Genomic DNA, 144,179 nt, shown 5'->3' with positions numbered 1-144,179 from the left:
TATTAATTATTTCTAAGACTTCTTCAAAAATAACAAATATAATATGAATGACATTTTCATTAACATATGCAGAAGACCTGCAAAAAAAATTCTCATTGGTATACTCGTGGTATAATATATAATATATTAATATAAAATATTTGTAATACATTATTATATTACCTATTCCTTGAGCCACTTATTTGTATCTTAATTTATTTAATTGTGAAAAACATTTATAATTACACCAAAATTATTATATACTGATTTATAAATATTAAATTGATACGACGACCTACTTTCACATAATCTAAGATTCTTGTTAAGAATTGTATAAAATAATAGGTAGTAGGTACATATAAATTGTAACGTTATGTTAATAAAAATATATTAGATATTAAAATATAATCTAAGTATTTATTATTATTTGCATATGCACCTTAATAGTTCTACTAGTGTTTGTTATAACCAAATTCAATATGTGGGCCATACAATTAACGAAAATAGCTTCAGGATGTGAGTCTCTTATTCTAGTTTGGACACCAGTTGGAGATTCTGACATATTTTTGCACTATCGTAAGATTTTGCTACAAGAGAAATATTAGAAATCCAGAGTTTTTTTGAAACAGAAAGAATTTCAATAGAAATATTCGGTTCCTCTCTCATTTGATACATCGTAAAACTCAATAAAATGTTCATATACACTATAGCTATTAGGAATAATGTATCTTACACATAGAAATAATTGTTCTGTTTATGAGATCCAAAAAAAATGAATGAAAATAAAATTATGTAAAAATATCTCATTTCTAAGTATAATTACTTATTATTTTTCTTGAATATTACCTTACTTTATCACACATAATGGAGTACATTCTACAGTCATTAATTCCTCGAAAAATAATATTTATTGTCATATTTGAACAAACTTCAAATATACTATTTTGAATGATCCAACTTGTATATTACATTTTTTTAATAAAAAAATCTAAAAACTCTTTATAGTTCTTAGCAAATAATGAACACTGCTGTTTAAAATTTCCTGCGAACAAGTAATTTATGATTCACAAACAGTAATTGGTATTAAATTAAAAACAGTAAATTATATATATATATTTTTTTTTTTTTTTGCTTTATGGGTCATTAATGCCTTTTGCAACTTCTACTAAGCCCTTCCATCTGACACGGACAGTAGCAGACTCGAAGCTTGCTACTCCGTCCACCATTTTTTATCTACATTGACTCTATCTCGTCATCATTGCCGAGGTCTTCCCCTGGGGCACTTGCCAGTTGGATTATTAATAATTACTTTTCAAATTATGCTTCCTTTAGACCTACCCATTCCAAGCGCCTGACATTTAGGAAGCATTTAATATTTGGTTGATTATATAGCAATTCCAGTTTGGTATTTTTTCTCATTTCGTAAACTTCAATTAATTCATTTCTCACAAAACCGTATATTTTCCTCAACACTACTATGTATTACTAATGATTATAAAAATTATTTACAATCATTGATATTACTTACATTACCAAGATACGATTCAATCTCTCCAATATTTTTTAATAATCACTAGTCAGTCCTATAACTGAAACAAAATCAACAAGGGTTTGATTTTCATTATAAATTAATATTATTATTAATTTAACATTTTAATTACATATACAAATGTTTATTTTTTCATGGTATTTATAAATATTATGTTATTAAACCATTGTAAAAATTATTATTCATGCAAAATTAATGATTAATGTCACAAATTAATAAATTCAAATAAAATAGAATCAGAGTTCTGGCAGTAGAATGTAAATTACAGAACAAAATTCAAATTTTAATTTATAAATAACCTACCAGCAAATGAAAATGTAAATAATACAATAAATTGTACTATATAAAATAATTTATTCAAAACTTAAATTAAGAAGCATCATAACATTGAAATTCTTTCATATTTATCTAAAATAAAAACTATTTTAAAATATAAAATACAAATATTATAGTCAGTGGATGTAAAAAATATTTCACAAGATTTAAAAAGATTATTAATAAGATTCTTAATACAAATTATTAAATTTAACAAAGGAAAAATAATCAAAAATAATACATAACAATATTTTTTACACTATCTTTTAATGAAATTTGACAATGCATTATCCTAATGTTGAAAGTCAAGGCAGATTGTACATGTTTTATTACACTACATTAATAAGAGCAAAAAATACTTCTAAATAAAGTTTAATTATATAAAACCAAAAACAAATGATTTAGTGCTTAGAAACATTAGGTCGTTTTCCAATAAATAAAGGTTTTATTATGTCTTGTGTCAGATTCTTTTCTTTGATTTCACTTTCTTGATTCTATAAAATTAAAAATTAACAAAAAATGTATTAAAATTGATTAATAACTTAAAGTAGTCCAAAAAAAAGGTATCACTGAATAAAAAGTTTGGTAGCAGCTGGCCTAGTGTATACATAAGTGCAATAATTAAAGTTACTTATATACTCACATAATTATTAATATCTTGTTCATGTAAATTGGTACGATATTTTTTACGTTCTGATTTTGTAGAACCATGTTTTGCTTTCATTGATATTGTTTTTTTATTTATATTTTTCAATACATCAGAAGTTTGCTCAAGCTAAAAATTGAAAAATTAAAATATTTTTAACAATTTCAACATGGTAAATTGTAAAAAAATTAATCAAACCAACATAAGTAGGTATAAGTTTAAGTAAAATTATATTAATTAGTCATTTTTCAAAAAGAAAATTTTTATTGAAGTTGAAAACAAAAGTACAGTGTATAGAAAAGACTAGATTCAACTTAAAAAACTTTTTTAAAAGATTTGCAAAAGAGTCATAAAACTACTTTGAAATAATTTTAAGTATATACTTTATTCTTTATTCACTAAAAATGTAGTCTTACTTAAATGCAGTAACATTTTTCTTTATTGATTACTGTCATAAGTTATATAAGATTTATAGAATAAACATTGAATGGTCCTAAAATTAAATATTTATTAATACTTGCTTTGAAAATATTTTTAAATACACCTCATAATAAAAAAAAAAAAAAAAAGATTTAACAAAACCACACAAAATATAACAAACTATCCCTTCTTATTTAAATGCATTAAGAACGAGTTTAAAACAGAAATAATTTATTTTGATTATTAATTTGAGTTATTCAGCTTTCTCAGTTTATAAAATAGACTAACAGGGTTTTTATATTTTGTAGTATTTATTTAATAAAAATGGTTAATTGCAGTAATTTTTAAAATTAAAAAGTACAATTTATACATTAAAGTTTACTTTATATAGATAAAGTAGAAGTGGTTTTGTAGTAAGCCCAATCCTCATAATCTAATAATGTGAGTCAAATTAATATAAGTATCTATTAATAAATATGTTGTATAAATGATTATATGAATATCATATGATGATTATACAACGTTATGTAAAATTATATAAATGGTATGTAAATAATGTGATATAAAACCTAACCTCTTAACATAATAATCCTAAATCGACAGTAAAATAAAGTAATAATAGAATTACGCCACTTTAACGTCATTGGAACTTGAATAAATACAGGTTGAGCATTTAGCATTTATCAGAAGTAGATAGGTAGTTCTGATAGACAGTATTACTGGTCATTTCCCTTTTTAATAAATTATTACTCATCCTACACATTGTTACAGCCACATCATTGAGAGTATATAATTCTTGTCCAGAATAACTTGTTCTTTATTTTTTTTGTTTTAAACTGTTTGTTATTCTATTGTGGTACATTAATAAAAACATTAAGTTTTATAAGTTTAACATATAAGTGTTTAATTATTCAACTACCTATCTCTTTTAACATTACATCACAAGATAACATTGAACATGCTATGTCGTTAAATAATTAATGTGGTACAGATTGTAGTGTCCTGCACAACGATCACTACAGTTTGAATATATGTAATTCATTTTATACCTAACTTAAATTTTTTTTTATGAAATAATTAATTATGGTTTAGCCAGGAAAATATTTTACCATTTTAGATTACAATAATTAACTACTAATGATATAAAAAAAGCACACAATCATCATACATTCTAATGATGTATATTTATACTCAGTGACGTAACTGGGAAAAAATTTAGAGGAAGGAAATCATTGATTAACCATGATCAAAATCCTAACCCCTCTACCCCTTGTTTCAAATATATTTGTATTGTATGTATTTTATACACTATACAAAATACCTGAACAATTTATTAAAAATTGAATAGTTACTGCTTTGGGTGTCAGTAATCTTTTTAGATTTTAATGACATGAAATTGAATAATGTCAACTAACATTTATTAAAGATTTTATAAGATGTAGTTAATAATTATTAACAAATTACAGTAGAAGAATAAATAATTAAAAAATAATAGAACAGTATAATCTATAGACTTTCAGTAAAACACTAAAGCACACTATCACAGCACAATTTAATGTGGAAATAGGCATGTAAGTATAAACAAGAAAAAATATATTTTATCAGTAGTGGTAATTGTAATTTGTTATTGATCTAAAAAAAACCTCTTGTTCCTGTAGTCATAATCACGATTTTAAGATAATAATATTAAATTGTGCTCATATTTTATGTAATGACTAGCTGAATTACCCGTTGTTGCCGGGTTTAAGTATATAAATGTATGTAACCTGCCAAGATTAAATTTTGTTTACCTGAACCTCTTTACAGTTTAGTATTCTGTTGAATACATATAGCATCTCACTTCTCCGAATATTTTACCTTTTGTCAATAAGTTCATGGTCTTTTTGACTTTTAACCGAAACACTCTTGCAATTATATCATGTCGATCATATGATCTTTGACCGGGAAGTAAGAGCTCTTTTATCTCGTCCCAGCGAGGATTACATGTAAAAGTAATAAAAAGGTCAGAGCGACCGTAATGTCTAACGTAGGTCATAGCATCTTGTGTTCTTTCGTGCATGTACCTTGGCCCACCAGTAAAAGTTGACGGGAGTATAACCATTTGGCCTAACTGATTAGCTTCTATGTCTCGTCGTCCAATCGCATCTTTTAAATGAATATAACTATCTGCACGCAATTTGGCTTGGTTGTTTTTGATGTAATTTAGTCTTTCAGTTTCAATTTTGGCGTATTCATCTACCAAATATTGACTGAAAAGAGAACGATAATTAATTAAATAGTTGTCTTCCCCTTATCTGACCATTATTCTATATGAGTAAAAACTTGATGCAGAGACCTTTTTTTTAAGCGGTAACTTGGTTTTTGGATCGCGTTGTGGTATATTGATTGCATACCCATCATCCCCCCCAACAAAACATTAAAGGATACTGCAGTGCGTTGTATGCTCGATGTATCTCACTGATACGATGAAGTGAGTTACTTCAGTTTTCGAGGATGATGTCTCTTCGATCAAACTGCTGATCTACTAACACTAAAGCAACTTCATTTGCCGTTGGTGCATTATACCTGCCTCTATGTTCTTCTGGTGGTTTTTTATCTGCATGTATTACAACTTTAAATGACTCTGAAGGAGGTATATTATCGATGGTAAATTGTAATGATCAATTGTAAATTATGCGGTGGCATGCCTAGTAAATCCAATGAGTTTAATAACTCTGTTGGATAATTTACAACTTCAGTAGCATCGCAAACTGTATCTAGATTTGTATGACACCAAGTTTTCTGGTAACAAATTTTGTATCTTGAGATTCAATTCGTTGACCTCCACATTTTTTGCTACTAAAATTGGTCTTTCTGCCAGCCACTCATGATTTGTGTATTGTCTGTGTACACTGGGATATATCTGGTCAATGAGAGCATCTTGCGAATAAATGATTGTGCAGAAATCGTTCGGTAATTTTATACATCCCGTTTCATCTGTAGTAACTTTCCCATCTCCAATATCTAACAATTGTTTAGAGAATCTTTTGCACGCAGCTTTTTTTGATTGAATCGAAATCGAAGTATCAAAATCGTTCGCTATCTATCTTTATATATATTTCGACCATGAATTGTTGACAAAGCTTATGCATTGTAAAATAACTTAGTCCTGATTGCGTCTAATCATCAACCGATATGCATAATAATTTTTTGAACTAACATTCTTATTTGTTTTGGCACCTGTTGCGGGATCTTTTTGTTTAATATTTATGCAATACCCGTCATTTACTACCAAAAATAAAATTAATATTTTTTAATAGTTTTATTTAATATAATTCATTTTCAATAGCGCAGTTATCGACCTGATCAAAAAATATTAAACCGATTTCAACCCTTTAAATTCAAAATTTCGAAAAATCCTTTCTTAGCGCACGTCTACATCATAATAGCTATCTGTATGCCAAATTTCAGACAGATCCGTCCAATGGTTTGAACTATGCGTTGATAGCAGTCAATCAGCTTACTGTTTTATTTATACAGATAATATTAATAATAGATTATTTTTGATAATAATCTAACTAATGTGATTATTGCAATAACATTTACAAAATAAATTTAAAATAAAAACTTCTATACAATTATTTGAGTTATCTTATAATATGTTAAATAATATTACATTATTTCTTAACTTATGATAAATCAAATATTTGTAGTGTTGGATGGGGTAAAATACTATTGGCCCTCTTAAAATTATCAGGGGGGCACTTGCCTCTCCTTTTCCCTCAAAGTTACGCCACTCTTTATACTATATTAATTTACATAAACTACAATTAGTAAATAATTAAAATCAACCAATAGATCAAAATTGTTACAGTTCTGAAAAATTATATTTTCCAAAAATCCTTTATAAATGAATCTACACATAATATTAAGTACCTACATTCCTTTAAAATATCAAATTAAATAATATATTAGTCTTGGCTATACACTGATTAGCTAGTGAACGAGTAGTATATAAATTATATACATGTTTATTTATAACCTAATAAAATTATAAAGCCAATATTTAAATATCTTTTTAACATTTTTACTAAATACTTACACCATCCCAAGATTCTTCATACTCCAAAGTAGGTACATTTTTTATAACAGGAGTTGGACGTACAATATCTTCAGATTCATATAAAATTGAATCAAATAAAATTCTATTTGGGCAATTTTCTTCATGATCCTGAAAAAATGTATTTTATATAAATATTTCAATGAATTAATATTATTAATTTAATACTTATCAAAAACAAAAACCCTTAAGTCTTAATATTGTTTTATGTTTTACCTTCAATTCAGATTCCGGCATAACATGTGATATATTATAAACACAATTTCTAAAATGAGGAGGTCTATCAGGGCACCTTATTAAATGCTTTATTAGTGTCTTCTGTGGCATTGAATGTGATGGGTTGAATGGACAATGGAAATCTAAAGTATTAGGTGCCAAATGCCTAAAATAAAAAAATGAAGAAATCATAAAATTAAAATACAAATACAGTTAATATTCAAACTTTCAACATTATTCTTATAGTATTATTAATATTACATTATTTAATATTCATTTTGAATTTACAGTAAATGATTTTTAAACAGATGTTAGGAACATTAATCGTTAATTTAATCTATATAATAAGGAATTCAATTTACTTAGAATTTTATTACATGAATTTTAATAACATTTTTAAAAAGAATATGGAGTATCAACAATTGAAATATAAAATGTATATGTTATACTAAAGATGAAATATATAGCTACTAAAATATTGAAATTATATGAATTTAATCTTTAATATAGTAATATACAAACAGACTATTATATCGGCAATTCTCAACCGGGGGGGGGGGGGTCACCAACAATTTTTTTAGGGTCGTATCATGTGATAAAAAAATTATTTCAAATCAACAATAGCAAGAGTCATTAAATTAAAAAAATATTAAAATTTACATAATTTTTATTTTATTTTTTCTATTAATTTATGCCAATCAGCTTCCATACTATACTTTTTTTGTAAAACTTATACACAAATAAATACAATAATAACAGTTTGTACAATTTTTTAATGTTTACATTACAAAAGGGTTGTTAGACATCTTGGTGTCATTATAGGGGGTCGTGAACTCAAAAATGTTGAGAACTGCTGTATTGTAGTGTTTAAATAATATTAAACAAAAGAATGATAGTACACGTCTATTCAATATTTAATATTTATAAATTTAGATAATTCACTTTTTAATGAATTAGTGAAACGTAAAATCAATGATATAACTTGTTATCATATACCTAATTTGGTAAAAGAAAAAAAAAGAGAATTAAACTTAGTTTATTGCACATTATATACCGATTGATTAATGATTAATTACATATCAAATGTTAGTAAACGAAAATTACATAATGAAAATCCAAGAATAAAATTATTATTATTATTATATATATTTCAACGGATCGTTTTTTTTGTACATAAAAATATCATAGTATTATAATATTGGTAGTATAAAATTGAACATAAACATAAATAAATAAACTGGTAAAATGTTTTTCAATACACGTTTTATTACAATATAAAAATTAAACAAGGTTGTAAAATGTTTAAAGAACTAACGTTGTTGAATACTTATGCATGCATGTTAAGGAGAAAAAAACAATTCATAAATTATTTCATTAGTGGTGCAAGATACATTTATGTACTCACAGTAATTCCATCGTGACGTAGTAAGATAATCTACGGAGTATATGAATATTTCAAACAATGACGAGTATAAACTATAGCTGGTAGACGTAAAATGAATATTGAATAACGACGTACATTGACGAAATATTAAATGAGAACCGTCACAAACGATACATGATAGTATTCTATTAGAGATTTGCAAGTTCATCAAAAGCATGTGACCACAGAAGGATATGTAACTGTTCTCCTACGACTGATAAGAAATGAAAAAAAAATTCTTTTAAACCATGTTTACCAACAATAAAAAACAAGACGATTTAATGTGAGAATTATAAAATGAATGTAAGTCAATAAAACATCTAAGTTGAACCTGTGCTTGGTCAAGTACTTTTTTTCATATAATGACAATGTAATTCTTTTGTATGAAAAAATTATTATAGTTTATTATAATATCCTATAGCCATATCTTTAATGTAATTTTATCAAAATGTACTAAAAATGTTGGTTAGTTTAATCATTGATTTTATTATACATATTATAAAATAAAATATTATAAAATATTATTAAATCAATGGTTTAATTCAAGGTTTAAGATATACAGGTTAGTTATCGCTAGTCCGAAACTCGGTTAGACTACGTTACGGTTCAGTAGTTCATATTTTCACCACACGTGTAAAGCGCTAGTAGTAGGTAGGGACATATATTACCGAATAACTGACATATGTGATATATTACATTGTGTAGTTATTGGTATTATTCTTATGTTTGTATTAATAATTACCATTATAAATTTAATATAAGTAATAAATAGAACCAGGATTTATATGTATTTAAAAAGTGACAAATATGATGCAAATATGCAAAGAAAAAGTGCCTAAATATACAATTATATGTATTACACTTTATAAAATGTGATTTTTTTAAAAACCACAATTTTGTACAAAATAAAATTCTAAATATTTTATCAAAAACAAAAAAAAATGATAATATCCACTGCTCTATATTTCAAATCATTTAAATCAATCTAAAACTTTTAGGAAACTTAAAAACAAGAATACAAATAAAAAAATAAACTAAACATAAATATTTTAGATTATTTAAAGTTACTTACTCTCAGAAAAAAGAATAGAAAACTTAAAAGAAATATAAAAAATGTTAATTTATTAAAAACCCATGAAATATGCATGTTATATGCATTAATGAACAAATATGCAATAACCTTCGAAATATGCAAAATAAGCAATATAGAATTTGGTGTTTAAATTCGGTGTGATATGAATCATGGACATTTTAAACCTCCATAGACGTGTATACACTTAGTGCAAACACACAAATGCAGATAAATCCGGGCTCCAGAATTTATTTAGGTTTCACTATGTTAATATCTAATTATCATTACTAATAGATAGCCAAATGGAAAATTATAATAAACCATTTATTTATTTTCGAACAACTTTAAATTACGATTGATGCATAATCATTATTTAAAACTGTTGATTACACATAAAAAAAATGGCTAAGAAATTTAAAAGTAGGATTTTGTTGCCCACCATGCTGAAGTAATAAACCAGATATGTGGGAAACATAATGAAGTTACTGTTACATTTCCATAAGTTAATTTCAATTCTAGTAAAGTTTTGATTAAAGGCCACAAGGATTATGTTGAAAAAGTCAAAAATGAAATCGATAATATTATTATTGACTTGGTAAGTTGTATACTAACACTTATTGTTTTATTGTTAAATTATTAATCAATAACCGTGTTACACAGCGTCGTAGCAGTGGTGCAGTAGGTGTGACGCACCGGGGCCTTCGTGATTTGGGGCCCTCAATTCAAAAGAAAACTGATATGAACAAAAATAGAAGCTTGCGTTAACTACAACCAATAGTTTGTTTTGATTTTTGATAGAAATAAATAATAAAAACATTTTGCATTGGTTAAACAATTAGTTAATAAATTGTTTTTTACAGATTCTCGCTTTATAAAGTGGTTTGTAATCTGCTGTCACAAGTAACATTACAAAATTATTGTGTAGTAAAATTAATACACAAAAATTAGGGTTGCCATACGTCCCGAAAAACCGGGATTGTCACCGGTTTTGGACTTCGCGTCCTGGTACCCCAAAAAAATGTTTTCGGGATGTCCATATGTCCCGGCATAGACATTTAGAGGAAATGTAGTATTGTTTAATTTTTAATTTCGACCATTTTATCTTAAAGTACATTTTTAATCATTATCGATTAACAATATATAGTAAAAACATACTTTGTAATTTACACAAGTAATTATTAAGTATATAATATATTTTATTTTACATTTTCTTTAAATATTATATTGCCTGCAATTAATGGTCCTCTTCAGTGGCGTATACATAAATTTTTTATGGGGGGAGGGGTTCATTAGCAAACAAATCATTGTTTTTATTTTATCATTACTTTTTTTTTACGTTTCTAACACCCTCACACTAAAAAATTATTTTATAACATTTAAAAAAAAGCCTAGAGGGGATCTGACCTCCACATCCCCGTCTCGTATACGCCACTGATCCTCTCAATATATTAAGAGTTATATAAAAAATATATTACTCAATATTGTGTTTGTGTTGTCCCGGTTCCGCCTTATAAATTTTTGGCAATCCTAAAAAAAATAGTTCAGTATTTTTGGATCGACGTGCACGTGAAGGGGGGTCCCTTCTTTGCGGTTCATCATGGTTTCTTTTAAAATTATAAATGTAATGTAATAATCTAATAAAAATTGGTATATGTATTACGTAAGTATAAATTTGATCTTCATATCTCTTAATTTTACTTCTATATATTTACATTTTAGACATTAGTGATTACGTTTAAAAAATTATTTTATTTTATTTGATTTTTATTAAAATTAAATTAAATTTGTTATAAATTACAAATTTCTGTTTTTTTTGGGGGGGGGGGGGGGAATATGATTTATTTTAAAGTATCATGAGAACTTTAAGAGTATTTGTTATGCATTTTCTATACACAAGGGCCTCTCGCCCTCATGAAATGTATTTCGCCCAGGGCCTCTAAAATTGTAGCGCCGGCACTGAAATAAATAATAATAAATTTTATATTTTAACTTTGGTATGTTTAATGGACTTATAAAAATTAAAATATGGTATTTAATTTGTAAAGAAAATTTAAAATACCCTTCCCAAAATATTATTCTGGTTACGCCACTGTCAATGTACTTATACAATTGTTATTAATCAAATGTTCGTGGACACACACATGCACTCTAAGTACGGACGTATTGAACTAAACAAAACAACAAAAGAAATACAAAAAATTCGTACTGAAATTAATACGTTGGTCATTCGATTTCTTTTCAAAATGACAATTACATTTAAATGGGCCTAAATATGATTTTTTGTCGAATACAACTGATGAAGACTATAAAGTCAAAATAAAAAAGAATGTGGCCTGGATAAAAGTAGCATCAACTTTAATAAATTCGTTCAAAGATGAAAATGACGCACAACAAAAATATAAATTTAATTCACGCGTAAATAATTAAAAAAATATTACTTAATCTATGCCCGAAATGCCCGCTTTAAAAAGTTAAAAAGTTCATTCGTCATCATATGCGCATTCATGGGACATTTACGGGTGAGACCACGCAGAGTTGATCGTGTGATTGGCGAATTAAACAAATTGTAATGTAACCACGGAGTAGAACAGTGTTTCCTAACTTCTTTTATCGGAACCTTCGCAGGAACCAGAACATTTTTGAGGAACCATCTTTTTTTAAATAAGATTAATGAATATCAGATATTACCCACATAACACAAGTACAACTAAAAGATCTATAATATATAGGCTTTATAAGTATCCATAACATTCATTAATTAATATAAATATTTAAATATCTAATTAGATATGAGTATTTATCTATTATATATCTACTAAGTATTCGATTGGCCGCTTTTTAATTAGTTTATGGATAACCATTAGATATACCTAATAATATAATAAATATATAAATATAATATACCGTATATATGATATATTAAAAAAAAAACTATTATACAGAATCACACGAGTCGCCTTCAATGAAAATTAGTGATAAACGTTAAAAAAATGTTTGTGTTCATTAATTTTGCTGATAACTCACTGATGAATAACAAGCAGCTATATTATAATTGTTCAACGTATATAATTTAACCATTGATTCTCAACATTTTCTGTTTACTGCCTCACACTCGTTCTATTGAAATATTCATAGGTGAAATTAAATATAACTAAATATTTGAGTATGCCAACATTTTAGTCCAAGACATCATAAAATGTTTTAGCTGTTCTTAATATTAAATATGACTCATTAATCGATAGTACAGCAGTATACAGTTTTAATTTTTGTTTTTATTTATAAAATATTAAAACCCAATAAATAATAGTATTTATCATTAGTAGTTACACTATTAAGACTTTGTGATCTTTCACGGAACAAGATATGGATTATTTTGTAAACTGTCACAAATCACATTAAAACATGTCATAGTCAAATCCTAAATTATATTATAATACCAATGCGATCGCTATCGGACTATAGGTGTTTTTTTTTAGTTTGTAAAATCAATCCAGATTTATTTACACCCAAAAGTAGTTAGTGTACCATCACATTAGTTAACTAATATTTTGATGTATAACCCGTGGGCTTGGTATTTTTAATTTAAAATTGATTTATATAATTATCGTTTATAGAATCTATAGAGCAATATTCGGTTCATGTTGGTACCATGTTAGTTAATTTTTATTTTATAAATTTAAATAATATATAATCTACAAAAATATAATTTATTTTTTCAAGTAACTACATTTTTAATTAGTGTTCGATTCAAATTTGACTACATGAGTGGTTATGTACTATTATTGAATCCGTCCTTTGTCTCTAGATTGTTGAGAGACACTAGCTCTACTTTACGTTAATTATTGAATTCGATTTTTAACCACACTGTGAAGATGATAATTTTAATCATAAATACTACACACGTTTATGGTTAATCTACGTCAACACGACTAGTTTAGTATAGTTTATTTGTTCGTATTTGTAGTATACCAATATTTAGTGCAATTAAATAACTAAACCATCATTGCCATTTTCATTTTTTTAGCTATATTTATAAATATCTATTGTGTAGTTTTCATATAAGATCACTGCATTTCCAAGTTGATATTCAAGTATTCAAGTGAAGTTCTGAGTATTCAGGCAACTATATAGGTATTCCTAACTGATACTATGTGTAGTGTTTATTTTAGGAATAAATGAAATATAAATTAGTATTAAATAATTTACTTAAAACTATTAAATATTTATTAAAATATCGCTATTAAAATAGGCGCAACTAGATCCCAAATATTGGGGATGATGAAATTGTTGAAATTAAAAGTTATATTATTTCACTGTAACACCAGAGGTGTTTAAGACTCTCTTGCGCCCTCCTAATTGTGCTTATGGTTATTAATATAAAATAAACGTAAATATAAAAAAAAATCAAAATTGTTTTACCTTTATTACATTTTATTTTGTGTTATTAGTTAAAATGACAGAAACAAACAAACAGTCAATGAAATGGAAAAAACATGAAATTGAAGAACAAATAGGATATGATCAATGTAAGTTTCAATTTAGTTATTTATTCTTAACATTTAGTAAGGTATCTGTTTGAAGTAGTCAAAAATATTCTAGCAAAAAACTTTAAAAACTTTAAAACTATGTTTATACACATAGAGCGATTGGAAAATAGTTATGTGCTATACTAATGTCTATGTCTATACAAATGTCTGCTAATAGAAAATGTATAATAGGTATAAATATAATAACTCGTAAATTTTTAACATTTCCGTCGAACTCTTCCCGTTTTTCTTGTACGGTGGCACCCTTTAACTTCTAAATGGTTTTTCAAAAAAGTATTCCAATATTTATATAAATTGTTAATATTAATTTTAGTTTGTTCTACCTTTTTTTTTCCAAAAAAATTAATTTGGGTTAATATTATTGAAATAATAACAAAATTAGTTTAAATACTCGTAGTTAACAAATAAAAATGATTGCCTAGAAAAAAAATAAATATTAATGTTTATTTAAGTTCAACATTTTTAAACATATTCACAACAGGCAAGACAAGGTAGATACTATGTTACCTTTCATTTAAATAGTTGGATTGATACAACTATTTACTTTTCAAGAACCATAAATAAAAAGAACACATTAATAATTTTGTGCATTCATTATTTAGGTACTTAATCATATATTTTAATAACGCACATAAAATTTTTTTAGTTTTTTTAAGTCAATAAATTAGAATCAATGACTAAAAACAAAAATTATTAATTTCAATTCAATCTAGTACTATACTTCAATTTATGTACAAATATTTATCATCCTGCGGATTATTCAAAATATATAAAACTCGGTATCGATAAATATATTTGCATGGTCTATTACACTTTAACAGGTAAACTCTAAGATAATGTACGAAATCTAAATCTTAATACAAACTAATTAAAATGTATTTTTAGTCTTAAGTATTAATAATACTTCGAGTAAATAAGATATAATTGAATATGGTGAGATCAATATGACGTAATAATTAAACTTTTACTTTAAAAATATAATACTACTTAAGTACGGCAGATAATACAGCTTAAATATTTTTTTCTCGCTTATTGCCAAATAGTTTTGTGAACTACTATTTTTTCATATTATACGAATGTTTTTTGGATAATATTCAATAACAATGAAAAGCATACTAAATTACGTATTGATTTATGATTATACTTATTTTTTAAAACATTTTTGGAGTACCTATAGAATACTTTAAATACTTTTTCCTTTGTAGACAAAAATTCTCAATCATGGGCTGGAAATTTCAATTTTGTCATTGGTGCTGACGTTCAATTAGGATATATTTGGCCGCATAGAGAACGTGATGCTAAAGATTGGAAAATTGAAATGGAAAAAGCTATTTGTGCTGTTGATAAAATCAATAACTTAACTCCTAGGCCTCAGTTTGTAGTTATTTGTGGTGATTTAATAAATGAATTGTCTGATGGTAAGCAAGATTTTAACTTGATATCACTTTGGCTGCATCTGAATTACGTGCAAAAAATTCTTTTTTTTTACATCTCAGCTGCGTGCGTGGTTTATCCAGTGTTCATTGAGCCAATTTTGGGATACTACCTGTATAATATAAATTTATTGCGCCCGTGTTAAAAATATACACTAAAAAGATATACATCACTAGCGTTAGAGAATTGGGCGGATTTCCCAATAGACAGATTAGACAGCTGCATAGGGCGTTACAATTAGGAGGCGGTTAGTAGCTAGTGTTTTGTTAAAGACATAATTGGAATGAAATAAAAATATTCCTTATTTTATATTTACGAAAAACGATTTAATATTAAATGTACAAATAAAAGTTTTAATATTGATGGTTCATTAAAATTATCATAGAATGTATTCATTTAAATTTGATGGACATTATTAAAATTTTTCCAAAGTAGATTAAATAACTAAAATCGAAAAAAAATTGTCTAAAAATTAAAATGGGTTAAGATACTTTTATAATTAATAACTGGGGTAGCAACATTTTAGTGCCCTTAGTCGTAAAAAAGTTAAATCCGCCTTTGATAATACACCTTCATGAATTCATACTTATCTAAAAAAACGTGCATGCAATTCAACCTTTTTTTTTGCATGTAATTCGAATTCACCGATAATTTTCAATAAATTTATTTATATTTAAGATGCAACTGAAATAAAAGAATTACAAATAAACGACTTCCAACAAATATTTTCAAAATTGCATCCATCTATATCTCTTGTTTGTGTGTGCGGAAATCATGATGTTGGTAATATTCCGAACGAAGATTCCATCAATAAGTAATATAACATAGATATTGTAAAATAATATAAAAATGTAAATATAAGCTAATGCAATTTTAGGTATCGCGAACATTTTGGACAAGATTATTTTTCTTTTTGGTGTGGTGGAGTACTTTTCTTAGTAATGAATACTCAATATTATAAAAACCGTGACAACGTTAAGAAACATGCAGAAGAACAAGATCAATGGTTAACAGAAAAATTGAATGATAATAAAGGGCAAAGAATAATTGTATTTCAACATATACCATGGTTTGTAGAAAATGTAGACGAGAAAACCCAATATTTCAATATTAATGAAAACTTCAGAAAAAACATGTTGGAAAAAATGCATGCAGCTGGTAAATATTTTTTATTTTAGCATAGATTGTATTTCATTGTACCTTTATGAAAAACAAATTGCTTTTCTCTTATTAAATGTTATTAATTTTGTTGAACCAGGTGTGTCGCATGTATTTTGTGGTCATTATCATAGGAACTGCATAAAGTTCTATAAAAACATCGAAATAGTCACAACAAACGCTATTGGAGCTCCTATGGGCCCAATGGAACCCTCTGGATTAAGAATAGTACAAATATATGAAAATAATATTATTCATGCTTATTACCCACTCGAAAAAATGCCAAGATCTATTATCAATTGAGAACAGTCAATGAACATAACGATACTTTTTAGCTAAACTTAATTTTTGATTTTAATTAACACAATAGAATTAATACAAAAAATGTATTTATTAAGTTAAATAGTTCATTATGATAATAGATATAAATAAAATAAAGATTTAATAAAACTATAAGAATTAAGTATTTTAATGGTGAGGATTTCCAAAAGATTTCCTTTGATGAGCTATGTATTTTGATCAGTGGCGGTTTTTTGATTTTTTTCTGGGTGGGGGTCCACCCATATATATTATCTTTTAATATATACAAAGTTTAAACCATTAATAACATTCACTATTTACTGTGGTAACTGGTAGGAAAATAAACAGTCGTGTACATTCAATCTTGCTCGGGTGGGGGGGGGGGGTAACAAAAATAATCGTTATCTTTTTTTTTCGTTGCACAGATAAATAACTGCTATAGATATTATTTTATACAATTTTTTTATCAATTTACAGTTTACTTTTACATTACAGTTAATTAATAGCTAGTGGAATATAAAAACAATATAGTTAACAAAACTTTTTAAACACCTATCAATATAATTATTTAATTATTATAATATTTGTGTAGTTATATATTTTAAGTTTAAAGCGTAATAATTAAACCACGAATATATTACACGTCATCAATAATAAAACAACTTTCTTTTTTTTTTTTTGGCCTTGGAGGGGTTGAACCTGAAAACCTCGTATGTACGCCACTGAAAATATAATAATATTTTTATAAAAAAAATGTACTTTATTATAGCCGAAAGTTTTAAAATCACTGACTGGCCTGGGGTGAAAATAATTAATATTAAAAAACATTAAAAATTACATTCACAATACAAAATAATTTACTTAGATTAAAATTAAAATTAACTACTTATTATTATGGATAAACACTTAGTAAATTAAAAATCAAAACAATTTAAAATTGTTATTCTAAATTTTACTAACCTGAATTTTAAATACTATTCAAGCTTGATTCAAATTGAATGATAATCTTAGTCTTTAGATTAAAAGAATATTTGTAAATAAACTCGTAAATAGTAATTGGTAACTTTTTTATACAAGATAAAAAGTTTACAATTTATACGTTCAATGGGCATCGTGGTTGGTTGAAAAGTGAAAAGCGTCAGTTTATTGCTGCGCTAATCCGCTAATATGCATTTTTCGAACGGCCGAACGCTAATATTATCACAAATAATAGATATCGTAAACATCACAATTTCAAAGAAATATAAACACCTAAATAGCTGAAGTAAACATTCAAATATACGGACTACTAACGACGAAATCATCAGAATTATGTATAAGTAAGCGTGTATAGCCGCATATAAATAGCTACTCAAAACCCGAACGCCACGAACGAAAAATGTATCATAGCCTAAACTTGGAATCCGGGAGGGGTCCAGACCCCCTAGACCCTCCCCCCCCGTAAAACCACTACTAATTTTTCTACACGAGTTATATTTAGATTGATTCTCTTCAATGAAACACCTTGATTACAACACACGGATTATAATTTGGCGTTAAATTATTAAATTCTTCTCTTGTTCAGTGATCAAAAAAAGCGGTAAGTGTCGGTTTTGGAGGAAAATATAGTCGCGCTTAGAAATAATTTTCATTAAAATAAACATGTTCACCATTTCTTATGTCTATACTAAAGTTTGGTTCATTTGCGTTTTTTCTGTTGTCATAGCAACAACAAGACCAACTACTTTTTTGGTCCTAATAAAATGTACTGATGTTTTCCTTTCTAAAAAATTCAGAAGCAACAGAAAAGTATCAAAACGCTTCTTGAAAAAGGAACAAAGGACACTCAAGAACAGATAAACATAAGCAGACATTTAGTTGAAATGGAAAACTACTTCTAAGTCCTCATCATCACAATCCTGAAATGTACCGATGATAACCGACCCAAACTTTGTTTGCCCTGCACCAAATTTCACTTTCGGATATTCCCGACCCAAGTCCAGATCTCCCACGGAGATGTAACGGGAACTGGCCTGTTTTTTCAGCTAACTGGTCAATGAATCCATATTCTAAAAACGAATGAAATATTAGTATACAATATATATAATACGAGTATATATGCAAGCGTCATGTATTGCACATAACATTATACACACATTTAATAGTATATATTTAATTATATATTCAGATTACTCACTATAAAAATATGATGTAAAAATCAAACTGGGTAGACGATATTATTGTTGTTGTTATTGTTGCTGCTGTTGGTGGTGGTTATAATTCCGTTGAATAACAACAACAACGACAGTGGCAGCAGCAGTATACTTTAGGGGTATGCTGTAGTAGACTAAGTGACTAGAACTGTTCACTGTAGACTAGTACTGTACACTGTTGTCGAATAAGTACATCGGTAAATACCTAACCATAGGTATTTAAGCCCAATTTAGTACACCTCTTCTATTTTTTCTCCACATCGATTTTCATTAGAGTAATATCATATTCTCACTTCCCATAGTTGACTTAAGTATCGTCTAATCGCTTTGATCTTGCCTCATTAAATTAGAGCCATTAGAGAAAATTCATATCGATAGCGAAAATAACACTTAACATTAATACGACATTTGAAAATAATATAACGCCTATTCGTACCTACTCGCCACAATATAGTGTGTGTGGTAAACAACTCATTAGATACACGATATTGATAACGAAAATGTGAAATTGTTATTTACATACTGTTTTTTTTAAATGCATTGTTAAATAAGAGTAAAATGTCAAGTACAAAAATGAAGAATAATAATATTAATTTACAACTAATATATTAAATTTAAAAATAAATATGTCTTATATTAAAACTTTTTATACAATATTTTACAAAATTTAATCACACCACATCACACCACTATCAACACCATCTTATAAATAAGTAACGGTAGAGGTCGATGAGCCAGGGTCTGAATCTGACAATCGAAGACCACACGCTTATCGACCCGCCGATTGTGCGACATCTTGCTAGTTATTATTGTTTTGATTTAATGGCCGAAAAACCGTATAGAGATGTTGTCTCTATACAAATTGAATCCAAACCCTTCCTCATCGGCGCTCTACGTGGCGAAGAGACACTCTTTATGCTTGTAAAAAGACGTGTGATGTTTAACCACATGCCGTATGACCCCCTATACTTTAATCATAACATTATCCACATATTTATTATCACCTATATTATTTAATGTTGCATTAGAAAAAGTTGTAAGGGAAATGAATATGGGACAGCATGAAGGAGTAAACTTACAGGGTCATAATATAAGACTATTGCCATACGCAGATGACCTGGTACTGATAATAGAATCACAAGAAGAACTTAAGTCACTATTCACACGGCTAGAAAAGTCATCAGCAAAAATAGGTTTACGCGTCAACGAGGAAAAAACCAAATACATGGTTGTTAGAAAGCAGAACACCGCAAGATTAGGCCTCTTCTTAAGGATAGATCAGTATAATTTCGATAGAGTGTATCAGTTCAAGTATTTGGGGATAATTCTAACAGAAGATAATCAAATAACAAAATAGATAGAAGCAAGAATCCAAGCTGGAAAAAATGCTTTTTCAGTCAAGCGAATCTCTTAGGAGCTTGATCCTTGTCAAGAAAATTAAAGAAACAATTATATACTACATTGATAAGACCAATTGTTACATATGAAGCAGAGACTCTTAGTTTTCGAAAGAAAAATACTGAGACTTTTCGGACCTGCGAAGGACAGTGTAACTAATGACTGGAGGATAAGGAAAAACGAGGAATTAGACTCATTATACCAAAAACAAAACATCGTGGAAGCAATAAGAACTAAGAGAATAAAATGGGCAGGATACGCTTGGAAAAACCAAAACTCACTACTCCGTATATTACTGGAAAATAATGTCACAGGAAAAAGACCCATTGGAAGACCGAGAATGAGATGGGAAGATGTAGTAAAAAATTATGTGGAAAAGCTAGGAGGAGGAAATGATTGGAAGATGCGAGCAGCTGACCGAGATGGATGGAAGGCTGGTTGAATGTCGGTATGGTCCTAGAGGCCGCTAACACAAAAAAAATATATATATATATATATTATAAACATTGTATTTGTCTAATGACAATTATGGAATAAAAAAGTATTTTAATTATTTTTATTTACTTGTTCATCCTGTCTTTAAAACATAGATGTATTTTTTGGTAGTTATGAAATTATTTTATTTTTTTCTTCTTTTAATTTCCTTTTTTGAGAACCAGATAAAACTTTATTTTTATTCATACTTTCAATATACTCGTATAATATAATATTATATAAAAAATGTAAAGTATATATTTTTTGAATTAAGTAATTTTTAAAATATTTGAATATATAATATACAAAATCTATAATCAATGGTAAAAATATACGCATAACGATCTATACACATTACACATGTCATGTGTAGTGCCACACTACATAACTTTGTAGACTGGAGACATAGAGTATAAGCATTGATTAAATATACTTAAATATATTTAATCAATGGTATAAGAGTATAACAATGGTATAAGACAGAGTTTAAACGCTTTATCTTTAAGGTTTTTAGAGTAAAATAGACCTATACGCATTCCAACGTAGTAACTTGAGTTTTACTCCTATAATAATTTTGAAAACATATTTGATTTATTATGAAGTCTATTTTAAATCTTTCGAATCAGAAAAATAAAAATAAATTTTTGAAACTATTTATATTCATTTAAATTTATAAGAATACAAGATTGTTATTACCTATTGTAGGTATTCCCACACGATAAGGTTATTATTAAATATTTACTATACGATTACGAACATATTTCGTATAACTGATTATTATAAACAGATTAGCACTGATTTAATTTGAAAAAAGAAATTATTCAATTTTTTTTTCACGGGAATTAAATATACTTTAATCAAAAGCCCCAAATTACCGTGGGCCCTCCTGCATCGCGGGGTCTGCGGGCACTCGGTTACGCCACTGAATCTAGTGCATTTGAAGAAAAACCTGAATCATCAGTAGATGAGATGTCTGTCAACAAGTCAAAGCAAGTCAACACATATTCAATGCCTTAAACTAAAACACTGATCAAAATCATTATGTATGTTGTAGTATTTACTTTGAAATCATTAATAATTAATAAGTTATTGTATTTGAAAAATTTCTGTGTGCAATACCAAGCGGTGAAGATTTTTTTTTTGTACAATTTTAAATTTAAACCCCAATTAAAAAAAAATGTACACAGGAATTTTCAATATTTTTAAATTTATTTAAGGTAAACATGCATATGAAAATACATTTGAAAATAAATTATTTCAATCAAACGAATATTGTTTTCCAAGTTGTATTATACGAGTATTATGGATGATTAGTAATAACATTGATTATAAATACTAATATAGTACTTATAATCAATGGTAATAAGATAATTTACGATTTTGAACATTTCAGGCGCATTACCCAGAAACATTATTAGTTGCCTATCCTGAAAGTCTGATCACGACGGTACATTTTCCAAATGAATTACCTGTCGTTAATTATAGAATAAACATGTATGTTATAAAATACATAATATATGAAATACCAGGGGGTATAATAACAGGACTAAGAGGGCTTCAGCTGTCTCAAAATTTCTGAAAACAATTTCGAAAAATAAACCTTCCTTTAATCACATTCACAATACAAAAATTTTTTAAAGAGTATCTTTTTAATTATATTTATATATAAATATGTTTTACTTTTAATTATCTTATCTATGAGTTTTTTTAATTACTATACAACATAAAATAAAAATATAATGTGTATGTCATTCAATGTTTATTTTTATCTGCATTTAAATAAATGTCTACCATAAGACTAGATATCATGGTTATAGTCTTATCGAAAGTATAAATATATATGCATGCAAAATTAGTTACATTTATTAAAATTATAAAAAAAAAGTATATATTTGTATTCATAATCAATGACAGTAATTAAGCAAGTTGTACATCAGTCTTTACGAATGTTTATTCCACACACATTAAAGTTTCATATATTTTAAATTTATAAATTATATTATAGATATAACATCAAAACTGAGTTTAGCGTCATTTGAGTATCGAACAATGATGTAAAACTCGTAAAATACATTTGGTTAGGAGGTAATGAGTTACATTTTTCATCTTGTCTTAGGCCTCACCATGTTTAAATAAGATCCTGTACACGAATACATATGTACTATATCTTGGAAGATATTTTATGAGTGAAATCGCCTTAGATTAATACGTCATTAAAATAATTATTAATTATGTAAAACCGTGTCATATTTTAATTAGTTTTATAAAAACGAAAAAAAAAAATACTAATATGCAGATAACATAATAACCCTGCATTGTTAATGTTATTGTTACTAAGATTTTCATTTCATTTCATGCATTGTGCTTGACACATTACTTTTATTTAATTATTACCTAACATCTAAATGTAAACGTCATATGAATAATATTAACAACATTATAAAAACAATACACCATTATTATTTACATAAATTAAAAATTTTACTTTAACAAAAATTCTTACTAATAAATAATTAGACCTTAACCAAAGGGGCTGGGGTTCAGACCCCCCCCTCCCTCGAAATGTTTTACTAAAATAAAATAAAATAATTTTAAATGCCTATTAATTTAGAAATTTTAATTTTTATTAGTCAAAAAACGTGCTTACTCTCTTAACTTCCCCAAAAATCCTTTTTTTAGTTATGATCTTGATTATATACATAGGTATACGTATGTTGACTTTTGAGGTATCGTGTTCATATTTTCGTTAAAATATTTCCTTTATAATATTTATTGTTTACTTGATTGAAATGTTCATAACATATTATATAACATTTTGTTTTTTTATCACACTCTTCAATAATTATATTTTCACTCAACTATAATTTAACATTTTTATAATTTCCGAAACGCCAACCCCTTCACAAAATCATTAAATTATTCAGCGTTCCGAGTTATTAAAGCGTCTTGATTCTTAGGTAGGTAATACAATTATTGATTATTTGGGTTTTCCATTAAAAATATATTTTTCACTCTATTTTTCTCCCAATATTAACTTTTTCTTAGTTGACATTCAACTGCCATCAATTTACTTTACAATCAATTTCGGTCCTATTATCTAAACTAATAATATGTATAACTATTTATGTTAAAATATCTTATGATAAATGCTAGAAGAAGGAACACAATATGATAAAATGAGTAACCAAAATATTACTGTCTTACAGTAAAACATTGACATTTAAAAAAAAAAAAGTACAAATAAAAACATTCTACACAGAATTAGGTTGAACGAATTAACAGGATAAAGAATATGTTATATATTACGAATTAAATATAGAAATTTGGCATCATATCTACATACTTTTTACTTAACCCAATTTGGTCACAGTTTGTTAGCAAGCAGTGGTGTCGAACTACTTTTTAGCAAGTGGTGCAAAAAAAAATTTTAACCACTAACCCACACGGCCACTCCTTCCTAGATATCTTCAAAAATATCATTTTAATTTAGGTCCAAGTTCAAAATATTGATGCTATTTATATATATATTTACTTAGTCATCAATGATCAAACTATTATCATATTAAGTAGAAACCTACTACCTAATAATAATAAAAATAATCTATTGTCTAATTAGTGTTCTCAGTTTTTTAAAATTATATAGACCCAGACTAGGTCACTTGTACTCTCCCAATTTTAGGTGGTGCATTTTAAACAAATGAACCACCTTATGTACGTATTTGACACCATTCCAAGCAAGTATATAAATAACAATAAAATCAATAGCTATTGGTAAATCGTAATAAATTAAGCCAAGCAAGCTTTAAATAATAATTTTGATTGGGACTTAAAATGTATGTCCTGATTGTATGATTCATACAATTATAATACATGGTCTTAAAATAATCAATATTTTTTCAAAGTGATATAGCTTTGAATGTAAAATTAAGAAAATGAATCAATAATCAATCGGAATTTAAGATTTGAAACTTTTAGGATTTTTATTTTTATTTTTTATCACAAAATAAAAGAAACTACAATACCTTTTATTCAAAGGGTATTTTTAAATATTTGTTTCACTTTTTGTGGCGTTTCAGTAACTTTAATTCTTAAAACACGTTGTAACATGGTCGGGGTAACAATCGTTACATTTTATTAATAAATCATTAAAAGCATTGATATTTCAATAAAAATTATTAATCAATATTGATCTGATTAAAATTTTTGATTTTGATTTATAATAATATATACTAATATTTTTCATTCAACAACTGTGAAATAGATAAAAAATATTATAGCCTTTACTCTATATACTATGTATTATAAATAATAAGGTAGAAATAATGATTATTTACATTTTATATTCAAGACCATTTAAATTTCACAACAACAAAAGTAATTGGAAAGACATTTAAGTGTTGTGTGTTTGTACAACAACACAATTTATGTGATATTACAAAATATTTTATAATTCTTGGAAACTCACAATATACCATTACTAACAATGGCTTTATATGATTATGATCATAATTTGAAATTAAGAACAAGTGGATGCTATTTTTATATTTTAAGCAAAGCGAAAAATGTATTTAAAATTTAAAAACATTTTTTATATTTATGATTATCCTTTTAAAAATAATTTCAAAAAGAAAAGTAAAATGTATACAAATGTTTAATACGAATTTTTAATGTTTTTAAGATTATTACAAGTATATTTAATTTTTATAATTAATTACCACTAAAACACCAAAATATTATAAATATATTTTAAAAATAGTAAGTTAAAAGTATTAAATAAAACTTACTTAAAAATGTAATAATTAAAATAAAGATACCATTATATAATCAACCTTTACATATTTGTATATACCAATAACTGATCGGCACACTAGATTAATTTTGTAAATGAAATTATGTTAAAATATGATTTATGTGAGCGTTTTATTTTTCTTACTAATATTGAAACTCATCAAGATACCTAAAAAAATTATTTAAAGTACCTCAAATTTGAAGAGATGTATAGGTCTCTCTACATTCAATCTACTGATCGCTTTGCAGCAAATTTTCTCTATCACTAGTCTTTCTCTTCAATTTTTGATATGAATTACATCCTTGATCTTCAATAATTTGACTTATGTATTGCAATTTTGGTCTTTTTATAAAATTTGATGTCAGTGTTAACTTACGTTATTTGTAACGCGTGTTACTCATGTACCTGCTCCCATAACCAATAATATGGGCATTTTATACGCTCGTGTGGCCTCAGCCTGAATATGTTTTCCTTAAATTTCATATATTTTTCTCAGATAACTTCAATTATTTATGATTTGTACTTGTAGTCGTGGCTGTTATATTATCATAATAAGTTTTTGTACAAAAATGTAGAAAATTTAGTTTTATTTATTCTACTACGAGACATAATTTATTTTTTACCAAATAATTTGGAATTTAGTTTGAGTTAATTGACTCTTTACTTTTAAACTTGTAGGGTCCTATTAACAACATTTTGGAGTGCCCAGGCACACCCGGCAAAAAAAAAAACCCCCCGTTATGATCATGTAATTGTGTTTTTAAGTTTATTTGTGATTATCGTTGAAAACATTCATACTTAAAATATTTTGCAGATAATTCCGTCTTACACGGGGTCCACAGACATAGGATATGTACTACACAATTAGACCAAATAGCGTCATTTTGAGGATGGCAAGTGAGGCATATGTCACAGTATGGTATTGACATCGACGTATAGTCGGCACATTAACAAAATCTAATAAGTTTTCCAGAAGCCAACTTTGCCGACAAACGTTAACTGCTGGTCAGCTGACATCCTGGATCCCCCTCCTCTAGATCCGCCTGTAACCGATATTTGTTTTAGATCTACGAGCCAAATTCGAACCGACCGCGTACTGCACGGGCAAGCAAACAATAGAGAACGTTACAGCAGTACGCAGAATTTCATTTGAAATTCACAAATGCGGTAATAACAAATACCCCCGTGAACGGTACGTGATGAACCGATTCCCGAACGCGCGTGCGTAACATGAATTGCGCTTATTATGTATGATGCCCTTCCGCTGCTCCTATAGGCCCCGGCATGTTCAACATCCGCAATAGGCGCCGCCACCTGCCCCGTAGCTCCGATGTCCACCTCGTGCGACCGGTTTCTCGGTGCGACCGCGCGCGGAGATCGAAAGTGGTCTCGTTCGCAGCATCGCGCTCGTTACCCACCCGCCAACAGCCAAGGAATGAATTTCTCCTTCCGAAGTCCTGCCGCACGATCCGTCGCCGCAGTACCAACAACAATCGTGCGCGAAATGGATGAACTATCCGGACACCGCCACTAGCACGTTTTGTACATTTACCTGTACACCTCCGCCGTGCCGATTTTATTTCCAACGGTTTTCATTATCTTTCGCAGCGGTCGTAACCGTCGTATCCATCTCGAACAACAATTAATCATAGCGCACGCGTTATCACATCGGATCCTGTTGAAAATAGTGACTGGAACGGTGCAAAAATGATCTCTTTGACTAACGCTGGAACTATAATATTCTTCTTCACGTCGTCAATGTGCTTTTATTTAATTCAAAGTCAGTCGGTGAACCTTAGAACCGGTCACAAGTTAAACAACGATCCTTCAGGTAATTTACTTTTTACATTACACGTATTCATATAAATATTACCATAATATTATGCTTGTCTGAGAGATCCTACAAAACTATTTTAAACTTGATAGGTACCTACTAAAAGTGGATAAAAAGTAATATTCTCGTACAATTATAATATGGTTTTTTTTTTCGATCTAAAATTAATAATTCTTTACAAAAATCATGTAGGCTGAAATGAGCGTATATATCGATGTAAAGTGATCCATAAAAAAGTGATACTCTATATACTTGATTGTTTCAATAAAGCTGTACACTAATATGTTTGTGAGTAACCTAACCGATGGATTTTTAAATGTTACTTATTTTACAAAATGAAATATCGCTTAAAAATTTAAAAAAATAAATACAAAACCATAATATTGAACGTTATAGATGAATTATAATATCCATGTTATTAATTAATTTAAATTATACTTGGTTGCGGTGAAATAAGTTTGAACATTTGTATTACCTAGAGTAATATATTTTTATTCTCATATAGATTTTAAAAATATTTCGTGTTTAATGTATAAAACATTAACATTAATTTGTTATACTAGCATTTATTTAGATTTTAATAGTAAATTATTAACAAGTCATACGATTCTCATATCAATTAGAAAAATAAATTACTTATATGATATATTATATATTACAAATCAATGTTTATGCCTATGTGGCTGATGATAGTATGATAACTGAAGACAAAAAAACGTTTATCGGATTCAGCTTTCTCTCGTTCGTAAGAATTTTTTCGACTTTACTTTCATTACGAAACAGCTTAATCAATGTTTATATTCGAGTTATTCAATCATCGTATTATTTTAAATATTAATTGTTAATACTATATTCGCAAGTCACAACAATCAATAATAAACATACTTACTAAGTATAAAAATATCAGCTATCCGTTAGATTATTTATATTTTGTACATAGCTTACATAATTACTATACTTAAATTAACACGACTAGTATGTACATACAATTAAATGACACTATATTAACCTTAAAATTGATCTTTGTAAAATTATCAGATAAAAATATTTCAGTTCAAGGATAAAGAATGTTTAACATTTATTTAAAATATATATACTTGGTAAAAAATAAGTTTAACTTGTAATAACGATTGTATACTTATTCTTTATCTTAATTTGTGTCCTTGACAAGGTTTTTTATTGGAATATTATTGCAGAAAAGAAAAACGTTTTTCTACCGTAGTTTGCCCAGAAAAATAAAAAAGCGTGTACATGTATTATACCACATTTGTTTAAAAATTAATATAGAGAAAATAACGAGTTTCTTTTTTATTAACTTTGCTTTGAGACTTCGAGCAAAATTAAATAACCAGTTGCTGAGTTGATCAAACTCGATTTTTTTTTAATACGAAAGCAACTTAAATTAATCCAATTATAGTAAATATTAACGAATTGATAGTTATCAATTAGATAATGGGTCGATACAAAAATTACAATTTGACGTTTGCGGAAAATGTTTATACGAATCATCGAACTAAAATATATTTTTATTAACAATGCTCTTTAAATTTGTAAACCAAAAAAATTGAACAAATAAATTATATCTATAACTTCATATTTATTATTATTTTACATTTCTATCAAAACGTTCTAGTTAGGTAGATAATTGGAGCTGCGGCAATTTGATATTCTAAAGTACCTTACAAAATAAAATCATAATCCGTGACAGAATCGTAGAGCAATAAGCTTTTCCCTAATAGCACTTGTACTTAAGAAATATGATATTACATATTTACATACCTGTAATACGTTGTAAAGCGTATAGAACAGCTAAAAAAAAAAAATTAAATAACATAAGACCATTCAGTCGTTATAATGGGTGTCGTTCATACAGCATGCATCAAAGCGAAACTGTTTTAGGCTATTATGTCTGATACAATAGACGTGATATACTTTGTTCACCTTAATGTGTATAATAACATTACGTCAATCCAAACAATCGGCATTTATGTGAAGCGCCAAAACGATTAATATTTAATCAACAAATATAATACTTACGGAGCAGGGCGTAATTACAATATAGTTCGGGGACGTGTCAGGTCAGGAATAAAACACCAATGTCGTAGACGAATTTTATAATAAAATCATCTAACCTACAATATTCAGACGATGCAAAACGTAGGTGGAATTATCATTGAAGTTTGTGCGTCCAGTAAATTCTGTTGCGTGCCACGTTAAGTCTGTATTATTATACGTGTAGCTCTACGAAAAGCGATAAAACGTAATATATATGTAATATACGTGTGCACGCGTTTGTTCGCTCTATTATACTTGTATAGGGGAACGGGCAAGTATTGTGTAATGTGACATTCAACCGGTATCAAAGAAGAACTTCCTCGAGTGCAAATATGTCTCCGTTGAATATGTATATCAATATATATATATATGTATTATGTGTGTGTAGGTAGGTTGGTCTTAACTCGTCGAGAGAAAGTAGATGCCAACCTTATTACACGAACCTATAATTTTGTCTCCAATCACATTTTCACGCCATATCTTTAAATTGTTTTAATACATGTATACAAACATCAAAATGTATCGGATGAAAAAGTGCCTATGAATTTGCATCATTATTATTATTATTATAATTCAGTATACATGTGTACTCCATTATTCAATAATGGGGTTTTTTTTTTACATCTATCCTATTAAGCTTGGTAATATAATTTAATAGCTACTTCTAAAAACTATACAATGTTACGTAAGATTATGTGTATAGTATAAAGAAACATAATGCTAATGTTATGATTTATAATAAGTATAATTTTGAGAACAATGCAGATTGATTTTGTTTGAGTATGTATATGAATAATTTTAATTTAATGAACTATTTATAAAGCGAAATCTTGTGTACGATGAAATTAAAAATTTTAATTCGATTTGAGGAAGTTGTGATTTTTAAAAATTGAGTATTTTGTTTTTCTTTCGTTATTTGAATATTAGTTTTACAAAGGTGGACGAAAAATACTAAATAAAAATATTACGTTTTTTTTCACAACACTTATATTTTATTTGTTCAGCTAAAAATTAATCATGTGCGTATATAAAGAAACGTTGAATTAATGGTAAACTTATCCGTTAGACATTTATGTATGGCTTTGTACCATATTTATACCTATGTAAGAAGGTACTTAGATACATAAATATTACCTCACAATAAATATTTTCGACAATTATGCAATTATATGGATTTATGACTTAGGTAACATAGTGCTTAGGCAATGTAAATATTTCAGTGCTTTCTTTTGAAATAAATTTAAAAAATATTACAAAAAAACTATTTGATATAATTTTTTAAGAAACATGTATTCATTCATATATATACGAGTGTATATATATATATCGATAGTTACATTGTAAGAATAGCTTTAAGTAAAAATATTGTTGTTACTTATAAATTACTTTATAAAATATTGGAAATCTGAACTTTTAAATCTGAAATTTAAATGTGGTTAGCTTATTCAAAATTATATTTAGCATATTATTTCATAGCGCTGAGCATTAATCATTATTATTATAAGGTCATATGTCAGTGTCATATATTTACGTCTTCTTTTTTTCTTTACCTATTCCTCTCTCCATTATATGAAGTACCTAGTACTTATAATATTTATTTATACAGATATTACATACTAAATGAATATCAAAATGTCTACGCCTATTTTTATGTGCTACTAAAATAAACGTGCATCCAAACGTCTTTACATTCATATACTGAACGATAGGATATTAAGAAATAAGTTTATCATATAAAATTATCATATATCATATCATTATCTACAATCGATGTTACACCGATAAATAGTAATTTTCTTTTACAGTTTTACTTCTTTAGAATTGACGTTGTAGTATACGTTAAGCAATGTTTAAGTAAGCATGTAACTAATAAATATTGCCAAATGTATCTAATTTACTATTAAAATTTACATTTTAGACAAATCTAAAAAAAGTATGTAATAATATGTGCAAAATATATAGTAGCTAGTGCTTTTATTTATATAAATAGTTTATTGTAAAACTAAAGTAAACTAAAAAAAGTTCTCTCATAAAATGATAAATGCTTTGCTGCAGTTGGTATCTTTGTGCCATAAGTAAAACAAATAAAGTAATTAAGATTTATTGTAAATATATACTACTATAATAATACGAGTATACTACAATATATACACTCTGATAATAAGACCAATTATATTATAATTTTAATATTCCTTAACTAAATATGAACATTTCTAGAACATTGGTGTGTACTATAAAATATTATAACTATCTCCTAATGATTTAATTACCAATGCATTAAATTCGTTGTTAAATTTTTTGAAAAATAAAATAGTAAAATATTAATTTATTTTATTGATTATACTACTACCTCCAAGCTAACTAAAAGTATTAGAACCAGACCACGGGGACATGTCTAAGAAACGAATTGGAAGGGATAAATTTATTTAACTTATTTATTATTAGTCAACGCACATCATATAATGATAACATGTTAACACCATCGTATCCATATTGAGTGAAACCAAAAGTCAATATGACAAGAAGTTCCGTGAATTTTATACCAGATAAAGTATAATAATTAGCAGCACATAAGATGATTAAATAAACACTTAACGCATAGAATACAGAAAACAAATCGATAAATATTTTTCTTATTTATTGTGTATTTTATTTTATTTTAATAGTCGGTAGTGTCGGTAAAAATTATTAATTATACTGAATTTTAAATTGTCAAACCCATGATTTTCATGTATTTCCATTTTTAAATATTAGGAAATATATTAGATCGGATTACTATGATTTTTAAACCTTTCACTTAATGCACTGGTTTTATCAAAAGAAGCAAACTCTTGTTGGACACAATCTAATATTGTTTACAAGTTTTTATCCGATTTTTCAAGTACTTTTCTAAAGTGAATACAATCGAAATCTAAAAAAATTTTACAGTTATAAGTAGAATATAATTTTTTTAAGAAAAATATAATGAAATATACATAGTTCTTTTTAGTTTTTTGATTTGACATCGGGAATCTGCAGTACTTTAACATCTCTCCAAAAAATACTGATAGACGCAAACTATAAACACTAAACAATACCACCATAACTATTATACTTCACAAACACATTCAATACAAAACTTCCGACGTTATTGTTATCAAAGAGATAAAAATATAATCGTTCATTAATTTCAAAGCAGCGTACTCAGGTGTAACATACCTATCATCTGTAAACACGATAATAAGACGTTCAAGAACTTCAAAAAGAGTACCTTAACAGGTTACGATTGCACATATCGATGTTTTTTCGATAGTAATATCTTCGTAAATATTAATATTTTTTTCCAACTTTTTTAAAAGTGAAAATTTTATATTTATTTGTGACAAATATATCCAGAACATCTTGTTATATAAAATTAATATTTTGCTATTTTATAGAAATGAAAAGTTAAAAATTTATTTTCTAATTCGGTTAAAAGATGAAAATACGATTTTGCCATTACGTATTTCATTCGAACCCCTGGTATAGAATTACACTCAAACGATAAATTTAAAATTATTATATACGAAAACGTTTCCATCCCGAGAAAACATGCTGTAACATACCAAAATTATTATTTTGACTTGTTAATTTCTCAACACTTTAGATCGTAGTCGAGTTTTGCTTTCAATAAATATAAGTAATGATGTGCAGAATTATTTACATCCTATTATGCCGCTATCGGCGACATAACACTGCACGTATTTTTAGTCCGAAATGCTTTGTATTTTACCATCGGTAAATAAGACAAATACTAGAACTCGTATTATAATATGAATGTACCCAATCGCGCATCTATTATGGCATATTGGCGAACGTGTAACAGCGTATTATGAATACGCCACGACTACCGTTGTGCGCGGTCAGAGGAAAATACATATCTACGTAATACCGTAAGCGAATCGTGTTACATAAATATACGACGGGTACGCATTATAATATTATGGTACTGCGAGCTTGTACCTATCGACATTGTACTCAAACGATACGTGGGCAGATATGTAGGTAGGTTAGTCTAACGTGGATCATGATCTGTCACTTGACCTCCTGCGTGTCCGTTCCGTTTGCTTACCGTTGCGTGCAATACCAGCTATGAACTGCACGATAGCTGCTCATATATACTTATATATTTTTTTATCCACATCAATTGTAACATTATCGTTTTATTAGCTCGTTATTATGTTCTGAAAACAAATGCGCATTTGTGCGTTGAAAACGTTTGTCACGCGCACTAAAATGTCTTCTTGAATTCAGTACCGGAGCGGATTTGAAAAATTAAAATCAAAAACGCTGTAAAAATCTACACTGGGACCGGTTAGTTAATGGAAAATATTAAATACGACACACGAGATAAATCGTTATTTTGTTGTGCGAGGGTAACTACACGGGCTGACGTGGGTTTTAAAAATAAAACTAACGATATACCTAACCTAACCTAGCCATAAGGGTGCAAACCGCAGTGTTCGAAATCTATCGACGGATAAATTCATAACCTTCCGAATTACGTATGACGTTTGAATCAATCGTGATTACGCACACACGAATAGCTTCGCACCGAACCCGGTCGTCTTTCTAGATCGTTCGAGGACCGGGATGGCCGGTAGATGTCCGTACAAACAATTTATATTGTCGTTTTTAGTGGTTAAACGCGAAACGTCCCCGGACCCAGTGCTCTGCTCGTGATATGCCTACCGAAACATGCTGTTATCCTCTCTTGAAATCCTTATATAATATGTTTGTGCGTAGGTGTGGACTTATTGAGGCAGAATAGCATTACACAGCAGATACTGACGCAGTACCTGCAAAAGCGTCTGAACAGGGCGGGCGGGAGCGTTCAACAAGTCGGTCAGCCGCAGCAATTGTTGCCCGCTACCGGTAACGATTTCCCCGTCCCCGGTGCCGCCGGTTACGGCGGGCTTCAGAGAAACACCGCGGAAAACGTTTACGCCAAAGAGGACATCGATGACATTGTCGAAGACCCGCAATATTATCAAGGTCAGATAACAATGATTCAGGTGTACACATGCGTATTATTATTGCATTTTTATTGTAAACAAATCGAACGCGCGCACGGAGACGCCGAACCTAACCCAACCCGACTTGATCCGACTGTACACTCGACTAACCCCACCGGACTTGACATCCGATTTATGGGCATGGTTATACAACACGTTTACGTGTTATAAGCGTTTGCCGTAATACAAATAATATTCCCGATGGAACGATACGATTGGACGCGTCTCGTGTGTTACGTGTACAAGTAGTGTCGCTGCAGATGACGCGCATTTATCATAAACCGTTAGAGGCTTGGGAACATTAATATCGTAAGCTATGATTACCCGTCGCGATAACCAGTGCAACGTGCCGATGTGCCTTTTTAAACAGGATTCGCGATTATGTTTCCGCAACGTGTTGTAAGCATGGCCGGTTCAAGCAAAAATAGTGCACTGGATTGAGCTCTAATTTTAACACGGCCCATCTCTTTTTTATGTGACATGAAAATTATTTTCATTTTTTCATTTTAAAGAAATAACAAGTAGTGTAGGGACTATCGGGATATTTTTATATATTTTTTATTTTAACGTCAAATTTGTGAACTTATATAATTTATTATATTCGTAAATTCATTATGTGTATGCACTCGCATTTAGATTTTAGGAATTTATATGATCAAATATTTATTGCTTTCAGCCTTACAAACAACTAAACCTCTGTCATAATCTTAAAAAATTTAACAAATTATTATTTTAATAATATTCATAAAATAAAATAAAACAAGCTTAATTTCATTTAAAATTGACTTTTCTTATTATTAGTGAAACCAAGCTGTGTACAAGTTTATCAATGTCTAATTTTTCAGCGATTTCGCTTTCAGTAGAAAGGTTGACTAATCGATCTTGAGATTTATTTGATCGCAAATATTTGAAACTTCTCTCGTCTGTTGCAGCAGTTACAAGACCATAGGCGTGCGCAGACTTTAATTGCAGATGCAGCATATAAAATTAAACAGCCCGTTTTTAACAATCGGCCAAATTAATGTTGAGACAGTTAAAATTATCGATCAATTTTTACAAAGGCTGTGTTATTGTTACCTAATAGGCTATAATAGTGTAATAATTTTTTTTTTAACAATTGACAAATGTAAATATACTTCCTTACATTTATTCACTACTTTTGAAAACACCAAGTTAAAATTACTATCAGACTTTATTAGTTATATAACATAAAATCATAGAATAATTAGTCACTACGTAGACACTTACGAATACGCGGCTTCATGAAGAACAGTCACGGTCGTCTGAAACTGAAGAAAAACAACATAATTCATAATTCGAATACTATCACGCCATATAGTGGCTATATAGTTAATAACTTCGTCTGAGATTAAATTAATGTTAAATATTATTATCACTTATCAAATTTAAATTCGATATTCTGATTATTGAGATTATTCAATCGATTACTGAATTATTTTTAGAACGTACGTAGGATTTTCCAGAGAAATCGGCCAACGCACCGGTTAGGTTAGAGCTAACTTGCTAACAGTAATAACACTGCTAACCACTACAACTATCACAATAACATAAAACTGATAACTTAATCTACACTCTACTTTAAAAATAATTATTTATTGGTTCACATCAATTTTATTTACTTATAATTTATATTAAATTATTAAATAATGAATTGGCCGGACCGGCCCACAAACCAATCAATCGGCCCAATATATGTGGCAGATGCAGTACATGAACCTTCTGCTGCACCCGTGCGCATGCCTATGGTTAAGACAGTATAATTCTTGATATCACATAAGTACTAGGGTATAGTTCTATCAACTTGTTTCTATATAATATATAATATATATATATATGTATATATTTTGGATACCGATAAAAATAAAAAAATATTTGAGTCAATTTTTAAAATGCTGCTTCTACTAAATGTTCGCTCTATGCAGATGACTAATTCGCCTATACCTTGAACCGGTTCTGATTGAAAGCGCAGCGTTTAATGTGAAATATCAGTAAATAAAGTAAAGTACAAGTCAAGCACGACATTTTAAAACAGATTTCTTGCGATAGTACGATTATAAAATCACATTATTTTTATCGCTATTCTATACACTATTGTGTAAAATCATTAATCTCAAAATACAGTAATGTTATATTTGGATGAGAAATGGCTTTTTTTTTATAAAAGTATCATTTTTGTTTTTCAATACGTTTACACTATATTTTTATTATTACTAGTGTAAAATGAAATAATGCCTTGTATTCATTTATGTATTTATAATTATTTATGATATAAAAATATTGTATATTAATTATATTATTATATTATGAACTCATGTAGATACTTCTTAAATTTATAGAGTATAGTGTATAACACAGATTTTCTTACATTGTAAATTATAATGTTTATATGTATAATTTATTGAAGTACTCATTATATAATTTAGTTAAATATACAACTTCATAAATTCGTACCAATCTATATATTTTCGAGTCATCACATCAGCACCTCTCCTCCCGTGTATTTCAAACAACTTCTTTCAAAATAATAAAAATAAAAAAATAAAACAAAAAACATCAATCTATTAACGAAGAAAAAACTAATAATTTTCAAAATGAGCACTTACCACGCCTAAATATTTTAGTTTCTCCTCTTTCATCCTCTTTAATCCACTCTTATAGGTACTCCGTTCCATCTACTAAATTGTACACGGTGCCATAATCGTATAAGAAAATTTAATAAAACAGATTAAAAAATTATGATGTACATACATATATGATGTAAATAAGTCATTATTAGAGGGTTGCATCACATGATAGTATACCTCTTCATTATTATTCTTCTCTCTGTTTTGTCCTTAGTCTCTAAAATAACCATTTTGTTTATTGAACACGTAACACAAATTATATATATTCTTATTTTGAAAAAGAAACATAATTATAAATTTTTTGTTCATGTGAACTAAACATTATTGTACGGTAAATGTTGATAAGCTATAAAAGTTGTAAGAAAGTGAACTAAATGCAATCGGAATGCAGATAATTTTAAATGTATTCTACACGTATAGTTTATACACATTAATACTACTTTTATGCATGAGAAAACTAAATATCGAAGTGTGTTGTAAATAAGAAGAGAGTACTTCATGCGGAAATTTATTATAGTGAACTAGTAAATAATAGTTCGTTGTGTAGCGAGGACAGTAAACGACTACATATGTATTGAACTAGTGATTCAAGCGGAGGTCAGATCACGAACGAAATTTTTAGACTCTGACCAAATCCTTGACCAAATTATTAAAACATTCAATATATATATATATATATATATATATATACCCATATAGGTACATTATACTCTTATAGCATTGAATATTGTTTTATTAATTTATGCAAATTACTATAAATTAATTATATCTTAACGTTTTTAATTACCTAATATATTTAAGTAAAACCTAGACTGTAATAAAGCATGAATTTGAATACAATAGATTCTAGATAACTATTGTTTGGATTAGATATTTAAAATTAGTTTTAGTGCATATTAAAAGTTCATATTTTGTAGAAAATATTAAATATCGAATAATAAATGGTATCAGGTACCTATGTCTTAATTTAACTAGGGTAATTCGTATGTTCAAAGGCATTCTTCAACACACATCAACTACCTCCGTATAAATAAAATAATAATCAGTCATTTTTGAGGTATTATAGTTTTTATTAATAGCTCTTAAATAAAAAATAATACGAATTAACAAAAACATTTACTTGTTCATCTATTTTAGCTATTTAAATTATGAATATTTCGGTATTTTAATTTAATAATATCGATGTAGAAGCTAAAAACATGTTCTTATCTTTTTACGTTCAGGATTCCATGTATGATAGATAAATAACTAATAGCAATTAATGATGAATCAATATTATAACGAGTATTTTAGATCAAAATGAAAGTTTAATACATTTTAATTCAAATAATTATAATAAAATTTATTCACAAGATTATATTAGAAATTTGTCCAACGTTGATACCATTACATATTAGTTTTCACTTTTCGTTGTATTTATATGAAATCTACAGCGAGTGCTATACATAGTATTTGTGTAAAAATACATCCTTATTTTATATCAATAAAATGAAATTAATAATAACAAGTGTTGGTTTGGAGAAAAAAAACACCATGAAAAATAATATTGTCATTATTATTATTATCTATAGTTAATAAAACTACCTACTTTATTTCTTACACAATAGGCGAAAAATGTATTCAATGTTATACTATTTTAACAATCGTACGTTCTAATTATTCTGGGTTAACAAACAACAATCGTAGATTCCTTTAAGATGCTATCAGTTTTTCGTTACAAACGATATTGATCACAAAATAAATACATGTATAATAGAAATATGTAACGCCATTAGAAATGACGAAATTACTGGACAACTGTGCTATAGGTTAGGCTATTCATTTATTGTTTGTTATTTTGTAATAAAAACTGGTAGCAAACTTAATAACGTATACTTGTAATAATCCAATAATAACAATTCTTGATGGCATAAGTTTTTTTTTCTATAATACGTATCGTGATTACATAGTTAATTTGATACACATTTATGGTCTCAGACGTTAAAAAACGTTCAGAGTATAGCGCATATTATATAAATGCACATGCATTGGCTGATATATACATGTATACACGTAAACCTAATGTATTATGATAAAATAATGATAATATTATGACTAGAAGTATACGAATAAAAGAAGAATGTATAATAATTCAGTCGGGTACATATTGTGTGATGAATTATTTTTTTTCTGTGTATCCATTACACTTATTGTTGAGAAATACTTTATAGAATACATATAACATACTATTATGTGCTAGGGTTAGTCGATTTTTAAATCATTATCAAAACGAAAGCACGTCACTAAATAAATTGCTATTTGCTCGGGTACTCGTGAATCGCAATCTGTACGGGCTGATTCGCATACCCAACTACTTCATTGTAAGTGCGCAATTGCAATACCCCAAAGAAAATAGACACACTTAAGACTACTGAATTTTCCTAGCAGAGCCTTGTCTATGATTATTTAGGTGGACCCTTGCCCCAAAAACTAAAAATTTCATTAAAAGAGTATACTGCATAAAGAATTATAATAACCTTATTAAAATACCAATAAGAAAGCATAATGGTCACCAGTCTTTAAAAAAAAAATTATAATGCAAAATTGACTCAAAATAAGTTATTGATAAGGTTGCTAATAACTTATAAATCATAAATGAATTCAAGGTACATGTTTCAATCAATCCAATCAATAATCTTAATACTCATCACTAATACTCAATGGTATTTCAGTAATAGATTCTGGCATCATGATCTCGAAGTTCCAACGGTATCAACACTGGCATCCTGTAATTATAATAAATTCTATAAAAACATTTCAAATCACTCTAATCCTCTCGCCGCCAATCTAACCTCTAACTCAAACGAACATGGTAACGTGATTTCATTACTAAAACTAACTAAATTTAATTCATATTGGAAGTAGTGTCATTGGATGCCTCCTTCCCCTTATGCTAATCAGCCTAGTTAAAAAATTATTAACACAATTACTCATTGTATTATTTTTGTATACAGATTGTAATTGTTTCTATATTTAAATAAATAAAAATAAAAAAAAAATAATTATAATAATAATAAATGCACCATTCTGACTATAAGTATACATTTGTAGTATCTATGTAAATTTAAATCCAATAATAAATTATAGCAATCGAATTACAATTCTGAAAGAATATCGATGTTATCATATACATATGATTAATAATATATACTTTAATAAATTAACAAGAAATTTAAGACGTATTGCACAGATTAATTTCACTCATAGTAAATAAGGTCAGTGCCGAATTTACAAAAGGGGATGGCGCTTGAACGGTAATGGGTTGCATGTAATCGCAATTTTTGAAAGGACGACGAATTCTAAATAATACTTATTTTTATTACTTTTATGTTAAGCAATGGTAACAATATTCTCAGGTTGATATTCACCTCAGTCTCTGTTCACGCTATGCATATTGAATCCAATCGACAACTAATGTTTATGTAATACAATGTGTTACCTTAACTTACACAATATTCACTATAATATAATATAAATATATTAGTACAGTATGATACACGTGTGTACAATGAAACTTCTTCGGAGACAACCGAATAGGCGTGATATCTACTTTTAAATTTCCTGAAATTTAAACGTAAATAAATATAATTATCATGTATTGTTATAATTTATAATGTATACAATTTATAAACACTAATTCTGCATATTACAGAAAATAAAAAGCACCAAACAAAATTCAAAACCGATATTTTTTTTTTTTTTTAACTTAATTCTTTATTTAGCAATCTGTTACAAATTAGAACAATAAGCTTATTTGATATAATAATAAAACAAAACAGGAATGACGGAGTGAAGAGACCTCCCATTGGAGGCACTTCGTCAGGAAAGTAATTAACCTATATTACACGTTTATATACAATTTATCACAGCAGGTCACGACACCACTGTCGTTTTAATAATCTTCTTTGGGGGTTGCCTGGAATAGTTGCGGATGAGAGTTGAGTAATAAGAGGGTTTGGATGTTGGGTGAGTCGGCTATTGAAACGCTTGTAATGGAGTTTGGCTAATTCGGTGATAGTTGGTATTTTTAAATCAGAGTGGAGGGATTTATTGGAGATGTAGTATGGAGCTTTTGAAACTGTTCGAAGAATTTTGGATTGAAATCTTTGAATATGATTGATATTAGATATTTTTGCTGCACCCCAGAGCTGGATTCCATATGTCCAGATGGGTCTTAGGAGTAATTTATAAATTAATAGTTTGTTAGTTAGTTTTACTTTTTTGGCAGTTAATAAGGGTCGTAGAAGACGAAGACGGTTGTTGAGTGCGACAACTTTGCTTCTGATATGAGGTGCCCAAGTAAGTCGGTGGTCGATGTGGATTCCAAGATATCGTACACACGGGCATTAGGTAAAGTTTGGTTGTTTAGAAATAGTGTCGGGCAAGTGCCGTGCCGAAGAGTGAAAGTACAATGGGTGGATTTGCTCTCATTCATTTTTACTCCCCATTCTCTATACAATGTTTCGAGGAGGTGAAGATGATTTTGTACATAGAGAGAAGCTAAGTTAGGGTCAGGACTGATAGCTATTATAGCTTTGTCATCTGCAAAATCGCCGACTAAGGTTTGAAAACCGAAATTTATTATGAAATTGTATATAATTAACAGTATAACCTTTTGTAAAATATTGTTATCATAAACTTTTCATTTTAAATTTTTTTTTTTTTGTTGTTATGTGTATACCTATTATAATGTCACGGGCATACATTCTATCACATAATGTTACAGATATATATATAAATACTATATCAATTGCATTACAATAACACAATGATTCCACTATAGCGGGCTAAATATATGTATATGTAGAATCAAAACCACACTCGTGGATAAATTAAATTATTTAATTAGTTCACATGATCATTATACGGGAAATTAAGATAACAAATGAATAATCAAAATGGCAGTGACCACATCCTGACAGTAATTATGTACCAGACGAGAGATCTCACGCATACGCAGAATCAATAAAGAATTATTATATTTTATTATCATTTTCATATACACACACACACACTTGCATATATCAGATATAAAAGGGGGTCCCGAATAGGCCCTAATTCAGATATGTTTTAGTCTTGTTAATGCACGCACCTAACGCCAGTTGGTTTTATAAATTAATTATTTGGACTTAGAATAATTTTACAAATTAAATAAATTGGACTTAGAAATATTTGAATAAAGTTAATATATTAAAGTTTTGAGTTATTTATTTCAACATTATTATTATTTTACATTGATTACGAAGCTGAACAATTGAGTGTACTCATCTCTCGTTGCATTGTCCGGTACCCATATACCGGCACGCAACATTTTTAACAATCCTAAAAACAAAGATCAGTGTACAAATATCTACTGCTATATTGCTATATAGTGAATACTCATTCGAGAGAAAAATGCCAACGAAAAAAAAAATCAAGGCTACATGATTTTTTAATAATTATGTAGATACTTCGTGCAATATATAGTATGTACACAGTATAATAATTCAGATACATATTTTAAACTCGGGACCAGTTTTTGATTTCGTTTTCATATTATCAAGAACGTCAAATATCCATTTATAGATTAGAGGTTTTATTTCATTGTGTGTAACGCCGTGTGCCAAAACAAAATGAAATGTATACATTACACGAGTATTATTATACGTTGTAAAAAATTGAGAATATTTCAACGGTTTTTTTGTATGGATGATCAATAACATATTATTTCAATTAGGTTAGGTAACTATGTGATTGTTTCTATATTCTGTCTACCTACGTAACGAATACATCAAAAACATAAAAAAAAATATTATTGAATATTCAATTTCACTAAAATAATATTACGTGTAATCATACGCATTAAAGTTATATTACCTACATTTTTGTTTAACAGATATTTATTTTAATTTTATTCCACAAAATAAAAAAATGTTAAGATTATACCTACAGCACATAAAACCTATGTTTCCAAACCGTATTACGTGGTCTAATGGATTCCGTATTTCGACTTCTAGTTAATTTAATAACAGGACATAATTATAGTAGATATAATATGTTGTTTTCTTTCATTGTCAATGTTATCGATTAAGTGTGATTGACCTTTCTCCGCAACATCGATGAATAATTCTACTGGTTTGATGTAATTCTGTAACATGCAACGGGTTAGAAAATTATGACATATGAGATATTATCAAGTGTGCATTATATTTCGAATGCATGTAATCTTCGCGAGACATACTAAAGCTGTATACGTATCTAGACCAAATTTAGAAGGAAGATGAGAGGGCTGCGACCCAGGGACTTCCATAAAGTCGGTGATTCCATCGTTTAATATTAAAAAGAATGAATAACTGCTAATGAATGTAATACGTAGATCAAAATAATTACATACGACAAAGTAAAAGATAGTTTTCCTTATGCATTAATCCTAATATTCCTAATTAGCATTCAAATAATAGTCAGTGTCTTAATGTCGGTATAATAATTTTAATGGAACACAAAAAATGTATTCATCTGCTGACAACATTTTTTATTCTCGCTTCACCCGATCAATGTTACTAATAACAAACTGTTTTGAAAAAAATTTTCATTTGACATTTAAAGACATTAATTTCAACAGAAAACGAAAATCATACGACTTTGACATTCGTCAATATTGACTAGTATAATAAACAATTAACACCTTATTGTTAACTTATATTGAGATTAGAGATCAGATTTCACCAAAGATTTTTTTCGATAAGGCTTATCTTTTTTTTTTTAAATTTTTATTTATTTTATTAATTTTTTGTTGCTTAATAATTATTAAAAAAAAACAATGAATATAAAAATCCAGTTTTCACATAATATTTTGCTGCAGTAGAAACATGTCTTCTAATTGATTATCGTGAAATACAATCTTGCATATTATACTAATCTCAAAAGTTGATCTGACATTGTGCGAACGGGGATTTTAATATCCTCTACAGATCACTGCACGGTCCCTTCTCGGAACTACCCAACGTAAAGTCTACTGGTTACTGTATTTTAATGTAATGAAAAAAATTAATATTTATTCAAGTTTAAATGTACATGAATAAATTATACTAAAATTGTGAATTGAAACTTTAAAAGATCGTTCCACATTTCAAACATAAATGAACATGGACGTTCTGACGGAGGGGGGAATATGGGGGATGGATCCCCCCATGGCCTTTTTTTTTAGGTAAGATAGATTTTCATGATTAACGATAAGTTATATTAAATATTTGAATGAAAATTAAATAAACAAATATTTTTTTGACTCGTTATCATTTTCCATGCGAATATGTAATTGGTATACAAATAACAGATTACAGACCACGGTTACAGATTTATATCTGTAATTTAATATTATATAGGAGTAAAGTATAAACAATAAATTAGTCTAAATATACCATCGATTATACAAGTAATAACATATTAGTGTTTATCAATTGTTTTTAGCAATTTGTATAGTGTATTGACGAGTTACGACTGGCTTGTATTTTTATTTTTGATCAAAATGAAACTAAGTAATTCAAGTACACAAAATTTTTTTTCAAAAAAAAAAATTGGTTCCTCCTATAAGTAGTACTGATATAGAAAGGTGTAGGTAAAGTAAACAAAAGTAAATTGTCAGAGCAGCCTGATGTAAATTGTTGTATGTTATTTTCATAAAAAAAAAAGGGGTGTGAGGACTTAGCTTACCTTTTAATAAATTTTCATATCCTCTCGATAAAAAATACTGAGAACACCTCTGTAATTGAAATACATATTATGGAGAAACTAATTAGATTTATTATGATCATCATCATTGGTGCAACTACGGTGGTGAAAGGGAGTGTTTAAGCACTCTTAACTTAATTTAAAGCACTCCTATGTTCCATACCGTTGTAAATTAAAAAATCTTTAGTCAATGAAAATATTCCAAATGCAACGGAAAGCTTATGTTTGTTGACCAGTGTGTAAAATATTGTATTGTTATGTCACGATCACTTGTTTTTGAATGACATAAATGATTTCTTAAAAGGCCGTATTGAAGTTAAAGACAATCAACATGTTGGCCGTCCATGCTCATTAAAAACTGGCAATACCATTTCAAAAATCAGTTATATCATATGAAAATATTGACGATTGCAATATCAATAATATAATAATGAACAAATTTATGTTTAAGAATCAATGTATAAATTCGTTTTGATATACTGTAACATTAGCATAATTATATTTTAATAAAAAATAATAAAATAAAGCGAAAACTAATAAATGGTTTATAAATGGAAATAAATTAATTAATTAATGTGTAGTCGGGAGTATTATTATATGTATAATGTACAACCGGTTTCAAATTAAAAATTCATCATCATAAAAACAAAGTTAATAAAATCGCGACTAAAATGAAATTAATAAAGAAACACATTGAGAAAAATTGGTTGTTTTACATTGATAATTTATTGTAATAGACGATATTATTTAAAATAAGTTCTTATTAGACATAGATATGTTAAAAAATAAAAACACTTAGGTTATTATTTACAAGTTATTATTTAAAATGTATTGATATCAGATCTTATTTTTAAATTCAGTTTGTACATTTAAAATATTATTAAAATTATTTTTCTTTACTTTATTGCGTATGTGTAACTCTTCTATAACATTATTGATGTAAATCTTATTTTCGGTACTTAACAGTGACGTAGTCAGGATTTTTAAATGGGAGGGGCTAATCATTTTTTTGGATAAGTAAGGTAAGGGAGGATATAAGAATTCACCCTTAACCCCCCCATCTGTTATTCGTTAATCGTCAAATTTAGTTAACACCAAAGGTTTAAAATACTTAAATAAAAATAGTAGTATACTAGTTTAGTACATAGATACATTATATATATAAACACAGCCCATGGGGGCTATAGCCCCTTAGTCCCCCCTGGTTACGCCACTGTTATTTAATATTTATAAGTCTGTATTAATATTAAAATGTATATTATGGTTATTTTATTTTCTAAAACATGTTTAGCGAAATTTGAATTAGGGTATTTTAATTTTATTTCAGAAATGTGTTCTTTAAACCTTATTTTTAAATTTATTTTCGTCTTACCTACATAAAATGTATTACGAAGTATTAACCTAAATGTAATTGTAATACATTTCATTTAAATGTAGAGTGTATTAAAAATTCAGTGATTAGAGAGACGTGGGGAATAAAGCCTCTCACAAGATTGTTTGCCCTACAAGCTGTTTGCAACTCTAAAAACTTAGCCCAATTTACACCACTGGGTAGGGGGGTGTGGGTTCATAGCGTAGAAGCCTCAAGATTTGAACTCTAGTGGTGCCACTGATCACCATGGTAACTCGTGTTCATCTTATTATTAACTAGCTTAATTACTCGGCTTTGCACGGAACATTCTTGGTCGTGACATAGGTTTTAATGGATTATTACTTTACATTATTAAAAGCCAAGTTTGGTGTAACTGTTGGTGGTTATAAAACAAATAAAATGAAAGTTCAAATGAATCAGTATTTTAATCAGAAGTTTCAAATAGATGCTATTTATTAAAGTGTATTTGGATTCAATATTTTTTGTTTTTCCATTTTTGGTGCGTACACAAATAAATCGGAAGGTTTACTGACGCGTGAGCAGGCCACACACAATGTGAGAAGCATGAATTTTCAAAATTCAGTCCATATATTCTTTTAATTGTCCTTGTAATTTGTTAATGATCATTGCAAAAGCGAGTCGCACTGGAAATTGCAAAAGTTTCAATTCTAATTGCTTATCTGTTGGAGTCATTGGGATGCGTGGTAATAGTACATGTTCACCTTTACATTTTCCGTTTAAAATGATGGCTTCGATTATGTTGTTATACAGTTTAATAACTTACATAATTCTTAATCGGTGATTATTAAAATCATCATATTAAACAAATCAAATATTTCCTACGTAACCAAAAATTGAAAAATGCATGCATCCAGTCCAAAACTGTTTCGACCCTTAAATATGCGATTTTCGAAAAATCCTTTCTTATTGCACGGTGAAAACATGAGAAGAACCTCAATTCCAAATTTGAAGTCCGTACGTTGCGTAGTTTTTGAGATACCTACAGCGATCAGTGAGTCAGTGGTATTTGGTTTATATATATATATATAGATTATAATACATCCGTATTTGAATTGTTAGAATTGTTTCATCAATCGTCAATAATTAACGAACTACTCTAGCGATAGGTGCACTACAACGAGTAATAATACGATCGGTGTAAACCTGTTATTTGACGTTACGGCACCACACGCATATCTGTACGTAAATCGTAATTATAATCGGTCGAGTTGTTGGCCTCGCGCGCACCGAAAAAACAACAACTAACTTCGAATCCGTGTTGGATTTATTCTTTCGATAAAGTGTTGTGTACATCGTGATCGAGCGCGGTTCGAGTAAACCTGTACGCGGCAATCAGACGTCTGAAACATTGTTTATTTATAAGTTCGATGCATTCTGCGAAATGCTCGTCCGCTCGTGTACGATACGACGTGTGAAGGAGCACATCATAACCGACCGGAGTGCGTGGGTTCGGCCGTCGCGTTCACGATGCCGCCACACACACGCGCGCGCGAGCGCGACCGAATAATAATGTTGCGATAAATTTAATATCGTATGTTTATGGTACGCTATTTCTGGTCGAACGGACAGCGCGAGAAGGTCAAACGTGAACCTTGAACCCGTGCCCGGTTTACGAGTTGTGCGTTATGTTATGCATTTCGTAGCAATAGGTATGTGCTCTCCCATAGACTTGCACAGAACACTTTTTCGGGGTATTTAAAATACTGCCTCTGTATTCCCTTCCCCCCCCAACAAAAGTTATTTCAAGCGTTCAAAATTCTGATAAAAATGTATGCAAATGCGTCTGAATAACTGTTTGTTTTAAAATTTCAATTTTTCCATAAAACAAAGTTACTGAGCAGCCATTCCTTTATTATTAGTGATCGTCTTCATAATTAAAATTTAAAAAAAGATTTAAAAAAAAAAAAAGAATTAAATATATAACACTTGAAATATTGCAAATGAACAAAATCATTGTTGTATAGGTATAGGTACTTCAACGAAACAACAAAATAAATTTGATAAATAATTGTAATTGATCATAACACAATTCAGTTGTGTTTTCGAAATCATTATTAATGTTTTCCGGATTTAAATGTATAGCCGCCAATGCTTGCTCTAAAAGTATTAAGCTATTTAATCTCTCTTGAAACATAGTACTTCTTGATTTCGTTAATTCATTAAATCGTTATTAAATTATTACATAATTTTTGTTTCAAAAATAAATAAAAATATCTGGGACTGAATATAAAATATAATAATTATAGTGTAATAGAAAATTAAAATCAAATACATTTAAAAACCAAATATGTCACGTTTTTTGTTAATTTTTTATATTTTTAGAAACAAGGTTCTGTGCTCAAGCTATGCAACTGCATACTATGTATACCCCCTGATTACGTATATGGGATTCACCTCGAGGGAAAATCTAAATTCGAAAACCAAACGCGATTACCTTTCGAGGTCAAATGCAATGGGCGCGCGCGAATCGCCGAAAGAAATAAACGGGCGGGAACATCATTTAAATAATTGTCGAAGTCGTAACGAGATGGATTTTCGTATCACTCTGCGTTCGTAATCCATGTACTGTTCGTTTACAATTGTCGGAGTTTTCTATGATGCACATTTTAAGCAATTTAATACACATTTACGACGGTAAAAATTAAAAATGTTTGATTCAAGTCCATAATATATGCACGCAACTAAATTCTATATTTATTACAATAATATATTACATGTTCTAAGAACTTAAACACGAGTTTAGAACACCCAACTTGTGTCCCTGATTGATGATGTCCTCGATCGTTGGATATTAAATTATATTAATTTTTGTCAGTATTAAAATATAGTTACGAAAATGCGAATATTTTACAAATCAAGGTGTTTAATTTGTTTCGGTCTCTATACACGTAAGTGTAGATAAATAATCGAATCCTTGTTAAATTTTACGAGGGACTATAGTTCATTGGTCGAAATACGTTTCGAAATGATGCTCAAGGTGCTAGCTTTCACCACTTCGTTAGTTCTCTCGTCGTAAGATAATGTGTTTATTAAAACTCGCATTATATTTAGTTTTTACAAATTACACTCTTGCACGAATAAAATTTATTTTTTTAAATTCGTGTTCACTTCCGTGGTATTATTGCGTGTATGTAGTATACATGTATTTATTTCAGACCTTCCTTCCCGGGGGTTGTCGTAAATGTTCAGGGGAGAGGGTATTTGGTATGTGATACCATGGTTGTGTGTCATACATATGTCATAGGAGTGAGTAATTAGTAAATAAATAACATTATTTCAGCCCCGGTCACCGTCCTGAAATTAATACTGATAATAAACGATCATAGATATATATGTTTTTGTTTTTCTGCAAGTTCGTAATACGATGTCATAATTGATCATCATTGATATCAACTATAATAAAAACAGATAGTAAAGTTGTTTTGAAACATTTTCAAAAAAAAGTAGATTCATGCAACTATAAATGTATACTATGTCGGTGGTAATATTAATTTATATTTTATACACAGAGAAAAATGTATTTTTAAATTGTTTTAATTCACCTTAGTTATATTATAATAACAGTATCTATTTTATCATGTATCTATTATAATTTATAAGTATGTTTTTATTTTCATGAATTTTACTAAAAAAATATATTCATATTTTATTCAATAATAATATTCTGTTGATTGTAACATATGTTTCAAGGATGTGGGAAAGTATTTATGATTTATGGGGAGTCTGAGGGGAGTGTAATTGAATGTAGGCCATTGGGTAGTTTCCTAGTCCTGATAATAATTGTACGAATATGGATACATATGCACAACAATAATTTAAACAATAATGTTTTTACGAATAAACGTCCACGATCTTATGTTATCGAGTGATAATTCGACCATTGACACATACAATGGGGTACATATCTATACAATTGTCAAATTATTACATAAAAATTAACAAAATTAAATGATTTCTTTGTAAATGAAACATAAGACAAACGATTACTGCGTACGTGAAGTGAAATCTTTATACTTCCATAATGGCATATTAAAGAAAATTTCGGTTCACAAAATAAGTAATGTGCCTCCAGTATCCAATGCGACATTGCGCCCGACCCAAAACGTACTTCGTGGGTCAGGGTTAGAGTTACTTGTTCTATGAGACTCGGGACAAATTTCGTATTTTAGTGGGATAAACTTACAGATCTGATGAAACATTGAGTAAAAGTAAAAAAAAAACTCCTCCGATATATAATAAGAAAATAAGTACTGTATCCCATTGTTTAGATCTATAATGAGAATTTTCTGTACTTATATTTTTTTTCCTACAGCGATTGTAGACGTGTATATATATATATATGTACCTGTATATAAAATTGACCTTGATTGTTGTGGAAAATATGTTTAATCGGTTTAAGTTTGATAAAACGTTTTTTTGGTACAGATCCCACTCTATTAATGAAATTGACAAATAATAATTTAATATAAAAATAGTCTTGTATTATTGTCAGTAGTCTTGTTCTCAAGCACATTGACCAAGATAATGGGACCGGCGACGTCCTGCTACGGGCTTCAATACGGTAACTATAAACTATTGTTATAACTAGGCCTCAAAAGTTATTGCATTTGGAACTTATTTTTCTATTGTTCGGATTTATTGCTAAGTAAGAAAAAAAAGTAGTAAAATGTCGGTATTAATTTCTTTTTTTTTTTACTAATATCTAGATACCTACACAAAATATATAGATACAAATATTAAATATTTTTATATAGCCCTCTGAAACGTTCAAATAATAAAACCTTTGAGGTATTTAAAAAAATTTTTTTTGCATAATTGAAATCAATAAGATGGTTAATATAAATATAGATAATTATAAATTATATAAAAAGGGAGTGTGAGGTACAAGGCATTTTACGTGATATTTTGGGAGATGAAAATATACTCGAATCAACACTGATGATTGGTATTAAATAAAAAGGGGTGTAGGTATACTGAAATCGAATATATCTTAGAAACAGGTTCATATGATAAACGTGAATCCATAGTATACCTTAAAGTGTTTATATATTTAAACTCTATCGCAAACAATACAGTCGCATGAATTTTAGTCTCAGAAGATAACTATAGTACGCCGATTATACAATGTTATAATTTATTTAAAAATAAGACAAAAAAAATAAACAAAAAAAACAAGGAACACCAATGGTAGAAAGTCCAAACCACTACACCTAAAATACGCTCAGCTATATATACAATAGATGCAGGATAATTCGAAATTCAGGGGACCGAGCTGAAAATTAAAAATCTACAGAGGTTTTCAATTTAGCCTGAGTACCAATTATTGAGGAAAAACTTAATTTATTTATTAGAAAAACACTTAATTTATTTCGATTCATCCGGGGGGATTTAAATGCATGTTTTTTCTTTAAATTAAATTGACTTTTTTTTTAAAGGACCAATAGTTTGGTTCGAATTATCAAGAGTCTACTGCATACTGAATATAATATTATATTGTTAATTTCAATATTATTATGGATATAATGAAAATAACACGTATTTTAAAAAAAATATACGAAACATAATCGATTTTATATTAGGTACCATACATAATCGGTAATATCGAAAATTAAACTATACATAGATAGCCACTCGCAATACTTAATTTGTATTAATTTTTTGGCTTTTACATGAGTATGTCACATACACCGTGACAGCAGGCCCGTATTTAAAAATTTTGTGTCCCCGGGCATATAATTTATGCCCCCCCCCCCCCCCCAATAAATAATAATAATATTATAACACTTATTATTTAATCCATAATCCAAATTTTTTAGTATTAAAATCTAACTTATAAATGAAAATCGTTTAATACTTTTTTTAATTAAAAAATTATAATATAATAAAAATAAATTTTTTTTTAATTTAAAAATTATAACATAATAAAACATACTATTTTCTTTTTTTATTATCTTATTTTTTTTTTTTTCATTAAGTACATCATTTTTAAAATTAATTTTGCTAAAATATTTTGCCGCCCTCGGGTATGTGCCTACCCGTGCTCCCCCTTAAATACAAGCTTGCGTGACAGTGATACTTTTTTGTGAAGAAAATCTGAATTACAAGTCTAATATAATAACTTATCAATGATGAGTTATAATTTATAAACACTGCTTAGCCCAAACAGTATTATTCAATTATATATGAACCCAATATGTATACGGATTCTGTACAGATGCATTTACGACATTGTGACTATCGTTGATATTTATTAATTTTTTATAACATAACGTAACAATAATATTGTTTTATTTATTTAGCAGGCGAATGTAGCAATAACAATTGCGTTGATGATAGCGTTGCAGCCACCAATAAGTGGTCGTTGCCACTCTTACGATCGGGTGATAAAAAATTATACTTGGGTATATTTTTCAAGGTAAAATCAAACTTAAATCAATACGAAAATGTTTTTAAAAAAACGAATTCAAAATATTAATTTTCGTTAACTTTAAACTTTTTAACTTGTTCGTAATTGTTCACTTAGGCTAATTGGTACAAAGCCGCTCAATACTGCCGGTATCATGGAATGCACTTGGCAAGCATAAGTAGTCAAGAAGAAAACGACAAGTTGGAAAAATATATTAAAGATTTCGGTAAGGAATTAATTACTAAACAGATAATGAAACTTGTACGGGGAAACATGCATAACTTTTTTAACAATTTGATTCAGTAAAAAAATATCTTACACAGAATAATGTCAAAACTTGTAATGGTATACATATTTTTTTTTATATACTTCACTATTCCGCCAGGGGAGGTTTTTGCTCGGTACAACAATTCTGTATACTTTTGTCAATATTATTTGGTACAACTCGGATTGTTTAGGTTTGGGACACGAACACTTTTGGACCTCTGGCACTGACCAAGCCGAAGAAGGTGCATTTTTCTGGTTGGCCAATGGCAGGCCAATTGGATTTACCAACTGGAATGCTGGTGAACCGAACAATTTCAAGTATGAAAATGGCGAAGAGGAACATTGTTTAGAGTTGTGGAATCGAGATGGCAAAGGGCTCAAATGGAATGATTCACCATGTTCGTTTGAAACTTTTTTTGTGTGTGAAATGTAAACTAAAAATATATTTAGTTAAGGAATAATTCAATATATATATAAATATTTAGATTTATTATTATTTTATAATTTATGTAGGCATTACTTACAGTAATTTAGAATGTTTCATTAAATGTAATTTGTAAATAAAGTGTAAGACATATTTCTCAATATAGGTTAAAATAAAATATAAGTTAGGAAATTTATTTTCAATGTATTTACTTGTAATGTTAGTTACCAACTAAGAATACATATTTAATTAAAAACTATAATATAAGGCACTCCAAAAATGATTGATGAATTTTTAATGAAATATTTGTCAATATAATTAATCATTTTCTAACACTGATTTATTTTTGGAGAGTCTTTTTGATTATTATTTTACAGTTTTTTAAAAAAATTATCAGAATATAAATTATAAGTTACTATTTAGAATTATTTTAACACAATACATTATTTTTTCAAGACAAATAATTTATTTATATTACAAATATAAAAATATACATAAAGTGCAATATTTTGTTGATTGTAGTTTTACCAATCAATTGTTTAAAATTAATTACATACACCATTTCTACAACTCGTATATTTGAATTATACTAAAAAAACATTTCAAATTTATTATATTTAGATATCAGATAAACTATTCAAATTTAATTTATTGTAAAACAAAGAAACCCATCAGTTCAATATTTCAGTACAACAACCAAACATATCTAACTGATATAATTTTCAGAAAGGATTTAAATATCTTTAGAAATTATTGTAATATTTTACCATAATATAATCAGACAGCTATATTATATTTTTATACATAACAATAAATAGGTCTGGTTGTTGCTCCCACGTTCTCATTTTAATTTTTCAAAATTCATTTAAATTCGCAATTTATAGACTATAAACAATTAAAAATATATTATATCTTTATAAAAGTATAAAAATGTTACATAATTTCAATTGCAAAAGATTTAGAATATTAATATATTAAGGTATAAAACCATTTAAAACAATAATAAAATGGTATAAATAAAAAATAAAAAAATAAAATTATTTACATTTCGAACTTATTAAATTTGTTTAAAACATTCATAAATGTATGTTTATTTGATTACTACCCTGCAAATACACAATTAATTGTGGACGGAACAATTAAACCCAAAAAACTAGTTAAATAAAATATTTGGTTTTTTGGTTTATCACAAAAATAATACTAGTTAGTAAATATACAAAGTAAAATAAAGGGATATTTTATTATATGATATGATCATTAATTATTAGAATAACAATTTTCAGTGTGGAATTTATAAAAAATATTTAATAAATTATCAGGTAAATAACTATTTTAATTTGAAGGAAGATTTTTTGATAATAGTTGATTCATACATTTTTAATAATAAATAGGATTTGAATTAATCAACTATAAAATTAAAAACTGTTATTATTTATAAAAAAAAGAGAGCTAGACTTTTTCATTTGAAAATTATAGAAGAAATTAATATTTATGAAGGTTTCAATAAATAGTATTTTTTTAGGAAATAAAAATAATTATTTGAAAATTGCTCTAGTGTAATTTGGAATGCAACCTTTACTTACATAAATTAATTGTTTACCAAAGAATTAACTATTATAAATTAAATTAAATTTTTTTACAAAATAAAAAATGTTGAAGTATACTAAGACAATAATATACAAATTATTAAATTAAAGTAGACATTTTGTTCCAACAAAAATTATGAAGATATTAAAAACTAAACATATATTTTATCCTTCTAAACTAAAATTGTAACATTTAAGAATAATACTGAATAATTTTTTTTTTTTTTACTTTTAAGAGTAACATTAACATATAACAGACTTTTCTATTTTTTAAATTAAGTACAATAAAATAAAATCTTATCTATTTAACTATCTTTTGTTACCCATAAAATAATTTTATCTATTACTTTAAATTCGTTTTTCAATACAACTATTACAATTATTGACTTATAATTGTAACCATTATAAATAGAGATAATGTTTATATTATAAAAAAAAAAAAAAAAATAGGTTAACAAAAAGATATTATTAAATTGGATGACAACTAATACAATAATACAATTGTTAAACATACATACGAGTTTACTGGAATATTATAATTTAAATAAAAATCACAAAATGTATGATAAATTAAATGAAGGGTATAAAAATGGCCGCTAAACAAAAGTAAGGAGATCATTAATAAAGAGTTAAAAATTAAAAATAAACTGCCTAAATGTGTAAGAAATTCCGAGCAATTTCATGTTTGTTCTTAAATAAAATAAATAATCAATAATTATATAAGTCGTTCTTCTGGTGGTGGCTTCAGTACGTTGTCTAATTCAACTCTAGGATTACAATATTCTTGACAACTAGGACTATATGTACCTCTTGTTGCTCTTTTTTTTCGTGCCATCATTAAAAGTACAAATAAACTGCCCATACCACCAATGAGAAGAATAAGTAATATTGGACCAACAATTAATGCTATATCTGCATAATTGTGAATAATAGGCAACTAAAATAACAAAAAAGTTCAAATTATAAAAGCAATAAAATATAATTTTTTTATTAAGTTAATAATATATGTATAAGCTTTACCGCTATCTTTAAAAATTGTCTAAAATTAAGGTAAGATGAAAAAAAAATGTTATCATCATATTATATTAAATATTCTCGGTAATAATTGAGGTTTGGGACTTATTGCATACAAATTGTAGGAAATATGCACTTAAAATAATCAAAATATGCGCAAAAACATGCAACTATATATTTTTTTAATGATAATTAAAAAAATTGATTTATTCATTTAAATTTAGACAATTTTTTTTAATTAGTATTTTTTTACAACAATAGTAATATAAATCATTATATTATAATTATTATGTTATTGTATATGTTCAATTTCATTTTCTTTATCTTCTCCTACAATGTTCAATACAAACTGAATACTAATTTTCCGTTTAGATTCTCTAAACCAGGGTTCGGCAACTGGTGAACCGCGGTCCAAATTTGGACCGCGGAAGGCAATAATCTTGGACCCTGTCAACTTTTATTTTCATACTTTTAATATTGTAATTTTTAACATAAATGAATTGTAATAATCAAATAATTATTTTTATTTTTATACTACTATTTTATAAAATATAAAGATTTGAAAAATATTTTAATCACTGGACCTCATTGATTTATTATTTTAAACTTTAGGGCTCTAATGTAAATTACTTGCTGACCCCTGCTCTAAATGATATATGGTAACCGATAGAATACACAGGAACAATTAGTTATTTTCCTTGTGGCTCTATCCTGACTTATTCTATGATTAGGTATGTTGACTGATGCATGAAAGTAAAAAATAAATTATGTTAACCTTTAAAATAAATCTGCATAACATGAAATGATAACTGCATAAATATGCTATAAAGAACAATTAAATTCCCAAAATTGGTCAAATATGTATTTCACACAGAAAACGTCGAAATATGCGAAAAAATGCAATTAAAATTTTTGTATTTTAATCTGTTATGACTTAAAACAAATGTATATTTTATTTAGACTATTCTACAATCATTGTCAAACAATATGCAAATGCAATAATAATCCAAACCCTAATGATAATGCAATACCTTGTAAATCTAAAAAATTCAAAATTAAATATATATATATATCTAAATATTTTGAAAATTAGTAATATTAAAAATTAAAAAAAATTAATTACATAAATAAATATTAAATTCCAAAAATTAAAAATAGTTTTAGACAAAACAGAAAAAAAAAATTTAAATTTTTTTAAATTATTACAATAACAAAAAGTTACAACATTTAAATAAAACATATTAAAACCAATTTAATACATTACATTATGATAGTTTTTTAAATGGTTATTCAATTCGTGAAGAGTATGGAAAAATAAATCCAAGTCCTCAAGTTTATTTCTCAATATTAACATACAATTTATCAGAGCAAAAAGACAATAGTTGCGCTTTTGAGTAGGAATATAAAATGTATAAGTTGATCTTAATGAAAAGCTTGGGACATTCAAAAAAATTAAAGATAATATATCTGAATAATACATTTTGGCAATTACTTTAAAAATTAATATTAAAATATGTAAGTAAATTATGTTAAATTCATCATTAAAATTTGAATAAATATGTATTATACAAATTACCAAAAATAAAAATAAATTAAGTCTTAAGTAAATTAGTTAACTTTAAATGCAACAATATATAAAGATAAATACAATAGTTCTTACCTCAGTACAATTTTTTCCAACATAACCATTGGCACACAAACATTCATAGTCTGAAAAATCAGTACATCGTTCTTGGCAAGTACCTCCATTACTACAAGGCGATTCCTAATGAAAATAAAAAAATAAAATAAAATAAGCCTTCAATTAAAATTAATTTAAATAGCTTACAGATAAACATGGATTTCGTAGATCACAGTAATGGCCACAGAAATTGTTTTGGCATAAACAAATGAATGAACCATCGGTATTCTTACATTCTCCTCGATGACTACATTGTATGTTAAGATCAAAACATTCATCAATATCTATAGTACAATCTTCACCAGTGTATCCTACATATTTAAATAAAATAATTTATTGAACTTTAAATATTTGCATAAATAATGGTTACATTATTTTCTTACCAGTTCCAGTACAATTACATGAGTATTCATTGATACCATCCACACATTGACCACCATGATGACATTTTAGTTGATTACTATTATCTAAACAATCATCAATATTTTGTTCACAAAGATGACCTTTAAAACCTACTGGACATTTACAGAATGGAGACTCCTGTAAATTGGTTATGTATTATTTTTTCATTATAATAATCTTAAACAACAATGATTTGAAGATAAATGTAATACCTCTTTTTTACATATACCATTATTTTGACATTCATATATATCACAAAATGAAAATTCACATGAAGTACCCGAGAAGCCTTCCAAACAAGAACATGTGTAATTATTACCAGTAGCTGGATCTAAAATACATCATAATTATATAAATGTATGTTTAATTTTATATTATATAACAAATAGTATTTTTTTTTCATATAATACCATAATTGTTAAAACAGTTGCCACCATTTTTACAAGGTGAATTATCACATGTTACAAGTTTTAATTGTTCACATGTTTCTCCTTCATAATCATCTGAACAGTTGCATTCAAATTTACCAAGGTGATCAATACAAATACTATTATGGTGACATGGGTTAGATTCACATTCATTGATATCAATTTCACAGCTGAAAATTAAAATTAAATATATTTATTTTTATTTTTAAAGTTAATATTAAGTACCTGCTAGCAATTATACTTGGGACTAATACAGAATGGATAAGGGTTTAACTATAATTTAGAGCTTAAATTAGAAAGATAGCATTAAATATAAAGGGAATAATTGTGTGTATGACAAGAAGGAAACAAGAATTAAGAGAAAGATAAATATTAGTTATGTAGTAACCAAGGAACAAAAAATAGAAAAATAAGAATGTTTTGAAAAGAGAAAAAGGAAAGCAGAAAACCAGGGTTGGAGAGGAGATTATTGAGGATATATTGCATGCAGTGTCAGGTAGCATAATGAGTGAGAAAATAAAATAATTTGGATCAAATTTTGAATAACAATTTGGTTGGAACCCAAAACTGATGAGAACTTTTATTAACGTTGATGTTAACATAAATAGTTACTCAGATATGGTAAGGTTGTATTGATAATGAAGAAAAATTAGAGATTTAATAAGGAAAACAAGAGGTGATTCAGGGGAGTTGATCTGAAGGTATACTTGTAAATTGTGAATGAAATAGTTATGATAACTATTATTTGTTTGACCTCAGTATAAGAATGAATTAGAAGGTACTGATAATTATTGAACAATGCATTTTAATAGAGGAGATTTTCAGGTATGACATATAGAAAGAAAAATCAGCGATGTTATCATAAAAATAAGTTGACAGAGATGGTTGAAGGAAATAAATTCTTTAAGTAGGAATTTAACAAGTAGAAGGAAAAGGCATAAAAGTTATCTGGGAATAATCCAATGTAAGGAAGATAAAATAGAAATAAAGATTGGAAATTACGTAATGGGTGTAAGGTAAAAGGTAAGAAAGGAAGGCTAATAAGGGAGCACATTTGGAATTATCAATTGTAAATAAATCATTTGTGCAGGCTGGATCCATATTCATGAATAGGAATTCTTTGGTCATGCAGTGGTTACTTATTTTAATGGGACAACAGGAGCATTCAACTTCAAGGTTAGATGAACTAGTGAAACATAATGCCTCTATTGCTGAGCAGAATTAAGAATCAAACAGAGAGTTGTGTTTTTAAGGTGAGCAGATAAAGTGGAAGAGTAAAAAAATAGAACCATCATCAACATATGACCTGAATATAGCTTTAAGTATAAGGAATATAAAAGAAGACTTCCTACTGGGTACTAAAAATGAAGTATAGAAAATTGGATCAACAAGAGATGAAACAAGCAAGGAGTTTGAAGTAAGAAATTCATCATTTGAAATTAAAATACGAGAATAAGATCCAAATAGAACACATTTAATTAAAAGTACTATTTTTAACATAATATAACTTTTATGAGCAACTGCTGTAATATTTATGTTACTCAATTGTACATTGGGTCTATTCTTCTTTACTTATCAATAAATAATAACTTACAGTAAACCAGTCCAGCCTGTTTTACACAAACAAGTATAATTAGCAATTCCATCAATACATTCAGCTCCATGTTGACACTGATTAGACAAGCATTCGTTGATATTTACAGAACAGTCATCAGCTTCATAACCAGGTTCACATTCACAGACATAAGATTCATTTGCTTTCTTACATCTAAAATAAAAAGCTTTAAAATAACTAATACTAAGTGTATGAAATACAAAATATACCTTCCATTATTTTTGCATTCAGAATCATAGCAAAGTAAACAATCTAAATCAAAATGTTCTGCGATTGAACTATGAGATGACAACTCAAAATAATCAGTTTCATTACTAGTATTAAGTTGAGATGGAGTAAAATAAGGTAACAACAAGCCTCCAATTCTTATTTCTCCAAGACAGCCCTATAAAATAATAAGTGTAAATAAATAATTAATATAAATAAAATGTTACAATTAAGAATTAATACCTTATAAAAACCACCAGCAGAAGTTATATCTTGTTGTATCACATCTTCAAAACGAATATTTTCATCAGAATCAATCATATCTAATGAATTTGTATCTGCATCTGTTATATACGTTGCATGTTCCACATTATTTTCAGATGAATTTTGATAGTGCTCTCCCCTACCTTAGAAACAAAATATTATTAATAATTTTTAGCATGAACTAATATTTAATTAATTAATACTAAATATTAACTTTTTGATTCAAAAATAAACATAAAAAAAGTGAAAGAATATAATATATAACTCAAAAGCCAACGTTGTTTGATGTGATAATAATTAAACAAATTTATAAAACTGAAGGTTTCAAACCAGTAAAATTGAGGATTGAATTATTTTTATAGGAAAAAGCACACAATCAAAAATTAAACCACAATTTTATAATTTAAATAATCAAAAATTAGAAACCTTAATTAGTTTATTTTGTTCTTTATTATTATATTTTTTCTTTACAAATTGTTGATAATAACTGAAGTTTCAATTTATCAATAAAACATTTCACGGAATATATTTATTATTTTAACTTGATAATATTATATATGATACATTTCTAATATAAAAAGAATAAAATATTACCTACAAAATGTAATTGGAAAAGACAGACTAATTGGATTAATACTTTATTATGTTTGTTTCAAATCTAAGAATCAGTTGTATAATTTATATTTACGTAAATATTGTACCTTTAAGATACAGTATAGGGGCCCCCCTAGACTGATTGCAAATCTATGACATTTTGTAACACATATACAAAATTTTAGTGACAAACCCATTTAAATATAATTTATATTACTTCACTATTTATTAATAATAATGTTGGTAAAATAATGAATAATGAATTAGAGGCGATTCATTTTTTACATTTCTATGAAATTATATGATTAATTCATAGCAAGTCTTCATAGAAATGTACAAAAAAAAAAATATGTTTAATAAGCACTAGAAATAATATTGTAAATAGAAAAATATATATGTGTAAAATTATACATACCAATAAGAATTGGATTCGAAGAAACCAATTCAACCCAATTTGAATATGAAAAATTTCCAGCAAGTATATACTGATTTGAATCATCAATTGCACCAACTAAACCACCTTGAATTTTATTATCAATTATTTTAAAAATAATATTTGTCCAATCTGAATCCAAATGATCTTTATGCACATGTCTCATAATTATAGAACTTTCTTTTTCTAATTTCCAAGCAATAATTAACTGAAATATGAAAAATCTATTAAAACAAAATTCTAAGAAAAATATATATTATTTTTAAGTACCCGATCTTTATAAGCAATCATTGAAAAAAAAAGGAACTCTGGATCACTGCTTTGTTTCTTATTAGAAATGTACATAATTGTGCCACTTGTTCTAGTTCTATAACTAACTTCAATATGAGTCAATGGAATAACCTGTTGTCCTTTGACAAAATTATACTGCAAGAGTGGCTCAGAAGTATTTCGACCATCTAATGTAACATTGGCTACACATTCATATCCGTGATTCAAATTTCGGCACTCACTATTTAAAGGACAATCTTCGATTTGACAAAATTCCATTTCTTGACACTGTTTTCCTTTGTAACCCAAAGGACAATCGCAAGTAAAGTCATTCCAAGTAATAGAACATGTCCCAGAGTTATGACAAGGTTGTGATAAACATGTGTCATCAGACACAATACCCTCAACAATTTCCTTTGGATTAAACGATACAGTACCAAATGATTTAGGTACAACTAAATCCTTATTCTTTATGCCTAATGGATAAAATTCAACTATCATTGTTTGAGATCCATTACTGATCTAAAATGTAAATTACAATTTAAAAATAAATATATAAATATAATTAATATTTCACTTAAAAATTAAATTACCTGAACATCTTGAATGATTCCTTTAAAGTGGGGTATCCCTTGCAATTTATCAACTGTTTGACGAATATGTCTTTCTATTGTATTAGGACGAGGTAAAATATTATCCATAATGATTGTTGAATCTGATAAATCACGTTTTAGTGGTTTAGAAGATGGAAAACCTCCTAAGTAAAGAACTTGGGCATCAAGTTGACCAGTTGCACTAATAGTTTTTCTAAAATATTCAGTTCCATTTATTTTCACTTGAACCAATGTAATATTACGAACAACCTTAACATAATATTTTTAATCAGTTAAGTCTTAACTATCATTATCAAGTGTTTTAAATATTCTTAGATCATTAATTCACCTGTATCAAATGATTTTGACCATCATCAAGTTTTACACCACCAACAGTATACGATTCAGGAGTTGCATTAAATAGTATCCTGACTAGTAATTCACCACCTTCAAGTTCAGCAGCAATATGAGTTTCATCAGGAAATGCTACCGATCCTGGTGTAGAACCTAAATAAAATATTGCTCCTCGAGATTGACGCGTCCGTATAAACATAGAAATGTCCACAATGTTTTTAACGGCTCGCTTAGTTAAAGTAAACACATTTACAGTAATAAGACTATTAGTGATATTCTCATGACCAAATGTTGCTGCTGGAAAACCTATTAAATAAAATAATATGATAAAAATAGATAATATTTCAATATTTTAACAATAATTAAACATAATTAAAATAAGAAAAAATTACTATATTGACAAGTATTTCCAAGATATGGTCTTTCACATGTACAACTGAATGTTTTCCATAAATCAGTACAATGACCACTGTTGTAACATGGGTTAGGGAAACATTGATCGTTTCTTTGACAGCCAATGTCAACATTAGTTAAGCCTATAGTTTCTACTTTTTCATCAGGTAAAACCTAAAAATATTAAATAACATTACAGCATAGAATTTCTCTTAAATTATTTATTTATTTTCCAACCCATTGTCCATTTATAAGTAGATTCTCAATACAACCAATAAAAAATGGTGGTCCGTGGGGTAATAGTCTCAAATTTGCAATAGTTCCGCCAACATAGGTAGTAGGAAAACTAGTATGTGTAGGGTTTGCTCCTTCATTTAAATTAATAGGGTAAATAGTTTGTTCTTCATTAGCAGACAGTACTAAATGTGAAGAATTTATAGCAACAAATACCTTCATAACAAATAAAAAAAATGTAAAAAAATAAATTAGAATATGAATGAAACAATAAACTAAAAAAATGTGATTTACCTTTTGCCATTGACTATTATTAAGTTCAGAACCAATGAATACTCCTTCCCATTTATTTAATAAGCTAGAATGTAGATTTAAACGACCTTTAACCAACTCTAATATATAAAATGTTGATCCACCACCAATTGCTAATAGACCACTTGGTAATGTTGTTTTAAACCTAAATGATATATCATAACCTTCATCCCTGGTGGTGTTAACCACAATACGAGATTCACCAGTCAGTGACATAGTAGTAGTCTAAAATACAATATGACAATTAAGTACTTATTTCATAATTTTAAATTATTATTAAATTAACCTTATCACAAATATCACCATGAAAACCATAAGGACATGTACAATTATAACGATGTTCAGTCTCATCAATCAAGTATGGTCTACAAATACCATTGTTTAAACATGTATGTGAACTCTGACATCCAACTAATTCAACAGAACAATTTTTACCACCATATTTTGGGATACAGTCGCAGTAATAACCAGCACGCCGATCAATGCATGTTCCATGATCACATGGCCTAAAAAAATGTCAAGATAAATTTATGAACAAAATTAAATATTTTTTGATGTTTAAGAATATTTATCATACTTGAATCTTTCACATTCGTCAATTTCAATTTCACAGTACACGCCTTCAAACCCTTCATCACATAAACAAGCATAACCACCAATTCTATTTTCACAACTACCCCAACGACATGGGTTGCTATCACATTCATTAATATCAATTTCACATTTGATACCTGTAGTACCAGGTAAACATAGACATTCAAATCTAAAATAGATATATTTAAAAAAAATTATATAGAAATAATTGATAGCATAATATAAATATTTTTTTTTTTTAAATAATCATAAAAAGGAAAATACTTTAGAAATCAAGAGAATCTAAATAATGATTAAAAATAAGTGTAATTTTGTTAGATACTTTTTAGATAAAAATTTTTTAACTAAAATTTGTGATCTTATATTTTAAAACTTGTTATTAAGTTATTAAGTTTTTTTTAAATATAAGAACTATTACGTATTTTTAATTAAGTAATTTTTGTAAATATAATCCTATTAATTATATATTTTTATCAGTTAAATTATAATAATTTCAACTTCTCTAAATTTCTGTTAAATACAACTTAATATAATAAAAATTAAATTAAAATTAAAAATTATTAAATGGTTAATACTCGTAATTTTAAACATAGATAAATAAACAAATAATTTATATATAGAAATAAATTAATAAAAGTATAGCCTGGAGTATTACTATACTTGTAAAATATGACGGGTTTCAAACTAAAAATTCACTGTCAGGTATATAGTCAATAAAAGAGTCGCGATTTTATTGACCTGACAATGAATTTTTAATATTAAATTGGTCTAACGGCTAAGCTTTTATTTATTTAATTATATATTAATATAATAAATAAAAAGGTTTTGAATATTAAAAATTATTTTATGTCAATAATTAAAAATAAAATAAAACTTTTATCTCTTTTACCCATTAGCAGTTGCATAGTTGAATTCTTGCTGAAATATTGCTGAAAGATTTTTTTTATCTGTTAGATTGTATAATGATAAATTAGAACGTTCAAGACAAGTACCCCCAAACTGACAAGGATTAATTTCACATTCATTTATATCAATTTCACAATTTTTTCCTAAACAAAATTAAAATTAACACAGTCATTAATTTTTACCAAATAACATAATAATTTCAATATTACCTGAATAACCAGTATAACATTTACAAGAATAATCTTTAACTCCATCTATACAAGTACCATTATTCATACAAGGGTTATGAATACAATCATTGATGTTCAATTCACAATGATTTCCTTTTGTTAAAAAGAATAATATAATGTATACTTATTAAATTTCATTAAATTATTAATTCTACACACATACCTTCGAATCCTGTATTTGAACAGTTACATTTATAGCTATTAATTCCATCAATACATAGGCCCATATTTTGGCATGGAGAAGACTATAATCATTATATAATTGAGATGATTAGTAATAAATACATTTTAAATTAAATTTTATAATCTATTAATATTAATAAATACTAACCTCACAATCATTAATATTTGTTTCACACAATTTTCCTGTTAAACCAATAGGGCATGAGCATGTAAAAGATGCAACATTATCAATACATGTAGCACCATTCAAACAAGGATTTGAATTACATTCGTCAACATCAATTCCACATACTTTACCTATAAAATGCAATTTAATAATTTGATTGAAAAACTAAAAGTAAAAGGCTGTTGGGAAGACATCATTAAAAAGGATATAGAATAGATGGGGAGGAAATCTGATTGGAGAAACTTAGCACTAGACAGAGAACAATGGAAGCTTATATATGAGACTGGATGGGCTTAAAGGCCCAATAAACTCAAAAATAATAAGAAGAAGATCATAAAACTAAATCAATAACATATTTTTAAATATTATAATCAAAACATACCAGTAAATCCTGGAGGACAAATACAATTAAAACCATTAATTTTATTCTCACAGGTTGCACCATTATAACAAGGTTGTGACAAACATTCATCAAAATCTACATCACAATTGTTACCAGCAAATCCAGGACGACAAAAACATTGATAACTCCCTAAAATAATATTAAAAATAAATTAAGCATGTACACATATAGTTAATAAATGTTTTACAGACCATTAGTATTCACACAAATCCCATAGTTGCATATATCTTTATTGGCTTCACATTCATTTATATCTTGATCACAATATATACCTGAGCATATATTTTATATTATGAACTGTTTTAATAAAACATTTAATAAATAACTATATTTCACCTGTAAAACCTGATGTACAATGACATGTATAACCATCAATATTTTCGATACAAGTAGCATTATTTTTACATGGACAATCATTTAATAATTTTGAGCAATTTTCTCCAGTATATCCCTCAGGACATATGCACTCATAAGTGTTTATACCATCATTACAAACTTTCCCCGTAGGACAGGTAGCCATTAGACATTCATTGACATTAATTTCACAAATTTTACCTTCAAACCCTAAATAAAAATATTAAAAATGTTAATTTACTTGAAGTAAAAATAATACAAAAATATTTTACCTGGTAAACACATGCAGTAATAATCTTTCAGAGATGTGGTCTTATGTAAACAAGTACCATTATTTAAACAGGGTCCTGGACTTTTAGTACATGCATCAAATGGTAATTGGCAGTAAGCACCCATAAAGTTATCAGTACAATCACATCGAAAACCATTAATAAGATCATGACATGAACCACCATTTAAGCATGGTTTAGATAAACACTCATCAATATCTATTTGACATGTTTGACCTATAATCATTTAATTATATAAAATATTTATACAAATACAAATTAATTGAATAGTTATAATAAATGTGGTTAAATATTCTTAGAAATTATTTTATTTACTAAAAATAAATAGTTAATTCATTAAAATTATTATGATATTTTATAATTTAATTATTAAACTAATATAAATACATATTAAGAATAATTAAATGGAAATTTCACAATGTTTAATTGATATTTATTTATTTTATTAATAATTTATTAAAGAAATATTCTACAAATAGAATATCATCCACATAGTTAAAATTATTCTAAATACCAATAGTTTTAAAAATATAAATTATATACAATAAGGTTAACATTTTTTTTTTATATTATTAAAATTTATTAAATAAAGAAATGTAGTTAAAATAAAATAAATATGAAATTTAATTTTAAATGTAGTTTCAAGTTACATTTATTAAAATAAAATATACATCCCTACTCAAAGCTGATGGTATTTATTTTCAATAACGGTATTTTGGTGTGAAATTATAAGCTGTGATATAAGTCGTTATACCCAAAATATTAGACTAACAATATTTTGATAGAGTAATTTTAGTACTTTTAGTGTATTTAATAATGTATTGCTGATAATTCTGTATTATTGTAATAAGCACCAACATAGACAATGCTTTCAGTATATAAATTAATGACTTTAGTAAAAACAAAGTAAATATTAAAAACGCCAAAATTATTAGTAATAACCAGGGTTGGGATTTTATAGCATTTGCATATTTTTAATGAGATACTTAAAAAATAGCAGAGTAAGCTAAAAATGTGTTTCATGATACAGAGAACTCAAATAAAAAATTTTATTTTGCTTTTTTTTGCATATTTTGCATTTTTTAGTTTATAGTGCTTTTTTTTGCATATTTTGCATTTCTTAGTTTATAGTGCTTTTTTTTTGGATTTTTTGAAACTTTTTTGCCTTTTACCTGTGTTTTAATCAAAATCGGGCATACTTTATGAAATTGTATTTTGGTAAACGTGTTTTTTGTTTTTTTTTAATCGAATTTTCAAGATTCAAAATTTTAATTTTAAATTAAATTATAAATATATAGATTAAGTAAATAGACCGATTACGTTGATGCAAATCTGTATAATTACAGCGATAATATATAGGGAGGTATAATATAATACAATAATTTCATTTTAGTTATTTGGTTTTAATTTTTGTTATATGCTGATTTTATTTGTTTATTTGGTGATTTTTACCAAATCTACTAATAGCCGATTATCAATGAACGAGTGTAGAATAATCGCTTTATACAGTCCACATTCATCTCGTGTGCTCGTATAAAATTATTAAATAATAAATTTTCTTTTTTTTTGTTGTTTTTATTGCATATTTTTAGAGCTTATTTAGCGATTTTTAAGGTAATATTATAGCGCATATTTATGCAATTTCAAGTGCTATAAAATCCCAACCCTAGTAATAAAAAAATTATTGAATGTATTATTCACAATATTAAAATTTAACCTAAAATACATTGCTTAATATAATTTAGTTTATTTTTAAATTGTTGACTTTTATCAATGAAAATGTTTATAAATGTAATTATTTTAGCTTACAGTTATCGTCATCTTACATATAAAATAAATTATATTATAAAGGTAGACAAATTTAAATCTTATATAGAAATACAAAAAGTAATAAAGGCATACATCGAAAAATAAAATTTTAATTACTGTACTTTTGGTGTTTAATAATTCCAATACATCCAATATTTTCAATACACATGTATTAAAAAAATTATGGTACACTAATATATCACCTTAAAATTGACATACCAATAGTAATGTTAGCTCAACACCACACAAATAAACTACAATTATTATATTAATGAATAGTTAAAAATAAAATTATAATCAGTTATATAAATAATATATAACTGTACATATTAATAGCTATTTCCAATTCTAAGGAAACTAAGATATTCATAAGAGTAAAATGGAAATTTGTTTAATTTATAATGTATTTTAATATAATTTGGTTTTACATTAATAATTAAATAACAGTTGATTATAATTCTGTCAGGCTATGTCATTGTTTTTGATTAAAAATAACATAAAATTAAATAATAATGTTAATAATAACAATTAATTAATATTTGGCTTTTGAGATCAAATTAGAAAATAATTACTTAAATTAAGTTTAAATTAAATTAAAATTAAATCAATTAAAATAATTTTAATTAATTTAAACTAAAAATAAAAATAAACTATAATTTTATAATTAAGCCTTAACTTTTTAAATTAGATGCAATTAAAATAATAAATAAGTGAATTATTTTTATAATGGTTTGAAAAAGCAATTTCACATTTTTTTTATTAGTTTCAAGTTTTATTACCAGTGAAACCTGGGGGACAATCACAATGGAAAAGATCAGCTTGTCCAACTAATGAAGTGCAAGTTCCACCGTGAGCACAAGTGTTTAGACTGCAAGCATGACCAGGATCACTAGAACGTTGATTACATTGCTGCCCAGACCAACCAGGTTCGCATTCACAATAATACCCACCAGCCTACAAGTGATAAAATAATTTTGGTGAAACCTTAAAATGTAAGGTGCAGTGAATTTTCAAAAAGAAGAACACAAATGTTCATCATAACAGAGGCGGCATACTAAAAATTTAAGTTATTGGTATTTCATTTCATCAAACTTTAAAAACCTATCTATTGTTAAACCTTCTTCCACACTTAAATTACAATAGAATATATTTTTTAATTCTATAAAAACAATTGTACAATCAACAAATAATTATTGTGTATATTAATTTATTAATATTAACTGTGAAGGATTTTAATTAATAATGTACAAGCTAGTATTTAAAGAATTAATTGTTGTTGTGCTCTATGAATATATAAGTAAAAAAAAATTATTGTCGAATTTATATTTCACTCAATAAACTGCAATTTAAGTGATTAATATGTTAGTGTAAATTGGATTAATTTAAATTATATTTAACCATGAATCTTTCAGAAAAATGCTTTAAGTCATTGCTTCAACAATAACAAATCCATACAATAACAAATTCATATTACATAATCAAAAATAATGCTCGAGCAATATTTTTAAAAAAATGAAAGCCGCCACTGTTCATATAGGAATTTGATTAATTCAATTTTTTACAGTTGACATAAATAAACTCACATAATCACGACAAGACATGCTATGATGACAAGGACTAGAATTGCATAGTTTCATAGTCATTTCACAATTTCGACCAGTAAAACCGGCAGGACATTTACACTCATATTTAGATCCTTGGGGTATACAAGTACCAAAATTCAAACAAGGCATGATTACACAACCATCATCAGCAGCATGCGAACGAGCTACTATATTACCATGCTCACAAAAAGCGCCTGTAAAAATTGTGAATAACTATACCCATGCAATATTGTGCAATAATTAATTACTAATTAAAAAAAACTCAAACATTTATAAACAAATGATAACAAACTATTTAAAAATCTATAGTTAAAATTTCTAAGAAACATAAGTAACTAGTACATTTTATCTTATTAATGATAAATATTTTATTTAATTAAGAATAAAAATATGAACTTAGGTAAAACTAAAAAAATGTGTTCTATAATAGATTTTTGTAATGTAAATGCCTGATATGTAGAAATATTCTATATCATGGAATTATGCAGTCAAATTTTTCAAATGAAAACCAATAGTTTTTAGAATAGATGCCATAAATCTTTTAAAAAACTTTAAGGACTTAAAAATACATTTGTAATTTAATTTATCACTTTAATGTAACTATAATTTAATAATTTAATTTTTAATGGTGAATTTTAATAATTATAAATATTTGTAATAATTAACCTAATTTAAACAAATTGTTTATAGGATAAATTATTTATGAATATTAGTTATTAAGTAGATTTATTAAGTTTTAATTCAAACTATTCATTTGAACTTTGGCAATCATAGTTAATTAAGTTACAACCGAAAATGAATAACTCAACTCTCTAATTCAGCATTTCTCAACCAGTGTGTCGCCAGGTAAGTCCAAATGTATTGCCTGGAGTAATAATATTAAATGACACAAAATGTACAAACATTATTGAAACTTATTACAAAAATTAAAAGGTATTAGATATAATTTCTATGATGAATAAAAATAGATTAATAGCTATTGACTTAAATAAATTTTATCATTATCGTATTTCTAATTGATAAACATTGGCTTTGAGTTTCTAAAAACTACTATCAAATCAATTTTTGAAATCAGTGAACATTTTAAATAAGGCACAAGAAACTAGTTTTTATACTGCCCAATTGATAGCTCAAAAAAAAAAAAAAATTTTATTTAATTGCTGAGTCTTATTAATTGATAACTTTTCATCGCTGGAATTTTAAAATGTTTGATTGGGTGAGGAATCCATTTAATCCTAGTTTAGAAACCTTACATATTTTATTAAAAGGGAAAGAAGAACTTGCAGAATTAATAAACGATTGCACTGTTTAAATGAAGTTTAATAAGCTCGGGCTAGGCGAATTTTGGATTTACACAAAAAAAAAAAAATCCGAGTTTAACAAAATTGGCACTTTCTGTGTTATTAACATTTTCAACGTCATATTTGTGCAAGATAGCTTTTTCTACATTGAACGAAATTAAAAACAAAAAAAAGGAAAGATTAATTAATGTCGAAGAAGAGTTAAGAGGAGCCTTGTCAAAGATTTTACCGCGTATTGATACAATATGTAAGAAATATCAGTCACAGATTTCTCATTAAAATGCTGTTTTATGTTATATTTTTTTTTGTTATTTTTAATTTTACATCATCAATTAATTATAAATATTTAATATTACCCATGATTTCTATTTTTATTATTGTGTGTCACAAAGTATGAAATATTTTAATAGTATGTCGCCATAATACAAAGGTTGAGAAACTGCTCTAATTTATTAAAATAATAAACAGATACAGAAGACCAATTCTATCTTAAAAATATTGGTTTAACAATAAAACGTTGAAAACAATCTTTAAATGAGGAGACCTGAAGTTTTATTTAAATTTAGAAAATAATAATAATAAAAAGTGGTTATACATAAGCTTATAACACATCTTTTTTAATTTTACTAAATTTCAAACGTTTATAAAAAATTAAAATTGCGATCTATGAAATAATATTGTTTTCAATCCCATAAATAACCTATAAAAAATATCAAATATAATTTAGTAGTGAGTAGGTGTTACAATACATGGGTCATGGAAGTATTACAAAAGTCTACCCATCGATTCAAAACCAAAAAAAAAAAAAAGGTACAACTATACATAACATCACATTTAATATTTAATGTAAACTATGGTACTAAAATGCGGCACCAACAGTATCCAATAGTTATATAAAACCATAAGAACATTAATATATAATGACAGATTGAGATACCTAAAACTGTATATTTTTATAGATAAAATACATTAATTTCTTAAGTAAATATTATAAACTAAGTTTTTGATATAAAATGTAACCTTGGTGTGTTGACCATGATATGTTTTTATATTATGAAATTTAACATAGATATTTCAGCTGACATAAGCGCCACTAGAGGAATATACTTAATGTTTTTATACATACATATATATATATATATTAAATAGAAAGTCAAAGTCCCATAAAATTTTCTTTAATATTAAGTTTCATGAAATGTAGCTTAATAATATAGTTAATACATGTAGTATAATAAAAAATATAACTATATATAAAAATGATGCACTCCTATGTTGAAATCTTTTGTCACGTCACACAAATTCTTGACACTAGTTCTCAAGCCTTCATATATAGCCTAAATCAAATTTATATATATTTTTGGGATCTCTTTTCTCATTAATGTCCACTTTAAGGCTTTTCGTGCCACTCTGTCATATACCTTTTCTAAATCTATATACACCATGCATAGTTTTTTATCCTTTTCCCTATACTTCTCTACTAGTTGTCTAATACAAAATAATGGTTCCATTCATTATACAATAAAAACTAAATAACTAATATTATTTAATGGAATTTCATTAAAATATCTAATTTTGTCAAAATGTTTTAGGTAATCAAACTCTTGTAAAAATACTTGTTGAAATAAAGCTCAATTTTTTTTCTTCATCAGCAATACATTTTTATATGGAACTTTGTATTATATATTAATACTTTTCATTAAAACAAAACTGGTAACGGTCCAATATGCGACCTACACACTGATTTAAGATCCAATATGCGAACTACGTTATAAATGTAATTAAATGCAAATAATTTTACCTAACCTTTTTTTCATTCCACTTCTCAGTGTCATCAATAACTATGTATTGTTTTAGTCCGTATTGTTATGTAACATATTTTTCATATAGGTCAAATATTCATCAAACATAGTTTTTGGATTTTGACACAATCTCCACCACTCTTCTTGGATTTGTTTATCTAGTAAAGGAGACGCCCTATTTTTTTTAATATTATATTATTTCACATAATGATAGTTGACTATTACAATGGCCGTGTAGGTAAAAAAGTCACTATCTTTACGAATCAATTGGTAAGTCTGGCAACCCCGTTTTGCACATCATAATGTTACTACTTTTTTCATAGTGCCATCAGAATTTTGTTTTTTATTAATTCTTAAATATTCCACAAGTTGGCCATTACATACAACACTGTCTTTCACCTATATACAAGTCATCGGATTATCGGCCAGTAATAACCTTCAGTCTTTAAATTATTGAACATATACCACCAGGGACACCCGGATGAGGGGGCCAGTGGGGGCCATTGCCCCCCCTGAGATTTTCGGGTCCCTTACAAAATTGGAAGTTATTTTACATGAAGCTGATCTTGGGTATTCAGTGACTATTCGACAATCCTTGTATCTAACAAGTATCTAACATTTTTTTAATCAACAAATGATGATTCAATTAATTTATTTGCTTCAAACAAAAGGAGATTGACATTACTTTTTGAATAAAATAATAAAATATGATGCGAATTCAATCAAATAAAGTTGTTTTTTGTTTAAACTTTATTATATTTTTTCTTATAAATATTAAAACTAATAACTAATAATGTAATTTTATATAAACTTAAATGAGTTTTGATTTTTAAAAAATTATTATTGATAGTAATACAAAATATGAGTAGATGAAATATGTAGCAGTAAATCTTCCTAAAAGTATTTAGGTACTTACAATTTTTTTGCCCCCCCTGAGCTACATTTCTGTGGGCGTCCCTGCATACCACTTCATCTCTAATAATGCGCCTATATAGGTGACCAATAGTAGATGTCATGTTGAATTAGAAAAATTCACACACACAAAATAAAACTCAAATAAAAAATCACAAAATGAGCGCACGCCACATACGAATGAAATTGGAACTGTACTAACTGAGGACAATAAAAACATTATTAATGATTGTAAATACCTATCGGAGAAAAACATTGGAATATTGAACAAATATCGAACCAAAAATAAAATGCCCAAAACAACAATAACCGCGTTAAAGAAACCTGTAGATCAACTCAAACTTATCGGTAGGTTGAGTAGCATTCATAGGTCGCATATTGGACCATTACCACAAAACTATTATATCAACATTTACTGAGAACATGAAAATTTCAATTTTCTATAAGTCAAATTTTAAAATTATACTATCCACAACAAAATGTAAAATAAGTATTAAGTGAAAAAATAAATTGCCACCCATTTTTTCATATTCAGTTGCAATTTTATTAACTTTGTATGATGATGAATTTTTAATTAAAAACCAGCCATATTTTATAAATGTAATAATACTCTAGGTTAAGCATTAATTTATTTATTTTTATATATAAACTATTTGCTTATGTATATATTAAATTCTATACTAATATTATTTTTTGAGCTACAAAAACCAGTATGCAATTAATATTGCTGTTTTTATTATAATTTTTCGCAATTATTAAAAAAACAGTTTGAAAATTAGTTAAATTAACCTCTAAAGTACAAAAAAAAAAAAACACTCATCATACCTTTTACTTTTTATTTCATGATGATTGAAACAATCCTTCTGAATATATTATATTACTCAAAAATAATAAAATCATAGTGTAACTAATAAATTGCTCTCAAAATTTAAAAATATAATAGGAAATAAAAAATAAATAACAAAATGCATTAGAGCATACAGCCATAAGTAGAAGAACTGAAGGCAGGTAAGTTTTAGAGGATACTGATTAATTGAGTAATACATCCAAGTTTTGTGGTTTTGAACACAACAATACTAAACATTTTGATATTTGACTTTCTTAAATAATACATTTGAAATATGCAACTTGATCATATGCTACCTACATCTCTAGCAAGGTGTTAATTTGTGCATGGTATATTACAACTTGCGCATTTGAGCAGAAAAAGTAAGTATGTAAAATATTACAATTAAAATAACTCATAACCCGGATAAAAATTAAAATATCAAAAAAACCAACCAACAAAACACAGATAATGTTGGTCCCTTAAAGTTGATTATAGATCAGTTTACTTTAATATTAAAGCTTACTTATGCATCACTACATTTGAAATACTTAACACAAATGTGTTATGTTGTATGTGTAGTTGACTGAGACAATACATACGAGTGTGGTGTTCTCTTAAGGTATTAAGACTAATAATAAAAGCATTTATCTTATTTTTTTTATGTAGTGAAAAAATAAACGATTTATAGAACTTAGACTTTCTATTTCATTGTACATAGAATTAAAATTATAAATATGACTAATAAATATATTTTGGAATAGTAGTACAAATACAAAACAGTTTAATTTTTTATATTAAAATAATGTAAATACCTGTATATCCTGGAGAACATGAGCAATTATATTGACCATTTTGTAGTAATATACATATACCTCCATTTTGACAAGGATTACTACTACAAACTGTTTGTTCAGTACAATTTGGTGGCAAACCTAAATAAAATAATTATATAAATATAGATTTTTATAATTTGTCTATAGGATTTAAATTAACATTAATATATGTAAATTACATATCAATTATATTAATATAAAATATTAATTATATATGTAAATTTAATAAATTAAATAATATATCTGATGTAACAGTGAACAATTTATATACAAATGATATAATAAATTATAAATAATAATTTCTAATCTGAACCACAAATTTGTTTAATTTAATAATGATTTGAAAGAAATATAATTTACATTTTCTTTGAACATTCCTATTTGTATTATTTTATATTCTCCATTCCAAAAAAAAATATACCGAATGATCAGTTTTTACTGATATTATGCAACTTCCATATAATAATGAGCGGTGAAAGAGGTATATATAAGAATTTAGTTCTAAAAGCACTTAGTTTTTACAAGTATTTTGTAGTTTATTGAAATACAATGATAAGTAATATGCACTATAAAGTAACTAACCACGGTCCGTAAATAAATAAAATTTATTTACCAGTATACCCCGATTTGCAATGACATGAATATGATGCAACACCATCAACACAAACTGAATTTGATGGACAAACAGCTGATTCACAATCATCAACATCAATTTCACAATTTCTACCTAAAAATCCAGGAGCACATCGGCATTCATATGTTCCAACTTGATCTCTACATTGACCACCATTTTGACAAGGATTTGATATACATTCATTCAAATCCTAGGCAAACACATTTAAAGTATTCAAATACATAAGCATAATTTATACAACTATAATAAATTTGGTAAATATTTACTATTTCACAGTTCATTCCACCAAATCCTGTTTGACATTGACATGTATAACTCCCATAGTTATCAAAGCATATACCATGATTGGAACATGGATTGATTTCACATTCATTTATATTTGTTTCACAATTTATTCCTTTATATCTACATGTACAAATATATAAAATACATAAAAATATAAATTAAATTAATTAAATAAGTAAATATTAATTTACCCTGTTTTACTACATAAACATGTATAGTTATTAATTCCATCAATACATATACCACCATGTTGACAAGGGCTAGACAAACATTCATTAATATTTATTTCACAGTCATCTCCTTTAAACCCTAAAATAAATAAAAAACATTTTTTGATATCATAATTATTAATAATGACAAATGCAGTATACTAATAATTTAGTATAATATAAATGTTCATCTAATTATTCAGATACTTAAATAACATTGATAATAAAACCAAATGTACCAACCTGGTGCACAACTACACTCATAACTTTTCTCTCCTAAAGCTAGTTCACATGTACCATTATTTCTACATGGATTATTATCGCAAACATGAGCAGATAATTCAATTTCACAAAATTTACCTAAACAATAATAATGAAAAAAAAAAATAAAATAAAAATTATAATAATTATAAATGAATGATTTTCACCTGTAAATCCTTTATCACAATGACATATAAAATCTTCACCATGTTTTATTTCTTCACATTGTCCATGCATACAACGATTATTTAGTTTAAGACAGGGTGATCCTAAAATTTAAGAACTAGTTATAACTACCATTATTTATGTAAATTAATAAAACAACATTAATTCCTACTTAATTACATCTAAGTTTACCCATTCAATTGACAAAAATTGGTTGCTACCATGCAGCCTTTTTCAAAAATGTAACTATGCGCACTAGTGTTGACCGTAACCAGTGCTCGAATTGGGGGGTGCGCAGTGGGACGGAGCTCCTGTATTTTTTTTTACGTATCCCAACTATATTTTTTCACCGGAACGGAGGGACACGTTCATCCTAATTGATGTCCAAAATAATTTTTATGTGAATTTCAATTCACGTCAATTTGAAAACGAATTTTACGATTTATAATATTTAAACTATTTTCATAATTAAAGATTATATGGTGGTTATGATAAGGGACAACGTCATAATTTCTGAAGAAATATAAATATCAATGTCTGTGAATTTGGTATATTATACTTTATACATTGTAGGATTTGTTATTAATATTGGCGATCGACGATATCATCATTTCAGAAAAAAATAAATGCCCGCGCCACAACTAATCTTCTAAGGGCATGGCCCGCACTAAAGAGTAAAAATAGATAAAAACAAAAACCAAATATATGATTATATCATTCGATTCATGAGACTACCTGATCGCCTACAGTTATGTTAATTATTATTTTATTTTTATTTTCTATTGTAACATGTAGGATGTTGGTATTGCTATCTAAATATATTATATATTATATTTGGAATTTAAATATTAGTTTAGCTGAAAAGTAGCATTCAAAATATATGTAAGGCTGGCGAAGGGGGGGCAGGGACAAAATCCCCCCACAGGTCTGTGTTAAATAATTGCTCACATGGAACGCAGTTTTCAAATCGTTGGACTGAGCTCCTCTACTTAATTTTTCCCAATTCGAGCACTGACCATAACTATATGACATTATACATGGCTAATGTACTATATTATTATAATATTTTTACCATATTTCATACGTGTTTGTTGTTCAATAATAACTTTTACACATGTTTGAGAGCCAGTGAAAATGAAATTGTTATATTCGTAACTATTAACTATTAACTCAAAGCACAAAGCACTTGGTAGTTACCAAAGTTTAACAGTTTTGATGGTTCAGTGAGTGAGCGCAAAAGTGGATAAACTTACATGAAATAGAGTATAATGATCATTAATAATAAAAACAGAAGTTTACCATTGTCAATTTCACAATTATTTCCAGAATATCTTGGCTGACAAATACAATGGTACTTATTTTGTCTTGGAACACATATACCATGCATCATACAAGGAGCATGAGAACAGTAATCAAAACCTGTACCTAAAAACATTATGTTTGGAATAAAAAAAATGTAAACTAGAAAATTAAATCAAAAAATACATACATGACTGGCTATTTAAGGGACAGTGTCCCCAAATAACTTTATAAGCTTGATTTAAAGAAGAATTAAAAATAAAATTTGGTCCTTCTAATAAACAACCTTCAAAACTGTCTCCAACTCTTAATACTGATTGATCAGTAACCATATCTGAATTTAATATTTCAGAATTAAATGTTGAATTTGCTATAACCTTAAAATAATCATACAATTTTATTACTTTGATAAATTTTATAAAAATAATTATATTATACATAAATGAATAGTTCATATATCAACTTACTTGTTGTAAGCCATCAATAGACATTATTAATTCTCCAAGCTTATATATTAAGTTAACATTATGCCAAGAATTATCAAAAAAATCTCCTTGAATTTTAGATTCATAATGTCTATTTTGAAGAAATGCTGTAAATAATAAGCCATCATGAAGAACTGCAACTGAGATTTCTGTGAATGGAAACTCAGCAGAAGTATTGGTTTGAGAAAATATTTGTCCTCCGGTACATGTTCTAAAGCTGAATCCTACATGTTTGTGTAATGAAATAGAGGGGAATAAATTTAACCAAGATGAACTATTGAAATAGCCTTCTCTATCAAAGGTTCCAGGTTTCTGAGTATTTGTACATATCAAATGCACAAATAAATTTACTAAAAATAAAATTTTTTGAATTAATTTCAAGTTTGACATCTAATAAAATAAATAAAATATTGAAATTACAAATAATATATAGTTATGATAATATATAGATTTATGAATCTAAGTCTATAATATATTTCAATAATTATTATAGGAAAGCCTAGAGGTAATAATTTCTAATGAGATTCTCTGTCTTTATAATATCAGTTATATAAAAAGTCCTAACTATTAAATAAATCCCTTTCTTATATTACAGCTGATGAAGTTTCTACAGTTTAAAAGTTGACCTTCCCCTTCAATTATAATAAATTTAAACTAGATTTTTCAAAGCTTTATTGTTTTAGAATTTATTTGGTATAATATTAGTTATTCGATTAGTATGATTAAACCAAATATACTTAACATTACTAATTTAACAATTGTTTTATGACATGTTATAACTAAATATAACTAAATATTTATGTTTTGAAAATGTTTTTAACATGTTCTTCTACCCAGTTGAAGCCTTGTCACCAGATATTTTATTTTATTATCACAACACAAAAATGCTAATGGCTATAAATTTAACTTTGAATAACAAAAATATATGTTATTACAAAAATTTACATTATTATTTGACTATAAAATTAAGCCTATATCCATAAGTACTTTTACATAATTATACAACGTACTAAATATTAAACTAAAATATAATAAATATTAGTTTAATATTATAATGTTAAGTCTAGCTTAAAATATTTATATTATCCCATTTGATTAAGATAAAATTGTTTTAGGATTGTTATCATTCATAAAAAAATATTAATTTGATTATATTAATTCTAAATAAATATGTACAAACAAAATATTTTTAAAATTATTTAAAATGAGTGAAAATATAATTTATTAATCTATTTATTATTTATAACTATTAGGATAATACAATATGAAAGAAAATTATAATAATAATCTTAAATAAGAATAACTACAAAATAAATCTTACATTTAAAATATAAGTATTATATTTGTATTTGCCACTTTGATTTTGAAATCTATCCAATACTTTAATTTAATATCAAAAATAAAATACTAAATAACATTTATGATTTTGTTATATAAAACATTACTATATTTAATTTAATACATTTAATTAATAATATAATAAACTAAATTTCTGTTCAATATATTAAAAAAATGTAAAATATTATTATAAAAAAGAAATAACTAAGAAAAAATAGAAATAATTAAATCAAACCTATATTATTCAATATATAGTATCAAACTTGAATGGCTTAAATTAAAGTTTGATAACAGGTACATATGTAATATAATACTTTTAATAATTAAATAGAACTTTTATTAAACTAGAAATTACCTATGTAAACCAATGATAAACCAATATAAAAGAATAATCTCCATTACAACAGGTTATTTACATTCTATGTAACTAGATGAATAGTAACTTCAACACACTACATACTAATTACCAAATAACTTTAACATATACTCTAATATATTCATAGTTTTAACTATTTTACTAATAATGAATACTTACCAACGAAAATAATGGACCGCATTATATCTAATTAATGTATGGATAGCTGTAACATAGTTTGTATATAAACGTAGTCAAGTAATTGTACGTGTTGCAGACGTGTGCATTCAAATCAACAGCCCTAAAGGTTCAATTGCTCACAACAAATAGATTAATATAGCACGCAATACCTACCAAAGTTTATTTAATTCGGTTGTGTAGAAAAAAGTGACAAACATTAAAAGTTACATCCAATAATGAAACGTAATGAGTAATGACACTGTTAAGTAATTAACTCATATGAACGAACGATAAACGGAAAAAGATAAACATTGGAATTTTGTTTTTGTTAAGTTATCAAGGACATTAAGAACTACCATAATCTTTGAGGTTATAGTGGTCGCAGTTATGGTAATTACTCTATGTGATCACATTATCATCATCTGTATTAAAAAATCTAATAAGAGATAACTTGACGGTCATAGGTTTTATCACAGAATAGATGGTTTTATCAAAATTTGGTCGTTATGTCGCTGTGTAGTGAATGTAATAATATTCATGTTTAACTCGATCCATGACTCGAGTGTTAGATCTTTCAGCGTTTAACTTTTGTCGTATTACAATTTTTTTTTTATTCAATTTATTGAATGATAATTTTTGAATAAAAAACAACATGTTTAAACAAATTTTACGATTAAAATGTGCTCATAATTTAACTTTTCGGGACTATTATACATCAAAAGTATTGAATCTTAATAAAAATTATTTAGCATTAGAAACAGTGTTAGTGGACGGAAAACCTTTTAAGCGAGATGAATATACGAATGTTACTCCTAATATACTATCATTCATTGGCACTAATAATCATAATCGTATTGGCCACCCTTTATGTTTATTCAAACAACGACTTATTGATTTTTTCTATGGTCACTTTAAAGGACGAACGGGTAATCCAATTTTTTCTATTTATGACAAAATTAATCCAGTTGTAACAATAAATGAAAACTTTGATTCTTTGCTAGTTCCTAAAAATCATCCGAGTAGAAATAAGACAGATAGCTATTATATAAATAAAACTTATATGCTCAGAGCTCATGCTACTGCTCACCAATCTGAACTAATAAAAATGGGTTTAGATAACTTTGTAATATTTGGAGATGTTTATAGGAGAGATGAAATTGATTCTACCCATTATCCAGTATTTCATCAAGCTGATGGTGTACATATATTTACTCCAAATGAATTAGAATTAATTCATGGAAGCAATATTAATATATTTGATCCCAACCAATATATTTCAAATGAAAAACAAGGTGTTTATTCTAAAGAAGCCAATGAAATAGTTACCAATCACTTAAAAAATACATTAGTGTCAATGATAAAACAAGTATTTGATGAAGATATTGAGTACCGTTGGCTTACCGAGTACTTTCCATTTACACATCCTTCATTTGAATTAGAAATATATTATAATGGCCAATGGATAGAAGCTTTGGGATGTGGAGTTATCCAACATGAAATTTTGAAAAATTCTGGAGCTGGCAATCGAATTGGTTGGGCGTTTGGTCTTGGGTTAGAACGTCTAGCTATGCCTTTTTATTCTATACCAGATATACGTATATTTTGGTCAAATGATTCCGGATTTCTCAATCAATTTGAAAATATACCTAAAGACGGAAGAATAAAATATAAACCAGTAAGCATATATCCTCAATGTATCAATGACATAAGTTTTTGGTTACCTGAAGAAAAACCATATTGTTCGAATGATTTTTATGAACTTGTAAGAGAATATGGCGGTCATTTAGTTGAACAAGTAAAATTAATTGATGAATTTCAACATCCAAAAACTAAAAATGTAAGTCATTGTTACAGAATAGTGTACAGACACTTAGAAAGAACATTAAATCAAGAAGAAGTGAATGAAGTTCATAAATTGATTGAAACCAATGCTACAAAAATATTAGGTATTAAAATTAGATAATTAAAATTAATGATTTCTGTAATTGAATCTATGTTAAGACTGATGTGTTTGTTGCTTATAAGATTATAATCTTCAATAAATATAGATATACCATACTAAATATTTTATAAATATCATTAATATTATTAATAGTTATCTTCCTTAATTCTCTCTTGATTTTACTAGAAGTTGTATTATCCATTCGATTTTTGTACTTTTTGATAATTAAAAAATTTATTTAATTATAATTATGATGATATTTAACATATATTATTATATTAATATACATCCTATTATCATATTGGAGTATATAACATGTATTTATTTTTAAATAATAAAATAAAAAAAAAATTAAATTAAAATTAAAAATTATTAAATGGTTAATACTCATAAATAATATATAAATAAATAAACAAATAAAATTTACTTCAATAAAATAGCGACTGAGTATAATAAAACAAAGGAAGGAATACATTGAGAAAGATTAGAATTAATAAAAAAAATTAATTTTATTTTTAATTACTGACTAGTTAGTTTTATACTTAGGTGTATTTAAATTTATATTTAACATCTGAAAATTATCATGTACATTTTAAGTGATAATTAATCATTATAATCTAATGCTAGATATAGGAAATTTTATATCTGGGGTTAATAAAAATGCAGCATCTTTATGTAGGTGGAAGTACAGAGTATGTTCATAACTTTTTTTAATTTTCATCAACTTAAAAGTGTCCTTGTATCAACAGTGCCTTAGGCAAGCATAGCTATTTGCCTCATTCCAAGATCCAGTACTGATAATCAATGGTGTATGCTGTTTTCTTGATAATTGATTTTTGAATTCGTTCACAGTATCAAACACTGATACAATATATTTAAATTTATGGTTAATATATAAGGGATACTCTATATAATTGTTTGATAATATCAAAGTCATACTCAAAATATATTACCTTAAAAATAATATTAACATTCTTACTTAGGTTTTATAGAAATTGTTACTATATAAAACTAATATAAAACTATTTAAGATATATAAATAAAATATTTATAAATTTAATTTTGTCAGTATACAATGAATTTTTTTTTAAACAAATGTCATAACTCTTAAACTCCTTCCACTAGTTAAGCCACTCCATATGAAAGAAAATATATTTATAGTTTTATAAAAAAAGTTAAATTATTTTTACTTACTGAAGTATAGATATTTCATTCAACTAATGATGTACAATTTTTAATTTTTTTAGGAGACAAAATAATAGATTTAAAGATATTTAACTGTAATTTGTTCAATATAATGTATATTTATATTTATTGTCTTAATTTAAAAATAAAAACATTTGAAATCTTTCATCAGTCTTTTAAAAAAATAAATTATTATAATATAAAATACTTTTAAATTGATTATCGTAATATAGTACAATGTATAAGTGTAACAGTTTATTTTCTAAACAAATTTTTATGAGTGCTAAATTTTCATTATTAATAAAGGTTTATAAAATATCAATAATACTCAAAACTAAAAATAGATTATGAAAAATTGTTATTTTATTTTTTGTGTAGATGGGTACAAGTATAAACACTTATGATACCATAAGAAATACAATTTCAAAGTATATTTACATTAGATATTTCATACATTATAATCAACAAGAAAAAAATACATCATAATAATATTATATTATGTATAATTCATTTTTATCATATATATACAAATATTACTTTCTACTGTATTTAATATTTTATTTTATTCACCGTCAGAAGAATTGTCTAGATTATACAAAAGGTCTTTTTTAGTAAAACGTTTATTTACACACCCAATATATGCACAAGATATAAATATTTTTTTTTTTAACATTAGTTCAATTGAATTTTGGTCATATATATGTTTGCATATTTTATTTTTTACAGGTTTAGTAATTGGTTGTTTTGAATATGGATCTAATTTTTCTGATATTATATCTTCTATCATAAAATCGGTTGAAGGTTTATCATAGTGTTTTACAGCAAGTAAATGTTCATGATTTTTAAATGATTTCAAAGCAGTTTCATAAATCGTGCTTAATTCTTCATTTGCTAATTCAGTATATGCCCTGAAAATAGATAAATATTAAATGGTCAAAAGATTATAAACAAAATAAAAAGAATGTATACAATTTATAATTTTACTGTGTATAGAAATTTAACACAGTAATGCAGAATTAGTTTGTAATTTACACTAAATAAACTATTCAAAACTAAGTATGCTTGAACAGTCAATATGCATAAAAATGCTGCAACTTTTAAGATAGAAAGTTTATGGATGATACATTTAAAGAAACTTATTTGCATGGCAATATTTCTATGCATAAAGAAAAACTAAAAAAAAATTATTAAATTTTTAAAAAAAAAATCAATTGAATATAGGATTATTATTTGTAATTTAAAAAATAATATTAATTAACAAATCTAAGATTAAGTAATGTATATAAACTTAAAAACATTTTTTAATAATTTTGATTCATATAAGAATTTGAAAATAGTCAACTATATTCTAAGCCAGTGTTTCCAAACCCTAAAACTAAAACGACCTCTTGGGTTGAGAAACCTTGTTCTAAGCCATACTTAAAAGGTTGGGTATTTTCATTTACAAGTTCATAATTTAAGATGTTATATAGAAGCATAATTCATTAATTGTATACAATTAGTATATTAATTAAATTTAAAAAGACAACTATATAATAAAATTCAATGTACATTTTGTACAATTATCAATTGAAAAATACATTTTACGAGAATTTTCTAAGAGATATTTCGATTTGATATATTAATCAATGTATATTATACATTAAATTATTGATGTCGAGCAATAAACACAAATAAAATATTTAAAAATTAATATAAGACAATATTAAAATAACTAAGAGTATATATTATACTTACTTTTCAAATTCACTGATACTTTTAACTTTCAAGTCCGTCTTAATATTTTTTCCAAATTTATCTTTATTACAATCTAATATTGATTCTATGCCTCTATCATATTTACAAGTCTGTTCTATTAACTTAGTATGTGTGTTGATATGATCTTTAATCTCTAAATTATTTTTATTCAAACCACTATTTAAACATTCATTAAAACCAACTTGAGAGTTGATAATTCTCTTAAAAAGTTTTTCTGACTGTTGTCGAAGACGTGAAATTGTTTGATTCACTTCATCATCTTGACTTTTCTTTTCATAAGCATCAAAATCCACTTCCAATTCTATCATAAATAAATACAAATTATTAATGCAATTTGAATTAAAGTATTTTCAAAATCACCTGAAGTTCCTTTAAGTTTCCTTATATTTTCCATCAATAAATGAATTGATTGTTCATTTTGCAACAAGTGTTTATTTGGTTTAATATTGGGAATATTACTTAAAATATCTGAAAGGTCTGTATCTTCAATATGAGCACAAGGAAGTGTAATTTCTTTACTGCAAATAATTTTATCACGTAATTTAAGTACGGATTCTAGTTCACTACATACATTTCCTTTTTGATAATTAATTGTTTCTGTGCTTTCGTTTGATTCCATTTTACAACAAATTAAAAATCATCTACAAAAACATTTATAATATATCGATTATTTTTAAACATATACAAAACATAACATTTATAGAAATACAAGCAGTAAAAAATTGAATTAAACTTCATTACTTCATAATGATCATATTATATAGAACAAAAAAATAATTATTGTCAGCATTTAATTTAATAGAATAATATTTTTGTAAAATGGAACATTTTTTTGATTCCCATTATTAGCCATTATTTTAAAATATTTTGTTTGATATCAAGTAAAATATTATTAACAAAAAATATATATATATACAGACTTTATAGCACTGAAATGGATAGGCTCTTTAATTTATTGATAAATATATTAGTGAATATTATAAAACAGATAATTATTTTCGCAATATAATGTCTGTTGACTAAGATGGTATCCAGGGTGATTTTCTTTATAAACTTCACTGTCAGAATCATTGTGGTTATTGTTTAAAAAAAATTTGACTCAGGAATAATACAGTCTGTCCTAAAACTTGGCTCAATTAGACCAATACTTAAGTCTGGAGATATTAGGGATGTTACAAATGACTGTCCAATAACTAACATACCCAGTGGCGCATATAGGGAGGGTCAGGGGTGTTAACTGACACCCCTCAGAGAAATAGTGGATGACTAGTTCTATATGAACTTGTAAGAATATTTGTTTAATTTAATACTAACCAATTTTTCAACTATCCAAATCAACATACTAATTATGTTAACCCTAGAACTAAAGCGTCACATGAGAATTAGTAGTAGGGCTCAACCCCAAAAATTATGATATACAATCTTATAAATTAATACCCATAAAATTGAAAAATAATTAATATTAGGTTTATTTAAAAAAATGTTGTTTTTAGTATCTTTGTTAGTAAGAATAAAACTAAAAACACATAAAAATAAGAGTTGTTCTATGTCTAAACTCAGATTTTACTGATGGGGGTAGATGAGTACCTCGAAATATATATTTTTGACACCCTTGTCAAAAATCTACTGTGAGCCACTGATCATACCCTATTAATCAAAACTTTTTGAAAGCTCGTCTTTAATTCAATTCGCCCTTTAATTAACCATATTTTAGCCGAAGAACACAGATTTCATCCTGGAAGATCAGCCACTAAATGTAACTTTATTCTTTATTTCTACATCTCTTATTTTTTTCTTTTTTTGACAACTGTTAAGTTAATGTTATTTATACAGACTTTTCCAAGGTCTTCGACCATGTTCATTACTACCTCCTTATTATAACATTAGACTCTATTGACATTGATGAACCTTTTCTTTCATGGCTTTACTCATATTTAATATATAGGATACAATTGGTAAATATTTTTGCTGCCTCTGCTGATTACTTTATTCCCTCTTCAGTATACAAGGAGTTGTTCTATCAACACTTCTATTCGCCATATTTGTCAATTTAGCAACTTCCACCCTTCAACATGCGAAATTCCTTAATTTTACTGATGATATGAAAATCTTTTATCCAATTATAATAAAATCTAATTTTGGCTGTTATCTCTTTCAAAATGATACTCAACAACTAGTGTTGGAGTGATTCTTTAGGACTCGTCCTCAACATCTCTAAATTCCCTGTAATGACTTCTTGTCGTACAAATTCTTCTATTTTCTATACTTATTCCGTCAATAATATCTCTTTGAACATTTTTCATATTTCAATGAAAGACAGGATTTATCCATACTCGTATCTATGCCCAAATATACTCTACAGAAAATTTGTTACAAGACTCTCAAACTGCTAGGCTTCATAAACTGTTTCTCTACAAAATTTAAACTTCTCTCTTCTCTGAATATCCTTTATTATTCTCTTGTTCATCCCATTCTTAAAATATGATTTTGTATTTTGGGACCCATCAAAAAGGTCCAAAGAAAATTCCTTCATCATGTAGCTTAAAAGCTCAATATCCATTGTTATTACAATTACACACCAGTCCAACATCTTTTACCCATAGAAAGTCTCACTGATTGTCGATACTTGACTCACATATTATACCTCTACAACCTACTTTCTTCAAAAATTGATAGCTCTGATTTACTATTAAGTGTTTCTTTTTAAATCCCCATTTAATGAACACACTTATCTGTCTCTTTCTATATTCCATTCTCTACTACAAATTACTACCTTAAGTCTCCAATAATCCATCTTATGCGCATTTCCAATACTGACCCTTCTTTTAATATGTTATATTCCCAAGAACCTTTTCATTTTTTCTTTTTATATTATACCTTTTATCATCTAGCATCTAGTATTGTATAACTAATATTATTTATCTACAATATATGTATATTATGTATATTTCATATTTTCTTTGTCTTCTAAACTGTTCTTATTCTGTAAGTATCAAATGTTACTATCATTTCTGGACCGACTGGCCTGTATTGTATTATTTAATTAATTAATTATATTCCAAAAAACTTTAAGTGACAATATATTTTATTATGAATAAGACACATTATTAAAAATGGTTATTTATATTGATATAAATTTTACTCAATTCAGTAATATACTTAAATTAATTATTAATTAATATTTAATTAATTATATTAATTCAATAGTATACTTACACAAAAACCAAAGAATTTTATTTAATGATAAATTTCAATAGTGTGCACTGCAGACATCAATTTTGGCGGGAAACAATAACAATGTAATCAAAAACAAAGAATACTATGACATTTGATTATAAAACCAATATTGCTGACTTCTATAAATTAAAATATCTTAATTAGTGCTGACTACTAATTAGTGTTACTACTGATAACTTTTAAAGTATAGTTATTAATTAACCATTAAGTAAAATATTAACTATTATCTAATTGTTTACCCTAAATCAATATAAATATCATATACATCTACAGTTGTTGCCAGATAAATTGATAACACCTCAAAATGCTACTCGACACAAAGCCACTCGATAACGACAAAACACCATCGGCATAATCTAACAAAATTCTATCCGACAAAAAACTATCTTACAACACTACCAACCTAACGTCTATATTTATATGATAATCTAATTTTAAAAATGTGAATTTTTACGTATAATCAGTTTTTGACAAAATCAATTTTTTTATTTTACTGTACCTCAAAAACGAATCATTGTAAATACTTGAAATTTTCATCAAATGTTTATATTAGCCGTATCTATTTACGATTACATTTTCAAAATATTTTGACTTTTTAAGATATTTATAGACAATTGAAATTTTTTAAGTTTTTTTGTGCGTATAAAAAAATTTAGCAATCCAAAAAATCTTTAAAATTTAATAAAAGGTTTATTATAAGTTTTACTTATTGTAGTAAAAAAAATCAAAAATCGTTAGTAACCTTTCTTGTTTATAAGCATTTAAAGTTCAAAAGTATTTTCTTCGTGTATATTGAATTGTGCATGCGCGTATGGACGCTAGAACATTTCTAAGAATTGTAGTATTTCTAGCTATAACATAAATATTGTATCGTTTATTTATCATAGTACCAAATACATTTTTTTTTAATTTTCTTTTACTGTATGCTTATAAAAAACGAATAAATTAAAACAATTATTTCCTACAAAACATAGACAAGAGAATAAAGAATTCAAATGTGTTTTCAAAATTAAAATCAGGATTTAGTTACCGGATGAATTTTTCTTCCGCTTTTTGATTCGAATTTTCTAAAAAACGACTAGCTCTCAGCAGGCTTAAATGGTTAGGTAGGTAATAAAATAATAATATATATGTATGTATAAAATCCAGATTTGTACATCCGATTGTACAGTCCAAATAATTAAAGTCCATATTTATACTATCCAGATTTTAAATTCCATATATATACGGTCCAGATTTATATGCGCTCCCACAGTATTATTTATGTCTTATAGTACTATACTGTCCAAACTACTTATAATAATATTGGATCATCAAAACATGAAGTTGTGCAAATTAATATAATGTAAAGATAAAATGTTCATTTTGATTATTATTGTAGTTCCGGGAATTCGATGTACGGTGGCATGATAAACGCGATAACGGATTACACACACTAATGTTCATTTACTACTCACACATTGACACGGCCAAAATGTTCATGTGATATAAAATGCCTAAATATTACTCCTTATAATATGCTACGCTCCAGCCCCCTTAAACCAACAAAAAGCCACCAAAAATATTTAAATATTTTCAAAATGTATTATGTTTTTGGCGCCACTTTAGAATTTCAAAATGTATTGCGTGAGTTCAACCTACTGATACTTTGAAAACCCATTGAGAAAAATATTAGTCCTTAATATTTTTATTTACTATGAGTTAATTCAGGACAGATAACTAGTGTAATATTTGTTTATTTCCTTGAAAATGTAATGGGTTTGGATCCAATTACATGCGTCATATCGATATGTATATATACTTAGTAATAAAAATATTTGTGATTATATATACTAACATATAAGTATATAACTAACAACAGATAAAAATAGAATTTATATGAAACAATATAAAATATAATACAAAGGTAGGTATATAAATTAATTTGTTAAATTAAATATATAGAGACATGATCAAAAAAAAAAAAATAATAAATAAATAAAACTAGTAGAACAAACAGGATCAATTTTATAGATATTTACAATATACCTACTAATTCTAGATTATGGATTGTTAGCGGGAACTCTTGAGTTGGGTCCCGAGATATTTGATTGTTTAAAAAAAACACGAGTTGGGTCTGCGATGTTATTTAATAATACTCGAATTAGGTCCATGATCACATTTGATAATATGTGAAGTGGGTCCACGAATGATTTTATCTTGTTATCTTAATTACCCAATTCGAGTTTTCCCAGTGAAAGAAATGTGTTTTAAATTTCTTCCGTAATTTAAACTACATATATAATTATAAATAAACTAGTAGTGATAAAAGTAAAAATAAAGTAAAATTTGATCTAAAATCAAGACAATTCAATAATAATTTTTCACATAAAAAAAATCTAATTGAATAATAATTTTAATATTTTAATAATGTTTACATCAGACCGTTACTTTTGTATAACAAAAGACAGTCGTCGTTTGGTCGGCGATCACCGCCGTAGTGTTGAGCGTCAAAAATTTTTTATAACGAGGCCTGTCTTGAATTTTGGTCTTAGACACGCCTCTATATATATTAAGTAATATTTTTAAGTACCTACCAATAATTTTACTGTAGAAACTTTTTAGTAGTGCTATTATATTTATATCATTGTCTTTGGATTTACAATGAGGTCCATTTACACATTCATAATAAACATGCTCTATAATTAAAATGGACAACCCATGAATTTAATTGGCAATTATTCACGTTCAAGTGTAAACCTATACATACAATTTTTTCTTGTCGACATATTTGATTGTTAATATTTCATATTTTTAAATGATTTCAACCGTTATTTACAAATATACTCGTATACACATTTATTAATTACCTTCCTATTTTATTGATTTGACTACAGCAAAACCAAAACCTAATTCCAATAAATTTGATGAGAATGATTTAATACCGTTTGTTTCCCCATGAATGGAAGTTTTAATAACTATAGATGATTTTTCTAAAACTTTTTCAATAAAAATAAAATACTTAGTGTTGTCTATTTCGATAAAAGAATTAAAAATAATTTGAACCGTTTAAAAAAATCTTAACTTTTATAAGTTGGGGACTAAAAAAATATACATAATGAAATAGCCCATTCATATTATTTAATCCTCATTAGTTCATAAACTACAAAACTTAACAAACATTGGAAACATTTCATATACCTAGGTGGTTTTAAGATAATGTGGACTATAAAGTTTAACTGTCAAAATAATTGAAGGTAATTTTCAAAATAACTTATTGAATAAATAGTTAATATTTAGATTTAACCGTTCGTTGATGTTTAAAACTTCGAAATATGAACCAATCACTTTACATGTAGACATGGAGAAACTCGTAATTTAAATTTATAGATTTACCTTATTAATAATAAATTGAATAATGTGTAATCGGATAACGCAGTCAACTTTAATATAATTATACAACGTAAGAAGTGTTTTTACATTGAAATTATTAATATTTCAAAAACCTTTAAATGTATATATTGACCACTTGTCTGAGCCAAATTTACCATTAGGTACCAAATTAGGCTCTGCTACTTTGCAAATATTTTTCAGAAATATGATTGTATTAAAAAATAAAAGCAACTTATAAATTTTATTAAAAAGTTGAAATATTTAATAAAAATTAAATTATATATATATATATAAATATTATTCATATATTTTGATAATACATTTGGGATAATAACAATAAATTTCCGCTATTTTATCCCACTGATCATTTAAAATGATACATTCACTGCTTTTGTTTTGAACGCGTCACTAACCCAGTTTTCGAAGCCATAGATCCTGTGAGAGGAGTTCCCTAAAATTCAGTGGTTACTGCACTAAGTGCAGACGTGACTTGCCGTTATGTTTTAAAAGTTCTTCCGATCTACGGAAAACAATGTCACTTTATATTCAGATATTTCGAGGGTTTTACCAGTGTAGAGCTGTATATAGTTGTTTCAGAGGAGTGAAAAGATTTTAGATTAAGTTGTACGAACGTTGAGGATAGGATTTCTGTTTTTTTTTTTTTTAAACATTTATTTTTATTCTGTCCAAGGTAGTAGGATTGGAATTTCATAATTTATTATTTGTTTGAAGTTGATCTGGTGCTCTGCTGTGAGATCTTTTATTCTTTGGTACATTGGTTATAGTAACTTACTATTGATGCTAAATATATTGGTATAGCAGAGATTGAATATTACGAGTATAAGGTAAGTTGATTTTTGTTTTTGCGTTGTGTTCAGTGAGATGAATTTGAGTGAATTTGACTTATTTCGTCTGCATTTTAGGAACAATTTGCTTATTATTGTGACTTTTTTTTTTTATTGCTCTACTTTTAAATGTACCTATAGTTAATCTTAAACTTTTTTGATGTATTGTGTCCAGGGTTTTGAGAAGTGTTTTTCATAGCATTAAAAATTTAAAAATTAAATTAATTAATTTAAAATAATTAAAAAATTGAAATTCAACATATTTTAATTTTTTTTTTTTGCAGAACTACATTTTTTCCTCACATTAATCACATTTCCTATGGGTGTTAGTTAAGTTTAGTAAAATCCCTTAACTTAACAATTAAACAGCTATAATTTTTATAATAAGTTGTATTCTTGTACAGATTAAATATTCGAATATTTACCAAGATTGTAGAAACGCAACTCTACCTACAAGTTTATATTACTCATAAAAAAAATACATAAAAATATTCAAAAGTGAACAATAACAAACAATTATACACAGTTTTATGTATTTTAATGAATCGTAAAAATGTATTATTTATTAAGATTAAAATGGCTCTTATTCAGTCAATTTTGATTTTAGAATCATAGTTGATATATCAAAATTTTTTTTTAAAAAAAAAAATGGACCTATCCGATCATGGTGTTCAAAATAGGTATTGCTTAAAAAAACATGATTTACTGCAAATGCGCATATCGAAATTATAACAATTTTTAGATACATTTATAAATGGGTATTTGCATATCACTAGCTAGTAAAAAAAATTAGATTTATTCCAATATAATTAGACCGAGAAATTTAGTGTTCTCTATTTTGGTGAACACTCTATATACTATGTAAATAACACATACAATTTTGTAGAAGGCAGAGGTATAAATAAAATTATAGTCCATTCAATATAGAAGAGTGTACCTACATCATATTTGACCAACATATTGGACGATGTACATAATCAAATTACCTATACGGAAATTGATAAGTATCTATATGACTACTTGACTAAATATATTTATATATTCTACATACACTAAATATCAGGGGTAAAAGGTCGATCTCAATTCTCTCATTTTTTCAGAAAACTTATACATAATTTTTATATTTTTGTTCAATTCACAATTATAAAAATTAGATTAAAAAAAATTAATTAAGCCAATATATAGTAGTAGTATATACTATATAGTAATAATAATAATAATAATAATAATAAATAACTATGAAAAAATTAATTATACATTGAATCGAATATCTATGTAGGTATAATGTACGTAATATAACGGGTACTTTGTATTAAATAACGATCTTTATGGCATTCACTTCCTTATAAATTGATTTAAAATATTTAAAAATACGTGTTATATAATATTTTAAAATTCAAGTTATTATTACATATCTATATATAATTTATAAATATCTATATATATAAAAATGGAGCCAAAAATGTATAACATTTCATCAATTGAGAACGGCCGGCCAATTTGGCTCAAATTTTTTTAATTGTTCGTAATTATCAGAAGAAGGTTTTTGCGAAAAAAAAATTTGGAAAAGTGCTATTATTTAATAAATAGTAGTTTGATTTAATCATTTTTGACCCGGTCGAAAACTGCACAGTTGAAAATTAATTATTAGATGAAACTATTAAAAACTATTAAACAAGGTTCGTAAGTTCATGCCCTAAAAATGCCTAAATAAGCATGCATTTATGCATTTCAAATTGGCAAAATTTGGCTTTGAAATATGCTTTATAAAGTTAAAAAATATGCATTTATATGCACTAAATATCTAAAATTATGCACTTAAAAAATGTTTACTTAAGTAAATCATAAATAATTTTTGAAATTACATAAATTATCTATTCAATTTTTATAGCTATATTTTATTTTTTTATCTCATAATTAAAAAAAAAAAAATAGATTTTAAATACTATTTAAAACTATTCTTGAGCCTTCATGAACTGTATATAATGTACGTCTTTGTCAGTAATTAATTTTAAATTTAAAACTTTTGAAACAAATTTATTCATTAAATGTACGAGTATCAAGAATATAAAAAAAAGAAAAGATAGTACAATTTCTATTTTTAATTTTATATATATTTTCCATTTAGATTTTTGATAGATTCTAATAGAATGTTAGAATAATATGCCCGATAAAATAGAAATATGCATGAATATGTTAAATAAACAATAACATGCCAAATATGCGAAAACATGCAAAATAAGATTTCACATATTTAACCGTGGTACCTTGAAATGGATTTCTATGTCATTTAGCATTAAATACAACTTTGCAAGATTGATATGTAAATACATAAATTTACTAGCCCTGATATTAAAAAAACTAATTAATGAAAAATGTTATCGAAGCCATCATTTTAAATGGCAAATTTCGAGGTGAAAATATATTATTACCGCGAATCCCTATTACACTCACAGATGTGTCAATACAATTTAAATGCCTTCAATTTCCAATTATATTGGCATTTGCAACAACTTCCAAAAAGTCTCAAGGTTAAATGATGTCTGTCTGTGCCTTAGATTTGAGCACATCATGTTTTTCACACGAACAATTATAATTTATACAATTATAATTAATTATACGGGGCGTGCTCTTGAACCATCCAGTTTGTGTATTAACAGGAATTGATATTGTTTTTTACTAATATTGTCATAATCAGCGATATATATATATATATATAATTTTAAAGGATCAATTTTAATAAATTATTAACAAAATAAATGTTTGATGTTTTTTTATTTTTATATTCTGTCACCGTTTACAGCACTCCATACCTCTTTCAATTATATACCACATCTTTACATACTTATTTTAAATTAGTTATTTTTTTCTAGCAAAATATTCTCTAGAAATAATTTATATGACAAAATAACGTTTGTCGGGGCAGCTAGTATTTATATAATTTTATTTTTTTTTGTCAATCGTGACAACCTAGAAAAACTCAAGTCGATCACAAGTCTATTAAAGTTGGCCACCCCCGTTATATTTAAACTCTCTAGTACCAATAGTATCTACCTATCCTACCTTTTTTTTTTTATGTCAATAACTTATATAATATACGTTCACTCGAATTGAACTATTGTTTGAACGGTGCGCGAATGAAATATTTTGATGTGGCCCGTGCCCGTCAAACAACACTTCGTAGTAGGGACCATCCGGTTTTTGGGTTTTCTATGTACGTGATATTCCTGGCAATTATACTATTAATTTTGAATCTATAATGAACGTGCTCAAACACACACACATGAGTCTTTTTCATCATATGATGTTATCGCAATGAATGTATTCCTGTTTTGAAAACATCAATATAATATTACAATTTATCATACATTATTAATTATTTATTTAATATTTGTTCGTCCTATAGAATTATAAATTACACATACCTACTGACTGACTAATACTCACAATACACGGTATATATAATCGACTTTCTTAACGACAAACGTTACTAATTTATTTTATATGTGTTTATGGTGTAGATATAATAGTTTGATTACTATTCAGACCAGTACGATATGAAATTTTACCGTAAACCAACTTAAGTTTTACCGTTTGCAACGTAATTCTTTGTATCAAATTTAAGGTTGCATCCAAAAACCGTATACTTTATGGATTGCCATATAAGTATATACAGCTAAACACCGTACATTTATAGTGGGTAAAAACCTCGCTATATAATTTATTAAAAATAATGTATTTTGTATAGAGGAATGTTGTATATATAATTTTAAAGTTAATTATTACATTCAAAAGCTTATCTTATCGCACGTTTATGTGCTCGAAAAATAACCAGTACATTTGATGACCGAAACGCGTGGTATAACGTTAAGTTTATATACATATATATATATATTATAAAATAAAGTGTTTTTATAAATGGATTTTAAAACTATTGTTAGTAATAAAGGTTGTGAGACGGTATGGTCTTAAAGGCCCAATAAACCCTAAGTAAAAGAAAAAGAAGATAGTAATAAAGGAGGCAATTTTAATTTTTTTATTTATATTTTAATTTTTTGAAAAAACGTCGACAAAAAGTTTTAGCCAGAAAAATTTTTATATATTTTTTTAAATTTTAGATTTTAAATTTTTCAATGCCTATGTACCTTAATAAATTGTTTTTGAATAAATATGTAGTATAAATAATAAATAATAAATTATATATCATTATAAAACGTGCGGTTTTTGGTTACAAGAATTTAAAAAAGTGTGCGGTTTTCACCTACCAAAAGTGTGCGGTTTTTGGAGTCGTCGAAATTTAAATTACTGAAAATATGAACATATACTAGTATAGGAAAAACTATTTTTAATTATAATTAAATTTGGGTTCTATTGGATTTTTTAAAATATATATTACATTTATACTTACCTATAGAGGAGAGGAAGGGGGAAGAAATGGCAAAACTATGCATTTATACACTTTACTCCTTAGAAAAATATGAACTTATAATTTAATAAATATCATTGTTATTTATTACTATAATTATTAGGATATATAGAAAGTAAAAAAGAATACATAATTTTTGAAAACAGCCACAATATTCTACTATACTATGCATAATGTATAAGTATCTATTTATGAAAAATGTAGAAAAGTATTATCAAAAAATGAAGACCACAGGAGGATTATAACATTTAAAATGTAATTTTTTTACGTATTATTTCAATTAAATGTTCAAACATTAATTTTTTTTTTTTTTTTTTGTTAAACTTCAAGTGCATATTTTTTTTCTTTAATGCATATTTTAACACATTAGTGCATATACTTGTCCATTTTAAAGATTTTTTTTATCACATATTTGGTTGGTTTTTAATGTATATAAATTTGCGTTATAAGTTATAACTCTTAAGCTAGCTTAACATCCCAATAGCTAAATACACATTCTTGTTTGTCAGAGAAGTCGGCTTGCGCAGTCGGACTTTACAGATTTTCCGGAACGTGTGTGAGTGATAAGTTTGTGCAATTTTCGGGGACTGTACAGGCGACCGGAAAAAATTCGAAAAAACGATTCTTTTGGCTTGAGCAGTTATGATTGTACCGGAATACCGGACCGTGTGTGCTTGTTTTTGTTTTATTGTGTTTTCGTTTAACCTGCTAGTTCGCTAACTTCGCTATCGCGGCATTGTATACGCTTATTTATATATTCATTTATTTTTACATTATACCTGTTTTTTTTATTTTTTTAATTTTTTTTATTTGTTATTTGTTCGCACATTACAGCAAACATTATACCTGTTTTATTATTTTATTTTACCTATTATATTAATTTATTATATTATATTATATAATAATGAGCTATAAGATATTGGAAGAATGAATAGATTTGTATAAATTGCATCCACGTCTATAGCAAATAAAATCAAAGGATTACTATGATGGACAACTAAGATAGTCAAGGAAACCAAAGCTATGGGCATCGTCGTCTAGGGCTGCCATTGTAAGAGAATTTGAATAAAATAAATTTTAAGTTAACATTTTTTTGAACGTGAATGTGATGTGAATATATATGGATTGTGGACCAGAGAGTGTGTGAATCCAAGTCCGATCTTTTCGGTAAACTGGAGTGTATGTGAAGTCGCGTCATCATCATCGGAAATTGGGCAAAACTGCAGGTTAGTTAAACTACGCAGTCTGGTCTCTCCGGCAAATCGGAACGTATGTGGCTAGCTTAAGAGTTATGAGTGAAATAATAATGAATTATATCATTGTGGAATCAATGTTGATTTATAGATCAATAAAAAAAGTCTACGCGTGGATAAAATTTCTAAAATTAAAGTGAACAAATAACAATATTATTTTACATAATTAAAAAACGATCAATAGGAAAGATTACTAATGCGTGTACATTAGTACAGATAATAGAGATTGATTATGTATTATAATTAATAATATATCTACTTGAAAATTTTTAACCATATCACTCTGTTCACTATAGAATATAGATATAGATATTTTCAATGTTATACAAAGTGATGTAGCAACCAACATTACGCCCGGGGCGAAACATAAAAATGTACCCTTATGTATTTTTTATTTAAAAATATTATGGTTATTAGATATTATTTTCAGTAATTGTATTAATTAATATGAAGGATGTTAAAGATTTTGTAAGCAAAATATACGATACTGTCTATTGTAATTTTTAACATTAAATGTAATATTTTCATTTTTGCGTTTCCCAGGAATTGCGCCCGGGGCGTAGGCATCTCTCGCCATCCCCTTGCTACGGCTCTGATTATACAAATAAATTCTCAATGTAAGTTCTATATATTTTATAGTATATACATGTATTAACTTGGATGTAAATACATTTTTAATTATAGTAATTAAAATAGTTTTCTTAATTATCTTGGTTTTCGATTTTGAATATTAATTTATTCATTTTATATACCAGATTTCTACAATTCTACTATGTACATGAGGAGTACATAACATAATATGCTCAAATTTTCGATTGATTTTTCACATATAGTATTGTCTAAATACAATTAATAATATTACACCTGTAAAATATAATTACGGTAAAAAATAAGATAAGACTATATTCAGCTTAGTATAGAAATGCTATAGGCGTATAAATTAGCGCCATATAAAACGTAAAAAACTAACTTATGAGTAAAAAAGTCGTAGTTGTTAAAAAAAAAACTAAAAAATATTATTAAATTAAAAACACGGCGAGTAGTTGAAGAAAGAAAAGATTTTTAAAACCATAGTAGCGACACCGTGCGCATACAAAACGATTGGTAACGGAAATGGGTGCCATTATAGAATGTTGAACGACAGAGTTGAATTTTAAAATTAACGCTTTATATAAACGCGTTTCTATATTATACAAAATGGCTGTTTAGATTTTTGTGACGACGCTCAGTTGTGTCCGGCGTGTTTATGAAGATGGTGTTAAACGTTCATTTTTTTTATTTTTTTAAAAAATTGTTTTTTTTTATTATTATTAAATGTATGATTTATTATTCATTATTATTAATAATTGTATAATTATTACACTAAGTGCTTACAACTATCTACGCAGGTTGGGAGAGGCAAGATGAGGCAAAGCTGTATAGAATTGCATTTTTAATGCATACATGTAACATAACAGCTATGAATCATCGGGCCACTTCTACCTGTGAAATTTCTTTGTACAATTCATGAAAACGATTCATCACAGTATTGGAATTTTTATAATCTATTTATACATTTTTAAAATATGTTCTTATAATACGAATTAATTCTAACATTATATCGAGTAACTTTTTTTTATTACAAAATTTATATATTTAATAATTATAGAATCAATAACGAGTTTTGTTCATTATTCTACTTTAAAATAAGTAAATACATTATTTATTGTCAGCTATAGATGTTATAGTTGCTATAATTGTTATTGTATATATATATATATATATATATATATATATATATATATATATTTAAACTATTTATTAATTATTTTTTATTATGATCAATTTATTTCATATTTTTTTTCTAGTGATTAAAGGATTAAGTAGGTAATATTATATAAATAATATTTATAATAAATGCAGCTATAAAGGTACTATTTTCATAACTATATTGATTTACAAAACATTAATTGTAATTCTTACAACGTTAAACACTTATTTTTGAGTTGATGCATTTTTGAAAAATATTAATTTTAATTGTACATCATTAATCATAACTTACACAACATCTTTGTAAAATAAATAATTTTTACAATTTTATTTGATATAATTTTTTAAGTTTTTAAATAGTAAAATTTTAAAATTCCATATTTTTGAATTTAAGCCTACACATCCTATACAGGTAGAGCTCCTATTTTATATAAAACTTTGTACTATACATATTTCAATGTATAATATGTGATACAGAGGCCCCTTCTACCCCACTTACTTAGGATTATAATTTTTAGTAACAGCTTTTTTTCAAATTGCACATTGTAATTATGTAGGTAACTACCAATCTGTTATTATTTTTCAAACTGAAATTATTCTTAAGTTTGGTATAAATCTGAAAATGATTAACAAATTATTAATTTTAATGAGGGATATATAACTTAATATTAAATACATATATTTAAATCGCTACCAGCTGTTTTGCTTATACTAGCTTCCTGAAAAACACCATAGTAGTCTTATTTATTTGTATTTAATAGCGCACACTTTCAATTTCGAACTACACACTTCGTGTCTGGGTTCACTAAAAATAGTGGCTGCGTATAGGTATATAGTAAAAAAGTAGAAGGTCTATCTCACCAACAGTGTCGTATTTCTTAGTACACTATAAACTAGTGCTTCGAGCGGCAATTTCTCAAGGGTGGCAAATAATTGTTATTATATGTAACTAGAACTAAAATAATGCAACTAATTATAAAATGTTTTATTTTATAAAAGTCGATGGGTATTAGGCACTAACTATTTAATTTTGAATATAATTTAAAAATGAACTATTTAAGCATTTTTTACCACCATGTTTTTTATCATTATATTTTATATCATATTTTTATAATGAAGTTGTTCATATGAATGTATGTATGCATTTTTATAACAGATGTATATTTTTATTCTACATCATTAAAATTTTAAGTAATAAAGGAAATAACTATAATTGTATTGCTTTAATAACATTTTTAGACTAGAAAAATATTTATATTAAAAGGCAGCAATTTGTTTAGTGCTTAAAGTGGCACAATTGTTAAATTTGGCACTGTCCACCAAATAATATAGGTTTACTATTGTCTTTTTTATTTATATACATTTTAAATTTATAGAATATTATATAGGTAATTAATTTTTATTATCATCTTGGTATTCGATTTACCTATTTCGGAATATGAAATTCAATGTATAATTTGTTATTTAAATATTACATATGAAAATATTATTTTTAAAATTCATGTTGTAAATTATTGTTGTTATTTTACTTAATGTTATCAAAATCAGCAAAAGCGATCTATTTAAAACTGCATAAATTGATAAAATTGTGATTAGAGTTTAATGTTTAAAAAAACTTACCTAGTACAGATATTATTTTATTTATTTATTTACTTTTTTATGTATACTTACTTAAAAATAAAATATAAAATCATGTTTAAGTGGAAAGTGTATTATAAAATAATATAACATAATAAAATATTTAGAAAAAGAAGTCCCACCATCATTTTTTACAATATATTTATTTATAAATTAAAAAAACAATGTTTGTATGTTAAACTGTGAATTATACAACTTTGCCTGTACCAAGAACTTACTCCAAGTTATATATACTATAAGACCGATTACATTTTGTAAAAGATAACTTACAAGTGTAACAAAGATTGGTTTATTGGGGTTTTATAATTGTTTTTTAAAATAAATTACGATGTATTCATTTTGTTATTATTTTTTGTAATCCTCAATCTGTTATATATAAGAACATTTACACACACACATATATATATACATATATAATATATAGGTATGTAATAACAAGGTTGTTTGATTATTGATTGGTGGATGTAAGGAATCTTCTATTAAATGTATATTATTTTGTCGATGTAAGAAAATAATAGTAATAAATGTTTAATTTCATACTATTCCGAACAAATTCGATTAATACATAATTATATATCAATTTTAAATTATTGTGAACTATGATAATGAAAAAAAATAATACGTTTATTTTGTACGTTTAGTATAGTTAGTGTCATAATAATTGTACTTCGTATGATACAATACTAAAATATTGTGTTTGCAACACTGTAAATATATTTAAATTATTGGCATATCTTATATTTTTCATTTTATCAATTATCATATTTATTATTGTTTATTTACTAATGGACACTACATCGTCTATCATTGTATCATTTTTCTATTAATTACCTGTATTATTATTCTTCTCAAGATTGTATTACATTTTTTTTTTAGCTGAATTATATTTGATTAAATTATTATTGAAAAACCTTATTGATGATCGACCTAAAATGTATTAAATCGATTGTTTTTATGAATATTTATAAACCTTTATGCCACTAAATTAATACATTGGAAAGTAAAAGTATGTACAATTTATTAATTTTGTAAAATGTTCAGTTTTGATATTGTATTTATATTATAGTAATTAGATAGTATATAGGTGAATTAATAAATGATTAAATGTGATTCATAATTTAGACTCATTTTTATTACATATTAAATAAATTATGTTATGCAATATATTTTACTAAAAAATGTAAATATGTATAAATATTGACTTAATGTTTAAAATAAACTAATCAGGCCCGTATTTAAAAATTTAGTGCTCCTGGTCATATAATTTATGCCCCCCCCCCCCCAAAAAAATAAAATAAATAATAATAATATAACACTTATTATTTTGTCCATAAACAATATTCTTTAATATTAAAATATAACTTATAAATAAAAATGATTAAATACTTTTTTTAATTAACAAATTAAACAAATTATAACATAATAAAACATAAAATTTTCTTTTTTTTGTTTTATTTTTTTTTCATTAGGTACATAATTTTTAAAATTAATTTTGCTAAAATATTTTGCCGCTCCCAGGCATGTGCTTACCCGTGCCTCCCCCTAAATATGTGCTTGATAGTAATCTAGATTTTATATTTTTGAAGCATGAACTACTCATTAATTTGGTACAATAAATGTTTTACATATTGTGTATCATTTGTATCTAGTTCCAAATCAGTGCATTGTATTATTTATGTACCTAGCCATAACTAAAAATTATTTATGTTTAATATTACAAAAGAGAAAGTATGTTAACTTTTTTAGTAAATTTTAAACTAACAAAAAAAATAAATTATACATAAAAATCAACTAGCAAAATATGTAATAAAATTAGAAAACATAATCTAAAGATTGTTAATATGATTTAATTTATACTTTAGTATTCAATAACAAGTTTTATAACTTAATAAAAAAAATATACTTTTTAGTTTTTATTTATTTCTGAGTCTATTCATTTTTTTTTCTCTGGAACTTAATTTTATAAAAATTATTATTAGTAAGTGTATGTTTTTATTACATATAAAGATTATTTTTATTGTTCATTTACAAGTATAATTAGTGTTAATAGGTATTATTTTCAAAATTTAATTTGCTTTAAATTTTCAAAAATATTTATATTTGTTGGATTCCTAAACATTTAACAATTTTTAAAGTATAAATTATACATTGATATTTATATGTATTTATTAATTTATGCGACTCATGTTCAAAGTTATTGGTTCATAATAGTTATGGTTATTTTTTTTAATTTACAAATCGTAAATTTCAGTTCCTTTGATTCAAAATTATTGGTTCACAGTTTAGTTAATTAACCCTAGAGTACACGCTTCACGGTCATAAAGACCGGGCTTTTTGAATTTTGTTCATTGTTTCAAAAATATGAAATATTAATCTAACCCAATCTAGGTACCTTCTAATTAGATGATAAACTAATATTAGATATAATTGCTTACTGTATACGATTTGTTGTCTGTACTATTGAAGGGTTCAAATTACATTACCTATTAAAACACGGTCAAAAACACCGTGTGTGTGGAATCTCGTGAATATTTTTAATACGTGTAATCTAGGGTTAAATAACTTGGAATTCATAAATATTATAATAAAAAGTGTATTTAATTATTGGTTTTATTATAATTTATTGATTTTTTTATTTTGGAAAATTATTTTATGTTAATAATGGCACATATCCATCCATAAATATTCTACAACATATTTTATACCAAGTTATATTTAAAAAAGTGTTATAAATTACAATACACAAACAAGAATCTAAGAAAATTATATTTATATATATATATGCCTAGAGTTATCCTAGTTACACATCACTTAAAAAAGTATTATGGGATTTATCACACTTACTATATGTGTTCATTACAACTGTGTGTAATGTAAAAAAATTTTGTATTCATAAGAAATATTCACAAGAAGTCAAAAAGCCTGATGGAATATTATAAATGTATATTTACTATGAAACTTCATACATATTGTTATATTTTAGAATGTATTAAGCAACAATTTATTCATGAAGAAAATTAATCAATTTTTTTCTATAGTCATAATAGTAGTGTATAAACTATGATTTTTATTAATTTTTGTATCCGAGAATTTTAACTGCTTTTGAATAGCTTAGTGATTATTCCTGTAAGTCAAAATATGCACCAAAGTCACAATACCACTACCTAAATAGAATAAAGTGTTTCATTAAGTGTTTAAATATTAATTGTCTTAATAAATAGATTCTCAATACTCAAAAAAATACTCTGTGTATTTTTATAGTTTTTTTCATAGATTAAAATTAATTTTTTAAGTCATAAGTGTCATAATATTAATAATATTCATTTTTGATTATAAGTAATCATTATTATGGAATTTTGTTTTAATACTATACACTAAAAATAATATTTATTTTGTTTTACAGATATTGCTATATTTTTAATTTATATTTTTTATCGAGAAAAAAACAGAAATAAAATGTCTCTTTATTCAGGTAATACAATTTATAAAAATATATATTAAATTCTCTAAAAGTAAATTTTGTTTATTGAATTGCAAAATACTGTATAGGGTATTAAATGCATATTTTTATTATTATAGATATGTCTGCAGCATTGTCTATTTTGACTGAAATAAAAACTTTAGTCAACGAATCTGGTGATGATAAATTAAAAGAAAATACTAATAATGATCTTCAACTTTTGATCTCAGTTTTTCAAAATCCAATTATAAAAACTATTGCATCTGTTCAAGTAAAAACTTAATATCTGTATTTAATAAAAATATGATATCTTTATAACTTAATATTTTAGGATTCGGTGTCTGAATTGAGTTGTCAACTTCAAGAACATCCATCTTTATTGCCAGTAGACTTTGATATATCACCTGTTACTGGTCAATTAGTATTGAGTTTGCCATCTGAATCTACTCTGTATAATTCTGTTCCAGAAGACTTATATCAAACAGTTCCTAAACTTTCAAATAGTTCTTCTACTGAAAGTTCTTCTTCTATATCAAAGGTAGCCTTATTTTAATTTAACTTATTTATTTGAAATATAAGTTATATGTTTAAAATATTTAAAATTTGATAAAATAGAAGACTAAAAAAATTCTAGTTTTATTGTAAGTCATTGTGGTACTTATTTATACAAATTTGTTTGTGACAATAAATATATGTATAATTTTTAAAAATCTAATTATACTGTGTATGGAAGTGTAAATAGAAAAAAAAATTGTTAAATCTATAAACAAAATTTTTAATTTAAGCTATAAAATATCAAAATTATGAATAGGGTATGTATAGTTAAAATTTAAAATGATAAAGAATTTATTTTTAGAAATTTTGAAGTGATAACTCATATAAATTATATTTCTTACACATTCTGTTAATGCATATAAAATATTTATGTAAAAAAAGTAAAACATATTTCCTATTTTTTTTTTGTAAAAATTGTAAATTTAAATATTAATAATTATATTTTATTTTAGGAAAGTAAATCTTTAATAAAAGATATAGCAACTGTTTTACCACCAATAACAACAATATCATATGTAGTTGAATATCAAAAAGCTGTTGATGAGGCATCTAGAGGACGTAAAATACATAATATTCAAGTATGTAAATCATATTTTGAAATTAATAAAATCCTTTTTTTTAGTTAACTAAATGTATAAGTATAATATTAATGTATTTTTATAATTTTTTTATATTTAACTAAGTAATTTAAAATTATATATTAGAAAGAACTTTGTATAGCCAAATAATGGCATGAATGAATAAAAAAAAAAAATTGTAGTTCTAGACAAATACTGATAATATAATATCTATAATCAAATTAATTTAATTAAAAAATTAATATTCTATACTTATTTTTAAAATATAATATCAAGCAATTAAGTGTTGTTTGATAAAACTATAATTAACTTCATTTTGGATAAAAACTGTAGTAGATATGATAGATATAATATATAATAGATACTGTATATATTAATTCTTTATTTAAAATCTTACAATTTAAATTTTTTTTTTTCATATTTTTATTCTATTGAATGATAATTTTAGAACTATTCTAAATGTAAAATACAGTTTATACATACATTTTAAAATAATCCATAAAATACAAATATAAATGTTTAATTTACTTGTAGAATGTAATGATTTTTTAAAAAAATTTTAAAAATTAATGTAATAAAAAAAAATAAACTAAAAAAATCTAAATTTTTCTCTTATAAGTCAACATTTAGAATGAAAATGTATATGTGTTGTTATATAAATATTTATTATTTAATAGTTTAAAATATAAAAATGTTAAATAATACTCAATAATAATAATTATTTTCTTCAGCTTTACAAACCTGAAGGTAATAGCCTGGGATTTAGTGTTGTTGGTTTAAGAAGCGAAGAAAAAGGAGAACTTGGAATATTTGTTCAAGAGATTCAACCAAATGGGATTGCTGCTCGGTAAGTTTTTTTTTTTTAAATTTTACTAAAATAAATTGTTGTGTAAATCTGAAAAAAAAATTATTTACTGGTAAAAATTACAATTTATATTCATTTTATTTCATATAAGAAATACTTATTATAAATAAAATATTGTATTAATTTTTCAAAATATCAATAAAATATATAAAATAAATGGTTTGTATTGTAATGATTCTCATACATTAAATAAAACAATAATTTTAGACAATTTTGAACTTAATAAAATAATTGATATTATCCAAAACAATTTTTAATTGTTTTTTGTAGGTAATTTATTATAATAAATATTATTTTCTTTATTTAATTGAACTTATTATTATTATTTATTTATTTTTTGAGATGCTAATGAATATTAATATGCTTAATATTAATACTTCATTAATTATTAATTGATATATTTAAGCTAGATGGCATTTAAATATAAGTCAAATTGTAAAAGAAATTATTTACCATTACTAATACTTATATTTTATGTTGTCTACTTATAGGTACATTTATTTAAGGTACCTTATTCTATCACCATTATAATAACTAATAAATCATGTGGGCCGCGGGTTTTCTTTATATTCTACAAATATAGTAAAAATTGTTTTTAAATTATCAGATATCAAAATATTTATATTTTATTAATATAAAAAGAAATTATTTCAGTATTAACTAAATTAAGTCAAAATAATGACTATGAAACTTAAAAGCCCATATTATCCATAAAGTTTTGTTTGGCTTGCATAATTCCCTTATCTATTATTACTATTTTTCTATTAATATTAAACAAACTAAATCCACTAATTATTTATTAAAATAAACTATAATGTAAACTATGTTTAGATAAAAAATAATAATAATTCTTGAACTGGTATTCAATTATGTTAATTTTTTTTTTAAATGAACTAATTAAATATGAAAATGTTTGTTGATAAAAATCTAAATCTGGAACTTATAAGATCTTATCTCAACCCTATCTATGATTGACATCTTAAGTATACTTATGCATGTAACATTATACAAATTTCATGATAGTTAAAGGAAATAATAAATGTATATGTTTATATTAAATTCAAAAATTCACAGTGAATAATTATTTTATTTCTTTGAGTAATAACATTCACTCAAGAGTGTATTTTTGCTTGTAATATTTGAAACATATTATATATAACTATTGAAACATAGTTGAATAGTTAAATTTTTAAATGTCATAATTACTTATTGCGCGTTTTTTTTTTTTTTGTATAACTTATCACATTTATTTTATGGGATATTTAATATTATTAAAAATTGTTTTTTAAAAGATCAATTTCTCATTATTCAGTCTTTCAGAAGAAATGACTCCGTAGTATTTTTCAACAACTTTCTTGACAATTTTTATAAATAATTTTAATTCTTCTTGTTGTTTTCATTCTTTTACTTTTGTTTAATACACCTCTTTATTATTTAAATACAATTATTTAACTATATTCTTATATGAATATTGTTTATTTTATTAGTATATTATATAACTTTCAGTCCTACAAATAAATCAGAATATCTATAGTTTGACATTAGTTATAGCTTTTTTTTTTTAATTTTTATTATTTAGGAAAAATGCCAAATTTACAGCTATGTGGTCTGAGCCAAGATTTAAAATTATATAAACTAATATGTACTATATTGATTTATTTATAAACACATAATTATTCACTGTATATTCTTGTAGGTATGTTAACAATTTTCTTTTACTTAGTACGATAATTAATTTAATATTTAAGAGCAAAAGCAGTGTTGTTCTGTTTTAGCTAGAAATATAACAATCTGATAAAAAATATTATTTAAGAACTAAAATTATATAATGGTTTGAAGAATATTTTAAATTTATTTATTAATAATAAAACAGTTTTGAATTTAAAATATATTAGTGTTAAAAGTTTTGACTGATTATTAGCAATTTATATATATAGCAAATGTTTTCAAGTATTTTTATTTAAGGTATTTTATTTAATTCACAGTACTGATCAAAGGTAATTATAAATATTTATAATTATAAATTATAAAAATTGTAAAATTTAAATACTATAAGTTTATAAGGTTTTTAAAATATAATAAAAGTAATGTTCTTTAATGAATATTAAATTGTAAACTGTAAAAAATCATAATGAATTTCATGATTTTTTTTTTTTTTATTTGATATGAATATGTCAATGAAAAATATTGGTTGGTTATTTTAATGCAGATAACATTTTTTTCCAGCAATGTAATTCATATTAATAGTTGTTTACAAATCAGAAGTTAAAATTAAGTTACTATTTTATTTACTTACTAATAATTAATTTAACTGTAAGTTTTGTTTCTACATAAATTAATTTTTTTAAGATAACCAAATTGTATATTGTTTTTAGATTCAATTCCGATTAGTTTTTTTTTTTTTTAAATTTTCAAGGTATAAATCGGTACATTTTTATGAAGTTTCCTAACTTTACCATTTTAAAAATATATAATTATTTTTGTAATACTCGTGTAACCATATAAAAACAATTTAGTTATATTTTTTTCCTTATAGGATTTGATTTCGACTTTCGGAATAAATTCCGAACATTGATTTTCCTATAGCGATAATTGTAATTATAATATTTTATAATGTAGGATAAATATAAATACATAATATTTTATGGGGTTGGTAGCGCACAGAAAAAACTTACCAGGCGCCTGCATATTTATAGATCTCCTGACTCAGTAGTCACAAAAGACACTTCACACGCATGACGCAGGTCCTTGGTTGTGTAGTCCCTAGAGGGCGGGCCGGGTGAGGTCGCGGCAAGTCGAGGCAACTGCCAGTCATTACGCTTTTGCGATAAGTTCAATACACTTGCGTTATTCGTTTTTATGAGCTTTCAATTATTTTCCAAAAATAAAAAACACGGGATGTTTACATTTAAAGTTACTTTATATTATAAAGTTATTAAATATCTGTAGTTACGTTTTAGTACTATACCTAAGTATTTACGTAATAACTGTAAATCTATTGAAAATGATACTGACTTGTAGTACTCTTTCCATTATCAAACAAAAATGGTGTACTATTGACGAAATTTTAATACGACAATTGGTAAGTCATGTTTGAAGTTTTAAAACGTTATTAAATATCTTATAAAAAATAATAAGTAAGGCTAACTTAATTTGTGATAGTATGTTTTACTTATTGAGTTATGTAATTTATGATTAATGCCTGACTTTTTGAATGTTTTGATCAACATATATCAACAAGTACCATTCATTTAATAGTATTTTTATATTTTATTTCCTTTATATATATATATATATGATTATATAAGTTGAAACAATTATGTCTTTTGTTTTCTTCTCCTTTTGTTATATTAGATAATGATCTAAATCGCTAAGTTTAATATTCGCTGGAAATGTATTTAACTGTTGTAGTTCTTGTAAACATTTATTGACAAGAATAAAATAGATTACATTTTTAATATTTATATTTTTCATAATTAATAATCAAAATAAAAGTTATTAAAAATAAAAAGATTTTATTTTTAATACTTAAATTTAATAATTACTATAGTCTTTATGAATAAACAAATAACACTATATTATTATTATTTATCTTAAAGTAATTGCAGTCAATTAAATACATACAATTAAACATCATATTCTGGTGTATAGTTACTATAAAATTATAGATCAATTTAAAATTATAAAATTTAGCTTTTTTGATTAGAGATTCTATTTTTCTTATTATTTATTTTTAGATGATAATTTATAGTTATAATAGTTATTCAATTTATTTATGTATATATTTTTTTATTACAATACTAAAAATAATTGTAGTTTCTGTATTATGTGGTTACACCTTAAAATTTTTACTTAATCAACTACTAAGCTTTAAATTATAACTCTATTAAATTAGGTTGGATATTATTGATTATAAATACTAGTATTATTTAATGGATCACTTATATTCATATCAGTGGTAAATTTCTAAGTAATTATATATGTATGTATATATATATATATTAATGTTTGTACATAATAACTGTTTACCTTTTTGTTAATAAAAGGTTATATTTCTAAAATCAAAATATATATATTCTTAAACAATTTCTAAAACTAAAACATTGTATAATGATAATTTAAAAGTGAAACTTATCAAAATAGTTTAGAAATTGTATTTACTCTATGTGATTCATTTGTTAGTATGTAATAAATATCATTACAATTTTGTTATAATATATTAGATGGCTAATAAGTAAAAATTTGTAAAAAATACATTATCTAAGGGTTATTTTATTTATAATGTTTTTAATTTTTCTTATAAAAATAAGAATAAATAAATAAATAAATAAATAAATAGCTGTTATAGATTTTTAATGTTAACAATGTAAATATAATAAAAATTTATATCAGATTTCATTAAATTTAACAAATCATAAAATAAATTTTATTTTTTTCTTAGCCATCACAATCCATGAATGAATTATTACTATTCCCATTTCCTGAATTTGAATGCAAACTTCGTTTTAAAACGTTTATGAGACAAAAAACTAATATCTTCATGGTAATGTTGATATACACAATTTTTAATGTTTATTAGTTTTTGTTCACTTTGATTAAATTATAGTAAAATAAATTTATTATAATATTTATGTATGTTAATTTAGTGTGAAAATGCATTTGTTTTTTACTAATTAAAAAAATCTTATTTTTGTTGTACAATATTCATGTTTGATGTATAAAAACTGGTCTTTTAATTTAAAATTTTAAGTTGATTTTTTGTAATTGTTTTTTATTAAAAATAACAAAAATTACATACTTAAAAATTTATGTTAAGTATTATAAAATACTTAAGTTTTGATTTTACTGAGAATTTTTTATAAAGTGATTTAAATCAATGTTATATAATGCAGAGAAGGAGGGCTTCATGAAGGTGACCAGATTATTGCTATTGATGGACAACCACTGGACACAAATGTGTCCCACCAACAAGCTATTGGAATACTGCAGCAGGCCCGTGGGCTTGTTCAGTTGGTCGTAGCGCGTCCTATTCCAACTGGTAACATGGTAAACATTTTTTATAATTTACAGATATTTAAAATCAGTAGGTATATTATAAACATTTAATCATAGACGCGAGAGAGTCTTTAGCACCTCTAAGTTTAAATTTAGCACTCCTGGTTTTTTTTAGGTTATCCTATAATAGTTAAAGTAAAATACTATCAATTTTATTTTCAGAACATTCAGCACCTCTAATATTTGAAATCTAATTGGGCCTATGCACTTAATAAAGCGTGTAGTTTTAATTGGTTCTAATATTCAAATTGTTTGATTTGATAAAATTATGAATAACATTAATTAATAATTAATAAACACCAACCTTGCACCTCCTAGGTTTTAAAAAAAAGATAACAATCTAAAAAATGTAAGATAGATGCTACTATTATCATTGTCAGATTTTCTGGTGATCTGCTTTACTTTGTAGCCGTTAAAAAAAAAAACTAAAATAACTTGATATTGTCATAGAATTTGAAAAAAATTTCTATGTATTTAACTTAAATAATTTAAGCATTATTTAGAAATCAGTTTTTATACTATGTATGATGCACCTCCTGACAAAATTCAGTGGTACCACTTATGAAAAGAATATTTGAAGTATAAGTTTTTTAGCATTTGATTTGAAACTAAATGTTTAAGTGTTATTAATTAATTTAAATCATATATATCATCATCATTAAAAGCTTAACGGTTCATTAAGGACCTGTGCTTTTACTAATAACTTACTACTATATATGTATATTAATAATTAATTAAGTTCAATATTTGTATTAGTTGAACACTGAATGGGCTCAAGTTGAAGTAATTGAGCTGCTCAATGATGGATCTGGACTAGGATTTGGTATAATAGGTGGTCGTAGCACTGGTGTTGTTGTTAAAACTATACTTCCCGGAGGAGTTGCTGACAGGGTAAAAAATATCCATTATTTATAAATATATTTAAATATTAAATAATTATTATTACTTATAGGATGGAAGATTGCAAAGTGGTGATCATATACTACAGATAGGCAAAGTAAATTTAAGAGGTATGGGGAGTGAACAAGTTGCTGCTGTTCTTCGACAATCTGGAAGTCAAGTTCGATTAGTTGTAGCTCGTCCAATAGAATCCAGTGCAATTGATATAGTTCAAGTATTTAATTCAATATAGTTTAATTTTTTTTAAATTTGTGTGTACATTCTATATAAGTCACAAACTTTTTCCATTACTGAAAAGTTATGTAATAACTTGTACAGATACTTTAGAGTGATATTTTAATTTTTTTTTCTTTGCAGAATATGAGTTGCACAGCTCCAATTGTACCAACAAAAATGTTAGGAGATGCAGATGAGCTTGATCGGCATTTAGTTCAGCAAGGTTATTCTGAAGTTGCTACTTATCCTCCAGATTATTTTCTTCAAAATATTTCTAATGTAAATTATTTTTAATAACCTAAATTACAATTTTATTTTTATATTTAATTAATTTTACTATAGGAAAGTACTCTGATAATTACTGAAATAACTGATTCATTACCTGTTCTTACTATGGATATGGTACCACCAGATAGTATTACAACACTTCCGGAAACTGATTCGTTTACTGTACAATTGAAGAAAGATTCTCATGGCTTAGGAATAACTATAGCTGGTTATGTTTGTGAAAAAGGTTTGTTTTTCAACATTTTAAATTGACGTAAATATATTCTAAATCATATTTATATTTCAATATATAGAAGAATTATCTGGAATATTTGTAAAAAGCATAAGTGAAGGTAGTGCAGCTGATCTATGCAAAAAAATTCAAGTGAATGATCGTATTGTTGAAGTTGATGGAACTTCATTACAAGGATTTACCAATCATGAAGCTGTGGAAGTTTTGAGATCTACTGGACAAATAGTAACCTTGCGCTTAGAACGTTATCTTCGTGGTCCTAAATTTGAACAACTACAAGTGGCTATTGCAGCATCAGAAATGAAACCTAGTACAAATAGTGCAACTGCATCACCATCTATAATGTCTCTCCCTAGGTTTCCAATCACAGTGAGTTTTAATGATATTTATTACACTAATCATTGTTTAATTAAACATTTTAATTAAATTAAGGATGGAGAAAGTACTGCAGAAATTGAAGTAGAAGGTGAATCAGGAGCAACAGTAGAGGCTGATGTGTTAGATGAAGTCGAAGATGAAATTATTGAAGATACTGATTCTGCTGAAAATTCTTCATTTGATGGTGAACTTAAACCAGAAACATTAAAAAAGATAAAAAATAAATGGAATGAAATTGTGGGAAATAATGTAGAAATTGTTGTAAGTAAAATATAAAATGGAACAAAACTTATTATTTTATTAAACTGTTATTAATATAGTTGTTGTCCTATTATTTAGGTAGGTCAGTTGAAAAAATTTAGTGAAGGAGGTGGTCTAGGTATAAGTTTAGAAGGCACTGTAGATGTAGAAAATGGTATGGAAGTAAGACCACATCATTATATTCGATCAGTTTTACCCGAAGGTCCTGTTGGAAAAAATGCATCACTTCAGTCTGGCGATGAGTTGCTTGAAGTAAATGGACATCGATTATTGGGTAGAAACCATATGGAAGTAGTAGCCACATTAAAAGAGTTACCAGTTAATGTCAGAATGATTTGTGCTAGACGCACTGATGAACAACAATTACCTCACCATTATCTTACTGATATAACAGAAGATCGTGCCGCTTTTGCTGCCAAAGTAATAAAAATTTCTTTAATAATCTTAAATTGTTATTTAATCATATGTTTAATTTCTAGAATGCATTAGGTGGGAGCCTTCAAAATTTAATGCCTGCTACTGACCGTTTAGTAAAAGCAAAGTCTGATGGTTCATTGGCTAGTACTGGAACAGCAGGGTGTTCAGAATCTAGTAGATTACGTTCGCGATCTTTAGAACCTCTTACAGGATTAGCTATGTGGTCTTCACAACCTCAACTTATCGAGCTTATGAAAGGAGAACGTGGTCTTGGATTTTCAATTTTAGATTACCAAGTATGTTTCTATAAATATTAAGTTGAACTATAAATTTTCTTGTATATTATTATCATTATTTTTTTATAGGATCCTATGAATCCAAGTGAAACAGTGATTGTAATTCGTTCATTGGTTCCTGGAGGAGTAGCACAAAATGATGGTCGATTGATACCCGGGGATCGTTTACTTCGAGTAAATGATATTTGTTTGGAGAATGCTTCTTTAGATGAAGCTGTACAAGCTCTGAAGGGTGCTCCTAAAGGAGTAGTTCATATTGCTGTTGCCAAGCCACTGCCCATACCAGATAGTAGCAGTCAGGTGAGTTCACCTTCGGAACAGGCACGCGCAGATGAATCTTTCACGCAACGTCGCGGCGAATTCTACAATGATGTCGACCAGGAGTCTTCTGTTCAACAGTTGGCGTCTAATCTGCTCAAGTCGGAGAGCTTCTGACTCAGTTATATTATTCCTTAATGATTGTGACGATATGTAATTTCTTAACTACTTTAATTTCAATATGTTTCATTATTTATCCTTAAAGTTTCTATCAATATTAAGAAGGAGTGACAAATTATTATGCTGTAATTTTTTTCTCATATCGTCATAATTTTGCCGTCCATATTTATTTAATTTAATCATTTCAATAATTACTTATTAGTTGTAGTTAAATAGTAATTATAACTTCAAATGTTTATGGTTTAATGAAATACAAAACATAACAGAGAAATGTAATAAGAAAACTCATAGAATTAACCAAATTTGAGGATTATGTATTTATAAAAATAATTAATTTTTTTAAGTTTAATTTCTTAACATTATCTTCAAAGATTCTATGAGCACTCTTGCGCTCCTTCAGTTTTCTTTACATTCAAAACATTATTTATATCACTTATATCATTCTCATTACACTTTTAATGTGCCTTATTAATTAATATATATATTTAAAAAAGTATTCTTTAAAATTTAAATGCAATATTAGTATAAAGTTACATTTCGGGTGTTTGGTTAGTTATTTTAATAAACAAATTGCATATATATATATATAAATGTAAATTTGTAAAATTGTAGTTGAAGCGAAAAACACAACTGCCAGTCCATGTCGCCGCTCGTTTACACTTAGTATATTTTTTTTTCTCTTTAAGTTTAGTATAATTATTTAGATAAAGATTTCTTTCTTTTGTTATATTGTTTTTTATTTTTATTAAATGCAATTTTTGGATGAAAATGAAAACAAAAATGCGTTTTTTGTTATTTGCACAAGTCGATAAAAACACAAATACTCTAAAACCGTGGTTACATTGCTATAGGTTTTTAAAAACTACTATTGTAATATTAAACTTTCCCAAGACGCAATGTGGCTCATGGATGGCGCATTTGTGTTTTTGTTGCTCTTTCCTATTATTTCTTTCTCCTTCTATACATAGTAATATATCATAAATTTATCATAGCCTGAGTTTTTTTATGTCTTTAACCCGGCGTTAGTCGCAATATGGTCAAAATGACAGTACTGTTTTTTACATTTTTAATAAAACATTTATGTTTTATATTTTAACCATTGATACTTGTTATACCTTCCATTAATGTTATTAAAAATGATATTATAATATTTCAAGTATATTTAATTTCGTATATATAGAATAACATGTAAAAAAAGTGCAGTCATTTTGACCATAGCGCGACTAACGCTGGGTTAATTTGTATTTGGATATTATATATCAGTGCTTCTCAACCTTTTTTTGTTACAGGGCTTCTTAAATTTAATGTAAAACTTTCAAGGCTCCTCTCAATCAAAATCATTAATTATTTTTTCTTAATAATATACTGAATTTACATACTCTATTTCACACAAATAAATTATTAAAATGTAAAAAAAAATAAATGTTTTTGAAATGTAATCTTATAATTGTATAAAACTTAAAACATATATAAACAAAAAAAAATTGGTAATAACTATAAAGCAATACAAAAATATTTAGTAATTATGTTGATTTGGTTTCAAACAAAGGCTAGGTTAATAATAATAACAATAATGAAAAAAAACTATTATAATTATTAATGTGACAGTTGGGCTTACATATTTTTGCATAACATATATACAGTGCTTGACTTGTGGGGGGGACGCAGGGGGAAGGAGTACCCAACTAATTTTCAAAAATTTTAGCGTCCCCCTACTATTATTATGCTATAATCATAACGCTCAGCTAGTTTTGGGGACGTTCTTTTTTTAAAGTAAATAGAGTCCCCTTCTTTAATTTTGTCGAGTCGAGCACTGCATATATATATCAGGTGTGATATTTGAAATTGAAATATGCAAGTTTGCTTCTAAAGATTATTGTGAAATGCATTATCTACGTTTGTTTTTTATAATTTGAAGTTGTGATAATGCAGTTTTACAAAGATATGTCGATACGAAAGTTATTAATATAAGTAAAGCCACTTTTGAAATTATAATATACTCTTGCGGCCATCATAACCAAAATTTAGTAAGTTATTTTTCATTAAATTCGGTTTCAAGAGTTTTAAATAAAATAAATATTTCACCCTCCCTCTCAGTCATATTACCATGGCCCCCAGGTTGAGAAGCACTGTTATAATTCACAAAATTGAATATTCTTGTTAAAACAATTTAATCGACTATAAATGCATTAGTTGATATATGCTTTTATTATTAAACTGGTGAACTTGACAAAGATTATCTAAGATGATATAAAATATAAATTATTGGTATCGGAAGAGTTCCATACTCGAGTCTTCAGCTATATATATTTTTCTAGGGTGATAGTTCAGATGAAAAAAAAATGAGCATCAATGATGAAGATGATGATGAAGATTGCTACTCTATGTACAGTTGTCCTGAATCACCTATTATTTTTGATGATCTAAAGGCAAGTCATCAAAATTGTACCAATTGTATTTGAAATAGTTATTTAAAACTTAATAATTTTATGCATATCCATAGTCTTAATTAACTTAAAATAAAAATGAAATCGAATCTCATCATAGATTTGTTATTATAATTAGAAAACCAATGAAACTTTTAAAGAAATATGTTCAATGGATGAAACAGATAATATTATACAAGATGTGCAAGAGATTACACTCACCAAAGGCTCTTTACCATTGGGTATATGTCTGCGTAGAAGTTCATTTAGCGATCATATTGGTTTGAAAATTGAAAATTTGTATGGTGCTGCTGAACAAGATTGCAGGCTAAAAATTGGCGATATTGTAATTTCTGTTAATAATGAATCATTGAAGTATGTGTCTCCTGCACAAGTGAAGACTATTTTGTCTAGAGCTAATCTACTAACAGGGCATATTCCGTAAGTGAAGCCATATAATTAAAAAAAAAACAAATTGTTAATAATCTAATTAATGGCTTAATAAGATTAACTTATAATGAAAATCAATATACTTTATTTTTATTTTTATTTCTACTCTTTCAGTATACGTTTTGTACGTCCTGAGGCAGTTAAGAATATCTGTGTTATTCGAAGTAAAACTGTACCTAATGTAACTCGGTGTACTCCAAGGTAAATCTTATTTTTTAAGTAGTTACAGTAAATAAAATATTTTTAAATTAAAGCATTTCTTTACTCGGTGAATATCATAAATCACATTTTACAATTAATATAAGAAATATTATTTTATATTTACATTAATAAATTAAAAAGTATTATACATTTTTTTTTAAAATAATACAAATTCCTATAAAACTGTTACATAATTACCCTACCACAATATATATATTTATTTATTTTATTATTATATTAAACTCTGTGTAGTAAAAAGGAAGTTATTAGGTTCAGTGGCAACTTGAACTTTTTTTCTTTCAATCATATATAAATTATACAATATTTTTATACTAGTCACGACAAATTTTTTTTATTATTCAACTAAAGTTGAAGTTTTTATATTAAAATATAAATAATGAAAATTGTTACAATTAATTAACATTTTTTTTTTTTTTTATTAATATTATTTTTAAAATAATTTATGAAATTTGATATTTGTTATTAGCAAGTTGAGTAGGTTCAATTTTTTTTTTTTAAACTGCTTTATTAATAATATATAAATTTTATTTTTATTTTTTTTATGTTAATCATCAATTTCTAATACAATTTCTTAGTTGGTCACTGATTGGCTTTATTTTATCAATGTTAAACTAAAGTTTTTTTTGGAGTTTTGTTTTTGTTCGTAAATAAAGCACATTCCTTACCACAAATTTTAAATAAATATTTTTTGCTAATTATTTATAAATGTAGAGAAATTAAAAACAAATTTCTGATCAGTGGTTCTAAGTATGTATATTAGTCTAGCAAGATTTAAGCCTATATTCAAAATTTTTAATTACTTAAGACTTTTCACATACAACTATACAAGTGTAACTACTATAATTTTATAAACAAGCAAAAAATCAATTTAGAGGGTGACTAGTTTCTAAGTAAACTAAAACTGTACTATATGGCTTCATCCGACCCAATTTTTATTTATGTCTATGATATCCTTAATTTTTTAAACCAAATATTTTTATAGTTAAAATAGTATGAAGTATATTTTGTTGACTATAACTTCTATTTATTTTTTATTGTATTTTTAAAACAATAAATATATTAATTTGTAAACACTTTAAAGTAAAATTTATTATTAAAATGTACATATAAAATAAACATTTGAGTTATAAATCTATGATATTCATCCATAAATTATGTAACTCATATCTTTTATGTGATATATCTATACGCATTATTAAAATATATTTTTTGATTACATTTATACATGCTTTTAATTTTGTTTCTTACTCAATAACATTTTCGCTTATATTGACTTTTCTTTTGTTATTCTATTTGTTTGCTTTAAAATGAAGGATTTTTCCTGTCTATTACAAGTGAGAATTAATTTTATCAAAAATGTATAAGTTATATATGCTCTCTGGCTGCATTTATTTTTGATGCATATTTTTATATAGTTATAAATTTACATTTATTTAGATATTTAATAATTTAATTTTCAATATTTATTTGTATTACATATGTATGATTTTTAGATTAGATATATTAAGTTAAAAAAGATAAATATTTTGTGAGTCATAAAAACTAAAGAAACTTAATAACACTATAATAGATTATTATGTAGCTTATTATTTTAGCAAATAATATTTTAATAATATCATAAAATTAAATCAACCATGCATTTTTGATACATAGAACATTTGATAAACAGAAGTTTGATCACCTGTAGATAAAAGATTTATTTTGATTCTTAAATACATCTGATTTCTCCCTCCCAAAATTAATTTTCACATTTGTATTCATACATATTTTTATGTATAAGTATAATATTCTATACAAACTTTTTTACTTTTTGGGTATAGTTTAAATTTGAAAAACCTATGCTGAGCAGTACAATGTTACATTCTTTCTGTATGAAATTTAAAATTGTATATGCATACTTGCCTAAATATTTAAAAAAAATAATATGTGGCAATAAAATGGGTAGTAAATAAACTATTAAATAAAATCGAACTAACTTGGAGAAATCAATAAGCTTTTTCAATTCTTTCGAACAAGTATTTTCATTTTAGATTTATTTGAAAATAAAATTAGGTGTCACTTGTTGAGAAATACCATTGAATGATTAATGGTTAAAAAGATAATATCAATGAGTGTGAAAAATTCTCTGGCATGGTTTTATAATGCATATGAAGATATATATATATATATATATATTTTATAAATATTTTAAGAATATGTATTTTAATTTAAAAATATATTTCGCAGTTCAAAATATAATAATTATGGAATTGAATTAAAAAAGTAATTTAATGATAGCAAAGCCATGATAATATAGGATAGTTTGGTCTAGTAGTGAGTTATGTATAGGAATTGTAGTAGAGCTATGACAAAGCCTAATCTGTTTCATGTGTAATTATTTGCAAGTTATGTTAAATTAACAAATTCTATAATAATTTTTCAGTCCTTATTTAAAACATTGATTATTGAGGAATAATTATAATAAGTAGCCAAAACAAATTGGATTGGTCGAGCGAGATAAAGTTATAATGTAATGCAGCGGATGTGAAACGTTTACTATGAAGGAACCCTTAAAGGTCCTCACACACTGTCGCGGTGGCGTTAAATTTGTACCAGGGACTGGTACCTTTTGGTTTTTTCGGTTATGGTTCCAGTTTTTGAAAAATTCAAAATAAGGGTTAGGGCTAGGGTTTCGGTTTAATGGGGTTCCAAAAGTAATTTAAAAAAAAAAATTTTATAGTACGACGTGTTTAATTTTTTGATAGGTACCTATACATAAAATAGTTGTACATGTGTTACCAATCAGCAATATCGATAATACCATCATCATGTTTATTGTCTACGAATTAGGTATACAAAATATATACAATAACCATTCACAAGTCAATGCTAACAATCCTTAAATTGTCAAGGTATTATATAATATGTCATAATTATAAACAGAGTAGGTAGTACGGTACAAAAATACCAATTCATTTATAAATGAATAAATGTATATCTGAAAATAATATATACATTCCTTCCTATACACAAATAATAATTTTTATTGTTTATGCCCTAGACTCTGAGCATTGGCGGCGCCAGGGACGGGCCAGTTAGGGCCATGGTCTTACCAGTGGCCCTACCACTGACCTGACCTTATACATAATAATATAGTCATTTTATATAAGCAAAAAATATTAAATAATGGTATTTATCTTTTGTTGAAATTTCATTTTTGGTGGCCCTACCTTATAATTGTTGGCCTCCCGTTGGCCTTACCTAGCAAAAAATCCTGGCGCCGCCACTGCGTCTAATTGAAACTGTTTACTATTTGTCGAGCTATATACACTGTTTACAGAAATAAATTGTAAAAGTAGATAGTAGAAAGGTGGTATACGGATTATTGTTGACAATATAATATATTATAATATATTATATTATAAATATAAATACAACAATAATTTTATATACAGAAATACTATTATTAGATTCAGAGCCGTTTTCATAATACCACGTATTACCACGAAGCATTACATCACCACCAGAATGACCATATGTCGATCGATGCTTATCAATGGGTGTTCCCTACTTTTATTATAATATATTATAAAAGTAAGAATTAAACTAAAAATTCAATATTTTAAGAATAAATGAAATGGATAGTTTTTATGAAACCCGATATTTTTCATTTTAAGTATAGGTTCCGGTTCGATTCCGGTTATTTAAAAATTTAAAAATTCGGTTCCGGTTCTTAATATTTTAGGGGTTTTTTGGGTTTCAGAACCGGTTCTTTTCGGTTTGATTCCAGTCCCTGATTTGTACACACGTATTGTAATGGGAGTCCGCACACTGCAGCGGTAAAATATCGCCGCTGCGATATTTATAAAAACCACAGCATGCTCAATTTTACTGCCACCGCGCAGCGGTATTTTCAATTGACTTATCAAATATACGCTAATAGTACCTATACTATCTAATATATATGGTGTATATTAGTCTAGACTTCGATTATTTCCTAGAAACTATTCAAGTTATAGTTTAATATACTATTTAACTTAATTAAAAATAATTCATATAAAAATAATCAATACAATATTGTATGTAAGGAATATAATATGTACAATAGTATAAGTACTTAATATAGTACCTACTAACGTACTATATAGATTAATCGTCAATTAATCAATGACATAGGAATTAATTAATTAACTATACAATTATTATATGTAATATATAAATATATTATGCTTGTACTGGATAATAATCGCCACCGCCACCGCGGCAGCGTGTGGGGACCTTTAGGAAGTTGTTTGTATTTCGTGGAACCCCAATGTCTCTAACTCCAACGTAACCCCAATTTTTTAATTATTTATTGAAAAACCAATAATCTGAAAAATGTTTTAAAGAAGTGATCATCATAAACGTGCACTGAAATTACTGGCAGGGTAGTCATACATAACACATTAACATTTAATATTAACAACAAATTTGGATGGGGTAATTTCATTTAACTTAATAATCATATTTTTCTAATACTCTTATACATGTATTTACCGTTTACGGACGTTTGGAAGTGGTTGAATATAATATGGTTTTTTATTATTGTGATAATATTAAATATTTTGGTGAGGGAGGGAAGGTAGTCAAGTAATCAAGTGCCTACCCTGACTACTCTGTGCGCACGCTTATGGTGATCATGATTTTTATTTATTATAATTACTATTCTCAATATTCATATATTTCTTGCGGAATCCTTGAGATTATTCCATGGAGCCTTTAGGTTCCGCGGAACACACTTTAGGAATTGCACATTATTCATTTGAATCCGGCGTCTAACTAGGGACGGACTTAGAAATGTTTCATGGGTGGGGGTGAGTTGCAAAGTCATAGTTGTAGTTTTAGGAATAAAGTAAAATTTTATAAAAATTAATAATTTATTTTATTTTTATAATACGTTATAATAAGGTTTTCGTTGTTCTTCTTTAAAAAATCTGTTAATTATATTTCTTTTGTTATTTTTTCTATAAATATTTATAACCTTATGAATATTGCATAAAAATATTCCAACCCTGTCAATATCAGATAAGTTTGTTGATTTAATCGTATTTTCTTGTCATGGGTTATTATTCTTGCTTATGTATTAAATGTGAAACAACGGTTAACAATTATTAAAACTGAGTAATAATTTCATATGTCAAAAAATTAATTATTGTATATACCATATAAAGTTTAAAAAAAAATTATATGGAACTAAATATTTATTTATATTTTTTGAAACTTTGAGACATAAGTAGGTAGGTATATATTATGTTAAATTGCCTTAGCGTAGCTATTATAAAAATGAAACCTTATTTATGAATACATAATATATAATGCAATATATATTTATATATATAGTTAGGGTTCCGATTTTTAATTAGTATTTTTAATCTATCGTAGTTTTATGTACGTTTTTTAGATTTCAAGCAATGCGAGGAATATGGTTAGTTGGTCTTTTGTGTTCATTATTATTCCAACACACTCGGGTTGTCAGTTAGATATTTATGGTATAAAGTTTCAAGTAGCTTATATTATAAAAACGTACCTAAGATTTTAGTTTAGTAGCAGAAACTACTAAAGTAGGTTATTTTAATATTTTTATAATTTTTCTTGATATAAGGAAATACGGAAAAAACTAGGAAATTGTAAAATTTATGTACATGTTATTAAGATTATTTTTATACAAATAGCAATTTTGTTACTTATAGCTTGAAAATAATGTATAAGACATCTCTAAACCATTTTACTTGTTGCTAAAAATTAAAAGATTCAATCTTTGATTATTTATTTTTATGTAATTAATTTAATTAGGCTGGGATTGCATTCGATTTGTTTCTATTGTTCTTTAGTAATCAGATATATAAGGTTTTTGAGATTGTAGCAATTAAAAAATATACATATTCTATTTAAATTAAAAATTGCACATTTATATTACAAACTAATGTTAGTATTTATAGCGTTTAAGTAATGTAGTACAACATTTATATTGATAATTTTTTTTAGTATTCAAAATTTTTGGTTTTCGATTATTATTTAGTAACATTTCAAATTTATTTGTATAGTACAGCATAAAATTTTAATTACTTATATATTGTAAAAACCAATTGTTATAATAATGACCAAAAACCAAAAAATAGGTTAAATACAAAAACTATAATCTCTCAATTTTGTACTTAAATTGGATTACATATCATGTACTTCATTATTTTTGTGATTTAAATCGTCTTAATTATACCAGACAGTTTAATAAATCTGGAGATAAATTTGAAAACTTTCCAATTTTATTTCTTACTACTTTTTTTTAAAGGACAAGGATTCAATCACTAACAGAAAAAATTATTAGTCTTTATAAAATAAAAATAACCTTACAGTACATTTTATCGATAAAGCAATGTACTTATATGTAGTAAAAATGTAAATATTTTTAAAAGATGTTTTTTTTCAACATATTAATTACAGTGATTTTTTTTTATATTACAGTCATAATTTATTTAGGGGGTTTCCTTGTGAATTCATTAATAATCAAATTATTAAATTAAACCATCGATCATTTATTTTAGGTTTTATCATTATTAACATACATGTTATATGTTTTGACAGATCGCCATTCTGTGAATTACAAGACTCTGAATATCGTATACTTAGCAATAAACCCCACGCTAAGGTGTCTAGATCTAAGTCTAATGATCCATTTTTACAGTCGATCATATCGAAAAAATCTAAATCCGAATGTATTTTATGTACAAAATGTCATTTAGTTCAACGGACTAAAAGTTGGAATAATAATGAACCAATAAATGATGTAAGTTTTGAAAACGTTATCAACTATTACAAGGTATTCAAAACTAGCGACAAATATGTATGCGCAAAGTTTACTAGTGATCAATTCATAAAGAAATTAGATGAAAAATTACGTGAAGAAACTGTTAAATTATCCGAGTTTAACGAAAGTGTATCTATAGCATCAAACTTAAACGAAGAAGAAATTGATAAACTATTAAAGGCCAAAACTGAAGAGTTAGAACGACTCACTGAAAAGGATAATTATTCATCTTTTGATAAAAATTTATTACGTTTGGGAAGTGCTGAATTTGAATCTTTTGATGGTCCGCCAACTCGTATTTATCGATTTTCAAGTACAGGCATTGGTCTAGATAGAAGTGAAGGAAGCGTATTCACTATGACTGTATCTGAACAACAATCAGCTGCTTCATTATTAGCTAAACATTGGGGTCCTCAACGAGAAGTAACTGTTCAAAGAGATTCAAACAATAGCTTAGGAATTAGTATTGTTGGAGGAAAGGTAGATAAATATTAAAAAAATATACTTTTAGTTTTTAATTCTTCAGAATTGGATTTTAATTATATTATATTATTTAGGTAGATTTTTTTAATAGTACTAACACAAATAATAGTGCAGCAATATCAGGTATATTTATAAAAAATGTACTTCCTCAAAGCCCTGCGGGTCAAGATAGCCAGTTAAAAGTAAGTAATCTGTATTATACAATAAATTTGTATTCAATTATTACGCGTATGTTTGTAACGTCAGACTGGAGATAGAATATTGGAAGTAAATGGAACTGATGTTCGGCATGCTAATCACGATCAGGCGGTTGCAGTTATTCGTTCGGCTGGTAACCCAGTGATTTTTCTCGTACAATCTCTCGTGTATTGGGTAAGTTTCTAAAGTTATATTTTAGGATATGGTATTTATAAAATGTATGTTTTAGTCAGAAGATCAATATGAAAAATTAAAATCATCTTCGGTTATCGAAAATTCCTATAAAACATTACAAGAGCCCATTAAACCTGTGAATAGTGTGAAAAATGTAAAGATAAACTTTTTTGTTATATTTAATTAAATTTTAATGACGATTTTTGTCACATTTTAGAAAATTTCATCATGGCAACAGAAATCTGAAGACAACGATAAAAATATTTCATTTCGCAAAAGTTCATTGACCCTAACGAAAACAATGACTTCATTCGATCGTAAGAGATCTTTAAAATCCAACAAAAGTGAAGATAGTGATGACGATGATGATAATAGAGACAATGAAGGACGTATTAGAATTCATTCAGGACAAGAAGTAAGGCTTTTAAATACATAGTATGACTATTAATTTTTTTAAATTTATTTGTGATGGTTTTTTGATAAAATGCTCACTTTTTATTGTTTTGTATTTAAAAATCGCATCATTAGTCTATATATATATTACAACAAACATACGTGATACGTTTTGTAGACAGTAATAATAAAAAATAAAACTAAGTAATTATATTTTATATTGAGACAGATCTGGACTCTGAGATGGACTCTGGATCCATAGATAGAGAACTATGGGTTAGGTTATTTCAAGACGCCATTTATTATATAGGCTCAAACTGGATTATACATGTATTGTTTGTAACAAAAATACACAATATGATCAACCAGTATGTTTTTTTAAGTTTATTCATAATTATCATTGAAAACATTAAAATTTATTTTATTTTATGGAGGATTACGTTTTACATGGGATATGGCATAGAGATGTTATATTCTACTATAAAATCAAACTAGTAGGGTCATTTGGAGGGTGACAACTGAGGTATTTAACTAGATTGCGTATGAACTTCAACCTATAATTGGCACATTTAAAAAATATAAGAAATCTTCAAGAGGTCGAATTTGTCAACAAAAATTAATTATGAGTCACCTGAATCCCAACTTTCCTAAACTCGTTTCTGCTCTGAGGCCATTAATTGATGGAACTTCATGATGTAAAGTATAGTGGGAATCAGTCAATAGGTCGGGACACGTTTCCACCAAAAGTGTACATTTTCCTTTTCTAACAAATACCTGTTTCCATCAAATTATATTTTGATTCATACCCATTTCCACAAAATCCATTTGAGTCTGTCCAGTGGCGTAACTAGAAATAAACCTAGGGAGGTAATATAATACATTTATTATTACCAAAACTCTGACACCCCTCTCCCTCACCAGTTAAAACATATAATTAATTATATGTTATATACATATAATTATAATATATAATATAATATAATATAATTATAATTTTTGGAAAAACATGATATATCAGTAATTGACTTTGCCGTGGGGTTTTATTAGTGACTATATATGATAATTTAAATCTGAAAAATCAGTTATCATTATAGCACGGAATTATATGCATTAAAAATCAATCAAATATGCGCTAAAAAACCTTTAACATGCACAAGTATATGCACTAATATGTTAAAATATGCATTAAAAAAAAAAAAAAAATTGCATTCGAAATTTTGAATAAAACTTAATTTTTAATTTTTGATCATTCAATTAAAATAATACATAAAATAAATTACATTTAAAATTATGTAATGCTACTGTAAATACATATATGTACATGTATAATACTATTAGTAGTAATATTTTTCATCGGCCCATTTTTGTCAATATAAGCAGCGACCCACCGGGAAAATTTCGGTGTCCCGGCGGCCTTATCCACCCCTGGTTTGAGGGGGGGTTGTGAATTTGGAAAAAATAAGCATTTTCTACAGATGTTTGTTGGGGATAAGGAAGTAAGATTAAGTTAGGTTTATGAGTAAAATATTTAAATTACAAATTAAACTGTGCGACTTCTCACTACAGAAGGTTCTGTCGAGTGCCCGTTGACGATCACATTTAAAGGCATATGGATCGCCAATCAAATACCGAGACTCTTTTGGGTCCGGAGTAATTGGATTTTGATATTGTGTTTAATTATTTTATAAATAAAATAAAAGGATTCAAAACAAGAACGAGATGATATGGATAAAATATAAATATATTCTAATACATTTTTATATGGTGGAGAAAAGCTCGTACTGGCGTAAAACTTTTACCTTAGCATATTGTTAATTATAAGACATGGAGACATAGATCACAACGGATAATCATAATTTATAATTCATCATTTACTTCACGAGGGCCGCCGGAAGTATTTTCCACGCGCTGACTTACAAAATAATAAAAATAGTGGGTAATACGCAACTGACGAATACCGGATTAGGTATAATATTAATAATAATATGGTTTTTAAATGATACATTACTGACCAATTGGATAATTGGTCGTCGTCGCAAGACGCACCAGTCTACTCGTATATGTTGTGAACGACGGAACAGCTGCACAAAAAGTGAGCCAGTATAATATTTTACAGAAATATATGAAAACTGGCTCATTGAAATAATAATAATAATAATAATTATAATAATTGGCCGATACTTGATATCATACAATTATTATATGACCACTCACTAACACACCACACACAATTTGATAGAGAGGTGTGCAATTATTGAATGGCTGGAGGGAATTACAGATGTTTTCGTCCATCGGCGTTATAGGTGATGAAGTGGTCGCGTATTTATTTAGAATGGTTATAATATTTAATGAGAAAAACCAAATACGGATCCTCATCTATTTTTGGCAGTTACAACACGAGCGGATCAAAACCATCCTGATCCATGCACATTATTATCAATTCTCCGTTATCACTATATCATAAAACATGTTTTGGTTGATGCTCTTATAATTTTACTATATTATCTGTATTATGTACAAAAAATAATTATTATTGTTGTGTTACCGTTTAGTACTATTTTATATAATTATTAACTTTTTATTGTGCAATATGAATAAAAAAACAAAACAAAATGGTGAAAATTGTTGCCATATATGTAATAAAAATAAATATTAGCTAACTCTTTCATAAAAATAGAATTATATTATTAATTTGATTATTTGATTTATTATTTAATATAAAAATTTGATTTACTTATAAACTTAGGTAAATGTATTAAAATTAATTAGAAAAAGTATTATTTATTTTGGCATTTGAAAATTAATACATATTTTTCGGGACATTGACTTTCAAGCCCAAGTAGTAATTGAAATGTGTTTTTACATTGTACACTTTTTTTTGTGAGACTCTTATACAAACAAATATTTAGTAGTAGATATCAGTATTTTCTTGAATAAATAAATATAAATCTAGTAAATTTCAAAGTACATATCTAAATCTTGTTATTTTGTCATTAGAATTAATTAGATACAAAATGCTAGTGTAACTTGTATCCATTAATCAAATTCAACTAATCAAGGAACTTGTTCATCACTAGTATCACCACCACCGTATAATACAGATATATATTATATACAATATTTTATAATAATTAGAGCTGGGATTTCGATGCACTTTGAATTTTTTTCTGAAATTTTCTGTACGATGCTCGTTTTGTTATAAATATGTTTTAGGTATTTTTAAAAAAGAATAAGAAATTTTATTTTGTATTTTTTTGCATTTTTTGACAATTTTTGATTTTAAGGTCATTTTTCTCATTTTTTAGGACATTTTAAGGGTTTTTAAGTCATTTTTGGTGTGTTTGAATTTAAAATAAAAGGTTATAGACTATAGATTTTTTCTACCGGCGGATTAGCGTTGTTATGTAAGATATGTAATGAAAAAGTTGCTGCTGAAAAACGTTTTTACCATACAAAAACATATATCGAGAGACAAACATATAAATGGAGTACAACAAAAAGGAGAATAGAAGAAGAAGAAAAAATATGTCACAAAGTTTTATTATCTATATATCAGGTCACACAAATAGGTCAGAATACTTTTTAGATTTAACTCGTGCCTTTCTTTCATGTAATATTCCGTTAAGTAAGCTCGATAATTTTAAGTTACGTTCATTTTTGGAAAATATTTTAAATGGATAAGAAGGTGCACAATATTAATTTCCGGATAATCTTACAGCAAGTGATTTTATGTACTTTAAATACTCACCTATAACTTCAGTAGATTTAGAAAGGAGCTTTTCTATCTACAAAAACTTATAGACGGAGGAGATTGCTATTTGAAAACATGAACGCTCTCGTGATTCAGTGTAACAATAAAGAATAATTTTTTATTTATTAATATATAAAGTAAAATAAAATATTTATGTACATGCAATGTAATTTTTTGCGATTTTTAAGGACATTAATATCTCAACCCTAATAATAATATATTATAATGTCTATAATATTATATATTATTCATATAATCTGTTGTTATATCAAATAACAATAATAATTATTTTTTGTACATAATACACATAATACAGATAATATAGTAAAATAATAAGAGCATCAACCGAAAAATGTTGTATGTTATAGTGGTAACGGAGAATTGATAATAATGTGCATGGATCCAGGGTGGTTTTGATCCGTTCGTGTTACAACTGTTTAAATTCTATTTCATATTGTGATACCACAAAAAAAAGTACAGTAAAACCTCGATAAGACGGAATCGCTTGGGACCATGACATTTTTCTGTGTTAACGAGGTTTTCGTCTAGACGGGGTTAGTTATTTATATGTAATTTGAAATGGGACCAAAAAAATGTTCCGTAATACCGGGGTTTCCGTCTTACCGAAGTTCCGTCTTATCGAGGTTTTACTGTATTATATAATCGACTGTCGAGGAATTGTAGTAGCAAGTTATTGATGTTTTAAAGTTGAACGGAACGTTACAAAACGTTCCATATCGTCATGTTATTATTGTTATCAATTATAATACGAATAATATTCATATTTCATATTAATCAGCCGTTTCGCGTGTTCAAGATAAATCATTTTTTTCCTATGTAGAATTTGTAAAAACCAATAAAAATGTAAGATGGGTTACAACCCCTAAGCCCCACCCCTAGTTGTGTCACTGTATAGATTTATTATTAATAAACAAATTGCATAAATTTAAATTACTAGTTTCTCCATGTCTACATGTAAAGTAAGTGGTTCATATTTCGAAATTTTAAACATCAACGAACTAATAAATCTCAATATATACTTATTTTGAAAATTACCTTCAACTATTTTGATAGTTAAACTTTATAGTCCACATCGTCTTAAAACCACCTATATGAAATGTTTTCAATGTTTGTAAATTTTTGTAGTTTATAAACTAGTGTGGATTAAATAATATGAATGGAATATTTCATTATATATATATGTATATATATTTTAGTCCCCAACTTATTAAACTAAGATTTTTTTAAACGGTTCAAATAATATATATATCATATAAACAGTCAAACAGATTATTGAAAAAAAGTCATGAGTTTGACAAAGATGTCTATCTACTGTTTGCGGATTTCAAGTTTGTATATGATTCAGTGAATAGAGAAAGGCTATGAAAAGTAATGGATCAATTGAGGATACCAAGAAAGATCATAAGAATGATTCGAGCATGTGTGTATAGGCAGAGTTCGGAAAAAACAAATCAAAATAAAGAATAAAAAATAAAAGCATGAATAACTAATTTATTTATGAATAAATAATGATTTTTTATTCTGAATAATTGTGGAGTACTGAATAAATTTATTCGTTAAAATCATGAATGATATTAATTTTTTTTTTAACTTATGTATTATACTTACCGCAATCATGTGGTTGTGAGTTGTGCCCTATCAAGACCTAAATTTTGGTAATTAAACATGTTACTAGCAGAAAAATATTATAGAAATGTTATCACTTTTGACGTTGTAGATACATCGGTAAATTACCAAATAAATTTTTACGTAAATTTCACATAATTTAAGACTTTAATAATAATTAAATAATAATTCAAGTAATAACAGCAATAATAACAATTTGTAGTAATAATTATAACAATTATCGTTATAGTAACTATAATAACGTATGCGTATCAAGAATAATAACATTTATATATATATATATATATATATATATATATATATATTATTTAAGTCTAAATAATAAGTCTATTATTATTATTTATCGTAATTTAGGATTTAAATTTATTATTTATATGATTATAGGGATTAACGAATAATGAATAACAAATAACTGAATAATGAATAAAATATAGTAAATAAAAATCTCCAAGTAATGAATAACGAATAATAATACAAATTAAAATAATGAATAAAAATAAAAATCAATAATAAAATTAAGAATAAATCAACAAAGAATAATTTTTTATTCAATTAATCAATCAAATAATATTTTATTCGACCAATGCCTTACTCTGTGCATGGATCGAAATGCAAAGTAAAGTACGGAGGGAAGGAATCAGAAAAATTTGAGGTAAGGACAGGTTTAAGACAGGGAGATGCCTTGTTATCAGCACTTTTTAATATAGCCTTAGAATCAGCTATGAGAGAAACCTTGGCTGGAGCAACAGGAATAAAAATAGGAAATGACCAGCAACTGATAGTGGTAGTTTACGCGAAGTTAAAATAATAGCGGAGAGTGAGGAAGATCTTAAGAGAACTAATAGTAAACTGATAAAAGATAATGAAACAATTGGATCAATGGTGAAATAGGGAAAGACAAAGTACATGATAGTCACGAGACACAATCATGAAGCAAGATATTTGGAAGTGAATAATTATAACTTTGAAAGGGAAGCAAGCTTCAAATACTTAGGGGTAAAAATTATTGAAAATGCTGACAGTCAAGAAGAAATAAAACTAAGACTGGTAGCAGTAAGTAAATGCTACTTTGGACTAGTATCCCTATTCAAGATAAAGATGCTATCATGGAGAACGAAAATGACGCCGTACAAAGTGGTGATAAGACCGATTGACTCTAAGCCTGTGGCGCATGGGTAACAACAAAGATGGATGAAAATAGATCAGTGTCGTCATTTGGGGGAGGTGCAGACTATGGCAAATGCCCTACTCTAAGAAATTTTAAAAAGTCGGAAATTCTTTGTCCGATGATCAAATACTAAAATCAGTAAATAGTAAATATTTATTTACTATTTTGTACTCAGAAATCAGATAATATTCTCTTAAAAAATACACGTTTACGGTTTATTAAAAGGTGGGAAATACTGGTTTCTCCCCGATGTATGACAATCGTTATTACGCGAATGTTATAAATATTATTTTTGGTACCTATATTATATATCTATGCATGTGATCTATATAAAACAACAGTTTCCGTAATATCGATACTATAAAAATTGAGCTCATAATTTATAAAACAGTTTTAAAACGGTTTATTAAAACCGTTCCTATTAACTTCAAACTACGGTACATTATACTTGAGATATAACTTTATGTTTTTATAAATAACTTCTGTAAAGTATTAAATATACAAATAATAAAATTATAAGTATTTATTTAATTAGATTTATATTATTATTCCTTTAAATCTATTGATAGGTAACTTATAGCTTATAGGATAAGTAAATAAATGAATGTTTTACTATCTTTAATGTTATTAATGTATTATTTAATTGGGTAAATTGCAACGTTTCATGTTCTTTGTTTATCATCATGACATCATTATTCATTACTAATCCTTACATGTTTTGTTCCAAAAAAATATTTTATTGATAGTCTATGGTCCATAAATATTAAATATTTAAATATATAGGTAATCATAATTTTTAAAAGTTTTAGAAAAATCATCTATAGTTAGTAAAAATTCCATTCAAGGGAATACAAACAGTATTAAATCATTCTCAACAAATTTATTGGAATTAGGTTTTGGTTTTGTTGTAGTCAAATCATTAAAATAGGAAGGTAATAAATAAATGTGTATATATTTGTAAATAACGGTTGAAATTATTTAAAAATTAACAAAAAAGTATGTCGACAAGAGAAAATTGTATGTATAGGTTTACACTTGAACGTGAATAATTGCTAATTAAATTCATGGGCTATCCGTTTTTAATTAAAGAGCATGTTTATTATGAATGTGTAAATGGACCTCATTGTAAATCCAAAGACAATGATGTAAATGTAATAGAACTACTAATAAGTTTCTACAGTAAAATTTATGGTATTTAAAAAGGTTACTTAACATATATTTTTTACTATATTGGCTATATTTTACTATATAGTGATTACAACAAAAATTATAACGTGGTGCTCTAATCGACTGTAAATAAACAGACTCAATCAATTTCTATAACAAAACTCACTAGTTCAACGTGTTTCGCACAATATTATGTGTGTTAGATATTGATACGGTCCATATTGAACTCTGCAACGAGTTTAATTTTGTTCGCTCATTTTAACATTAAAATAAAATAGGCTTATAAATATTCTAACCGAAGAGGTTAAGCATTATCATATTTATGTATCATAATATAATCTATATATTTATAAATCATAAACTTAAACAAAGTACTAAAAACCGAATTTCCTCATGTACTTATATGTACTTTGGATTTCGATTAAATGAGATAAATCAAAGACAGTCTACTAACTTTATGTTATACTACTTTACGAGTATTTCCATTTATGGATAGTTTTTTTGCATATTAATAAAAAAATAATTCATGTACTTGTATGTGATATAGAAACTGATTCGGTGGGAACGGGTATTAGTCTAAATAACATTTGGTAAAAATAAAAAAATATAAATATAAATATAAATAAAATGTAATTTGGTGGAAAAGGGAAAAGTACACTTTTGGTGGAAATATGTTATGCCCAGTTAGTTAATAGTTCACCACACCGTGTTTATTTTAGGTGTATTATGGGGTTACCTGGAATAATGTTAACGAAGAAATTAAAGATCAGTGAATTGCAATGGTTGAGAATATAGGAATGTAGATATTTGTAGCATATTTTCAATATGTTTTTAACTTAAGTACTGAAATAGGAATATTATAGTATAGCATTTTAGTTATTTTATGGGAACTAGGCGTTTAACACGAATAATTTCGGATATTAAGCACATTATGCTGTGTTCAAGTTAGCCGGCAGATTAAGTTTAAACTAGGTAATAAATAGTTCAAGAAATTCATTCATATAAACTAAAAACTATACTACTGTTTTATAACTCCATTTTAATTAAATAGATAAATTAAGTAAAATTATATCTAATTCATATGTTAAGAAATGTTTAATGCTAATTCAATTTTTTTTATACTCTTGTTCAAATATTTTTTAACTTCAAGTACAAATTATTAGATACCTATTAATAAAGATAATTACATTAACCATTTGGCTTCATTATATATTATTTATATTGCACCAAAATGTATATATTATATGTCTAAGTTTTATAATGGATCTTTTATATTTTATTTTTTAACTTAATTTAAGAATTTCCCTTTTTTATTTGATAAACACTTTTGTCACTTTATAAAATTTGAAAAATTATTATTTATTATTATGTTCTTTAATTTTTATTTTCTTGTGATAAGAATTCTTAATAATATTATATTATAATAATTTAACTAATACATAAAAAACATAACTAATTTATTACGAGAAATAAGTTAACTTAGACTCAACCTTTCCTAATAAAATTAATTTTGAATTTTGAAGCAAAATATGTAATCATTTACTCATTTAATTTTTGCGATAGTGTGTTTGTTCACCATTATAATTTTGTTTGTATTCATATTTAGATAATGCGATGTAGTGCTGGTAATATAAAAAGATCAAAAGTAGAAATCGATGCTGATCCAGAACCAGAAGATGAATATGGTTATACTTCAAGTGAGTTTAATACTTTTAATATTTTTTTATCAAACCTTTAATTGATGAAGGTATGGTTATGGCTACGCGGCTTTATTTTATTAATTTTTGGAAAAGTTCCAACTATAAATTGAACGTTTATAACTTAAGAAGAGGGCGGGAAGAACAAAAAACATAAATAGAATAAAAAATATATTATGCGTACGTTGTTCTTGTTTTTTTTTTTTTTTTTTTTTTAATCTATAGTTGTTCATATTTTAGCTGGAGGATATCAATATTTTGATATTTATAAATACATTAAGTAGGGAATTCAAGTTGGCACATAGATTGGCATTATAAATATTGTTTGTATAATTTGCATTTGCATTGCTGCACCAACCAATATTATTTGGTATTTATATGTAATTTAATATTTATAAAAATTATAAGAAATAATATTTTTATTTTTAATTGCGCTGCTGTAACAACGCAAGATAAAAGAAAAAAAATTGACCAACCTAGTACAATAATATAATATATTTTATAAATTATTTAACTATTTATATTTATTTTATTATTTTTATCTAATTTTAAGTACCTAGCTATTTTCTATGGAAGTACTAGAGCACTGAAGTAAATATTAAATGAGATAGAATTATTTCATATAAACATGGTTGAAAAATAAAGTTATCTGGAGCAGTTTTAAAACCGTAAGCCATGTCACCAAGATTTTGTAATTAAATCCAACTATAAACATCAATTTTAATTTATAAACTTTAATTTGTAGTAAATTATTTGTTGGCATTTACGAGTATTTTTCATGAAAATCCGAACCTTAGACGTGATTCAATGCTAGGTTTATAATATTGTACCATAGAATACAACTATTGCATTAAAAACTGTGTTTAATGTCACATGAAGTGAAATTCTAAGTCAAAATCTTGATATAGTTAGTAAACAATTGTAATAATAACAGGTAAATTAGTAAAGAATGCATTGATAGAACTAACAAACAAAAAAAAAAAAAAATAAGTAAATTACTATCATAGTACCAGACAAAACTCTAAATAGATTGGTATAGCGAGTCATATCAGATATTATATTTGCTACCACAATAGATATATCAACAAATGAAGGAGAACTTTTAGAAAAAAATGCATATGTGTGCATATGTATTTATTTGTAGGTCTTCTATCAATATATAACGAACAAAAAAATAGTTAAAAATGCTGGTTATCGTTGAATGGTCTAGTAAAAAAATCATGTTATTTATCGGGGTTAAGAATTCTTTTGTAATAATTGGTTAAATCAACATAATTTATGAGATAATGATATGTTTCAAGAATAATTATTAATAAATTATGATTGAAGTATTTAAATTTATGAATTTGTTGAATTTAAGTTGAGCATCTGAATTATAGTTACAGCTGTTACAAACGTAAAATAATGTATATATTTTTAAATCAAGTTCTATTTAGAAGTTGTCAAATAAAATGCTACTTAAGATTACATAAAAAGAAATACGAATTGATATAATTATATATACAATATAAATAAAATTTAAATAAAATGACAACGAATATAAACTAAGAGTTGTTTAAAAATCTTTATTTTCAAAATGATTTAATTCGTGTTTTTGGCAAAACTTGGAAAACATTAATTTTTCTTGACATTTGACAGTGTAAACAAGAATATTACACTAGGATATTTTTAAGTAATGTAAATAATGAAAATTTAAATTATATAAACGGCTATTAAAAAGTATTTTTTGAGATTCTATGTGTAATATAGTATTCACAATCTGTATTGATCTATCTATAAAAACACATTAAAGTATATATTTATATATTAAAGTTATATATTATTTTTATGAGTATAAAAACAATACTTGATATGTCTATTGGTAATTCCTAATATTTTACAAGATTTGTCTATCCTTCGTTATAATAAGCAATAATTATTTAGATTAATCTATTATGTATACATTGTGTAAAAGTTAATTGACAACTCTCAATATCTTTGCGTAGAGACCTGTAATTTGAATTCTGTTTATTAGTTGGTTAATATAACATAAAAATACACAATTTTATGATCTTTGCATTTTTTTTAACTTAATTCAACAAGCGCAGTACAAATTTTCTTTTCTTAAATGGTAACGACCTATTTTAACATCACTAATTATTTTGTTCCTTATTTGTTGATGAATTTTGGTAATTTAACTTTCTAAATATAAAATTGACCAAGTTACAGCAATTAAAAAAAAAAAAAAGGTAAAATGGGCTTGATTTTCTGTTTTTTGACTGTTACTTTGAAAATAATAATGCTAAGATTCTTTAGACTTGATATTTCTATCCTTATTTATTAAAGTAATTTTTACACGTAATTATATTTTTCACTAACTTGTGCAAGAATTATAACTTATAGCAGAAACACTGAAATAAGTATGTTATTTATTTCATTATATTTAATGAACCTATTGAATTAATAACAAATTTATTTCTCATTTAAGTTATAAGTTTATTTAGTTATTAATTAATTTATATACATAACAATAAATTGTTCGAATTGTTGTCCGCTGCGAACAAAACATTATTCAGCTAGCCGTTTAAATTATTTATTGCAACTGAAATTTGTTCAGCTTTCAGTTGATTGCGTGCTGATGTTATTTTATCTTTTAAATGTTAATGATTTATAGGAGGGTTAGCATACCCTTAGGTTCCTTAGAACATACTTTGAGAATCGCTGATCTAGTGGTGTAAGATCAGAGGATCGTGGTGGCCACTTAAAAGGTCCGTAAGTTTCTATCCATCGATTTGTAAGTTGTGATTTTAAATAATTGCGAATTATTTTTTTATTTTAAACGGGACAATACTCTTTAATAAGTAGTAATGCAGTAAAATCATAGCTTAATAAAATATCAAAAATTTAACTAAAAGGTAAGGGAAAAAAAGCAATATTAAGAAATAAAACACAGTGATGGTAGTTGCGGCCTTGACAATAAGAATAAACAAAATAATATTAATAGTATTTAATTATTAATCACACATTTATAATTATAATTAAATAATTAAATAATAGTACATAATTTAAATTAATTTAAAAAAAAAAAAAAAGAGGAAAGAAGATAAATTGCTAGTATTGGAGTTTTGGTGTAGGCGGTGTTGAAGATAAGTTGGATAGATCATATAACAAATGATATAGTATTCAGAAGAACTGGGGAAAAAAGAAGTTTTTTAGAACATTTGAAAAAGAGAAGACTGAATTTTATAGGACATTCCTTAAGACACAATGGGCTAATGATAAGAGTGATAGAAGGCATAATAGAAGGGAAAAACACAAAAGGTATGCCGCCCTTAGAATACATCAAACAAATTAAAAATTATGTAAATGCAACATTCTATCATGACCTGAAGAGTAAAGCAGAGAATCGAGATGAATGGAGAGTTGCTTCATACCAGCCGAATGGCTGTTGACGAAAAAAAAAATTTAATAACAACCAAATCTGTGGTAAATATAAATTTTGTTTAAATACACTTCGTGACATAAACAAATCTATAACATTAGCAATAATGATAAAGTTTATGATTAAACTCTAAGAAAATATGTTGAAAAACTATAGTTGTTTTTGTAAATTGGAATAAAAAATAAAAAATTGGATTTTCTTATACAATGATCAAGTATAATAAAATTAATCATAGATAATAAATCAGAAGAATCAGTATAACCATTTAATAAATCGTATAAAAACATAATGACATTAACATTTCTCCTTAATTCACAATATGTAAAACTTATCTGAGAGATTTGGAAATTAAATGAGTCCCTTAAGATTGGTATATTTAATTTATAACATAATAATTTAAAAAATGTATTTTAAATATTTTCAATTATATCTTTATATGAAGAATAACTAGGTGACCAAACGATTGAGCTAAAATCAAGATAAGTTCTTACAAGAGAAAAATATAATTTTTTAAAAAGTTAATATTTTTAAATATAATCGTATTTCTATATGTGAATTCTAACATTTTTTAATTATAGTATTAATATGTAATAAAAATGACATATTAAATTAAAAATTAGTCACTAATTCTTCTAGAGAAGTAACACTGGTGATAGTATGGTTATCAATTTTATAATTATAAGTTATAACATTTTCTATACGAGAAAAAGTAATAATACTACATATGTTAAGTGAAAGGTATTTTTGACGACTCCAAGTAAAAAATGTATATAAATTTTATTGTAAAATAAAATATCAGTTGAAGATTTAATTATTAAAAATATTTAAGCATCATCAGCAAATAGAAGAATATTTAATGAGCTATAAAATATTGAGTTTTAATCATTTGTAAATAATATGAATAAATATGTAAGTATTATATGTAAGTATAATATAAGTATATGAGCTGGAGCGCCATCGTGTTAAAAAATAATATTTCCTCTTAGAGCTAAACGAATATCATCAAGAATCAATAAATATTATAAAAAAATAGATAAAAAATAACTAGTGGTGTTAAAATAAGTGGTTCTCATTTAAGGAAAAAAAAGTTATACTGCGCATGTACTTGTCTAATCGAGTTAAAAAAAATTAAATATCATAAAAATGTGTATTTTTATTTTATAATAACCAACTAAAAAACCGAATTCATATTGCAGTCTCTACGTAAAGATACTAGTGTTGTCAATTAGCGTTTACACATTGTATGTATAATAGATCGATTTCAATAATTATTGCTTATTATGACGAAAGAGAAAAATCTTGTAATAAAAATATTAGAAATTATCCATAGAGGTATCATGTATTGTTTTCATATTCATAAAATTAATTTTAAATTATCTTTGATTTCCTATAGTTGAGGTATAAGTTTTTATTACACAGTATATTTAAGTCTTTCCCATTAGTCATAGTTTAAAAATTGTATAAGCATTATAAAATATTCCTGACCATAAAAAGAATTTATCTTTTTAATTTAAACTTAATGGAGCAATGTATATTATATATGTATATATTATTTTGTTAATTATTTTTTTTTTTTTTTTGTTAACATTATGATTACAAACTTTGATGTAACGATGTACGAAAAAGAATAACTATTATAGAAGGCTATGTATATAAAAATCGTTTAGAAAAAATTACAGTTAATAATGATAAAAGTTAAAATCGTCAATGAATTAGTTATAAAATCATTAATTTATAGAGAAATAAATGATTTCCAACAATTGAACATTATTTGATAAATTGATTGATTTATATGTTTTATTTTAAATTTTATATTTTACAAAATTACCAAAGTAATTAAGAAATATATATTGCTATTATAAATTACTAAACGAGTCTGAACTCTAATTTATTATATACATTCTCTATCCCTAAATTTTAATTTATTCAATTTAATATACATCATTTTAATTTATATCTTTGTTTAAGTGTTTAAATCTTAATGATAACTTAATTATGTTAAATATAAATTAATTAAGGAAAATTTATTTTAAGTTTCAAAATTGGTATATTTTTCTGTAAATAAATTTAAATCGTCATCATGGTCTTCATTAGGATCATTAGTAATTGTTGGTTGCTGCATTGAATTCGTATAATTAAGTATAAAAATACAGTTATAAGAAAAAAAATATGCGTTTGTCCAAAATTGTGAAAAGCAAATGCAAAGAGAAAGATAAAAACATGATATAGGTAATTGTAATAATAGATTAAAAAAAAAAAAATCTTAAAAAAATTAGAAAAAGTATAGTCGGAAAAATTGAACACGGTTTTCTTGTAATGGTTCAAACTCTGAACACGGTTCGTAACACGCGGACCAAGGAGAAGAGAGAAAAGTAACGAAAAAAACAGGCGTGTGCGTAATGTATCGCAGACGCCGACTACTAACTACCCATTGTTGTTAGTATTGCATTATTGTTTGTATGCGCTTATATATTATTATTTGTGCTGAATGGAATGAAGCAAAGCGGGTTTCGGGTCGGTTTTGAATGAACAGTCAAAAGGTCCGTCGCGGGTAAAGACGATGTAGTAGGGACTGCCGGTTGGATGCGGCCGACTTCAATATAAAACTGGGTAACCGCGTGGCGGCAGATCTTTTCTCCAATCAGTGAATGGGCCGCGCTCGGATTGTCCGCTTCGCAACCGCCGTCGTCGTTTTCGTTCGCGCCGAATGCGGGTGATTTTGAACATTTAAAATGTTTTCGCTTCCTCCTTCCCCGTCGATTCTCGTTTACTCGTCAAGGGGAAACAAATGAAAGAAGCAAAACGCACCCCTTGTGTATATACTTGCATTTCCTCGTCGCCACCGATCGGCTTTACTTACTGCAGTGATAATTATTTTGCATTAATTTTCTGCAAGATGTGCAAGTCGATGGTCTGACCTCGGGCGAACCCTCGTTAAGCTTGTCGTGCCCCCGCGTGACGGAAAAGCGCGCAATCTACATCCGCCACTAACGCCACCGCGCGTCGACCGACGGCCGTCGCGTCTCGAACGCTGCTGAAGCGACGTGCGTCCTCGTCGTCGTCGTCATCGCTGCCGTCGCCGTCGTTCACCATCGTCGCCGCAGTCAACATCACGGTGGCAAGAATGCACTGCCGAGCGTTCGACGTGCGTCAGCTGCCGCAGTACGCGTTCCGTGACCGCCGCCGTCGGCACGATA

General features: G+C 26.3%; 8 protein-coding genes and 1 long non-coding RNA gene across 20 annotated transcripts in view; 5 read left to right on the top strand and 4 right to left on the bottom strand.

Annotated features, from left to right (window-relative positions):
- The window catches only part of LOC112686277 (serine/threonine-protein phosphatase CPPED1-like), an 18,187-nt gene extending 928 nt beyond the window's left edge, over nucleotides 1-17,259 (top strand). The window contains exons 1-7 of one of the 3 annotated variants that reach the window (XM_025558487.1): nucleotides 13,628-13,850; nucleotides 13,969-14,106; nucleotides 14,168-14,245; nucleotides 15,472-15,684; nucleotides 16,379-16,514; nucleotides 16,578-16,858; nucleotides 16,959-17,259. In XM_025558487.1, coding sequence (XP_025414272.1) covers nucleotides 14,173-14,245; nucleotides 15,472-15,684; nucleotides 16,379-16,514; nucleotides 16,578-16,858; nucleotides 16,959-17,161 — 906 coding nt within the window. In that variant the 5' untranslated portion in view covers nucleotides 13,628-13,850; nucleotides 13,969-14,106; nucleotides 14,168-14,172 and the 3' untranslated portion in view covers nucleotides 17,162-17,259. Of the gene's footprint in view, nucleotides 1-13,627; nucleotides 13,851-13,968; nucleotides 14,107-14,167; nucleotides 14,246-15,471; nucleotides 15,685-16,378; nucleotides 16,515-16,577; nucleotides 16,859-16,958 lie in introns of those variants that run through there. The other 2 variants (XM_025558486.1, XM_025558488.1) reach the window with 2 other exon arrangements.
- Nucleotides 2,106-18,216, bottom strand: LOC112686278 (gametocyte-specific factor 1 homolog). Of its 2 annotated transcripts, none has more exons than XM_025558490.1 (5): nucleotides 18,119-18,216; nucleotides 7,225-7,390; nucleotides 6,991-7,119; nucleotides 2,487-2,618; nucleotides 2,106-2,337 (listed from the first exon to the last, which is right to left on the bottom strand). In XM_025558490.1, exons 2-5 carry the CDS (start codon nucleotides 7,333-7,335, stop codon nucleotides 2,245-2,247), a joined length of 465 nt encoding a protein of 154 aa, XP_025414275.1. In that variant the 5' UTR covers nucleotides 7,336-7,390; nucleotides 18,119-18,216; the 3' UTR covers nucleotides 2,106-2,244. The 2 variants fall into 2 exon arrangements, with proteins under 2 accessions (XP_025414275.1, XP_025414274.1); XM_025558489.1 differs by lacking the exon at nucleotides 18,119-18,216 and adding an exon at nucleotides 8,630-8,939 and having other exon boundaries at nucleotides 2,108-2,337.
- A 1,863-nt stretch (nucleotides 18,217-20,079) lies between these two features.
- LOC112686295 lies at nucleotides 20,080-20,707 on the top strand. Its single transcript, XM_025558507.1, has 2 exons — nucleotides 20,080-20,281; nucleotides 20,379-20,707. The coding sequence occupies exons 1-2, from the start codon at nucleotides 20,080-20,082 to the stop codon at nucleotides 20,705-20,707; spliced, it is 531 nt and encodes a 176-aa protein (XP_025414292.1).
- Nucleotides 20,708-27,385: 6,678 nt separating this feature from the next.
- On the top strand, nucleotides 27,386-53,955 carry LOC112686282 (mannose-binding protein C-like). 2 transcript variants are annotated; one of them, XM_025558493.1, is made up of 5 exons: nucleotides 27,386-27,842; nucleotides 34,665-34,913; nucleotides 53,020-53,132; nucleotides 53,241-53,349; nucleotides 53,582-53,955. In XM_025558493.1, exons 1-5 carry the CDS (start codon nucleotides 27,719-27,721, stop codon nucleotides 53,821-53,823), a joined length of 837 nt encoding a protein of 278 aa, XP_025414278.1. In that variant the 5' UTR covers nucleotides 27,386-27,718; the 3' UTR covers nucleotides 53,824-53,955. The 2 variants fall into 2 exon arrangements, with proteins under 2 accessions (XP_025414278.1, XP_025414277.1); XM_025558492.1 differs by having other exon boundaries at nucleotides 27,387-27,842; nucleotides 53,017-53,132.
- LOC112686283 lies at nucleotides 34,920-38,155 on the bottom strand. Of its 2 annotated transcripts, XR_003148882.1 has the most exons (4): nucleotides 37,703-38,155; nucleotides 37,558-37,629; nucleotides 37,406-37,467; nucleotides 34,920-36,222 (listed from the first exon to the last, which is right to left on the bottom strand). It is a non-coding gene; the product is annotated as an uncharacterized LOC112686283 (long non-coding RNA). The 2 variants fall into 2 exon arrangements; XR_003148881.1 differs by lacking the exon at nucleotides 34,920-36,222 and having other exon boundaries at nucleotides 37,327-37,467.
- A 1,901-nt stretch (nucleotides 53,956-55,856) lies between the features above and the next one.
- On the bottom strand, nucleotides 55,857-81,917 carry LOC112686299 (protein crumbs). 2 transcript variants are annotated; one of them, XM_025558513.1, is made up of 38 exons: nucleotides 81,619-81,917; nucleotides 79,728-80,095; nucleotides 79,451-79,637; nucleotides 79,261-79,386; nucleotides 77,964-78,065; nucleotides 77,779-77,895; nucleotides 77,518-77,635; nucleotides 77,308-77,446; nucleotides 77,021-77,231; nucleotides 76,387-76,506; nucleotides 70,713-70,927; nucleotides 69,909-70,083; nucleotides 67,303-67,536; nucleotides 67,013-67,240; nucleotides 66,868-66,948; nucleotides 66,656-66,805; nucleotides 66,256-66,404; nucleotides 66,088-66,169; nucleotides 65,904-66,017; nucleotides 65,678-65,837; nucleotides 64,772-64,957; nucleotides 64,481-64,700; nucleotides 64,177-64,419; nucleotides 63,886-64,098; nucleotides 63,648-63,822; nucleotides 63,251-63,561; nucleotides 62,902-63,171; nucleotides 62,309-62,830; nucleotides 62,021-62,246; nucleotides 60,991-61,154; nucleotides 60,750-60,925; nucleotides 60,520-60,693; nucleotides 58,908-59,095; nucleotides 58,710-58,828; nucleotides 58,479-58,635; nucleotides 58,243-58,406; nucleotides 58,075-58,179; nucleotides 55,857-56,337 (listed from the first exon to the last, which is right to left on the bottom strand). In XM_025558513.1, the coding sequence occupies exons 1-38, from the start codon at nucleotides 81,638-81,640 to the stop codon at nucleotides 56,116-56,118; spliced, it is 6,933 nt and encodes a 2,310-aa protein (XP_025414298.1). In that variant the 5' UTR covers nucleotides 81,641-81,917; the 3' UTR covers nucleotides 55,857-56,115. The 2 variants fall into 2 exon arrangements, with proteins under 2 accessions (XP_025414298.1, XP_025414299.1); XM_025558514.1 differs by lacking the exons at nucleotides 69,909-70,083; nucleotides 70,713-70,927 and having other exon boundaries at nucleotides 55,858-56,337.
- A 191-nt stretch (nucleotides 81,918-82,108) lies between these two features.
- LOC112686273 (probable phenylalanine--tRNA ligase, mitochondrial) lies at nucleotides 82,109-83,681 on the top strand. The gene has a single exon (XM_025558476.1). The coding sequence runs from the start codon at nucleotides 82,271-82,273 to the stop codon at nucleotides 83,579-83,581; it is 1,311 nt and encodes a 436-aa protein (XP_025414261.1). The 5' UTR covers nucleotides 82,109-82,270; the 3' UTR covers nucleotides 83,582-83,681.
- Nucleotides 83,682-85,270: 1,589 nt separating this feature from the next.
- On the bottom strand, nucleotides 85,271-90,078 carry LOC112686298 (E3 SUMO-protein ligase NSE2-like). 2 transcript variants are annotated; one of them, XM_025558512.1, is made up of 5 exons: nucleotides 89,980-90,078; nucleotides 89,720-89,859; nucleotides 86,864-87,144; nucleotides 86,483-86,804; nucleotides 85,271-85,653 (listed from the first exon to the last, which is right to left on the bottom strand). In XM_025558512.1, the coding sequence occupies exons 3-5, from the start codon at nucleotides 87,120-87,122 to the stop codon at nucleotides 85,308-85,310; spliced, it is 927 nt and encodes a 308-aa protein (XP_025414297.1). In that variant the 5' UTR covers nucleotides 87,123-87,144; nucleotides 89,720-89,859; nucleotides 89,980-90,078; the 3' UTR covers nucleotides 85,271-85,307. The 2 variants fall into 2 exon arrangements, with proteins under 2 accessions (XP_025414297.1, XP_025414296.1); XM_025558511.1 differs by lacking the exon at nucleotides 89,980-90,078 and having other exon boundaries at nucleotides 89,720-89,973.
- Nucleotides 90,079-106,455: 16,377 nt separating this feature from the next.
- LOC112686274 (multiple PDZ domain protein-like) overlaps nucleotides 106,456-144,179 on the top strand; it is a 73,478-nt gene continuing 35,754 nt past the window's right edge. For 4 of the 5 annotated variants that reach the window (XM_025558481.1, XM_025558480.1, XM_025558478.1 and 1 more), the window contains exons 1-25: nucleotides 106,456-106,495; nucleotides 106,603-106,754; nucleotides 106,815-107,021; nucleotides 107,491-107,616; nucleotides 108,348-108,463; nucleotides 113,374-113,527; nucleotides 114,293-114,427; nucleotides 114,489-114,650; nucleotides 114,794-114,931; nucleotides 114,995-115,166; nucleotides 115,234-115,541; nucleotides 115,605-115,811; nucleotides 115,890-116,231; nucleotides 116,291-116,524; nucleotides 116,594-116,824; nucleotides 119,281-119,391; nucleotides 119,528-119,829; nucleotides 119,953-120,039; nucleotides 121,374-121,394; nucleotides 126,661-127,363; nucleotides 127,441-127,548; nucleotides 127,613-127,738; nucleotides 127,794-127,892; nucleotides 127,956-128,153; nucleotides 137,471-137,561. In XM_025558481.1, the coding sequence (XP_025414266.1) occupies nucleotides 106,480-106,495; nucleotides 106,603-106,754; nucleotides 106,815-107,021; nucleotides 107,491-107,616; nucleotides 108,348-108,463; nucleotides 113,374-113,527; nucleotides 114,293-114,427; nucleotides 114,489-114,650; nucleotides 114,794-114,931; nucleotides 114,995-115,166; nucleotides 115,234-115,541; nucleotides 115,605-115,811; nucleotides 115,890-116,231; nucleotides 116,291-116,524; nucleotides 116,594-116,824; nucleotides 119,281-119,391; nucleotides 119,528-119,829; nucleotides 119,953-120,039; nucleotides 121,374-121,394; nucleotides 126,661-127,363; nucleotides 127,441-127,548; nucleotides 127,613-127,738; nucleotides 127,794-127,892; nucleotides 127,956-128,153; nucleotides 137,471-137,561 (4,546 nt within the window). In that variant the 5' untranslated portion in view covers nucleotides 106,456-106,479. The remainder of the gene's footprint in view (nucleotides 106,496-106,602; nucleotides 106,755-106,814; nucleotides 107,022-107,490; nucleotides 107,617-108,347; nucleotides 108,464-113,373; nucleotides 113,528-114,292; nucleotides 114,428-114,488; nucleotides 114,651-114,793; nucleotides 114,932-114,994; nucleotides 115,167-115,233; nucleotides 115,542-115,604; nucleotides 115,812-115,889; nucleotides 116,232-116,290; nucleotides 116,525-116,593; nucleotides 116,825-119,280; nucleotides 119,392-119,527; nucleotides 119,830-119,952; nucleotides 120,040-121,373; nucleotides 121,395-126,660; nucleotides 127,364-127,440; nucleotides 127,549-127,612; nucleotides 127,739-127,793; nucleotides 127,893-127,955; nucleotides 128,154-137,470; nucleotides 137,562-144,179) is intronic. The other variant, XM_025558479.1, reaches the window with a different exon arrangement.

Source organism: Sipha flava, unplaced genomic scaffold (genome assembly GCF_003268045.1).
Source record: "Sipha flava isolate LNK unplaced genomic scaffold, YSA_version1 303_pilon_pilon, whole genome shotgun sequence".
Taxonomy (NCBI): domain Eukaryota; kingdom Metazoa; phylum Arthropoda; class Insecta; order Hemiptera; family Aphididae; genus Sipha; species Sipha flava.
This window is presented reverse-complemented; position numbering and strand designations above follow the sequence as displayed.

What these genes read in the sequence shown, in the direction of transcription:
- LOC112686273 (XM_025558476.1), top strand. Translation starts at nt 82,271, where the DNA reads ATGTTTAAACAAATTTTACGATTAAAATGTGCTCATAATTTAACTTTT.
- LOC112686282 (XM_025558492.1), top strand. Translation starts at nt 27,719, where the DNA reads ATGATCTCTTTGACTAACGCTGGAACTATAATATTCTTCTTCACGTCG. An exon ending in GTTAAACAACGATCCTTCAG is followed by an intron (nt 27,843 to 34,664) that starts GTAATTTACTTT and finishes GTTTGTGCGTAG; the next exon opens with GTGTGGACTTATTGAGGCAG. An exon ending in ACTTGGGTATATTTTTCAAG is followed by an intron (nt 53,133 to 53,240) that starts GTAAAATCAAAC and finishes TTGTTCACTTAG; the next exon opens with GCTAATTGGTACAAAGCCGC.
- LOC112686299 (XM_025558513.1), bottom strand. Translation starts at nt 81,640, where the DNA reads ATGCGGTCCATTATTTTCGTTG. An exon ending in GCGGTCCATTATTTTCGTTG is followed by an intron (nt 80,096 to 81,618) that starts GTAAGTATTCAT and finishes TTTTATTTTTAG; the next exon opens with TAAATTTATTTGTGCATTTG. An exon ending in TTGTCCTCCAGGATTTACTG is followed by an intron (nt 66,405 to 66,655) that starts GTATGTTTTGAT and finishes TGCATTTTATAG; the next exon opens with GTAAAGTATGTGGAATTGAT.
- LOC112686298 (XM_025558512.1), bottom strand. Translation starts at nt 87,122, where the DNA reads ATGGAATCAAACGAAAGCACAGAAACAATTAATTATCAAAAAGGAAAT. An exon ending in GAAACTTAAAGGAACTTCAG is followed by an intron (nt 86,805 to 86,863) that starts GTGATTTTGAAA and finishes TATTTATGATAG; the next exon opens with AATTGGAAGTGGATTTTGAT. An exon ending in AGTATCAGTGAATTTGAAAA is followed by an intron (nt 85,654 to 86,482) that starts GTAAGTATAATA and finishes ATCTATTTTCAG; the next exon opens with GGCATATACTGAATTAGCAA.
- LOC112686278 (XM_025558489.1), bottom strand. An exon ending in TGCCGGAATCTGAATTGAAG is followed by an intron (nt 7,120 to 7,224) that starts GTAAAACATAAA and finishes ACATTTTTTCAG; the next exon opens with GATCATGAAGAAAATTGCCC. An exon ending in ATGAAGAATCTTGGGATGGT is followed by an intron (nt 2,619 to 6,990) that starts GTAAGTATTTAG and finishes TTCAATTTTTAG; the next exon opens with CTTGAGCAAACTTCTGATGT.
- LOC112686295 (XM_025558507.1), top strand. Translation starts at nt 20,080, where the DNA reads ATGAGCCAGGGTCTGAATCTGACAATCGAAGACCACACGCTTATCGAC. An exon ending in CTTTATGCTTGTAAAAAGAC is followed by an intron (nt 20,282 to 20,378) that starts GTGTGATGTTTA and finishes ATGTTGCATTAG; the next exon opens with AAAAAGTTGTAAGGGAAATG.